This window comes from Rhinolophus sinicus, chromosome 1, assembly GCF_057876585.1.
Source record: "Rhinolophus sinicus isolate RSI-liver-muscle chromosome 1, RSI-T2T, whole genome shotgun sequence".
NCBI classification, from domain to species: Eukaryota; Metazoa; Chordata; class Mammalia; order Chiroptera; family Rhinolophidae; genus Rhinolophus; species Rhinolophus sinicus.
The window spans coordinates 27627260-27728477 of record NC_142501.1 but is presented as its reverse complement, the minus strand read 5'-3'; the positions used below and the strand labels follow the sequence as shown (position 1 = coordinate 27728477).

At 36.5% G+C, this 101218-nt stretch overlaps 4 protein-coding genes, 1 non-coding gene and 1 pseudogene across 8 annotated transcripts; 3 read left to right on the top strand and 3 right to left on the bottom strand.

The window, feature by feature from the left end:
* Window positions 1-484: 484 nt before the first annotated feature.
* On the bottom strand, window positions 485-3365 carry LOC109435532 (elongation factor 1-alpha 1 pseudogene; annotated as a pseudogene).
* An 853-nt stretch (window positions 3366-4218) lies between these two features.
* Window positions 4219-12740, top strand: LOC141570139 (uncharacterized). The gene is made up of 3 exons (XR_016021153.1): window positions 4219-4440; window positions 5263-5766; window positions 10908-12740. It is a non-coding gene; the product is annotated as an uncharacterized LOC141570139 (transcript).
* An 18247-nt stretch (window positions 12741-30987) lies between these two features.
* GABARAPL1 (GABA type A receptor associated protein like 1) lies at window positions 30988-39211 on the bottom strand. Its single transcript, XM_019713515.3, has 4 exons — window positions 38454-39211; window positions 34280-34358; window positions 33027-33145; window positions 30988-32235 (listed from the first exon to the last, which is right to left on the bottom strand). Exons 1-4 carry the CDS (start codon window positions 38541-38543, stop codon window positions 32170-32172), a joined length of 354 nt encoding a protein of 117 aa, XP_019569074.1. The 5' UTR covers window positions 38544-39211; the 3' UTR covers window positions 30988-32169.
* A 6544-nt stretch (window positions 39212-45755) lies between these two features.
* TMEM52B (transmembrane protein 52B) lies at window positions 45756-52861 on the bottom strand. Its single transcript, XM_019713462.3, has 5 exons — window positions 52259-52861; window positions 50496-50539; window positions 48827-48865; window positions 48110-48276; window positions 45756-47150 (listed from the first exon to the last, which is right to left on the bottom strand). The coding sequence occupies exons 1-5, from the start codon at window positions 52511-52513 to the stop codon at window positions 46906-46908; spliced, it is 750 nt and encodes a 249-aa protein (XP_019569021.1). The 5' UTR covers window positions 52514-52861; the 3' UTR covers window positions 45756-46905.
* A 5848-nt stretch (window positions 52862-58709) lies between these two features.
* On the top strand, window positions 58710-68846 carry OLR1 (oxidized low density lipoprotein receptor 1). The gene is made up of 6 exons (XM_088797935.1): window positions 58710-58849; window positions 61381-61482; window positions 62938-63183; window positions 66827-66966; window positions 67259-67374; window positions 67660-68846. The coding sequence occupies exons 1-6, from the start codon at window positions 58768-58770 to the stop codon at window positions 67802-67804; spliced, it is 831 nt and encodes a 276-aa protein (XP_088654061.1). The 5' UTR covers window positions 58710-58767; the 3' UTR covers window positions 67805-68846.
* Window positions 68847-81108: 12262 nt separating this feature from the next.
* On the top strand, window positions 81109-93769 carry CLEC7A (C-type lectin domain containing 7A). 4 transcript variants are annotated; one of them, XM_019713458.3, is made up of 6 exons: window positions 81118-81330; window positions 82921-83016; window positions 84563-84700; window positions 85800-85951; window positions 87403-87521; window positions 92524-93769. In XM_019713458.3, exons 1-6 carry the CDS (start codon window positions 81228-81230, stop codon window positions 92654-92656), a joined length of 741 nt encoding a protein of 246 aa, XP_019569017.2. In that variant the 5' UTR covers window positions 81118-81227; the 3' UTR covers window positions 92657-93769. The 4 variants fall into 4 exon arrangements, with proteins under 4 accessions (XP_019569019.2, XP_019569020.2, XP_019569018.2 ...); XM_019713460.3 differs by lacking the exon at window positions 87403-87521 and having other exon boundaries at window positions 81109-81330; window positions 92524-92735; XM_019713459.3 differs by lacking the exon at window positions 84563-84700 and having other exon boundaries at window positions 81115-81330.
* Window positions 93770-101218: the final 7449 nt, after the last annotated feature.

The window sequence follows — 101218 nt, the reverse complement described above, 5'->3', positions numbered from 1 at the left end:
TTTATTGCATGCTGTCTCTTTATATATGTATATAAATTATATTATAGATAGCTATAGATATATATTATTTGTCCTTACTATATTTCAAAGTTATATTAAAAGTTTATGTTAAAATTGTGATACATTACTGTTGAATTGAAACTTTATTTAAAAACCTACCTTAAATACTACATTTTGAATTAAAGTATATTTTGTTGGATATTAAGAGCTATGATTGCTTTAATTTGATGTGTTTGCATTAATATATATATATAAACATTTGTTTTCCTCATGAATCTTTGTTTTAATGAGTCTCAAAATTCTGTGACAGATTTTTGGTCAAGTTGTTTCCATTGAAAAGTACTGATTTCAGGTGTACAATTCTGTAATACATTTGAAACTTTATTAAAGTTACATCTGTAATTTTGTTAACCATTGTCACCCCAATAAACTAATTTTTTATAAGTACTGATTTTAAAAACTAATAACTTAATAACACACACACATACAGACACCCACACACCAAAAAAAAAAAAAAATGGTCCCCAAAACATTGTCCTTTACTCCTGAAGGTTTTATGATGCATTACAATCATTAATCAGTTTTTTACTATTATACTTAAATGGCCAGTTGAGACAAACAGTTCTGAGACGGTTCTCCCACCACTGATTAAGACTAAGGGGTTGTCACCTCAATAAATTTTCATTAAAAAAGACTGGGGTGGCAGGTATTGGGGATAATATTCATCTAGCCTTCTGAGCTTTCCGGGCAGACTTGGTGACCTTGCCAGCTCCAGCTGCCTTCTTGTCCACTGCTTTGCTGACATCCACAGCAATTGTCTGTCTCATGTCACAGACAGCAGAACAGCCCAGAGAAGGGTAGTCAGAGAAGTTCTCAACACACATGTACTTGCCAGGAACCATATCAATAATGGCAGCAACACCAGATTTCAAAAACTTGGGGCCATCTTCCAGCTTTTTCCCAGAATGATGATCAATGTTCTCCTTGAGCTCAGCAAATTTGCAAGCAATGTGAGATTTGTGACAGGTGCATATCTGGCACTGATTTGGCCTAGATGGTTCAAGATAATCACCTGAATCGTGAAGCCAGTTGCTTCCATTGATGGGTCATTTTTGCTGTCACCAGCCACATTGTCACAACGAACATCTTTGACAGACACATTCTTGACATTGAAGGCAACACTGTCCCCAGGAAAAGCCTCACTCAAAGCTTCATGGTGTATATTCAATAGACTTTACTTCTGTTGTAATGTTGACTGGAGCAAAGGTGACCAGCATGCCAGGTTTGAGAACACCAGTCTCTACTCGGCCCACAGGGACTGTACCAATACCACCAATTTTGTAGACATCCTGGAGGGACAGATACAAAGCCTTGTCAGTTGGATTACTTTTTGACAGGAAGCAATCCAGGGCTTCAGGCAGCATGGTTCCACTGGCACTGCCATCTTTATGGAGACTTACCATCACTTGAACCAAGGCATGTTAGCACTTGGCTCCAGCATGTTTTCACCATTCCAAACAGAAAATTGGCACAGATGATACTGTGTTAAGGTTGTAGCCAATTTTCTTATTGTAGGCACTGACTTTCTTAACAATTTCCTCATATCTCTTCTGGCTGTAAGGTGGCTCAGTGGAATCCATTTTGTTAATACCAATAATTAGTTGTTTCATACCCAGTGTGTCTGCCCATTTTTGGAGACACCTGCTTCAAATTCATCAACATCAGCAGCAACAATCAGGACAGCACAGTCAGCATGAGATATGCCTGGAATCATGTTTTTTATAAAGTCTCTGTGTCCTGGGGCATCAATGATGGTCACATAACACTTGCTGGTCTCGAATTTCCACAGGGAGATATCAATGGTGACACCAAGCTTAGGTTCAGCTTGCAGTTTATCCAAGACCCAGGAATACTTGAAGGAGCGCTTTCCCATCTCCGCAGCCTTCTTCTCAAATTTTTCGATGGTCTTTTTGTCGATCCCACCACATTTGTAGATCAGATGATCAGTAGTGGTAGACTTGCTGGAATCTACGTGTCCAATGACAATGATGTTGATGTGAGTCTTTTCCTTTCCCATTTTGGGTTAGATTTAGCGGTGGTTTTCACTACACTTGTGTTTTGGCAGCAAACTCATTGCAAAGATCTTTTATTTCAACCATTGCACATCCTTATCTATTAGATGTCCCTTTGGCAAATAACACATAATATTTAAATTTTTTCAAAAAACTACGTGATAATGTTTATCTTTCTTTTTAAAGATTTTATTGGGGAAGGGAAACAGGACTTTATTGGGGAACAGTGTGTAATTCCAGAACTTTTTTCCGAGTCAAGTTGTTGTCCTTTCAATCTTAGTTGTGGAGGGTGCCGTTCAACTTTGAGTTGTCCTTTCAGTCTTAGTTGTGGAGGTCGCAGCTCAGCTCCAGGTCCAATTGCCGTTGCTAGTTGCAGGGGGCACAGCCCACCATCCCTTGCAGGAGTCCAACCGGCAACCTTGTGGTTGAGAGGATGCGCTCCAACCAACTGAGCCATCTGGGAGCTCAGTGGCAGCTCAGCTCAAGGTGCCATGTTCAATCTTAGGTGCAGAGGGTGCTGCCCACCATCCCTTGCGGGACTCGAGGAATTGCACTGGCAACCTTGTGGTTGAGAGCCCACTGGACCATGTAGGAATCGAACCGGCAGCCTTCAGAGTTAGGAGCACGGAGCAACAACCGCCTGAGCTGCGGGGCCGGCCCTGTTTATCTTTTTACTGGATCATTTAGAGAGTGAATTTACTATTGACATATTTTATTTTTAATCAATATCACAATTTTGTGCTATTTATCTTATTCTCAGGTTCCCCACCCCCCTTCCTGCTTCTTTTGGATTTATTTATTTTTTCTCAGTCTATATTTTTCTCTACAATTTTTGAAGTTATACTTTCTTGCCATCCTTTCAGCATTTACTCTAGAATTTAATGCATGTGTACTAAAATTATTAATGTCTGAAATTGATTAGTATCTTTTCCATCTTCCTAAACAAGACCCAGGTGACGATTGGCTCAGTTGGTTAGAGCGCAATGCTCATAACACCAAGGTGGCCGATTAGATTCCCACATAGGTCAGTGAGCTGCGCCCTCCACAACTAGATTGAAAACAATGACTTGACTTGAAGCTGATGGGTCCTGGAAAAACACACAGTTCCCCAATACAATTTTAGTAGAAACAACATTTTCCTAATTTGTGTTTGTGCCATCAAGGGAACTCCCCAGCATTATTCTTAAAAAAAAAATAAATAAATAAGACCCAAGTACATTCTATGGTTACCCAGTCAAATTATATACTTTTGCTTTGAAGTATTTATATTGATCAAAGTAAGGGCAGTGCTCCCTGTGGTCACTGTGGTGTGTATATCTCAGCACAGGTTAGACTAAAGATAAAATTTCACATATGCATACATTAATCCTGTTAATGATAAAAATAAATTATGTTCATTAAAAACAGTAATAAAAAATAGAAAACCACATATGTAAAGTAAAAATTTACCAAATTAGTGACTTAAGTATTATTACATTGCAATCTTAAACTAGCAGGTTAGGCACGTTTTACGTTATAAGTACATGTATAACAGCATTTTTTCCTACCAAATATAATATGAAGTGATAATATGCAATAATGTGAATCCTTTTCCCACTTAATATATCATAGAAAATATTTATATCAAAACTTGCAGAACTCTCTCATCTACATTTAATGACAATATGTTTTACTATAAAAATACATTATAGTGTATTTCATCATCTAATTTGTTGATAGTTGAATTGTTCCTTTTACTTTTTTAAAGAAAATATCTGTTAGTCACATGAAAAATTAGGAAAAGTTATGAATAGTTATGTTAACAATGGTTATATTGAGGGGACAGGGTTGTATGTCATTTTCATTTTCTATAGGATATGATCTAATATTGTGTGAATTATTTAAAATAGGCATGGATATTTAAAACCACAAAAGATATCACTAAGAATTAGAAATTACAAAATTATCTGTTACAATCTTATTTAAAAATATCATTTGGTTGGATAAAAATGTTTTAGTCTTCATCGTTTATTCATTGTTTTAGAAAAATAACAAGGCAGAAAAGAAACCATGGTTAATATAATTTTAAAGTTTAACTTTGGAAATAAACAAGTGTTTCATTACACATAGAAGACAGACAAGTTTAATGTATAGGGACTAGGTTACATTGCCTTTTATTTTAGTGTGAAAACTAATTTACATATTAAATTTAAACATCCTGTCTGATGTGGTAATATTGAGATCTGCTTCCTTGATCCTCTCTCATTCTGACCCTCTGCTCATCATCTGATCCATGCAATATAAACTATGGAACCAGAGACACTAACTCTCTCCAGCCCCTGTACTGACCTTCATCCTTTGCCAATGGACTTTGATGAGACAAATACAGGTAAAATGAGATATTGCTGTTATTACTACGTAATTCCTTTATTTGATGAGAAAATAATATTATAAACAGCAAAGTTCATGGACAGATACTTTTAGAGGAGGAGTTGAAAATCTTTTGTCACTATGAACTTAAAATTTTCCAGTTGAAGGGATTTAAATTTCAGGCAATAATTGTTTGATGCATCAATATTTACAGTGGGGTTAGATTTAATATTATTTGGGAAAATGTTATTGACTTGGTGGCTGTGAATTCTGTTTCACTTACACTGAAGGAGTACATGCAATATGTTGCCAAGAGGATTTATCTACATAATGAGAATTAGATTATTTTTTTCATGCTCCCTGCATTAAGATTAAATTCAACTATAGAAAGAAACAAAGATAGGCATTTAAAATAATTTTTCTATTTCTACTCTTGCTTCCACAACTAGTGTTAGTTCTGATGCTATTGGCCATTGTATTTTTCCAATTACTATTCTACACTACTACTATTACTAGTACTACAAAAATAACACTTATTGCATGATTATTGTTTTAAGCATTATGCTATTGACTTATGTATATTAACTTAATCACCACAATACATCTATGAATGAATATGGTTATTATCCCTATTTTATAGATGAAGAAACTAAGAATTAAAAAATAAACTTGCTACGTTTTACAAACCAACTACATGATTGACCTAATGGTAAAACTTTCTTATAAACATAAAATAGGACAACTTCTGTTTATTGCTAACATGATTTTAATTCTATGTTTATGCATCATGTATGTACATTAATTATAGTTGTTGCATGCATTTTTCTTATATATTTTCTAGAGCTTTGTGAGGAAAGTGTAACATACTCAGAGCTCACAGTTCGTTGTTCTTCAAATATTCAGAAGAAAAAAAGAACCAGGATTTTGACGACAAAAGGTTAAAAAAAACATTTAAAACTCTAGATTCCTTTTTTGTTTTTGCTTGAATATTTTAATGAACTAATCGTAACAATAAATATACCTGGATTAATCTCTGAATCAAAATTCATCTTTTATGCCAACACTTTTTAACTGGTCGTGGTGACTTAAACTGCTGTGTAAAGAACAAATAAGAATGAACAGGTATATTTCCTTACAATGTGTTGCTCCCATGGGCTTAGATTTCAGTACAGGTAGGTTGCATATTCTGACTAAAATTCTTTCCAACTCCTGAATCTTGTTTTCGCTGATCATTATAATAGCCCTCTTTTCTCTCGGACAGTGTCTCCGTGGTGCCTTGCTGCAGTTGTATTTGCCTTCCTTTATTTCATTGTTCTGATAATAGCTGCAGTTATGACAGCTAAGGGTAAGTATTTTTTAGAGCTATTTCATTCATTTGTTTTAAATTATTAGACTATAATCTTTAAAAGCTTTTAAAATTGATGCTAAGGATTTCCTCAGGGTATTTTTCTCATTTGCTGTTTTAATTATATGAGTAATTTTATCAATTCAATTTTTGAATTTTCAACAATGGCATAGGCCTAGGTGATCTTGTTGAAGATGTCAGTGGATAGCTGGTGTTTTGATAAAAATGGAAAATGATAGCATCCTATACTTTATCATATTGTTATTGACATTAGATTCACCAACTCTGAGATGTAATAAAACAAAAATATTTATAGAATTTATCGGTGGGACAGTTAAAAATTAACTGTAAGGGCATCAGTCAAAGAATTTGAAAGAGAATTTAATAAAGGGAACAAAAGATGGTGGGCATTATTCATCAAAAAATGAAACAAAATGACTAGGATATTGGACTGAGCCTACACATGGCTTGAATTCAACATGTCTTCATACTATTTAAAAAATAGACAGCTTTTAAAAGAATAAATCTATAAACACTTAATAATAGTAGGAAATCAGAAATGGGAAAAATGTCTTCACATATAGAGAGTAAGATAAATTAGTTTTATAAAGCAAAGAAACAGCTGCTCAAAATTCATAGACTATAAATTTATTCAAAAGGTATAATTAGATCTAAATCAATTATAATCTCAAAATGAATTATTTCAAAATATAGCAGAATATATAATTTTTAATAATAAACATATAAAAACTTGTTTAAATGTAGGATTTCCTGCAAAGACACATATGGTGATAAACTCAAGACAATGTAAAGAAATTGAACAAAATGACTATATTCTATAGGTAAATAAATAAATAAATGAAAGATGTGTACCCAAATGGGTACCTGACTGATCATTTTTAAGGGTGAAATTGAGAATATCAACAAAAACTGACTCCTTGATAAACTGTTTAGTAGCTAGTAAGAAATGAAATATTCCCACCCAAATCAGTAAAATGAGCATAGTAGCATTATTCTAAATTATCTCACACACAGGAGAATATTTTAGGACAGTATCCCTTACAAACATTGGAGCAAAAATCCTTCACTAAAAAAAGCTATCATAATACACTACTGTACTAAGAGATTATTACATGATAACCAAACTGGTTAAAATGAGAGATGGGTTTGTACATCTATCAAGAGATTTGTCAATGCACAGGAGAAAAAGAAATAACTACAAGTAGAAGAAAACATATTTAACTTGATTAAGAGAACTTATAAGAACCTTCAGCAAGTATCATCCTTCAGAGTGAAAAATTAGAATGATTTTCAATAGAATCAGGAAGACAAGGATGACTGATAACTTCTATTATTCATTCAACATTTCTTTGGATGTCCTGGCCAAATAACAGCAATAATGCAAGAAAACCTATTTAGACATAAATATTAAAAATTCAATATTGAAATTATCTGCAGATGGTGTGCTTTCTTACCCAGATATTACAAAAAATATATATCTATATATATAGAGAGAGAGAAAACACCAGGAAAAAAAAAGAACACTTCAATAAGAAAGCTGAATACAAAGTTAACACAGTTCTATTATATACCAGCAAGAGTTATATATTAATACTAACATCACATATCTAGGTCCATATTTTAAGCTTCTTACTTGACATTTCTTCTTAGATATCTTGAAAAATACCTAGCACATAACATTTCCAAACAGACTCTAGCTTCCCAACCCTGATCCTTACCAACATCAATTAAAAATCAGATACTTTAATATTGTTGTCTTTCTTGGCACTTGATGTCTAGTGAAATAAACCCAAGAATCATGTGTATTATCTGTGTTATTTAACTGCCACCGATTATCTCCACTTAGTGAATTACTATATTTCTCTATATTTGCATTACAGCCCATCTAATACAAGACAATAAACTAATATCCTCTCCCTCCCTCCCTCCCTCCCGTTTCCCTCCTTGCTCTCTCTCACACATACACACACTCTCTCCTTGCCTCCAAGTGATCTAACTATATATGCCCCTTGCACCTTTGTCTTCTTCAAATCAATTTCCATAATATTCTCTTCAAAACATAAATTTTATAAACCTACCATACCTTTACTTTTTATTACTCAATACTCTAGATTTAATATATTTAAAAATCTTTAGCATAGTTTATAAGGACGTTCCTTACTTGGTCCATGGCTGTCTACCCCACATAGTTTCTCACTCTCTATGTTCCATCGCAGTTGTCTTTTAGTTCACTGAATGACTCAGGAATATAGTTACCATATAACATCATAAAAACAAGGATAATTTTAAGAATGAGAGTAGATAGTATTATAAATAATTACTTTAGGACAACAAGCATAAATCTTGAATTCTCTGGGCAGATTGGTATGCACTGTAACGGTTTCTGTGATCCCACTCTCTACAGAGCATATGCATAGACTATTTATTTTACCTGAAGTATCCTTAGTTCTACTTTTTCAAGGTAACTAAACCCTAGAGTAATCAATAATCACAGAATAATCAATATTGTCTTATGATTAGGCCAAATTTCTTTGTTATAATATCTTATGTACCACTCATTTGTAGCATCTTTCAGTCTCATCTGTATAATTATTTGTGTGTTTATTTACTCAAAATCTGTCCCACTAAGTTGTTAGCTTCATTAGAACAGAGCCCATGTCTGTATTTGCTCTACATTTTATCCTTTGCTTTTGAATACTATATTGATATTACAAGTACTTAGTGATTATTTTTGATTAGGGAAATTCATCCACTTAATAACGTTTATGGCTTATATAAAAGAGATTTTAATACTTTATTAAAGGCACAAATAAGAGCATTAATGAATTGAATATATATTAAATGTGCCATCGTGGGAAGATAAATATGTGAGGATGGTAATACTACTCTAAATTCAACTAAGATTTACATAATATCAACAAAAGTATATTTTCATAATAAAAAATATATTATAAATTATACACAGAAGTAAAAATTTATGACATTAACAAAAATACATATTTGAGAACAAGAGAAGTATGGAGCTAGCCTTTCCAGGTATAAAAATAGTCTATAAAAGTACAAGTATGTAAGTTCACATTATAATACTGGTATAAAATGAATAAATCAAAAATAAGATTTAAAAACAAGCCTAGTAATAAAATAATACGCATGTGTGTATACCCATAATGTGTGTGTGTGTGTGTGTCCAAAAATTTTAATACTCAATATATACCAAAAACAAAAGATGAATACAAGTCATGTGTATACATTTTTTTGGCACCCCCAGTATATGTAATTATAGTTGACATACAATATTATTCTACTTCAGCTTCAGGTGAACTGTACATACTATTTTGATTAGTACACCTTGGTAAAATCATGAGAATACCAATATAATTTAAGTGTAGAATATTTACTTGATAATGAAATAAAATAAATTGGTAAAATGTCCTAAAAAACAGAAACTTTTTCTTCTGTCTTACTATTAGACTATTACTTCGTCTTAGCAAGAGAGAAAAGAGAAGCAGTTGAACCAACAGAAGTGTATCCCTGTATCAAATAAGCTAATCTTAGCTATAAATTACCAACTAGAGGAGAGATCTTCCTGGATATTATGTATGGCCTTAGCATAAATGAACCAGGGATGAAAAACATATGACAGAGAGGAGGGGAAATTCTGTGAACAAGTGAGAATGTTTGGCAGACATTTTAGTCAAGCATGACTTGCTTATTCAACGATGCCTTCAGATTTGCCTTTATTATTTCACTTCTCATTTTAAGGACAGGACATTGTGGGCATCACTCATTCACAGGGTTGCCAGGAGTTGGAGCCAACTCAACAGCATGTAACACACACATTTCTCATGAGATAGAAAAGTTAAAGGTCCATATTCAATTAATGCCAAATCAGTGACTAGCAGCATCCATTGTAGGAGAATATATTTAAAATATGGAATAATCCAGTTTATGGAACAAATATGGAAAATTGCAAGTTTGAGGGACTGGAAAGTTGGTGACAGTACTTTCTTCTTGTTCCATTGAATTATCATAAGAAAAATACACAATGTTAGTACTCTAAGTGGTCTGGCAAGGGAATGACACAGCAATATTTATTTCATTTATGCCCAGGAGTCCAGCAATGCATTTAGGACTCAGGCTAGGGTAATATGGTCCAGGGAAACTAAAGTCATGGTGATAGATGCCTACACTTGACCAAATTGAAATCCTTTGTCCAAAAACAATTGCATGACTTTATATTATAATTGGACTGGGATCAGATCTTGATAAAGTAGGCATGTAGAGAGAACGATTCTCTCTACAATTTGTGTAAAGTCTCCAAAATCTCTTAGCAGTAACCATACATCATTTAGACTGAAATAAATTCAAACTGAGAACATTCCATTCACTCTATATTTATTTTAAAATTCAAGTTTTGCCATCTGGAATTCCAGATCCTACAAAATAAAACAAAACACATCCATGTGAAATGATGTGGAATAAAGGTTTCATATTTTAAGATAGTTAGAAACAGAGCTGTTAAGAAAAAAACGGTATAATTTTATAATCTTTTTATTTTAGCATATAAGCAATTGATAGTGTCTGAATATTTTTCAAGCTGTGCACTGAAGGTATTAACGCTGGAGGCATTTTGAGGACTATATTGGCAAGTGAGAACTAGAGGCAGAGAGCTTGTAGAATATTATAATAGTTTAATATAAAAATAAAACCTGAATGGGGAAAAGTTATGAAGCATCATAGTGACCAAATAAACAATACTTTGTGATTGAATGGATGTGTCCTATGTCAAAGGTGTTTGCTTCAAAAATAGCTTAAGTCATTATGCCCTGACTTTCCAGGTTTACTAATTACTTAGAATGGCATCAATCAGATGTGGAAACTTGCAATTATTGAAGCATCAGTCATTAACTCATAAATATCTGTCATACGTAAAATTTCCTTCTTTAATATTGATTGGTTACTTGCAAATGAAAAGTTACGATTCATTCCTCATTTAATAAAAAATGGATTAATAAACTCTATTTAATAAATTTTAGATTTCTATTTTATTTGCACTCCCATGTTTGAAAGTGGTAATAGTCTTAAAATATTTTTTCTTTTGCAAATTTTATGAATTTCAGTTCATTGTCTAGAAAAGATTCTGAAGAAAAATGAGACTGGACATTGCAAAATAATATAACAAAAAGAGGTATGTATTGGATTGCAATGAGAATCTTGGACCACATGTAAGCTGTTTAAATCTAGATGCATCCTATGTACAATGAATAAATATAAGATCAAAGTTAGATAATTATGGTGTACTTACTAGAAAAATTCTCATGTATCAGGACTTGTCTTGAAGTTATGGAGGATAATTGAAAACAACAGTGCAAAAATTATAATACACTGAGTAACCATGGGTGATAAGTTATCTTCATGAACGTACTTTTAAAAACTTTTTTATAGTTGACATACAATATTATATGTTTCCAGTGTACAACATAGTGATTCAACATTTATGTAACTATGAAGTGATCAGCATAATGTCTAGTAACTATCTGTTACCATACAAAATTACAATATTGTTGACTACATTCCCTGTGCTGTACATTACATGCCCATCGCTTATTTATTTTATAACTGGAAGTTTGACCTGCTATTCCCCTTCCCCTTTTTCACCCATCCCCTCAACCTCTCCCCTCTGGCAACCATCCGTTTGTTGCCTGTATCTGTGAATCTGTTTCTGTTTTGTTTTATTGTTCATCTGTTTTTTATTTTTTATTTTTTTTAGATTCCACATATAAGTAAAATCATACGGTATTTTTTGTTTGTCAAGGTACGGTTCTTTCTTTAAAGAAAATTGATACATTATTTCTGCTGAAAATAAAATCTTGGCAGCAAGGAAATTCTTCTGAAGCACTGAGCTCCAGTCTTATCAAGAAAAATAGCACGGAAGAATTGCAGTGTAAGGCACAATATTCATTCCTATATTCTCTTATACAGAAGATAATTATAAATACTGTTTATCATCTTGTGTTCATTCAAGCATGCTACACTCAACATTATAATTGGAGATCTCTTAATCAAACTCAAAATATCAAAATATGGACTTAAAATGATTGTGTGATTTTAAAAATTTAGCCATATTTACATATAGAAGTAAATACTAATATGTAAAAATTTCAGACCTTGGTAAATAAATGGGAAAAGAATCATATATGACATACAAACTACAGGGAATCTGGTCACAACTGGCACCAAAAATATAGCTAACACTTATTGATTGCTTCTAATATTCCTAGCTCCAGTACTTCAGTGCTTTCATATATTATGAAGCATGTATGGCCCAGTATCCTATGAGACAGTATTTTCATTATTGCTGCCATAAAACTAAGGCCCAGAGAGGATGAGAAACTTCTCTATGGTTGTATAGTAAGAATTAAAACCAAGATTTAAGCCAAGAGAATCTTACTCTACAGCCCATGAATATAACTACCATGCTATGCTGACCCCAGAGCAATAAATCGTATCAAACCATATTGCTTCTTTGCAACTAGTCGGGGCTGCTTATACAAGCAGATTTACATTTTTCTCCCCTGGATGTATCTTTCAGAGAAGAACAAATGAGAAAAAGAACTTTCAAGAATCAAATATCATAATAACTCCTCATAAGGACTGACTATTTTTATATTAATTATTCTTTGGAATATATAGAAAAGAAATGAATAGAAGTGATGCTTTTTCCCCAATAGACTCTAGCAAGTCTAAAAAATACAAGTCTCCTTTATTGTTTGGTTCTCCACTAAGTGGCTGGCCATTCAAGTTCTGTTATTACCTTTAGTAAAGACTTCAAACTGTAGCAGTGATGGTAAATTTATGGCATACATGAAGACCATTTACATATGGTGCTCTTGGAAGGCACACTTCATAATTACAATATTTTTCCCCACTGAGGTGCACGCCATTTTGAAGAATTTTTAACAAAGCACATCTGAAAGTCTTCCCCAGTTGCATTGCTGTCATCCCATCTACATACTATGCTTCAAACTGAACTGAGCCTGTATATATAGATCATCAGTGAACTCTTTCAGTAAGAGCAAGTAAAAATATAAAATGCATAAAAAATAAAATTAAATATGATATAGTCACATTATTTCTTTAAAGAAATAGAGTTAGAAATGGATGCCAAATACCTGCTATATATACTTTTTAAAATTAAATTTATTGTGGTAATATTAGTTAATAACATTACATAAGTTTCAAGTGTACAATTCTATAATATATCATCTGTATATTGCATTGTGTGCTCTCCACCCAAAGTCTAGTCTACTTTCAACACATATATTTCAATGCCTTTACCCTCCTCACCCCTTCCCCTCTGGTAACCATCATACTGTTGTCTGTGTCTACGAGTTTGTTTGTTCATGTGTTAGTTTCTGTTTTATATCCCACATGAGTGAAATCATATACAGTCTTTATTTGTGGTTGAAAACACACACAGTTTTCATTGTTCAAAAACGAAACGTTTTAAACAAACAACCCAATTAAAAAATGGGCAGAGGACATGAAGAGACATTTTTCTAAAAAGGACATACAGATGGCAAACAGACATATGAAGAAATGTTCAACCTCACTAACCATCAGAGAAATGCAAATAAAAACCACAATGAGATACCACCTCACCCCAGTTAAGATGGCTATCATCAATAAATCAACAAATAACAAGTGCTGGCATGGATGTGGAGAAAGGGGAACGCTGGTGCACTGTTGGTGGGAATGCAGATTGGTGCAGCCACTATGGAAAACAGTTTGGAGGTATCTCAAAAACCTGAAAATGGAACTACCTTATGATCCAGCAATCCCACTCCTAGGCATCTATCCGGAGAAATCCAAAACTCCAATTCAAAAATCTTTATGCACTCCTATGTTTATTGCAGCACTATACACAATAGCCAAGACCTGGAAACAACCGAAATGCCCATCAGTAGATGACTGGATTAAGAAACTGTGGTACATTTATACAATGGAGTATTACGCAGCCATAAAGAAGAAAGAAATCTTACCATTTGCAACAACATGGATGGACCTAGAGAACATTATGTTAAGTGAAATAAGTCAGAAAGAGAAAGACAAATACCATATGATCTCACTTATATGCGGAATCTAAAGAAAAGAATAAGTGAATGAACTAATCAGAGACAGTTTTGGAGACATAGAGGAAAAACTGAGGGTTGCTAGATGGGCAGGGGGGTGGGGATAAGGGGAACGTGAGAGGTTTTGAAAAATAGTCGGTAACCACAAGATGGTCATGGGGGTTTGAAAATTAATTTGGGGAATGTACAGAGGGATAGTGGATAGGGGGAGGGGGGTTCACACAGTGTGAGGGATGTAAATGATAAACGTCTAAGTTTTGCTTTGTCTTGTGTACCTGAAACTAATAATACAAAAAAAAAAAAAAAAACGAAACGTTTTATGCAAAAGAATACATGCTGTATTATTTCAAATTCTCGAAAAAGAATATGTAAAATTAATCTATAGTAGAGAAACATTACAACAGTGGTTGACTCTAGGGAGTAGGTAGAGATCTATAGAAATGCTTGAGGGAACTCCCTGAGATGTAGTGATATTTTTCATCTCTATTAGGGTTTGCCACAGTTGTATGCCAAACTTATTGAATGTTACACTACGTAAGATTTGTGGATTTCACTGCAAGTAATTTTTGCTTCAAAACAAAAAGAATTATAAACAAATGTTGAAATCAAGTTAGTGATATCCATGCTGCAGTGTTCAGGGGAAATTATTTTGAAATGAATAAAAAAATACGATGAATTGATGGATGGATAAAGGGATGAAGAGAGGAAAGATATGTGATAGAAAAGGTATATAAAATGTTAATGGTACAATCTGGGTGGTGGGTATATCTATATTTGCTAGAAAATTCTTTTGCCTTTTCTGCTTTGAAATTTTCACAATATAATGATGAGGAGATTTCAAAGGCAATGCTTAACTTTATTTCTGTGCTCAATCTAGTCTCTTCTTGGCATATACTTTAGGGATATTTGGATGAAATGTATACAAATTATGTGTGATACTTTATTAATACAACTAACTCAGTTATATTATTCACTGACTTCCCATAAGGGTGAGCTGTAACATGACATTTTAGTGCTTCAAATATATCCATTTAAGAATAGGTAACAAAAATATATATATTATAGCACACTTGCTGCATTGTTATAAATAATTATATAACTTTGAAAGAACCAAGTTGAAAAATTACTAATTATATATATATGATGATATGTAATTAATAACACCATATTAAATAAACACAAACTCCTATATATAAAATATCTGTTTTATTTAGTTTTCTTGAAATAAAATTTCTCTTTTTTCTATGTGGTTTACAAGAATTCTTGAATATTCTTTCTCATTTTATTACTGATATCTTTCTGTGTCTAAGTACTTCTCTTGTGTATGGGTTTCTTATTTTTGCAAAGGTTTGGAAGAATTTGTTATTCATATTTTGAGGCAATCATCATATTTTATAATAGTGAGAATTACTAAAACTTTGTGGGGAACTAGCTTACATTTTATTTTTTATTGTTTTAGTGTTGCAACTCTATTTTACAATAATTTACTTCTCTAGTGACCCCATAGTCTATAAAGCACAATTGACCACCCTCCCTTCATGCAGGTTTAGAAAAGACCTTATATGCTAACAGTATATTTCCTGAAATAAGGAAGAATATTGTCATCTCAGGAATAAAACAATTAACTGTCACAAAAATAAAGTATCTATTTCTTTTCAGAGTCTGTTGACAACAGTGCTCCTTAATTTTGCAGCACTTGTGATATTCAAGAGTAACTGTCACTGTAAACACCCTTCACTGATTGACAAATTTGCATGCATATGTTAATATTGTAAGTGACCTCCTTTAAAAACAAACAAACAAACAAACAAAAACCATGAAGCTATATACCAAAGTAAAAAATTAAACTGAGAAGTTGCTACATTTTTGTTTAGAATGACCATCTGGGAAGGAAAGTATTTAGAGAACAATAGTACAATGAGCGAGAAAGAACTGATGTGTGAATCCTTATTTAATCTGCTTAAAAAATATAAAACAGTCAAGGAAATGTGAACACTGATAAAATAGCTGATGATAATAAGAAATTATTGTTGACATAGAGATTATGTGATACAAATGCATTTGCCTTGTAGAGATTTACACTGAAAAATCGCAGATGAAATCATACGATATCTGGAAATTCAAACTCATCTGGATTGGAGAATGGATGTTTGTTAAAGCTGGGTGATGGGCACAGGGCAATTCATCAAACTATTGTCTTCACATTATTTAATGTTTAAAAATTTTTCCATAACAAAAAGTTAAAGAATCTAAAAACCTCTCTCTCTCCATTAGAGATGGATACAGAGAACATGATTGAAGAGCTGTTCAACTGACTTAGTCACAGTAAGAAATAAAATCATAACATGAAGCTAAACAATAAATGTGGAAGAAAAAAAGACACTTAGAAAGTAGAAATGAGCATCCCGGAACACGTCGATGGTCCATTTGTGCTAATCTTTTTCTAAGGCAAATTACTATGGCGAAGCCAAGTAAGGAAATTTAGCATTAGGCAGAACGTTCTAAGAAAAAGAAGAAGTAGCAAACAGCTCCACTTGAAAGAATATACAAAATAAAAAGTAACATTTATTGTATATTTTCCAAGCGCCAAGCACTTTTCATGTGTTAATGTATTCAAGTCCAACAAACACCCTCTGAAGTTATCCCTATTTGTCAGATGGAGCACATATATTTTGCCCAAATTTTTACAGCTGATAAGTGGAGGAGCTGGGATTTGAACATAGGCAGCCTGGCTTCAGAACTCACATTCACAATCTCAACTATGCAGGTCAGCAGCCATCACAGGAGGGGATGGGCCCAGCTGGCAGATCCTTCAATACTTAAAACACTCCTCTCTCACTCTGTGTAACTACTATGTCAGAGCCTGGGATCAGGGTGTCTAATTGCGTGTACACACTCGATGTTAAATCCCAGAACCCTCCATGGTCATTTTATAGGATGGACAGATGATGCATAAGAAACACATACAGTATGATACTTACCTGACTATATGGTTTCATAATTTTAGCAGGAGGAAATTAATTCACTTGAAATTGACAACATTAAAAGTTTTATTGGTCATCTGTATGTCCTTTAGAGAAATGTCCATTGACGCCTTCTGCCCATTTTTTAATTGGATTGTTTGTTTTTGTTGTTGTTGAGTTGTATGAGTTCCTTATATATTTTGGATATTAGCCCCTGATTGGAGGTGTTGTTTACAAAAATCTTCTCCCATTCGGTTGGTTGCCTCTTTATTTTGTCGATGGTTTATTTTGCTGTGCAGAAGCTTTTGAGTTTGACATAGTCCCATTCATTTATTTCAGTTTTCACTTCCCTTGCCTTTGAGGTCAAATTCATAAAATGCTCTTTGAACCCAAGGTCCATAAGTTTAGTACCTATGTTTTCTTCTATGCAGTTTATTGTTTCAGATCTTATATTTAGGTCTTTAATTGCTCAACCTCACTAATCATCAGAGAAATGCAAATGAAAACCACAATGAGATATCACCTCACCCCAGTTAGACTGGCTATCATCAACAAGACAAATAATAAGAAGTGCAGGAGAGGCTGTGGAGAAAAAGGAACCCTCATACACTGTTGGTGGGAATGCAGATTGGTGCAGCCGCAATGGAAGGCAGTGTGGAGGTTCCTCAAAAAATTAAGAATAGAATTATCATATGACCCAGCAATCCCTCTCTTGGGTATATATCCCAAAAATCTGAAAACATTTATCAATAAAGATATATGTGTTCCGATGTTCATTGAAGCTTTATTTATGGTAGCCAAAACATAGAAATAACCAAAGTGTCCTTTGACAGATGATTGGATAAAGAAGATGTGGTATACACAATGGAATACTACTCTTCCATAAGAAAAGATGAAATAGTGCCATTTACGACAACACAGATGGATCTTGAGATTATTATGCTAAGTGAAATAAGTCAGACAGAAAAAGTCAAGAACCATATGACTTCACTGATATGTGGGATATAAAACTGAAAGCAACAAAGGAACAAGACAAACAAATGAACAAACAAAAACTCATAGATACAGACAATAGTTTAGTGGTCACCAGTGGGTAAAGGGGGAGGAAGATGGTAGAAGAGCATAAATGGGGTCAAATATACAGTGATGGAAGGAGAACTGACTCTGGATGGTGAACACACAATGTGATATATAGATGATGTATTACAGAATTCTACACTTGAAACCTATGTAACTTTACTAACCATTGTCACCCCAATAAATTTTAATTAAAAAAAAAGTTTTATTACAGAAACTGTACTACAGTAATTTTAGAAGAGAAGGGAGATGGTAGGTCAAATACCAACATCAGAACCCAAGATCACACTAACAAATAGACAAGAAATGGTGCAGCTGAATTGATACCAGCCTCAGACAGGAGGTCATGTGTGTAGAGCCTATTGCCTGGACATAAAAAGCAATTCTTCTGTCCTCTTCATAGTAGTACCTGGGCTTCTTAGGACTCATACTCCTAGAGATAAGTTATATAGGTGCATGTTTTAGTACCAAACCTGCCTGCTATATAATAGATGTTCTTACTTTCAAAACATTATCTGACTTTTATTCCCTTCCCTATGCTTGTTCATCGGCCCAGTAGAAGCTTACTCTAGTCATGATACTGAATCATTATCTTGGGATCCTTCTTGTTAAATTATGCTAAACGGTTAATTGCCTAGTTGCAGCAAAAATAAGAATAAGATAACTGGAGAAACTTTGGTAATGGCTAATTCCCCTAGTCAGGCCTTCTAGAATTCCTGAACTTCTTAAACAACTTAGTAATAATTACATGAGTGCTCAAGACTCACAAAGTTTTGAAGGCCTAAGTAAGTGGATGAACTGAAAAAAATCTCAGACCGAGACCACAAGTGCAGTCTTCAACCCACTCATTGTTATACCTTGTCAGATCAGATCCACGAAACTAGAATGTTACGGAAAGGTCACCATAATCAGATATTAAAGTTAGAAACTCCCCTAATGTGACCTCAAGTGGGCTGGCTTTGTCTCATCTCACCAAATTTCAACACATCACTTTGTTAAACTAATACTGTGTGCTAGATTATTTTGTTTCTATGCTAGGATGCTTCTGGTTCTGTGATATGTGGTCCGCATATATAAATCATTAGGTCAGTAAATGTTCTTTAACATTATACATATATATATATATATATATATATATATATATATATATATATATATATACATTTACTTAATAGGCTGATGATCAAATTTATTTCTGAAATTCAAATGAAATTATCTACTTAGGATAAATTCAAGAGTATGAACTCTTAACTATTTGCCTCCCGATTTATATGTAGAAAATTTTCAAAGAGAGGGGATTCCTCTAAAGAGATAATTTAACAAATTTAACAAATATTTATTGTGTGCTTAATAGCATAGTACCTGACACATAGCAGGCACAACTTAAATATTCAAGTGACACAATTATTGAATGAATGAAAAATAGACACGGTCTCTGGTTTCATATTTTTCTTAAGAGAAATTACAAAACCTAAAAGGCAAGTAAAAAATACAGGTTCAAATTTGTGTTATAAATGAAACAAAAAACGGTTTGGGATTCAGAGCAATAGTGGAGGGACCCTACAATCTCTAACTGGGTGATCAGAGATTGTAATATTTGAGCTAAGACAAAGTGTAAGAATGAGCTGGACATACAGAGCTAAGGGAGGAGCAATTCAGCAGAACATGCCAGCATATGCATAGCCCCCAAACAGGAAATTGCTTAGTGTAGTTCCAGAAACAGATATAGGACCAGTGTGGTTCAAGATTAGAGAAAGGGCAACCGACTTATGATACATGTAAGCAGAAAACTACCATATACATGTAATCTCTTTAGTAGGTCTGACCATTACAAACAACATTACTTAGGTGTATATTTTATTCTTATTTTGTATTGTTTATTTTTTCTTTTTGAAAGCAATACCAAAATGTAGTTCTAGTTTTTTTATCCTTATTTGAAAACTTAATCTCCTAAACAAACAAGGAGTAGAGCACATTTGAGAAAAGATGCTCAAAAAGTGTTCATGTCCTTTTCTTTTTCCTTGCCTCATCCCCCTCTACCCACCTTCCCAGGAGCAAGTTCTCCATTAATTTGTAACACTATAGATGGAGGCAGTGAGAACAAAGTCAATTCTGAGGACATAAAGGGATTTGTAACTGATACTTACTTTTTGGATTGCAGTGATAATCTATCAACAAAACTTCACTTTTTACAGAGGCAAATGCTGTGTAAAAACTGAGATAAAACAAAAAGCATTTTGTTTTTTCTTTCTTATATATCTTTCTTAGGTCTCCCCCTCCTGTATATACATATGTATGTATTTATTCATTTACCTTTTAGGTAACTCAAACAAAACAAATGAGGAAACATTTATTTATAATATTTTCTTTTAAATATGTTTATTTCCTTTCTTGGATATGCATCACTGTTAATTTTTGAACAGAAGTACTTCCATGTGTGTAGGATATCGTAAGAGTGCTAATATTTTTCGTAGATTCTGAAACAGACATCAAAGGGGGGAAAATTGAAAATGTGTAATTCATCTCCCTCCTTTAGAAGATAAAAATACTTGACAATCAGTGAGTGAATAAGATGATATCTCATATTATGTGGTCTGTGTTTACAAAAGGTAACACACTCTTGGGAAAATGATAGTTGCAACCAAAGATGAACTGTTATTAAACGGATCTGGCCCGCCACCTGGTGGCCATCAGCGAAATGAACATAATTGTTTCAAAAACCTACCTGTGACGGAGTGGGAGGGAAGAGTCGGGATTTGGAGGCTGCCTTGAAAGTTAGTTCATCAAAATAGCATCAAAGTTAGATCCAATTGGCATCAAAGTTATTGTGGGCAGAAGGCAGGCGGCTAATCTTTTTAAAGATGTGCGATAACTTCTACTACCGGTAGCAGAAATCTAATTCACTGACTGGAATCTTCTTAGAGCCGAAGTACCGCAAGAAGTGACGGAGAAAGAATCGTAGATCTGGCAAGAACTATTTTAGGTCTGTTACTTAGTGGGAAAATGAAGCAAATTCAGGGGAGAAGCTCTACATCCAGAACTGCTACCAATGAGTTTGTTAAACCAAAAGTATCCAGTTGAGTTTCATAACTCAACTGTAAGATCATTTGAGGGGTTTGTAAAAAGTAAAGCTAACCCGGACCCGCCCACACCTCCTTTCCAGGAACAATGCTGAAGTGGGGCCATGGAATCTGTGTGTTTTTTTTTTCAAGATTGCCATTGATACTAATGTACACCCAGTATTAGAAACACCACATATCTTAACCCTCTTCAGTAGGATGGATGGTGACTTTAAGTGACGAGTTATAAAGACCCAGGTTATTTTGTTCAAGAATAAACAAAATCCCCTACATTGCAGCAGTCATATGCAGATTATAACACACCAATAACACACAAACTTATCCAAGTTTTTAAAAAATGATTATCAGTTGAAAAACATGATTTCACTCATATGTGGGATATAAAACTGAAAGCAACAAATGAACAAGAAAAACAAACAAAAAATCATAGAAACAGACAACAGTTTAGTGGTTACCAGAGGGTAAGGAGTGGGGATGATAGAAGAGGGTAAAGAGGGTCAAATATATGGTGATGGAAGGAAAACTGACTCTGGTTGATGAACACAATACAATGTATAGATGATGTATTATAGAATTGTACACTTGAAAACTATATAATTTTACTACCAATGTCACCCCAATAAATTTAATTAAAAATGTTAAAATTATCAAATGAAAATAAATCCAAAAGACCATTTTTAAAATTTTCCTTGAATAGGGCACCACAAATGTGCTCCACAAAAAATATCAAAAAAAAAAAAAAAAAAAAAAATCCAAATATCCCAAATTCTCCTCGTCTTCATTCCTTTTTAGGTCTAGATATACTGTATATACTGTATTGCAGACTTATTTTTATAACAATTGTGGATTTCTCTCATTCTTTGCCAAGTTTAACACTTTACCTAGTGGTTCTCAAGATTCATCTGCATAAATAAAACCTTGTTTAAAATGCAGTTTTCTATGTTTATCCCTAGAAATTCACATTAGAAGGTCTGGAGTGGTGAGTAGAAATCTCTCCTGTTTTACAAGCAAGCCAGACAAGTCTGATGCAGTTGGTTTCGTGCATCACAGGGAAACATTGCTTCATCATATTTCAACTTGCTAATTCACTGAGGGTGAGGTGATGTGTTTTAGATAGGGAATGTTCTTACATATTTTTTTATTACAGTGATTTTCAAAGTGTGGTCCTTGGGTCACAAAGTGTGGTCCTACCATCAGCATCACCAGGGAACTTCTTAGAAATGCAAATTCTAGCCACATTCTAGAACTGCGGAATCAGAAAATCTGGGATTGGGGTCCATTAAAGTACTTTAACCATCCACAGATGATTTGACTCTTAAATTTGAGAACCACTGGTCTCCTCAACCCCCTCATTCTCCTTGATGGCCTTTTGATGTAGCTTCTCCTTGTTCTTAAAATTTTTCATCCTCCTAACACACATCTTTAGGAAGGAACCATGCTGTTTCAGTCTTTCGCCTTGAAGGATGGGCTTGACTAACCAACAGTTACAGAGAACAGTCTTTAGTTTTCAGATGAGCCATGCTGAGGAGAATCCTACAACTATCTTAAGGTGGTTTAAAAAAGAAAAGGAAAAAAGCCAGGCCTTCCCTACTGTCCTCTTAGCCCTATGTCGTCGTGCTGCAGCCTATAAGGCACCTGAGCACTAGGCAAGCCAGCACTGCCTGCAGGAACGTGCAACATCTGTGTCCATGAGGACTGCAACTGTGTGGCAGGTCCCTGGGGTAAATGCTTGCAGATGTGTCTCACCAAATAAAGCCAAGTGGTATCTTCTCCAGCGTTCCAGGTGGAACTGCAGATCAACACAAAGCCTGCAGTACTGCAAACGCTACTGCTTTCTTTTTCCTCCTATTGGGTGTCTTTGCAAATAAATCATTGCATTTCTAATGTTTTGTTTCAAGTAGAAAACACGAGTAAAACCTGAAGTTAGAACATGGTTAGTATTTTGACTGTTCATTTTTGTTTGTCTGAGGGACAAGTTATGAAGAAGCAGGATTGGAGTAGGTACTTAAATTGTACAAAAAAATATTTTATACGAGTATATCTCTTTATATAATCTGATTGGTTTTCTTTCTTTAGAGAACCCTGGCTAATACAGAGGGACAAATATTCTAGCTAAATCTTTAGAAAGTCTTGAGTTTATAAAAATCTTGGTGAATTCGAGAAACCAAGAGAACCACAAAGCTACAGCATAGAGAGCAAAGGGCAGTGACATTAGCTGAAGGTGGATAGAGAAGCAAGCAGGAACCAATGAGGGAGCCACTTATCAAGTTACGCTCTGTTCTAGTTGACTTTGAAGGTTTAATTTGGCTTCCAAGGGCACCGCACCTGCTAGCTAGAGAATTTTGAGATTTGTATTTACTATGCAAGATATGAAAAATGCCCAGTCTGCTTTAGTCTTTATTGCTACATCATACTGCACAATTGTTTTAGATTCAACAAAACTGTACTGAGAACTGGGCATTAGGATACAAATATGAATTAAATATAATCCAGGTCTTAAGGAACTCAAGACAATGAAGGAGATACATTTCTAAATGAGAAGTCACAGTACTTTAGGATTAACACACTCTAGGGTGATTATGTACAAAATGATGCAATTCTGAGGCAGCAGGCATTATTATTTCTAACTTACCAATGAGGAAATTGAAATTCATAGAGGTTAAGTAATGGCATATTGATACAGAGTTGCAAGTAGAACAGGAAAATCTAGTGTTTTTTTGGATGGCCAAGTATCGGGGTACAAAATCTATTACTATGGAAAAAGAGGAAAATGGGTTCAGGAAACAAGCCATCTTAGCTGCATCTCTCAAGACTCAACTCTTAAGGTGATGTACACCTTTAAGGTTCTTTCAAACTCTTAAGATTCCATTTACCACCATAGTCTTTAATTATTTGTGCCAGTCCCTGTGGTAGGGTTTTTTTTTAAGTAGAAATATAATTGCATTTTAAAGAAAACTTATACAAATATGTTCACAAAGTATAAATATATCAATCATTAACTTTCCAAAAAAGGTTGAAAATTATTAAAACTGGGAATATTACGCAAATCACTTAACCTCTATCTCAGACTCTTTTAGAAGCAAAAGATTGGATCAAGATAGAGATTCAAACTACTAATTTTACTTTACACCCACCCCTCTTGGGGCCATTGTGACTTTTTTGGCCAAGGTGGAAAAAGAGAGCTGGGCAATCAGCCTTATACTGATTAAAATAACTCAGTCTCTTCTCATTCTAGTAATAAAATTGACGCTGTGGATTTAAGAATGTTAATAGTGTTATATTACTATGTAATTAGTACATTGAACACATTCATTAATTTATAATTGCATCAAAATACCACTATATTTCAGATTCATTTTATAGTATGTCTCCAATACAACTTACTGAGAATTATGTCATTAATAAGATAAAGGTATTCCTAGTTCCTTGGTTAAGCAGTTAATACCAGAAGATTAAGCTAAAGAGCACATTTGGACATACTCTGAGAGTTAATAGGTAAATCTCATTTTTTAGTACAAGCATCCATATGCTTATTTCTTCATTCCTTCATGTAACAGTCATTAGCTCCTAGTCACTGGCTGGCTACCAGGGATACATTAAGACAATTAAGGGGGGTCCAACTCTTGAGGGACCTAATACACAATTTGGGAAGTTAGATGTGTTTAAAACAATATAAACAATACAAAAAAATAACAGTGGCATGTATGGCTTTTATAAGAGAGGTATAGAGAGAGATAGGATACAGTACCTGCACGGAGAATTATGTGCCAAAGTTCCGAGAGTGTTGATGGAGTTATTAGAAGCTGGTTCACAGAAGAGTATCCTTTAATGCTCTTCTTCCACAGTAATCAAGTTTTGAGCTGGTTAGGTGGCCACCTAGAATAAAGACTAAATTCTCCAACTCCATTTGCAACCAGGTTACTAAGTTCTAGCCAGTCAAAATAAATGGAACTGTCTTGAGTGCCTAAGGGAACCTTCCTTAAGAGCGAGCTGGCTCATATGCTGTCCTCTTGTGGATCTCTTCCTCCATCTGATTACAGGGAACAGATGTTGTCTTTGGCTTTAAGGATGAGGATTACCCAGCTGATGTGGGACAGAGGGTAGCAGTAGCGTGGGCCTCAGAAAGCAGAGCCATTACACCAAACCTGAACTTGTTTACATGAGAACGGAATCCATTATCTAGTTGAAGCCAGTTATTTCCGTTTTACAGTTATTTGTCCTTGTACCTAATCCTCACACAGGTGCTACTCCTGGAGAGCAGGCAGGTAGGACAGGGGAGGGCGTTTCAGATAAAGCAATGTTAAGGAGAAGCCCTGAGGTGTAAAGTTACCTGGTGTACTTGTAAATGCAAGCAGAAACAACTCAGGTATAGGACAGGGGAACATCACAAAGAGAAACTGAAATCCTTTACAGTTGTAGTCTTTAATCTGATCAAAACTTCACGTGGAATCCCTGAAGGCCCCAACGGCTATAACCATGCAGTTTGCAATGAGATCTGGGCTTGAATCTAGCTATAGATAGCTCAACATTAGCAATTTCACCTTAGAAAAACTGACCTTTCTTCCTCCTAATTAGAAGTCAATTGAATTAAAATATTCACCCTAGACTTTACTTTCCAAAATTCAGTGAGAGAACGTTAAGTATCAAGAACAGTGATTTATACATAATAATTGGTCAGTAAAGATTTGTTCTTTCCTGCCCTTTTCCCTTTAATTCACCTTCTTGCTTATTTGTGGGTATTTAAGAAGTGTGGGCCCTTGAGGGATCTGCCACTGGGGATAGGAAGTTGAGTAAAAGGAGGCAAAAAAAGAAGATACCTAACTTGCCACCCAGCACTAGTGACTCCCCAGCACTGGGCTGCACTCAGGAAGGGGACAGTGCTTCTGGCTGCAGACACCAGAGCCCAGGGTTTCCTCCTCGGAAAGCAGTTCTACACAGTTCATTCTGCTTTGAGTGATATAAATGGAGGGGAGCTTTATTTGTTAATATGCGTAGAGCATGATTAATAGTTGTCTGGACATTTAACAATTATTTAGCAAAATATATTTTTAAAAATTAATATTGATTCCACCCTGGTAGGGCTGAAAAAAATGTTCTAGCTACTCTGCCCCACGTCTAGGTTTTACCTGCTGGTGTAGTAAAGGAGACCAGCAGTATCATCTTTGAAGATAAATGGCAGCTACCGTCATCAGGAAAATCAATCTTCAAGGAGAGTTTAGCCGAAAGGAAAAGAGCCGTCTCAGCTGTTTTTCCCATCACGTCTGCAAGCTGTCTTTAGAGACATCCAGCTAACATATTCCGCTTCATATTCCCTGACTTGTGCCATATCCTGCATTTGCCATTGAAAAGTACTAGTGTTACCAATGAATGAAAAAATGAAAACCTAGATCATTCCTGTCAACTAGCCTAAATTATTGAATCAAACTTATTCCTAGTAGGCAGTAAGTTAGTGGTTTGCAAAGGATTTATTTAATGTTCCCTTCAATCTATGATGTAATTACACATTACAGGAAGGGAACTCAGAATTTCATTTATACAAAAAATAAATTGGCTCATGTGACAGAGCTACTGAAGTAGCAGAGCTGGGATTCGAACCCTATTTCCTGCCTCCAGATCTTCTCTCTAGTAAGCTTCCCAAAAATTCTTTGAATGGCCCTTTTAAACTTGTGCTTTCATGGAAAATTTAGTTCTTACTTGAACTACCTAGTCCTTGAATGAAATTGTCAACATTATCAGCTACTACTCTTACACTGTTTCTTGAGCATCAACTACTATTTCTCTGAAAATAAGACCTAGCCAGACAATCAGCTCTAATGTGTCTTTTGGAGCAAAAATTAATATAAAACCCGGTCTTATTTTACTATAAGACCGGCTCTTATATAAGACCGGGTATAATACAATAATAGTATATAATATAATAAATATAATAAATATAATAATGTAATGTAATATAATATTGGGTCTTACATTAATTTTTGCTCCAAAAGACACATTAGAGCTGATTGTCTGGCTAGGTCTTATTTTCAGGGAAACACGGTATATGTCAGGCACTGTTCTAACTGGTTTGTATAAATCAGTGACCAAAGTTTCTGCCTTTGTGGAGTTTACAAATCTACTGAGAGAAGACTAAACTTAAAATGTTAGGTGATCAGTGGTAAGCAAAAAGGACAAAAGCAGAGAAAGGTAGGGATGAGTGGGAGAGCGGTGAGCGGGGGAGATGGTCGAAATACTGCAGAAGGTGTTCAGTGTAGGCCTGACATGACAGCTGAGCCAAGACTGAAGGGGGTAGGCAGTTAGCCAATGCTAGCATCGAAAATATGGCTTATTGTTACTTTCAGTCTTTGAATACCCACCAATAAGCAATCATGCTTTTGTTGAACGATGTGAGAACGCTGAGCCAAGTGTAAAAATGTGTTTCAACCCCCTTCCCAAGAGCTCAAGATACTTTATGTAAGTTTAAGTGCTGAACACCTCTCTAATCAGAGATCTTAAATAAATACACTGCCGTGTTAAAAGTAGAACTGTAAAGACAGATGGTCCACAATGTTGAATACACACCAGGAGAACGACCTAAGTCTTTTGTTTTGTTAGTCACTGTTAAATATATGCACACCTGCACAATGGCATGCTGAAATATCATTTGACTACTTCCTGTTATTTCCAACTTTGAAAATAATCTGGTTGTATGGATTTACAAAGTACCAAAGTGCCCATCCATAACTGCAAGAATAAGAGGAAAAAAAACACGTTTTTTTCAAATGGTCCTATGATCCAAAAGGACAATTAGGCTGACATTACCAACCTCTCACAGGTTTTGATACAGAAACTCCAATGCATATTTTTTTTGTTTTTTTGGAAGATGGATCAAAATAGCTGAGAAAAACAAGCTCTGCAGCCCTGAGTCATCCACAGGATAATATGCCACAGGCTGAGATGACCAAATTGCAGACCTAGCACTGTAATAGCTAGGTAAATACAAGAATGGGTGGGGAGTTGGACAGCAGGCAAGAGCCCTCAGGGCTGTATTGAAGTGACAACTGAACTCAGAGCCACTCAAGAACAAAATGGGCCAATTTCTGAAAATAATTGGTGGTTCCATGTAGCAAAAACAAAACAAATGGACAAAAAAAAACTGAAAATGAATGCTTGGAGTATGTTCAAATCTCTCCAATTAAAAATACATATAAAAAAAAAACCTCAGAAATAGCTGATTACAAGTTTCATATAAAAACTGGCTGAAACCAATTTGTCAACTAGTTTGTTTTCCAGAAATGACTGAATTTGATCATTGTGATAGCTGACTTGGTCCTGTATCCATGGGCAATGTACAGGATGCCCCAGCCTACATACAAAACCTCAAAATTATACCAGGCCTATTATATATTTGGGGGTTAATGACACAAACACAATGGGGAATTATGTGCTTACTAAATGTAACATTGCCACAGCAACTGGCAATATTGATCCAAGATGCACTGCAACAGCCAGAGCCCTAGGCACCATACTGCTCTGGGGAGCTGTTCACACTGTGCAATGGCATGGTGCCCCCTAGAGTTGTGCCTGTCTGGAAGTGCACCTGTCTGCCTAGTTACCACTGTTCGTTAGTTAACCCCCAGTTGTTTTGTTCTTTTGCAATCCTAACCACTGATTTCAAATGCAGTCTATAAACTTTTTAAAATACATAATACTTTATAGGAACAAAACAATTCTGCACTGGGGGAAATAAATGGGAAAACACTGCCATTCAACAGTGGCATTCTTTCCTAGCATCTGCCCACACAGGGTAAGAGCCATACTGAGGCACACTGCATCTAGATGGCATGGGCATTGTCTCTCTCTTGATGTTGGGAATAAGCTTCCGTTTTATATTACCGTGTTTCCCCGAAAATAAGACCTAGCCGGACGATCAGCTCTTTTGGAGCAAAAATTAATATAAGACCTGGTCTTATTTTACTGTAAGACCTGGTCTATATAATAAATATAATATATAATACCGGGTCTTACATTACTTTTTGCTCCAAAAGATGCATTAGAGATGATTGTCCGGCTAGGTCTCATTTTCAGGGAAACACGGCAAGTATAAGAGTGACCATGTTTTTGTCCTTGGGGAAACTTGTTACAGTGAAATAAAGAACCATAAATAAAACAATCAGGATAATAGGAATAAATCAAGACCATCTTTGGCAAACCTAGGTGTATACTCACCCTACAGATAGATACAAGCTCTTTCTATCAAAATATATGGTGAAAGCTAAGGACTCAATCATCTCTGATACTGTTGTCACACCAGCTTCCAAGGGAAGAATGGGCTTATTTGACACAACATTCAAACTTGGTTCCCAGAAAGAAGTAACAGGGTGTCAGTCGATCTTAGATGGGACACGCGGCCCAAGTTAGTGAAACGCCATTTCCTAAACCGCTTTTAGTCCTAGATTTGGCTCACAATGGCCTGAGGGTTCCAAGACGTTTTAAAGCTTGGCTAGCAGGAAACATGGGACTCTGAGAAATTCTTATGTTCAGGAAAGCTCATCATGTCCTCCTCATCAGAGCACATTGAAATATCCGGACTGCCTTTGCCTGTGAATTTCTCTAATTTACTTAAACTTCATGGATTTATAAAATCAGAGGGCTGGTCAAACATTGTTTGTAATGTTCCATCCAAGGATAAATTTTGTCCAACAGGAAAATCTAGAGATAGGTCAAACTGAAATAAGCCAACGCCTCCTAGGGAGACACAGGCTCTTAAATGCAAAGTACCTCTCTGGTTTAGCAATGGCCTGAAGTTCCTGGCACTAGCGGGACTGCTCCTCGAGTGTCTGGAGGGCTGGGATCTGCCATGTGCTTCAACATTCATTTCATTGCTAGGTAGTGGGTATGTCTATTAGTTTCAAAATATAGTTCCCCTCTTAATCCAAATATCAGCTTCTATTTGGCTTCCTCAATAACAACAGGCCACTATTTATCCGTCAGTAGTGACAACAGTCCATTTTCAGTGCTTTGACATCAACACCAAAAACTCCTAGTGCATTCCTTAGTTTTCTTCATGGGGTGCTTGCTGGGCTTGGGCTTTTTCCTTCCTTCTCAATCCTGACTTAATTTTCTCAGGTGGTGCACTAGGCATGGTTTCATGGTGGGTGGAATCCTGCCACGGACCTTTTATAACCATCTATTTCTTTTCTGGTAACTGTGATGTAGTCCATAAAACTCTACAAAGGTAGACACCACTTGGGGCTATAGATATAAGAGATGAGTGTTAGAGAGGGGCTTTCAAGTTCCTCAAAGGACTTTCTACTAATCTGTTTTTTATTGTCTCATAGCTTGCTCCCCGACTGCCCACCCATATATTGGTCCCTGACTGACTGAAGGAAAGACTCGTGGTCAGAAGACACCTAGCTTGTCCTGACCCCAGGAGCTTACTTGGGTGCTTTATACTGTTTTAACTTCATACTGACCAAGAAATGATGGAGAAACTAAGGTCTGATTGGGACTTACGGCAAAACCAGGTATACAGCGCAATGCCTCTCCAAACTTCAGTGTGCAAGGGAATGAGGAGAAGGTTAAAAACACAGACAACTACGCTGAGATTCTGAGTGGGCTAAATCCCACTAAGGCCTAGACATCTGCATTGTTAATCAGCACTTCCCCATCCCACCCCCTATATTCTGATGTAGACGGTCTTCCACCTTCAGCTTTGAAGAACACATCAAGCAGTGACAAAGCATTTATCTACAAAGAGAAAATCACACACATACCACCAAAACACCAGACACATCGCCCCACATCGCTATTCACCTTTGGACGGTAAGTCCTGGTCAGTAAACGTGAATACATCTGACCATATGTGAGCAATCATTGCTTACAGCCACACTCAAAATTGTCTGCTCAATGACTCCACATGCCATCTATTCTAACACACACTAAATAAAGGCAACATTTCTGAACTCACAGTGAGATTTAAGGTATGCAATAATTTTATTTCCTTGGCCTGACAGCATAATCTTCATTATACAAGAACCTGCAGCTGACAAAATTGACACACAGATTTCCCCCACAGGAAGGATCCTTTTCATTAGTAGAGATGAATTGAAATGTCATGTCTGAGTGCAATTCCCCACCCCCACCCACATAACCCCTAAAGTGAAAATAATCAGAATCAACAAAATCCCCATGAATTACTAAAAGTCATCCCCTCAAACTTTTCTAACTAGCAGCTGCAGTAAATAAAAACCCAAGAAGGGAAGCAGCTGGCCATCACTTAGCGTTTCTGTGCATGTGAGACTGAAGGGACAGCAGGAAGGGAGGACATCCCTTTAACCTGTCACTGGAAATGGTTGAGGCTCATTCAAGTCCAAGGTAGGTGTGGGAAAAGAGGCACCAGCGAGAGAGAGAGCAGGTTAGACAGAGATGTTCAATACTTCATCAATTCCAGTTACTGCTATCGAAACTACCTTCATAATCACAATGCCCTTCCCACCTGGCCCACTTTCTCACAGTAAAACAGCTCCATCTAAATTTCTGTCTGAAGTCTATTGCCAGCACTGGGCTGGTGCTGTGATGTTTGTGTGTGAGATGACGACTGGGATTGAGGAGGAGGTATGGAGACAGAAGAGAGCAGGGGTACCATGCTTTAATTACAATGTGTCTCTTTTGGTCCCCAGGAATGGTCCACCACCAGTAGTCCTAAAACATTACCATCCCCTTCCCCTACCTGTCTTGTGCAAATGTCAAAAACAGAATCTCTGCCCAAAGGGAAGGGAGAGCAGGAAGTTGTTGCTGGTCCACAATCATCTCTGGCCCCAACTCACCCACCTCCTGACTCTTCAATGAAAAAAATTCACACAAAAATTAATTCACAGCACTGCTATTCAATTGTATCATCTCCATTCCTCTAGCAAAGCTAATCCAACTGCTCTGTCCTGACATGCTTTCTCCCTGGGCCAAGGAAGCAGCAAAAAATAACAATTGAGCAGGTGAAAATATGATGACGGTGTGTGTGGTGTAGTCTTTCCAGATGTCTTCACCTTCTGTGTCCTCCATGGTGGGAGCCCCCCCTCTCTTTCCCCAAGTCCCCCACACACCCCTCCCCCTACCCCCGAGTCCAGGTGCTCCCATCTGCTGGGCTTCCACCACTCACTTCCCATAGACACTCTCATCGCTGTAGGCCACATACAGAAAGTAGTCCTCCTCATGGTTGTCCTAGGGGAAGAGATAAGAGGAGAGTTTAAAAAACCATAATCACGTTCATTATATTATCTCCAGGATGCTGAGCCTCACATAACCTTATAAAGTAGGTACTGAAAGTATCATTAGACCCCATCAAAAAGGAGGAACAAAGAGAAAGCAGAAGTGGTTGGAATTTAACTTTGAGTTCACAAACAGAAAACCTTCATGGAGAACATCATACATGTAGGTATCAGGATAGGAACATGACTACAGCACGCTCATTCTAACCACAGGAACATAGGTAGAGCAAAACATATTTACTGATAGGGAATACATGCTATGGAATAAAAATTAGAAGTATTAGAGAAGCTTATTTGATTCACTGGTGGGGCACAAGAGGAAGGCAGCATTTTGTATGAACTCCTTTAAGGAATAATAGCGACTCTCTTAAGTGACATTGCTTGAGATCACATAAATTCTTCTCTCCAGCTAGGACCAATCAATTTAAAGATTTTTGCCTTACATTTTATTTGGAACTTCGGCAACCAGAAGCCATTTCCTGCTGCTTCAATAAAGACGATCCAATATTAAAACACTAGCAAGGCAAGACTGACAAGAGAATTCAAAGGGACTGAATCTAGTAGCTGCTCCACCTCGAAAGGACAAGTGGTATCTAATCTCCGGGAGCCTCACACTGCCGTGTGTAAGAGGATCCTGACAGACAACACCTCCTGCCCCACTTCCCAGGTGTGTTATCAGAATGCACTGCGACAAAAGCTGGAGAAGAGCAGACTTCACAGTATTGTTGTGACCAGGACCATTACCTCATACAGCTGGCCCATGGTAGCGCTGGTGGGAGGGATGGTGTTGTTGACAAAGAAGAATAAGGCGTCCTCAGGTCTCAGGTGGATCCTCTTCCGAATTAAGAAGTAGAACTGGCCAACTGGATGAAGGAGGAAAGGGTTTAGAACAGGAAGGCAAGAGAGAAGGAAACGAGGGATTAGGAGAAGGGTAAGACCCAGAAAAAAAGTCTGCTGCACCTGTTCCCTTTCAAGTACCACCTTTACGCACCATCTGAACAGAGCCCAATACTGTCCTACAGCTATAGAAACAGAAAGTATTAGGTTGGTGCAAAAGTAACTGTGTTTTTTACAATTATTTTTAACCTTTGAAACCGTAAATACTTTTGCACCAACCTAATAAAACTCAAAGAAGCCTCATAGCCTCTGACGTGCCATTGAGGAGTTTATTTCTTAGAAAATAGGAATTTCCCTGCCTTTACTCCATTTCAGACCCAAAGTTAGCATATCCACTCAACTGAGGACAACTTTGTGGGAACAGCATGTACATCCAGACAGAAACATTCCTATCATTGTCTAAATCTGATCTGAAACACACTTCCATGCCCACTCCCACCCTAAGACAAACCAGTAATGGGAAGAGGTGTTCTGGACTCCAGTATTCTTAGCACCATCACTCATCCCAATGTTGGGGTGATGAGTGGGGTTCAACACTTTCCCTTTTACTGGGCACTCTGAAAAAGTTTTAGAAGGCAGGTATTCAAATGGGGCAAACACCTCTACAAAACGTTTCCGGTGTCTCCCGGATGGGGTGGTTATTCCATTAAGGATCAAGTGAAGTATGACGATATCCTTTGCAATTCCAAACGGTATCTACAAAACGTTAACAAAGAAACGTAGCTTGAGGAGATAAGGTATTTGGCTGAGAATCTCTACAATGTGATTCTTCCAAGAAACTAGTCTGGTTTTCCTTTTGAAATAAATTGGTTTCACAATAACAAAGCTGAATTTTAAGCGGTTTAAATAATGAGTACCTGATCTTCTCTTTCCATGTTTTGCACTTCGTTGTGTCAAAATCAAACAAGGCACTATGATGGGAAATGCATAAGGGAACTGGTGATGGGGAAGAAAGGTTACCATTTTTGAATCACCTAACTCTCTGGAGAATCCCACTCACTTTCTGCAACCCTTCTTCTTCTCAGTCTCACAATCTCACACATGCAGGAAGGACTGGGAATGCTTTGCCATGGAAGGGTCAGGGGAAGAAAGAGCATTACCAGTGAGGTCAGAGGGCACCAGGTACTTCCTCTTGTCCAGGTCAGGCACCCGGGCCTTAGGAGCCTTCTCCACGATCACCTGGGAGAAGAGGCAGAGAGTGGGAATGAAAACTACAGAATCTAGTCTCGTATTTTTTCCTTCCTCATCCTACAGTTGCCCTAGCTGAAGTGAGTTTGTCTAGGCCCTATCTAACTTTTCTATTTCTTACTCTTCTTTACCCCTTACACAATGGGTTTTCTTAATAAGGTTGTAGTTTTAATCATGCAATAGGGCATATGATAAAAGTAAAAAGAGAACCTTGATTTTAAGTAATGGTAAGTTATGTCTAAGGTATACTATAGGATATATGCTTTTTTCTATTTAATTACAGCATTAAGATCATCCACGTTTTCTCAGATGGTCCGGAGTGTCTACCAGTTTTGTTCTTTCTTATAAACAGCACTTATTAATGTTATAGATAACATGGTTTAATTTTATATTTTGTCAAAAATTGCAAGAATGACTGCAAAAAAATATTTTCAAGACAGTATTTTATTAAGCGAAAAAAGGTCAGTAGTAAAACAGTTCTCAGCATGATATTCTGTAATATGATGTCAATACAATAACCATTTATCAATATTAATGATGTTAGGATTTCAAGGGATTTTCAATGTCTACATTAAATATTTCTACAATACTTTTAGTTTTAAAAATATGTATTTCTGTAAAAAAATAAAGCTATGCAAAAATTAAAGACTTTTTATGCATGTAAGTTTATAAAACAAGATTTATAAATATTTTAAATTTTAAATATTAATTTAAATAATATATTTAAATTTAAATTATATTACATTTATTTAGGATTTATGGATTTATATATAATATAAATCATAATATACATCACATAAATGTGATATAAATCACATTTAATTTAAATTATACATTTTCAAAATCTATTGTAAAACCATGCATGAGCTTTAGATTTTTAGTTTAGAAAATATCATCATCCTATATAGAAGATAGGGGAAGTACAGAAAAGTTAAAGAAGCAGAAATAAACAGTGGCCAAGTATCCCTAGTAGCTGTGTCCTCTTCCTTCAAGAGGATATTTGACCTGTCTGAGCTGTAGCATTCCAATGAGTAAAAGGAAGATGATAACTTTCCAACGCGTTTTACAAAGTCATGGTACTGAAACAGTGAGCTTGAGTAATCCATAAAATTGTATGTGAAAATGCTTTGTAAATTATACAGAACAATCTAAATATAAGGATTGGTCTAGAGCGAGGGGGGGTTGAAGCTTTTAAATGAAAGGAGATAGATTAAAGGAGTGAAAAACTTATCTTGTGTTTACAGAGGGGGAAAAAATCCTATTCTAGAACACCAGAGGAACCGTGATCACACTTAAAATTAAAAACTTGAGTAGTGATATGGGAATCAAAAATTCAAAAGAAAAAGTAGAAGAGCTTCAGGAAGAGACAAGTGAAGGCCCGACAATGAGCATGAACAGGAGGTAGCAGGTTATGAAACCAAAGGCAAACAGGACACAGCATTGTGTCTAGCAGGAGCTCTGAGACCTGGCAGCTCCAGCTCCAATCAAGAGATGGAAACCACAAGAAGCAAGCAGAAAGAGAGCAATAAAGCCAGCCAACCGCAAAGAAAATATCAGCAGGGGAGGAGGGACTTGGAGAACAGGAAGAGGAGGAGTAATCATTTAGGCCCTGGTTTACCAGAAAACATTTCGGTTTTCAGGAATCCCAGCTCTACCCCACAGTGGGCCCTGGGCTAGCTGCTTTTCCTGTCTGGTTCTCTGTTTTTCTGTGAAATGAAACGTGGTTAATACTCCTTAGGGCTGTTCATGAATTAAAAATATATATATATACAATCTGTTCCTAACAGTTTCCTGCTATGTTGCAGGTTTTCAATACACTGTAGCTATTAAGATCATTGCAAGAGCCCATGAAACCCTCCTCTCCCAAGGCACATGCACACATAATTAGGTATGGCAGCTCTAGAGATGTTGCTGGGGTTAAGCTTGAGTTATGTGAGCAGTCAGGGTATGTGATTGCTTTATCACCAATGGTCCAGCTGAAAGGGGCTTTGAAAATCATTTACTCTAACACTCATTTTTGTAAACAGGACACTTGAGCACAGCAAGATTAAGGGTTCTGCCGGGAACTGGAATCAAATCTCAGAACTCAGAGCAGAGCTCTTCCTCCTGCGTCACAACTAGAAAGAAGGTCATAGGCTGAGTACCTACGGAGCAGTTGGAAGGCTTATCACTGGTTAAAAGATAACTGGAGGGACCAGGAGAACTGACTGATGGTCCTAATAGCTTACAAATTAAACAGCTTTGTAAAACATTTAACTCCAAACTATGGGCAGGAAAACAATAGTGGGGGTGGGGTGATGAGCCGAAATATTGGGTGAAACCCAATATTGGGTGAAACCATGTAAATGATTGACATGGGAAGGGTTTGGTTTTAAGGAAATCCATGGGAATTTTAACTCAATTTGGGAACTGGTACATTTCAGAGTTTGTAACTTACACGGAGCTACTGGAACAGAGCCTCATACTGCTCTGTGAACTCTTAAGGGAAACAAGAGTTCATTTCTCTATTTCCAATACCTAAGAATGTGAGGTACACAGTGCACACTTAATTCTGTCTAATAGAACTACATTAGAATTCTAATAGAAGTAGCAAACCAGCTGCAATCTGGGGTCTGCCACAGACGAGCCATGTGAACATTTTAGGAAATCCCTTCTCTGTGCTTCAGTCTTCATCTGTAGGATGGGGATTATAATGGTGTGAGGATTGAGTGAATGACTATAGACACAGTACTCAGAATATGCCCAGGTACATGGTAAACTATCAATAAAAGTTACTTGTCAGTTCTAAATGTTATTATAATAGAGTATCACCAGAATTGGGAGAAATTTTTATAGTTGTCATTCAAGGTCCAGGGACCAGGAAAGTAATTAGGGAAGGATCTCTTCTGTGTGCAACTCCCAAGGAATGAATGGAACCAGCCCTCAACTCTCCTCTTCCTTATAGGAAAAGGACAGCAAGGGGTTTATACCGCTGGCCTAAAGCCCAGGCTGCTTCTGGTAGCTGAGACTCTGACAGATTAAGGATTGGAGAGGAGGCCCAAAGAGTACCTGCGGGTCAAAAAAGCAAATCAGATCATCGCAATTCCTTCACCTGTAAATTATTTGTAACATTTATCTTAATGATCCTGTCTGAAGATAAAGAGCACAATCTTAAAAGTCTCTGCTCCTCCATTTCCAAAATTCAACGGTTGTTCCCTCTACCACACTTTAAAGTCTTCTGCCTTCCAATCCGGCTGCGCAGCCCACAGGAGAGAGAAACCAGGCAAGTGGCGGGGGAGGGGTGATGGGGAAAACGCCCGGATGCAGAAAGATACCTTAACATTTCTTCTCTGTTCCTCCTCACTGCCTACACGAGATTTAATTACATAAACCAGGGTTCAAAACGGAGAGAAAAAGGCCTCAGTCCTTCTTGATTGTGCCCAGCTACAATCTAATAAGACAGGTACTGGAGGAAGGCTGGCTGCCCCCGTACATGTCGCCGGAGCCAAGAATGATGAGGCAAGCCGGCTGTTGCGCAGAGAACGTGACCTTGTTTTCTGGGCCAGTCCTGTCTTGTGGCAACCCCCTACCCCCCAACTCCCAATCCTCACCATATAAAAGGATTCACTGGCTTCCTAGCCTTTCCCTCCCAAAACCAATGCCACGAGGACCAAAGTCAACTTGATTAAGGGAGAACCAGAAATCTATGGGAGTAAACCCCACGGCATCAGTTATTCCCAAAAAAACTTCCCTGCGATCCCAAAGGCAGCAAATGTGTGGTCCTGACCTAACCATTCTCGCACAGAAGGGCCACATTTTGAGCACATCACAACCTAAATAGCCTCTGAATACTGCTGAGTCATTCAAACGTAGGCTCCGCTCTAAGGAAGCGGTCGGCTCTAAAGATGGGTATGGGCCCTGGGGATACAGGTTTTAAAAGGTCCGCAGTCAGAACGTCCATTCCATTGGCTCTCCTCGCAGTGAAGGCCATTCAGGGTTAAGTAATTTTAGGGACCAGCGTTCTCCAGTGCCTTGGGGCAGCCATCACGACTCTCCCGCCCCCCGATATTCCCTTCTCCTCCCCCTTCCCGCTCCCCTTGCACTCACAGGGACCCTATCGGGATATTTCTTCCGGATCTTTTCTCCTTCCTTTTTCCGATACTCAAATGGATGGTCCTCCTTATACTGGAACTTCATGATGAACCGCAGGGTTTCTAAGATCCCCGGACGGGGCCTGCCTCCCTCGCTGATGATTGCGTCTCTTGGGTCTTACTCCCACCGCCAAATTTCAATGTGTCGGAATCGCTTCAGAAACGGCAGCTCCCGTCGCAGCGCAGCTTGGTAGAGCTTCTGAAGGGATCCTGGGTGACCTGGTCTGCAAGCAGGAGATGGCCAGGTAAAGAATTCCAGGCGGCTTTTCCCGAGAACTGGCAACACAATAACAACACGGCGGCGCGTTGGTATTGTGACGTCACGACGCCCCGCCCTGCATCCCGCCCCCAGCGTTCTGGACCGCGCGGGTTGGGGGTGGACAGACACTGTCGGTTTCAGTGTATTCTCCTTCTAGCTAAACTTCACCTGAACAGTGTTCATTGCAAATGAGAACAGTTTTTACTTCTTATTTTATTGATAATGTGGCATTAAAGGTGGTTTTAAAACAAAACATTTCCTAAAGATGTCTTTTTCCCTCTCCCTCGCTATTTCTTGGTTGGGTCCAAAAATAAACAACACACTGGAAGAAAATCCAGCTTTTTCCAGCTTGTTGGGATCTGAAGTCTGGGGGAAGGAGGCATCAGGGTCCTGGAGTTTATTTGGCAAGTGCGGACGTGCCAGGCGCTTGCATTTTGCCCTTTGCTCCTTCAATTGCAACCTCCAGGAACCTCGGGAGCTATGCTGGCTTCCTCTGACCGTGACCCTTCCTTCACCACGTTCGCGTCATTTTGTTTGGGTCCATGCCGCAGTTGCAATTTGTTCCTGGAGCAGGAACGTAAACAAAACGTGACTCAGGAATTTGAAAAGACACATTAGGTAAAGGACATCAGATGTAATCAAGGTCCAGAGAAGTGGTGTCAGTCTTAACTAAGGGCTTCACGCCTGTTCAAATATAGAAATGATTCATTTTCTCCTATTAACGCAGAAGTTGGGCCTGTCTAATGGAAAAGAAAATATCAAGTGATCTAAGTGATTAACTCAGTAGTTCTCAAACATTCTTTTTTCTTATGCAAAAATTCACCTGAAGGTTAGTACTGGTTAAGTATCCTTAATGTGAATAGAAAGTGCCACCTGAAAAAGGGGAGTGGAGGACTCTGGGTGGTGGGCCAGGTGCCAGTGTCACCTCCCTCTGGCCCTCCCCTTTCTCCACCGAGAATCAAAAGGACTAAGGCCTTTCCAACCACTGCTCCTGGCAGTGATTCCAGGAACCTATGGTAGGGAACAGAGGAAATAGTGAAAGATAAGGGTGAGGACAGGCTGGTTTGCCCAAAACAAGGGAGTTCTGCAAACTATTAGTATATTAGAAAATGGCAGCCCCTATCTATCTTCTTTTGTCAAGATCTCAGTGTCTCTGATTTAAAAAATAAATCCACAAAAGAAACTGAGTTTCATTCTTGAAACGAGAATGAATTACATAGCCCTACTTATTGATGTGTTGTTTTTCTTCTCCATGGTATCTTTCAATCCTTTTTATGTGTGAAAATCCAGGAATTATTTTATCACATTATATGTTTATAATTTTTATTCCTTATTTTCAAATTGAAATTTTCAGCTCATTTTAGCTTCGATCCAAATAGAGCTAAATGTCTCAAAGGAGAACATTACAACCAGTTGAAAAAAGTAATTACGATGAAGATTAATATTTTAAGACTATTGTTCTATGATCATATCTACTGGAAATAATCGTAGCTAGTTAAAAATACTGATTTTAACTTTTAAAAACACCTAAGCACAGTGGCAATTTATATATGAAAAATAATTTGGAGATGGAATTTCGATTACTCTTTCTGCCTCAAGTCTTTTCTAAACGCTAATGGTTTATTGTAGAATACACAATCTGTGAACTTCCAAAGTTTGCTCTCTACCTGTATTCTCAGCGTAACATTTAATATATTACACAAAATGTAATATTCTCTTAGTTCATATGTGAGAAATTCTAAGGAAAGAGTCTGATTAGTCTTTTATGAGTCACCTGGCCTTCTTAATGGTCAAGGCAGTGAGAATCTATGATTGGTGGGTCCCACTAGAAGAACTACACAGTGGTTAGTGTGGAAGGAGTAGCTTCCTACAAAGCAATGTATACCTCCGCCGCCAAAAAAAAATGAGAAGGAAGGGACATGGTATTATCTAATGAACAATACATCATTTATGTGTCCTGTGACAAAAATATGCACACAATGCTTTCAGAGCACATTGTAAAGACACAGAAGGACCCAGGCAAATGGGGTAGAAAAAAAGGATTCCTGGAGAAGGCGATGCCTGAACTAAGCTCCAAATGATTTACAGGAATTAGGCAAAAAAAAAGAAAAAAAAAGGAGAAAATGTTTTTGCAGGAAGATCCTTTGACGATATCCAATGACCATAAATAAGGGCAATATAGGCAAAGCAGTGATTTAAGTAATTTAGTATGCCTGGAACATAGACTACAAAATATGAAATGGCTATATATGAGGCTAGAGAAATAAGCCCCTTTTTTAATGATGACGTTTTGATGATATACGATCAGAGGCTTACAGTAGCCACTGTATTAATTTCATAAAGTCCAAATTTGCAGTCTAAATGCACCAGTCCAAGATAAGAAAGATAAAGAAGATGTCAGTCAGAAACTCATGATATATAGCTAGGGATAGAGATAAATCTAAAGACAGAGTTGGAGGGAGTACTAATGGCATTTAAGTCCCTAGTTTCAGGTAGTCCCTGTGCTATTTGGTAACATATTACTTGTATTTATATCCTCAATGCTTTGGATACAAAGTGAAGACTCAAAAAGTGCATAGTATGTCTGTGGGGACAGAGCCAGGAGTGCAGTTTCCAGGCTCTCACCCTCATGTGGAAAGGTGCTCACTCGGGTAGTAAATGGCCATCAACTGTGATTGGATGGCCATCAGCTGTAACCAGTAAGCCATTGGCCACTAATATAACTGCTGTGGCTAGGCTAACAGAAAATGGGGGCTAGCAAGAAGATTGTGACTGAACTAGCAAGAGCAGATTGCAGTTAGCACAGCAGAGTGTGGATTACGGATTGCAGAGAGGTGGATTGCAGTTAGCAAGTGAGGTTGGCTGGCAGAAACAAGTGGACGGCGGGTTGCGGATCATGTGGCTCCTGCTTCCTGTGTCTCCAACCCAGCCACCAGTGGGACTATAGCGGTATGACTCTCCTATCTATGGCTCCGTGGGTGTTCCTTTTTGGCCTCACCATATCCTACGTTCTTATTTGGGGAGCGGGAGCCTAGACCCCGCATGACACCGTGCATGACAATGTCATAGTCAAGAAAGTAAAGGGTAGACTACTGATTTAAGATGGTGGATTGAAAAAGATATATTTTTCTTTGTTGTCTCCTGAAAATCCACTAAATCAACTGTGTCATAGGTTCAATTATGTCCCCTGAAGAAATGTTTAAGTCACAACTCCCAGTATCTATAAATGTGACTTTACAAATAGGGTCTTTGCAGATAATCAAAAGATGAGGTCATTAGGGTAGGCCTTAATCCAGTATAATTGGTGGCCTTCTAAAAAGGAGAGCATTTCGACAAAGAGAAAGACATGCAAAAAGGAAAGAGGATATAATATGCATGCTTTATGTATAGTATGTGTATATGCATTAACCCCCGTGATCTGCACATAATAATATAATGTACATGTACTCAATTTATCATTTTACAACTTAAGAATTTGAAGCATAGAATGATTAAGTGACTATACCATGACTGGACAAGGAGTAAGGAAAAAGCCCAAAAGCCTGGTTTCAGCCTCTTATTCAATAATAGTCTTTTTGCCACGACCCATTATACTCATCTAATTAAAATTATGATATAACTATGTTTAGAAGATGGGAGGCACAAGATATGTTCAGATGTGTCATGGTAGCAAAGGTAGGGATCGTGGTAACGAAAAGGGGTAAATTTTGTTTCTTCTATAATGGCAAGTTGATAGATGATGCATCAAACTGAACATAAAAATCAAGAGTAGCAATATATGCAGAGTATTTGTTGAAATGTAGATTTTACAAAGTCAGCTGAAAAAGTAGGGAGTATGCGTACATGTACGTGTGTAGTGGGAAGGTGCTATTTTTCTTCACAATCCTTATAGAGCTCTTTGACTTTTTAATCTTCATAAATGCATACCTTTAACTCAAATAATAAAATTAAATTTAAAAATAAGAGCAAAAGGTTTTTCCATTTGGTGGTTCAAGCTTGAGGAAGTTGAGTGTAAAACCACCTCAGACATTCAGATCCCTGCAAGTTATATCACTTCCTGCAATTCAGCCTCCAAAGCTGACAAAAGGGAACACATAGTTTGGAGAATTAAATGGTGCTCTGTAGGGATTCAAATGGCTATGTTTACTTGCTATTTATTTGGCTTTTGATGAACTTTTGTCCCCTTTGAATTGACTGTGTATTCATCCGCTTTGGTATTTACTGAGTGTGGATTTACAACCCTTTTTGAGAAAGGGAGCGAGTAGTACTCAACTTTCCCACCTATAGTAATTAGTATTAACATCATATGGGACAGCAGGTTCTATCTAGTGCAAGAGGGGCGTATAAGAGAGAGCCTGTGTAGGCAAGTTTGATATACAAACTGGTATTCAAGAAACATCTAGAGACTTGGAACACTGATATCATTTGTCAAACAAGGATAGTAATAGCCAAAGAGCAATTTAAACAGTTAAAGAATGACTATCATGAAGCTGAAATAAAGAGGTGTAAATTGAGCCTGCCTTATTTCATAGCTTTGCCTATAACTAAGCATTTATGAAAGAAATTGAAAAAGTACATGTGTTCTCTGTGGAATAGTTCAGTAGCCACAATGGTCTCACTCTTCTACATTTCACTTCTCGTTTTCATCCTCTAGAGACAGCCAAAGCATCATACAAGTTACATGATCTCTTTCCCTTTTCAAAAACTTATGATGGCTTTCATAGAATGTAGGATTAAAGATCAAACTGCTTAAGCTCCCATGTAATACCTTCCATAAAAAGATGCCAACCTATCTTTCCAGATTCATTCTTTTTATATCACTCTTGAAATTTTTTAACATTCTCCATGACTCACATTCTCATTATTTCTATCTTTGTGCATAGACAGAAAATGCTCTTATACTGTGTATTTGATGTTTACAATTCTATCATAAATCAGGGTTCAACTGAAACACTACCACTTCCATGACACCTTTTCCAAACTCAAAGTTAGAAGGAATTCTGAAGTGGGAAACAGTGTAAATCTGGCTTAACCAAGGTGAAGGTGCCAGCAGGAGAACACTGACCAACATCACAACATGTAAAATATTTTCCACAGTTTAACTCTCAGTGTATCTTAGACAATCCATAAATCACTGAAATTGTTTTCTCAGTCAGTCTGCTCAAGGGCAGACTTCCCATCATGGCCTCTTTATTGCTTTCCAGCCAATCTGCTTACCCAAGGAAAAGAAAACACAATTCACTATTCCCAGACTTTGCAATTTTTCTCTTTTGTCTCTTAAATTGGTTACATAAATCTCATTTTTGCTTTATTTCCATATACCCATGTACAAGTAAACTCTTAATGTGTTAATCAGACCCTCTAATAAAGGTCTTCTAGGCCACATCTATAAGGCCAACGCAAGTGTCCAAACCACAGACAAAACCAGTCATCACAGCCCAATTTTCTTTCAGACCCATCTTCCCTCAGGAAGGAAAGCCTGTATTGTCCTGTGTAAACTAATATATACTGGTCTTTCAGGTCTCTCAGAGATTAGGAGCTTTGTGTTGTCAGAGTTATTTCCTGCTATGTTGATATGGACACTTCCTTTCAGATATCGTTATCAGACTAGACACAGCCCAAATTGTTTGCAGGAGTTTCGGTTTTGGCAAGTAAAAAGTGATGTAAAAGGTGGCTTTTTGCCCAGTGTAATCACCCGCAGGCTACCCAAAGAAAGCTGTCCAGGATGGGTCGGGCAGCTTCGTGGCCAAGTTGCAGGTCTATACACAAGGTGTCATTTGGGCTAAGAAAGAGGTGGCAGAGAATCACTACTGCTTAAAATTAGAGAAAAGACCTAGAGAACAATGGGGTAGACATCCCATTTCCCAACCATTTTGTCATTTATTTTTCAATTTGAGCACAGCTGAGAGTTCTGCTGAAAAAAAGAAGTAATTATCATCCATTTCATCACTACCCCCCATGTTTATTTTCAGGCTCGCATCACTTTTAACTAGGATTTTTACAGTGTGCTCCTAGGTAGAATAAAGACCTGCCTTCTTCATGCTTCAGCTAAGACTTCCGATTTACATCAGAGTATCTTTCTAAAATGTTGATCACATTATGGCACTGTCCTACTAAAAACACATTAAGTAGCTCCAGATTGTCTTCAAGTTCAGTGTCTGAATTATTACAAGGCTGAAGAATGTGACAGTTATTTTTTTTTCTTTAGCTCTCCCATTTTACTATACCCTTTTTCCATTTTACAATATATAATTCAGATTGCATATAGAAGGAAGTGACGCCAAATGGATGCTAATAGCTTGTGACAAAATGGGAGGGCAACAAGAGTAAAGTCTTCCCGGGGCTGAGGTGAGGGGCAAAAGGACAGGGAGAGGTGGGGCAGAGAGATCTCTTTAGAATAAAACAGGATTTCTTCTAAGATCTTTTTATACCTTTCGACATTTTAACTTAAGACCCTGGTATCTTGAAGGAGTAATGAGCCAAGAATATTTTATGGAATGTGTGATAATGAAGTGATTCATTTGGCAGTGGCAAAACAAGGCCACCTCAGGTGCTATTAACAATCCATGCATTTCAACAATTTCCAGAGGCCATTTGATAAATGACTCAGAACAGATGCAGATCACCCGCAGGTTATATTCAGAACATTTTCCCTGTGGCTGGGCTGAGTGAGAATGCCTCAAAGAATGGATTTAACAAGGTGCTGCACTACTCAGCCATTCCTGGCCTCTGTCATGTCTCCCTGAGTACGGGAGCTAATTCCCTAATAAGTGAGTTTTCTCAAATGTTCCTTACCTCTACACAGAAAATATTAGGAGGAATCACATATCTTTAGTTGTTTACATCAATTAACAAATATTATTGATGAAGTAAAGCTATCTACTTCGAGTGTGACTTAGCAGTAATGTGGCAAAAGGACAAATCAGAACAATAGCAGGCAGGTGAAAATTAGATGTCCATACCAAGAATAACAAATACATGTGCATAATACTATACAAATCTTGTCATATATACTTAGTTTATTTTAGCTTCACAACAATCTTGTGAGGTGTTATTATCGCCTATCTTACAGATGAGAAAACTGTGCTTGGAAGATTTCAGTGACTTATCTAAGGACACTACTGAGTCGTCTTTCCCCAAATATTCTTTACTGCCTCAATTTTCCAATAGCAGTACATTTTGGAGGTAGTGTGTTAGGTGGACAGTTTAGCGTCACACAGCTGGATGGTGCCTTGGGAAAGGGTTTCATTGCAGGCTTAGTTCACTTAATGCGGCAGGAACTGGAGAGATGTGAGGATAGGCTCAAACAGGAGAATGCATTTTCCATCGTGAGTCCACTAGGTGGCAGTAAAGCCCACCACTAGAGACTAGTGTTTGTCACTGCAGACAGTTGATTTTAAGGGGTCAAAGCAGGAAGGAGGAAAAAAGCAAAGCAACGCTCTTCTTTCAGTCACAAAAGTGTGTGTGTGTGTGTGTGTGTGTGTGTGTGTGTGTGTGTGTGTGTTCATAGGGCAGAGGAACTGAAAAACGAATAGAACTCTATGCAGTTTCTCACACGACTGGTGGATAGAACGGGAGTGAAAGAAAGCCCTTGATATTTTGTGCTTCAATACTGTACTGTGTACTCTCCTAGCCCACACCTGCAATCCCACCCCTGGATGCTGGATGTCCAGTTAGGTATTATATGATATCCAAGATTATCATTGTCATTCAGTATAAAAGTGGGTGTTCTCTCAAGAGGAAGCGTGAATTTGGTGAATTATATTTATGGCTGTCTTTCTCCTCAAGTGTATTATTATCTATTAGCTGGCAGAGAAGAGCAACTTGTAGTATCATATGCGTAAAGGAACTCAAGAGCTGAAGGAATTGGAAGAGACCTTTGATGTTTTCCTGGTTCAGTAGTAATCAGCATTGCTAGAAGTTAGTTGCAAATTTTGGCTATTGGATAAAGATGAGAGTTCTCAATTAGAGCATTCCATATCAGAAAATACATGAGGCTGGAAATAAAGAGTTGGAACCTATCTTTTCCACCAAATTATGTTTAGATGTCATCCTAAATCTTCTGAAAGTTAAAAAAAAATTGCTCCATTTGTCTATCTTTACCAATTCTGGGGACACCCTCACCCCACTTATAAAACTAGAGTTCCCATCAATTTGAAGAGTGTTCTACTTGAGGAACCTCTTTCTCCATTGGAGGCAGCTGCTTTTCTTCTGGCACCGGGGGCAGATCAGGTGCTTTCTGCCCACATCTTGCAACCGTGAAGCGACTCATGTGAAGAGCTTCCTCATACCCGGGGAGGGTGTCCAAAGACGAGGGCAGCTGGCCCAGGGAACTGTGAGAGTGAGCCACCGCCAGGATTCTCCGAGCCGCAGGGCCAAATACTGACTGCAGGGCTGGTGAGGGAAAAAGGAACTGAGCTAAAGTAAATGTGACATCCTCAGAAATCAGACTTACAACACACTTAATTTCCTTTTACTTTTAACAAGTGTCCAAACACATTGTCAACTCTCTGCCACAAATGTTATGAAAATCCTGTGAAGCTTGTTTAGAAACCAACTTCACTTTCTGCCAGAATATTCTGTCTTCTCTGGTATCTTAAAATAATCTAAATTGTGTTCCCATCTTATAACCCTCTTTCCCCCTTTATAGATTTAGAACCCTTTACACTAACCCACTGACAACTTAGAAATATTTATTTCTGCCTTATTCATCTTTTCTCAAAAATGATAGTGAGAACAGGGAGGCAGGAAAGATGAAAAACAACACACTATATTGTTCTCTTCGCAAAATAAATACCACAGTGTTTTACCACCTGCTGTTCTGCCTGGTATTTACTCTCCGATTTTAGGAAAGAATATAAAGAAAACAGAAAAAAATAAAGTGTCTTATGACTGACGATGAAGGATATGTTGGGGTTAATATTTAGTGTATCAAGACTTGGAGATTAAAGAACTGAAAGTACCCAAGACAAATTTCTCTAAAGATATAAAAGAGTATAGATAGAAAATGGCAATTTTTACAAAACGCAAAACATTTTTGAAAAAGGGATTTGCTCAGAGTTTAAAATAATTTTATCAAAATAACTATTTGTGAACTGGATAATTCTCCCTACAAATCATTTCCAGTATTGTCTCGAACATTTCATTTCTTTCTTCACTCTTCAATTTCTTCAAAAATGTTACCAATATTTGAAAATACAGCATTTGCGAAAGCCCTCTCAGGCTTCTGGAAATTAAAACTACCCTGAGTTCCAGAATCTTTAATATTATTCAATCAATGTTTTTATACCATTGTACCATCCTGTTTGTTTAAACCTTGGTTCACCTCCCATGTATAATGTCAGTGTACTCACAAGTGATTGTGCTTTGGAGAGTGCTGTCATGATCAAAAGCTATGACTGTCACTTCATATGGTGGCCGGTCCTCGTCTTCCCCATTTTGCTGGCGACTCAGACAGCAGCGGAAACACACAGAAGTCAAGCCACATAGTAGAAGCAAAGCGCCAATCACCACCAGCAACCTGCAAGGAGCCCCAGGGGCAGTGAGAGCTCTGTGATCTACTTTGTTTCCCAACTTTGGCATAATCAGTCTTCAATGTCTGCATTTTGATTCTTATGTGAATATTTTATAGAATAATTATAAGACTTTAATTTCAAGGCTTTCACTTCACATATATACTTCCTTATTTTGTCAGCAAGACTAGTCTGTTTATTAGAACAATTGGTAAGAGATTTAATGTGGTTTGGAGAGGCTGCTTTTAACTTTACTGAAGTAATCTCCTCTATGTGGATATTTCTATAACTGATCCTGAGAAAGTACATAATAACCTGTTCATGTTGGTCGAGGAGATGGTATTGAAATAGGAAATCCTGGCATATTGTCACAGAGAGTAGTGATGAAGTAAATAAACTTTACTCCATGAGATACTAGGTAAGTAGGTTTGCTGTTTCATACATTTTTTCCCCTGCCGACAAATATTTAAAAACTAAAATTACTAAAAAAATAAATAAGACCTGAGAAAAATGAAGTCCCTATTAAATATCTTTCTGGGTTTTAAAGCTGAAACTTACCATATATACCAGAGATGTACCCAATCTGTGGTCAGGCAACTATGAAGAAAGAATAAAAAATTTTGCAATAAAAATATAGTCAATACTTCTTATGATTCCAGAATCAGAATGAGTTACAATAATATGATACATTGTTATAATAAAAGCATCACAGTTTATAACTTCAATATTACCAACTGAATCTATTGTGAAAAGGGATGCCTTAATTAGTGTTTTATACTATAGATGGCATTACGTAAATCATTTTGTAAATTATAAGACAGACTAAGGTAATGATCATGAAATAGTGTTAATAGAAAATATAACCATGACCATTATAAACAGTTATGATGAAAATTACCAACAAAGACCTTCTAATGCAAATTTACAGAGTGAGTTTGAAAATGGGTGTGAAAGTTAAGGTTTGTATGTATTTGAGGTTGATAAAATTTAAACATAAAGAAAATTTTAGTTATAAGCATGAAAGCAATACAATGAAGTTTGTAATTTCTGTTTTGCAAGTTGTTGCAAAAAGGGCCACCATGAAATCATAAAAACTCTCACCATAAAAAGGGCCCTAAATTTTCACATCCAGAATTAAAACTGATATACGTATCTGCTGAGGCCAAACAAAAAGGAGGAAAAAATGTAAAAACCAACTTTATCATAATGAAAGCTAACTACGTATTCTGAATTAACTAGGGCAATTTTCTTCTTAGGGATAAAAAAATACGGATTACATGGAAGAAGGAGTATGGGATAAGCTCAGGAGTGGAAAGGAGAGGGAAAGGAGAATATTTGTTTATCTTTGAAGATCAGTAAACTTAATAATACTTTCTGATCTGTTGATATATTCAAATTCACTTCTATATCCTTTCTTTGTTTGAACAGTTGTAGAATATACAGTTTGCTTCTAGTTCTACCACATTATGATCCTGTTTCTATTAAAAATGACTCTTCCTATGGAGGTAGGTGTCTAAAACCTGAGAGTGTGTAACAAGTAACCAAGGCCATCACCATTTCTCCTGGGTGTAACATATTCGGCTTTTGGGAAACCCTTCTCATGGCTAAATATGTGTTTTCCTTCAGCCTGAGCAAGTCTTTTTATTCACACTGTCCCTGCTTTTTTTTTTTTTTTTTTTTTTACTAGTTTACCTCCAAGTGGAATGAAACATAAGACCTAATTGTGACAGGTTTAGGTTAAGAGATAATTACCTCAAAGTGATAGCTAAATGATGTCTGCAATATATATCATCATGTCCTAAAAAATAGAAAATGCTTTTCAGATTTGAAGTAGTGATGCACTTTGGAAATCACCCAAATATATCTGCTTATGACTAAGATATTTACTGAATTCAGTCTGTCTTGATGAGTCACTGAGAAGCACGGATAAGAAAGTCTACTGCAAATCTCTATGATTGCATAAATTGAGATTCAGTCAGCTCTTTTGTTAGGAAGATTGGCTTTGGAAAAAATGCTGTCAGTGGTGTTATTTTGAGTGCTTAGGATGACACAAATGCTTGTCTTTGTTTCTGGATAATCCATCTGTGAGATAAGTGGGTTGAGTTGATGCCCATTTAAGTAGAAATAAAGGAAGTCACAGATATCTGATGACCTCTTGACCCTGTTTTGTGTATTGTTGTTTTTGTCTGTCTCTCCTTCCTCCCCATTTGTAGTCTCAGATACTTACTGCGCAGGACTGACACAGTTCTCCTCACATCTTGCCCAAGGAAGCTGTAGGAAGGGAAAGAGTCTCAGACAGGGAAATTGTCTCATCTGCTGCGCTCAGCAGCCTATCTGTTATCCCTCATGACTGTGCTCAGATCAATTAGTAAGAGCAGGGTAGATGTAAGGACAAGGTCATAAGGTTAGCCATGTTTAGGGCTGTGTTTTCATTTCTCCCATGCTTATTTATTACTACATTTGAAGTGGGGGAACTTGGCACAACAACTATCTAATCTGGTCTCTCTCTCTCTCTCTCTCTCTCTCTCTCCCCCCCTACCTTCTTTCCTTCCTTTTTTTTTTTTTTTTTTTTTTTTTGTGATGAGTGGGCATCACTGTTTTGTGAATGAGAAGTAACATTTGTATCATTTTCTTTGTCCTTGAAATTACCTGATCTGTCCCTCAGGATATTGTTATTGTCTTCCTAATTCTTTCCCGGTGCAAGCTGAATTCTACCCCACTGTTCTTTTTCATTCCCTCAGCACATCAATAACTCACCAAACAAGAAGAGCAGTGAGCGGACTTATTTATCAAACAGCTACTATATGCCAGTCACACTGTTAAGAACTTTGAATATTTCATAACATTTTATCAAAATAATGATATAGGTGGGTATATTTAACTTTATTTTGAATGGTTAAGGAACTGGGGGTTAAGGTGTAGGGTTTTAAGGAGCATGACCAACTGCACACATTTATGGATTTGGCCATAATTCAAAGCAAACTCAGTTATAGATGTGTGTTGACTGAGTTAATACAACCAGGGACAAATCTGCTCTAACAACCCTTTGACATTCCTGTCAAGTCTCTTCAAATAAACCTTCTAGTAAATAAACCTTCCACTCCTTCTACCTTGCATTATAGTTGACTTTCTCCTTCAAAAACCTCTCTAGGTTAACTAAAAGCTAGAAACACTTAAAGTACTTAGTAGATAAAATGCCTCTTTCAGGACTGTTGCAAAAAGAGAAGAAAAGAGAAAAGAAGGGACAGGAAGGTCACGGAAAAGAAGAGGAAATAAGAAGAGAATACAAGAAATGCATTTTTCAGACATTAATTTAACTGTACATAAGAAGTGAAACAGACAGCCCACACCCTGCTAGGAGCTGAGCAGGAACCTGATACTAGCCAGTTTCTTCATTTGCTCTCCTTCTTAGTAGATTTCATAGCTGTGTAAACTTCCCCTTGACAGTTGGCCAGAATCCCTCAGTCCAGTGACCCCTTTCCCAGCTAATGAGTTACGCAGGGCTTCTGATTTTTAATGGGGAGAAAGAAAAGATCCAAAGTATTTTTAAAGAATTTTCCCTCTTTTGACTTACTTCTGATCTGGAGGTACCTATAAACTTCAAGAATAGTATTAAAGCTGATACGGGAAACTCTCTTTAGGGGAATTACATAGCTAGTTTTGATCATTTACTTGGGAATTTGAAGGATGGGTGATAAGCCGCTAAAAGATAGAAATACACATAAGTGGCTCTTCTAAATTGCCATAGCCACTCTACTTGTATCTATGAATGCCCTAATTTCTGTCCCTCTTTTCACTGAAGTTGTCATTCATCAGTCCTGCACTATGTAACCACATAATACTAAGGAAACATTCTAGTTATTCATTTCCCACTACCCTCTTGGTTCTGTAGAAATCTTTCCCCCCGATTCATTTCTGTCCAGATTCTTCTAAGAGTTGATTTATTTGAGAAACAAACAAAAGCTTTATTCTTGTGTTTTTGCAACTCACCTGCATGAAACACACCAGGGCAGAAGCCATCACTGCAGGGGCTCGTATTCCCATTGGATTGAACTCCTGCTTCTCCAGGACCACACACTGGGGTCTGTTACCTCCTTTCCATGCTCTGTGCCATGTCTGATTTCTTGACCTAGAGGACTGAAGGAGAGAAACTTTTCTGAGCAATAAATTCATTTTCCTTTTCTCTCTTTCTCTCTTCTTATTCCCCTGGGCTTTATTTTCTGTGGTCTTTCCCTTCCCTTTCATCCTGGCTTCTTTCTCTCTATTCCTATTTCTGGTTTTAGGGTCTCCACATTTGCTTCCCTTTGTCTTCTTTTCTTCCCTTCTACTGTTAATCTTTTTTATATGTCTTTAACTTTCTCCCACTGCCCCCAAAAGGAAGACATTCAAGGAGGACACATCAGTCCTCTGAATTAGATTATTTTTCTAGGCAGTGGTGAGAAACTTGACTTTGAAGAGGATCAAAGGCAGATTGCTGGTGACCAAATAAGTTCTCTTCTCCATCAGAAATATTCTTGGTCCTTCACCGCAGCACTCCAGGGTGACTGTTGAAGGTTGAAAGTCACCCTGCCAATTTCCATTCACTCCCCCTCCATGTGATTAGCCCTCCTTGCTCTTTGAAACCCTCCCCTTCACTATGTTGATAATCAACTCTCCTGGTTCTGGGTCATTAATTTCTAACCATTGCAGTGGGAATGAGAAGTTGCCAAATGAACTGGAAAGCCATCCCATCTTTGGAGAAAGCATATATGAAAAATGAGAATTTCTGGGTCCTGTCCATGAAATTCTCCTTCACCCTGACTTAAATTCCCATTGAAACAGATAAGTCAGACAGATATATGTTTTTTAAACTGGGTTCCCAGACCTCTCTCTCTCTCTCTCTTTCTCTCTCTCTCTCATTCTCTCTCTCAAATAAAATCTAAGGTAAGAGTGAAAATAAGCGCAAATGGAAAGAATGTAGGATATTTATAAAGAAACATATCCACAGGAATGAATGCTCTATAAATGATTTATACTTAAGTTAGTAATCTTTTACTTACTAGAAAGTATTTAAAAATTTACTAAATATTTTATAAGAAAATTAGGCATTAGTTTATAGAGATATATCTATCTCATAAGAATCTAATAAAACTACTTTTCAAATCCTTTCTAACTCTAAAAATCTAATTTTACTGAGTGATTATTGAGGGGGAACTGTTGGGTGAGATTGATTCTAAGAGTGCTCACACAGCATGACAGTATTACATGAGAATGGAGAATAAAAACTTATTTTTTTTCCATAGCTAAAAAAGTCAAATAGTGAGAGAAAAGCCTAGCATGACACAGATGATTTAAAACCAGTCAGTTCCAAAACTAAATGAGCATTGCTTTATTTTTTTAAATGTAAGGAAGATGGAGTTAGGATGAACAGTATTTTCCAAATTTCAGCAGAAAGCGTGGTGAGGAGTTAGGTATTTTGTAGGACAAGGAGAGCAGAACTCTAATCCGGGCCCTCTATTGAGTTGTTATGTAGTCTCTTCAGTTCTTAATTTTCCCATTCATAAAATAGGAGTGCAATGTCCATTTGACCTGCCCTAGATGGTGTTTCACAGAGAAAATACAATCAGAGACACAAAGGCATTTGATTCGAATATTTCTGTTTAGAGTGCCATGTATCTGAAAAGCATCATCAAACTTTCACTTCTCTTTCTCTTGTCAGAGAGATAGAAGATTATGACTAAGAAACCGGCTAGGTTTCTCTGAGATTAAATACTTGCTTTGTGACTTACTAGCTGTTTTATATTGGGCAAGTTATTACATCTCTCTCGGTTCGGTTTCGTTCTATATAAAATGGTGTCGTGCGGGGTGTCATGCAGGAGACCCTGCTCGCTGCGCCATTTGTCGAGCGGGGCAGCCTGCGGGGTCTCTGGTCCCGCTCCCCACATAAGAACGCAGGATGTGGCTAGGCCAAAAAGGAACACCCACGGAGCCATAGGTAGGGGAGTCTGTGGAGACAGAGCCCCAGAAAGCAGTTTCCAGGCTCTCGGCCTCACATAGAAAGGTGCTGGCTCAGGTAGTAAATGGCCATCAACTGTGATTACATGGCAATCAGCTGTAACCAGTGAGCCATTGGCCACTAATATAACTGCTGTGGCTACGCTAGCAGAAAATGGAGGCTAGCAAGAAGATGGTGGATGGGCCTGCAAGTGGCAGCGCAGTGAGGGTTGCGAACAGTGTGGCTCCTGCTTCCTCTGTCTCCAACCCAGCCGCCAGCAAGAATATAATAGTACGACTCCCCTACCTATGGCTCTGTGGGTGTTCCTTTTTGGCCTCACCATGTCCTGCGTTCTTATGTGGGGAGCAGGAGCAGAGATCCCGCATGACACCCCGCAGGCCGCCCTGCATGACAAATGGCGCAGCGAGCAGGGTGCCCCACATAACAGAGTCATACCACTATACTCTCGCTGGCGGCTGGGTTGGAGAAACAGGAAACAGGAGCCACACAATTCTCAACCTTCACTGTGCCGCTTGCAGGCTCAGCCACCATCTTTTTGTTAGCCCCCATTTTTCTGCTAGCATAGCCACAGTAGTTATATTACTGGCCAACGGCTCAATGGTTACAGCTGACAGCCAACTAGCCACAGTTGACGGGTATCTACTACCTGAGCCAACACCTTTCCACGTGAGGCCGAGAGCCTGGAAACTGCTCTCTGGGGCTCTGTCTCCACAAATGGGTAATAATATAATAATTTTTCTTCATATACTTATAGAGACTAAATAAGTTAATGTGTGTGAAATGCATATAATTGTCTTGATACAACAAGCATTTTATAAGTGTTAACTAAGATGATCTTGATTTCCACTCAATTTTACCAATGACCTTCACCTTCATGGGTAACTAGTATCCTCCATGCTTCTCATATGTATTATTACCACGACCATGATTTACCTTTCCTGGAATTCCAGATCTTAAATAGTTCCCCTTGCTATCCTGGCCCCATCTCTTCTCCCAGTGGTGCCAGACTTCACCTGCATGAACAGGTTTGCCAATTAACGTGACTATTTATTCCACCCAGTGCCCTTTCCTGCCATGTGATTGCCATCAACTTTTTGCCCTCCAGCTTCCTAATTGGTTTGAACAAAATAGGATTCTGTTAATGACCTCCTTGTTGCTTTTCTTTCTCAGAATTACCACTGCCATTTTTTTTCTCTCTCTCAATGGGTTATTCCCTGGAGAAATAGAACTTTTTGTTTATCTCAATGAAAGTGATCATGCCCTGTGGCAAGTTTAACTCTGAGCTCAGTCTCATAGGAGAGGAAAAAGGATTCAGGTGGGAAGACTAGAGAAGGCCCACAGCAGAAGGGCAGGTAGCTGAGGTAGAGAGAAATGATCTCATTACTATCCTACACAATCATGTAGTTCCATTAAGCTTGTGAATCATTAGCTTATACACAAGTTGTTAAGGACTTGGAGTGGAACCAATGAGGGTACATGTACACAGGCCTTTTCACCTATGCTTCAGGGAATTGTTATACAATCGCTGCAACAAGTGGGACTAAAGAACTACTTATTTATGGTTTCTTTGATTATTCTCCTTTTAACCTTGCCTAAATCATGTGACCCACCATAGATTCCCTTCCTCGCTGTGCCTCAGTGAAATAGGGGCCAGGACTATTATTACTCTGAGGCATCAAGTATGGGTTAGAAAGAGCTGAGCAGTGAGTTGAGCTATAGCCATGGCTTCAAAAATAGATAATGTGGCAGAAGAAACCAGTTCCATCTTGCAACCACTCCACTAGGAAGTGTCTCTATTGTATGAAGCAAGATTGCAGCCTGAGTTTGAGTGGCAACCTCAGAAACATTGAAAGTCAGTGGTAGGATTAGATTTACGGAAGTTTAACAAAAGAGGAGGATGAAGTTTATCACAGGATTATTAGTTTTATGTGCCACGTAACACATTACCACAAATCATATGAGCAGCAATGTAAAGTGGCATTTATTACCTCACAGTGTCTGTGGGTCAGAAGTGTCGGAAGAGCATAGCTGTGTCCACTGCTTAGGGTATCACAAGGCTGCCATCAAGGTGTCCACTAGGTTGTGTTCTCATATGAAGGCTCAACTGGGGAAGAATACACTTCCAAGCTTCCTCAGGCAGAATACATTTCTATGTGACTGTGGGATTCATGTAAGCTTTCTCCTTTAAGTCCAGTCAGAGAGAAAGAAGAGGGAGGGAAATTTTAGCAAGTTTGGCAATATATCTCATGTAATCACGTATACATGATCACATATATTTCATCATCTTTGCCACACTCCAAGCCACAAATCCTACCCACATGCAAAAGTATGTGGTAACACAAGGGCATAAACACCAGGAAGCAGGGATAATGAAGACTACTTATGGTCTGACAAGTCTGTCCAGCTATTTGCCATGTAAGGTTAGAGAAACTATCCCCCCGGATCTTTAAATACAGGGAAACCCAAATGTCTATCAATGGATAAATGGATAAACCCAATGTGGTTTATACATACAATAGAATATTTTTTAGCTTCAAAACGGAAGGAAATTCTGGTACATGGTACAACTTAGATGAACCTTGAAAATATTATGCTAAGTGAAATAAGTCAGATACAACAGGACAAATATTGTATGCTTTTACTTATATGAAGCACCTAGAGTAGCAAATTCAAAAAGACAGAGTATAAAAAGGTGGTTTCCAGGGGCTGAGAAGAGGAAGGAATGGGGAGTATTATTAGTCAGTGTCCTCCAGAGAAACAGAACCAATAGGATGTATATATACATGGAGAGAGAGATTGATTATAAGAAATTGGCTCATGCAGTTATTGAGGCTGGCAAGTCCAAATGTGCAGTGTGGGCCGGCACGCTGGAGACCCAGGAAAGCCAGTGATGTATTTATATGTCTTATCTTAACCTACTAGTGTATTGATATGAAATAACTGAGTCACTGTGGGGAATAAGGTGTCCTTTTCATTGTGATATAATTTCAGTATTTATTAAATCATTGTTAAAAACTTTCCTGAGATTTTATTTATGTGAAAGTCACCATGTTGAATTAAGAAATGGATCCAATCTTGTTTCCTGGCACAGTCAATGGAAGTGGGATGGAGCTTGAAGGATAAAGGTAAGCTTAGTTACAAGCTGATCCGACTAAGATATATTTGCTACATGCTAAGCTTTTATTGTGTATGAAGTGTGTCGTAGAATAAAACTTTAAATGATAGTAAACTATTTTCAACTTGGTCTCAGATACTCTACGCAGAAAAAAAGAATACAAAAACAAACCCAGGGAGGAGGAAGGAAATAAAGGTGTCAATATTGGTGATTTTTCTTTCCTATCCTAGGTATTTTATTTATTTCTATATTTTCTCCAATGTTATTTTATGTGTCTCCTTACTTTTATTTTTCCTGGTTTAGGTTAAAGTTAATCCCAGATATCCTATCATTTTTCCCACAAATATTTCAGAACAAATCTCTAATAGATAAGGGCTTTTCAAAAAAGGCATATATAACTATAAAGAGATATTTATTTTATGGTTAAGAAGTTGTGAAGGGAAAATAGGTATGAATTCTATCAATGAATACATATAGTCCACTGAAGAATCTTTGTGACTCAAGTCAATCATACATAGAATGAAATTCTTTGACAGGCAATTCAACTGTACTGGTTAGTACTATGAATATTAAGAACTGTCATTTATTTCGTTCTTATTATGTTTGAAGTACAAAGCTAAGCAGTTTTACTCAATATCTCATTTGAGTCCCATAACAACAATATTAACATTATGAATTGGACAGTATAATGTCTCAGTTTACAGACAAAGACGTAGGTTCAGAGTGTTAAGTAATTCCCCAAGATTACAGATCAAGGGAATAGCAAAGGAAAGATTTGAAACTAGCTCCATCTGGATCCAAAGTTTTCTGTGCTGCTATGCTATACGGCCCCTATATGATTACAACCCGGAATTAAGTTGTAAAATTACCTAGGTCACCATGGCTAGAGATTAAACCCTAAAATTCCTAAGTCAATTGCTAATTAAAACAGTCAAAATTAAAAAGGGAAATGTGCAACTTATGAAAGATGCAGTATGGAGATAGTCTTTTACAGTGAAATAAACAATACGGGCATTGGAATCAATCTGGTCTAAATGCATATATTCCCTCAAATTTAGTGTGACTTACCCTTTTGAGTTTCACTTCCTTATCTGAAAATTGTGTACAAATTCCTCTCTTCAAACTCTCATGGAAAGTACAGTTTTCCCTTTCATAAATTATTTAGTGAAATATCCTGAAATACTGTCAGAATCATCCCCACCTGCAATAGACATAACCGAAGAATTTGCGTCAGTAAATATGAAGCAAAGCCTCTCCTTCCTCCTACCAATGACTGAGTCATTCTATTAGATATAGCAGTAGCTATTTAAACACTCCAGCAAGAGCTCACACATTTTTACTTTGTAGAAGTCCTTGACTGCTACACTTTCTCATTCATGGAATGAGACCATGGAAGTGACTTTTGATGATCTCAAGAGCAAGACTATGAAGGATCAACCTGATCATAAGCCAAATGGAGAGACAGCCAAAGGTACTAGGAATGGGTGAATGTGTACATGGCCAGATTCCCTAGATTAGTTTCAAAATGTAAATTAACTGAACATAGGATTAGACAGTCAAAACACATGAGTATGGGAAAATATTATAGAATTAATAACCTTTATTTAAAAGAAAATCATGTTGGATATAACGGTAATGATGATGAAGCAGAAGAATGAAATAACTTGGTATGAATGATGACATAGTAGATGATAATAACTTTTATTGAACATTTACTATAGGCTATGTTCTGTGCTATTCACTTTACATTCATTATTTCTCTGACTCTTCACACCTTGTGATTAGGACTGCTTCTCTCTCTTTTGTAGAAAACTAGCTGGAAGCAGGTAGTTTAACTGAATTATCCATTTTTATGTAGCCTATAAGTAGTAGAGCTAGGATTGTATCACAACCTCCCATTTATCCAGAATCCAATCCATCAGAAGGTTCAGAAAATATTGAATTCACCCAATGTATACAATGATAACTTTTATAGTAGTGTCCAAGATATTGCAAAAACTAGATAATATTTTATGAATTATTCTAAGCAGATTAAATAATATTCAGTATGGTTTAGCATAAATTATGTTTTATTGTATACCACTGCTTTGAAAAATTCTAATTTGTTTGATATGCACAGTAAGTTAAATTGCTTAAGTATAAATTAATTCATAATCCCAATTTGACAATCTGGATAAATTGCCTTTCATATTACATTCATTCTGAGAGAAATAAACAAAATATAAAGAGGGGAAGTCATACGAATGTTGTTAAGAATTTGGGTAAAGAAATTCCAAGTCATGTTTCCACAAACAAACTAGAAATTTCTGTCAGTAGCAAAAGTAAGTGTGAACATGGAATGATTTAACATTTGAGCTGATGACCTTAACTTGGTATGAAAATAATACTGGCATTTATGGGTAGACCTACATGTTAACCATAGTCATTTGCTTATTCATTCATTTATTATTCATGTAGTGACTTTTACTACAATTATGAACTTAATTCTCTTAGAATCTGATTAGAATAGTCACGTGCTGCATAAAATCCAATTACTTTTTAATTTGAAAACTACTAGCAGGAGTAGGGGTTGGATGAATGATCTCTCCTACTAAGAAGACAGAACAAAATGTGGCCTCTAGAAAGTGTGAGTGTGTGCCTTCCCTGCACAGGTGTGGATCCTGTGACTTTCTTTTAAAAATTCAGGAGTTTCATCCCTCATGTGGTGAACATACTTGTTCGCCTATAGTATCTACTTCTATGGAATATAGATACTGACCAAGGGAAATGTTGGTTGAAAGATTTACACAGATATTTGTCCCTGAGGATAGGATTAGGCAATTCTTGGCACAAGACACAGATATCTCCACTTCTCTGCCAACCTGCCACACACATCGAAAAGCTTAATAACTTTGAATCAGTGAATGAACCATATTCCTTCCTGTCAAAATTTCTATTTTGTTTGAATCATTTGCCTAATAGAAGTGCTTTTGACACATAAGAATTCTGTGAATATATTTGACCATTGATTGATTTAGATCATTATACATTCACACTGGATATTGAGTGATATAATGTTCCAAGTCATGCAGCTACTAACAATTGGATTAAAGACCTATGTTGGGATTTTAACATCTGTGTGAATTTAGCAAGTCACTGAACTTTTCAGTTTCCTTGTTTGCATATACAGGATAACATTATCAGTGCCTTATTTGTTTTTCTTACAAGATGAGGAGTCCAGATACATTATATGAGATGCTTTCCGGCTGAACCAAAGTATCTGTGTTTTTTAAGTGGTGGAACACATAATTAGACATACATACACCTGAGAGCTACGTAATTATTTGCTTCTATATTAACGGTGACTTTTTTTCTGTAACAACAGGGCCAGAAACGGTGTAAGTATAGAACATGACATTAATATGAGTCAAGTGAATGTTGAGGTCTCATTTTTAATTTTCTTTGGTCAATAACCCCAGTTCCAAGATACAATTTTAGTGGAATAAAAATTGAATAGCACACAACTATATTGTAATTTTTGGAGACGATCTCAGTTTATTAACTGACTAAAGTGTTTTTGCTTGACATCTGACATTCATTTATGGTATGTTACTTATAAAACACCGTGTGTGTGTGTGTGTGTGTGTGTGTGTACACTATATTAAAAACATCAGGCTCTCTGCCCTGTGGATGAAGTTGAACCAACCTAGTTGGACTGGGAATTTCTTAAAGAGTCGTTGTGGTGAGGAGTAGACAAAGTATAAACTTTGGAAGCAGATACTTAGAATCAAGTATCTGGCATTGAATCCTGGCCTTATATTATGTCAATTGTGTAAATTACTTAAATTATTTAATTGTCCATATTTTTCATCTGTAAATATGGATAATGCATTACTTGCATAGTCCTTGGGAGGACTAGAAGTAAGTAATGCAACATACCAGGTACAGACAAGATCCAAAGAATTGTTTGATTACTTGCCTCCACCTTATCTGTCTTTCTAATTCTGTCCTCTGGTACTCTAGGTCTTCATTTTCTTTTTTCTCGGTGCTGGTGCCCTGTGGCTGTGACTCTGGGCATCCTTTGCCTGGGTTTACTGGTGACCATCATAATTCTGGTAATGCAATGTAAGTGCTGACACAGGGAAATGATGGAGGGGGGGAAATGAGCATCATTTGTGAATTGGTTTCAGAACACCTATAAACAACCTTGATTTAGACACATTTTAAGCAAACTCTTTTTAGAATGAGTGGGAATCTGACTGGGTATATTTCACTTGTCTCTCGATTGACTGTGGCATAGAATGAAGATGATGAATGGTAGATTTTTGTTTTGATTTGTTTTCATAACTTCGTGGGTAGAGCCTATGTAATCCCTAAAATAACGAGGAAGAAAATAATTTGAAGTTGCTTATCTACAAAATCACCCGAGAGACCCAAAAGTAAAGGAAATATTGTTTAGTTGAGTTGAGTTAATAGAGATGATTAAATACCAATTTAAAGCTAAGAACCAGAAATACAGTCTTAATAAATAAAATATTTAAAACAAAATATACTTCAAATTTATAGGATGGCCATTTAGGAAAGAGAGGATGCTGAGAGTAAAAGAAATGAAAAGAAGGATGAGAGTGGCCAAGGAGAAGAGATGGTGTTGATTGTCCATTTAAACAGCCTGTGTATTTAGGTTGTAGATCTACGTTATTTCTGCTATTTAGAATTCAGGTTAAGGCCTTTAAAGTGTTATTTGTTTTTCAATTGTTTAAGGTCGCAAACCATTTACTTATTCAATTGGTAAACACTAAGCTCTTTCCTAATGATTGGAAGAAGTGATTAGTGACTATTGGAGAGTCTTTCTCTGAGGCTTTGATCACTTTATAACAAGGTTAAATCTGGCCTTCAAGGCAAGGTGTTTGCTACGTATTTGAACCATCAAGCTTCTAGAACTGAGACATTTGAGCATTAACATTTGTTGCCTGCTTGATTTCACAACATTCATTGCATCTTCATCCTTCTTAAAACGTGCTGTGGCAAAAAAAAAAAAAAAAAAAAAAAAAAGTTTTGAGACTCTTATGACTTGTGACAGAGTAACTTAAAATAATTCTGTGGGAGGGTGTCTCAAAAAAGTGGTGAGTATCACAGTTCTTAAAGAAAATTAGGAAGTCTGAAAGGGTATGAGACACAGAGACACAGATGAATGAAAACACAAATAGAGAAAATCATTAATGATATTCTTACTAATAGTCACTGAGTCTGCTTGGTGACTATTTTAGTTTGTCTATATTTTATTTATGCTACTGATAGTTACCTTGGGATTACTTTTAACTTGTGTGTGACTCTCAGTAACAAGTAAAATCTTGATAACGTTAATCACAAGTGTCTGTGACAGTTCCTAATATTAAAAAAAAATTATTGCAGGAACACCAAAACACTTTCAAGTCCATAATTTCTGAGTAAACATGGGTCATTTTCTAGCAGTTTATCTGTTGTCAGATTATCTGATTCAGTTCTTTGATTTCTTCAAAATCCATTAGAGGGATTTTTATTGGGGATTGGAAATGAAGTCTTAATTCAACTATGATTTAGTATCCCAGGTGTCTGATCTTCTAAAGCAACAGCAAGCAAACCTGACTCACCAGGAAAATATACAGGAGGGACAGATTTCACCCCAGAAGCAGGAGGAAAGAACTTCCCAGGAGTTACAAAATGAACTCAAGGAAAGGATAGAAACCCTTGCCCAGAAGCTGGACGAGAAATCCAAAGAACTAATGGAACTTCACTACCAGAACCTGAATCTTCAAGAAGCTCTGAAGAAAGCAGCAAATTTTTCAGGTATGGGGGAGGGAGGAGTGAAGAGAGGTAGAGGAAACTTCCCTGTTTAATCTTAACTCTTTCTTAGAAACATCTCTAGATACAAAAATTGGCATACTAATATGGGTATCATTATTTACATAATGTTATAACATCATTTTGTAATGTTCTACACCAGAAGTTCTCTATTTCTGTCATTCCAACTCTATCCTCTGCCAAATTCTTGAGACGTCTGATTTAGTTAAGCCCACTTTTGGTGGATTTAAGTTTTCCTTCCTTCCTTATAAGCACCTTCTTTTTAAAAAAAAAAATTCTAGTTTTGAGATCTTTTTTCTGGAATAACTGTCCCATTCTTACCCCTTGCCATACATGTTCTTATCTCTTTCCATTCCAATGTATCTTAATCATTAATTTCTTTTCCTAAGGGGTCTCCTTTGTCCCTGGAACATCTACCTCTACGTTAGCTTTATTCTATAGCACTATTTCTATACGTATACTACATCAATTTAAATTGAATCAATGAAGGTAGACTGGCTTGGAAGTGTTAGGTAAATACTTCTGATTAGACAAAAATATGGGGGGCCCAGGAAGTCAGTTTATTGTGAGAAGAATTAAGTTGACCTCAGCTATCTAATGCACTCATGCTCTAAGAGGCAGGTAGAAATAGTAGCATCTATAAGAGGAGAGGATAATGTGAAGTCTGATGTTATTACAGATGTTGTCTGTATTATTTAGTCTTCCTACAGTGTGTAATTAAATCAGGCATATGCTTTTAGTCATAAGGAGAGTTAGAGGGTGTGAAATGGAGTACATTGCTTCCTTGGAGGTATATGCATGACTCCTGTTCTAAGCATTAATAGCTAACTATCACTGATAAGCAGAAATTTCTCCAGTTTTTTGTATAGCTCACTTAATCTCAACCATATAATTTCTTTGAATAAATATTATACACTAACAGTTCACAGATAACCACAAATCCCTTTATTTTATAGATGAAAAAATTGAAACTCAGATAAGTTAAATGATGATAATAATGATAAGCAATTTTGTATAAAGTTTTACAGTTTATAAATCCTTTTAATATTTACAAGTTTTTTTAAAATTGCTAATATAAGCGGAATAGTATATCCAGGATAAGAATGTTTATATAAGTAGACATAGCTACATACCAGCCAATGGTTTATTTCACAGGTGGGGCCATAAAACAGTTTTGTTTTTATCAGTTGTATGGAATTAAATGTATATCAGGACCATTCAGAACCATCTCCCAGAAATGCCAGGCATGGATAGCTAATTAAAAGTAGTAAGTGATATGTTTTTCACTGGCAGATATACTATGTAACATGTTCCATTCCTTGACAATGTCAGATAAAGGCCAATTAGTATTGATAGGAAATAAAGTACTGCTTTTCATTAAGCAGGTTTGAGAAGATTCTCAAAAAACATTAAAAATAAAACACCATATGGAAAAAAGTGCCAGTTTTCTCAAGTTTGAGACAAGTTTTATCTTTCTTACTAACAAATCTGTAGTCCTTGGTGTATATATGAAGAGGGAGAGACTCTGAGAAGTTACCATATGTGGTTTGCTTGAGGTCATCCAGCTAGAAAGACTCAAGACTCAGGGTCTTCACAATAACATACTTTACCTTTAGCCTCAGAATTGGTGGTGGTTCTCAACCTTTAGTGTACAAAATTATCACCCAAGTAACTTGTTTAAAATGGTAGATTTCAGCTTCATCCCAAGATTCTGTATCAAAATGTCTTGATGGTCACCAAGAAATATTTCCTCAATCAACTAGAACTCAGAGTTTTAGAGATAGTGTGATGCAGGGATTAAACACAGAGATACTAAAGTTAGACTGCCTAGGTTCCAATTCACATTTTCTATACCTGTGAAACAAAGAAAATGAATGCAACTTATCTTACAGTGTTGTTATGAGGATTAAATGAGTTAATATATGTAAAGTATTGTCAACAGTTTTGGCACATAGCAATATTTGTGTTTGTTAAGTAAAAATAATAATTAAAATAAATAGAGGTGGTTTGAATATCGCATTTTGAGATTTGTTTTTCTCGCTTTGTCATAGCTTGGAAAACCTGCCTAGACTGTCCTTTAGTCCACGAAAACCAATACATTCTTTTCTTTTACATAAAATTATGGGACTAGGAAAATTAAGAAGTAAATACTTGCTTTCATTGCTTTCAGCCTGGCTTTTTGTATGCCCTTTCTCATTCACTTTCTTCTTCCACAGTTCAGCACCCTTCTACTTTCTCCTCTCTGATAAGTCCTAGTCTTATAAAATTATCTAATGGTTTTATGCCACAATAAAAATTCAAATTAAAATGTTATCTTTCTCAAGGATTTTATTTTAATTTTTGGTCATACCATGTTTCCCCGAAAATAAGACCTAGCTAGACAATCAGCTTTAATGCGTTTTGGAGCAAAGATTAATACAAGATCCAGTATTATATTAGAATATATTATATTATATTATATTGTTATGTTATACTATACTATACTATACTATACTATACTATACTATACTATACTATATTATATTATATTAAAGACCTGATATTATGTTATAGTAAAATAAGACAGAATCTTATATTAATTTTTGCTCCAAAAGACACATTAGAGCTGATTTTCGGGAAAACATGGTAACATAGACCGAAAGGCTCTGTTTCTTATGAAAGAAATTCCAAGTGTTACTAACATATGGAAGAGGTAATGATGATGAAGATGATGATGCTGAGCAGGAGGATTTGGAGGTTCTTTAAAATATCCATAAATATATAGACATTGGCATATTTTGCCTATTGCTTAAGCCCTCAGTTTGGTTTTTTGAACTCCCTAGAAATTTTGCTACTGAAAACTCCCTATTTTCTGAAATCTTATTGAAATTGAGATGCTCACTTTGGATCAATATGCTGTTCTACCTAGAACATCTCTGTCCAAAAGAAATATAGTTGCCGCATATGCAGCATTAAAAATGAAAAAGAAGCATGAAGTTAATTTTAATAACATTTTATTTAACCCAATATATTTGAAATATTTTTTCAACACTAATCAACATGAAAATTATTAATGGGATATTTTACTTTCTTCTTTTCATACTAAGTTTTCAAACAGATGTGTGTTTTACACTTACAGCACATCTTAATGCAGACTTGACACAATTCAAGTACTCATGACCCACATGTGGCTACTACACATACAACATGTGTCTAAAATCAGGAGGCATGCTAGTGAAGTCTAAATCCATTATTTAAAGATCTGACGTTCTAAAACACATAAACATATCTTTTTAATAGCCAAATGGCTATTAAGTAAACATTCCCCCAACTCTCACTTCCATTATTTCAAACTTCACTTTAAAAAATAGATCAGATTCTAAAATTACATACCAGCTCAAGCCATGCTTTTTAACTGCTTTACTTTTAAATTTAGTTTACTAAAATCAGAATGCTTTTTCTTTTTCTCCAAAAAAACTGGAGAAATAAATGCTCAGAGGCTGTGGCGGTATTTGCAGAGTCTGGGTTTCATTCTGATTAAGAAGAGGTGGTATACATGTGGGAGTCCTGAGGGAAGAATTGATCTAAGAATTCTAGAAATAGTCTTACTCAGGCATAATTCACTCATTAGATACACTACACTTCCTAGGTCCTTGTCCGCAAGACTGGCTCTGGCATGAAGAACACTGTTACCGATTTTCCTCCAGCTCATTTAATTGGGAAAGAAGTCAAGAGAACTGCTTGTCTTTGGATGCCCAGATGCTGAAAATTAATAGTACAGATGACCTGGTGAGTTTTTATGGCTGTGTATTGGGCTGGAATAGTGGCTTAGAGGAAAATAAATCAGGTTTAGGTTGTCTGTGGAGGAACTCTTGAGAGTCAGAATACCTGTTTTGTAGCTTAGCTTAGCCACTAATTATATGCATGACCTTTGATGGCCAAGTTATGGAGGCTTCAGTAAACATTTCTGCGAAACGATTGAGGGGAGTAAAAGATCTCTTTGGGTTCTTTTGGTTTTGAGAATCTAATCTAAAATGACTACATTGATGCCACCGCAATTCAGAAATGTTACTCCCCACAGGAATTCATCAAGCAAGCCAGCGCCCATTCCAATTTCCCGTTCTGGACAGGGTTGTCTCAGAGGAAACCCAGCTACGCTTGGCTCTGGGAGGACGGTTCTCCTTTGATGTCCCATGTGTAAGATTCCTATTCTTTTTGATGTCCCACTTGTGAGTGTCCTATACTTTGCTGAATCTGCTAGTGAAATTATTGCAGCATTTCACACAATGTCCTCTTCTTGCCAGAGAGAAACTTGGGGGAATTCCTGAGAGTCTCTTTCTCAAACATCTGACACAGGGGTTTGCCCTTCTCTTGGATTTTCTTTCCCACAGTCATCACTGATTTGAAATTTTAAGACAAAGCTAAAATCCTTACGCAAGGCAGGTGGCAATAAATCTATTATTTTTTTCTCCCCACATGCAGGTTTAGACTCCAGGGAGCTGTTTTCCAGAAGTATCCCTCAGGCACCTGTGCGTATATACAAAGGGGAGCTGTTTTTGCCGACAACTGCATTTTGAATGCATTCAGTATATGTCAGAAGAAGGCGACTCTACTGAGAGCACAGTGAATTTGATTGCTCTGGGAAAAATGGAGGAGCTGATCTTTGAATTCTCTTCTGGAATTTAAGCTATTCTTCCTCACTTAGGTGTAAATTGTGAGAGCCCTGAGAACTGATATTACCTGACAGAACTCCTTAGCAGAAACTGGGGCTCCAGCTGCCTGACACCTTTATGTCAAAAGTTTTGATTCTGTCTGTTTACATTTTTTCACCTAGCTTGTCCCAAGCCTCCCAGCCAGCCTTTGATCCGTCTTCCTTTTTAAATTATAACATTTTGCTCCTCTCCAAGCCTTGGGAACCCTCTCTACCTCAGTCCCCTCACTCTCTTAAAACTGCATAGAAGATAGAACCTGGAGAACTTGCCCAACTGCAGGCAGAGGGCAAAAAAGGGGAAACATGCATGGGAAACAGAGCACATGAAGAAATGAAAAAGGGAAAGTTCATACCAGAATCAAGAAAATTGCATTCTCAACGTTAAAAGCTACCAATTGTTAATCTTTGAAATTGTCTCTCTCCAGACTCCATCCTTTACACGTGTAACACACACACACACACACACACACACACACACACACACACACACCACATCCTCACATTTTGGGGCAATTGAGATGTCTCAAGAAGTGAACTAGTCTATAATTATCAGTTCCTGAATGAGTTATTCATCTTTTCTCTAACAAAGGACAGCTTAATACCTTTAATTCTTCCAAACAGTGTTAGATTCATGGGGTGAATGGCTCAGAGGGAAAAATAGTGGATTTTTCCCCCTAAAGTACATACCTTTTATAGGTGACCTCTTCTAAATTTTGTTATGTTATGCTATAATGCAAAAGCATACAGGACCAAAAAAATAATGACACTCAATTCTAGAACAAACTGAGCCAGGTATGGAAATATTGCTAGATAGAAACAGATGGAATTAGGAATATTCCTTCTATTTTCAGTGCTTCTACCCCTTTTCTACCTTCCTTCAAAGGAAGCTTTTCCATTTTGTTTCACATAATCTAGCACCAATCTTATTTTTTTTTTAAATAAAACTGTTTCATCCGTAGGAAGACAAGAGATATTTTCTTTTATTAATAGCTGTATTAAAGTATAATTAACATAATAAACTGAACATATTTAAAGTGTACAATCAATAAGATTTCACATATGTAAATATGTTCTCTTCAAATTTTCACCACAATCAGGATAGCGAACATATCCATCATCTTTAAGTTTCATCATGTGTCTCCCCAGTACCTTCTCCCTAGACAACCACCGATCTGCTTTCAGTTTGCATTTTGTAGCATTTTATATGAATGGAATCACACAGTGTGCCTTTTTTCTTTTCTTTTCATCTAGCTTCTTTCACTTAACATAATTATTTTGAGATTCATCCATCTTGTTATTTGTATCAATTCCTCATTCTTTTTAAATGTTGAGTATTGTTATGTATATACCACACTTTTTTTTAATCCATTTACCTGTTGATACGATTTGGGTTCTTGAAAAGAGCTATTATAAATAAAGCTGCTACGAACATTCATGTACAACTCTGTGTATCAGCATTAGGATTTTTCTTCTCTTGGGTAAATATTTAAGAGTGTAATGTCTAGATCATTCTGTAGGTGTACATTTAGCTACTTAAGAAAAATGCCAAACTGTTTTCCAAAGTTTGAATGCTGGTACATTCCTACCAGCAGTGCATAAATATTCCAATTCTACCTCATCTTTGTCTACACTTGATATGGTCAGTTTTGTAATTTTAACCATTCTGATAGGCATGTAGTGGTGTACTATTGTCACTTTAATTTGCATGAATTATTGTCTTTTGTTGTTTTATATCTAGTGGTTTTTTTTTAATTCTTGCTTTATATATTTTGTTTGATTTTGTTTCTGTCCAATTGGAAGGTAAATCCAGTCCTTGTTACTCCATCTTAGCTTTAAGCAACAGTCCAAGACAAGGTTTCGTAATCAGTTACCTAAGTTTCTCTTTCTGTTGGAGCTACTGAGAACTCTGAACAAAGACATGCTGAGGTGAAAAAATCCCTGGAAAAAATTCTAGTCCAAGGGTGGAAGATTAATTTCTTGCCTCTGTGTCTGGTATAGTTTCTATTTCAGACTTGATGACAGAACTATCTTCTTTAGCCAACCTGACAGGACCTATGAGTCATTGTCCAGTAACCCTTCCTATTTCTGTCTCCCATTCTTACAGATATTGGTGACTTATCTTCCTAAACCTTAGGCTCAGAGACAGATGCCCTAATCTGATCTATCTTGGGGATCTCTCTCTCTCTCTCTCTCTCTCTCTCTCTCTCTCTCTCTCTCTCTCTCCCCCCCCCCCCCCCCAGCTTATATGCTGCTTGTTGATCTTAACCACATAAATGTTCTTATTCTTGTTATTGTTTAAATCAAGGCTACAACCACAACCTTTGGCCTGAAGCCTATTTATGTATGTCCTGAAAGCTAAGACTTTTTTTTTACCTTTTTAAAGTCCTGTTGAAAAGAAAATGTGCAGCAGAGATTATAAGTGATCCATAAAGTCTGAATTATTTACTACCTCATCCTTTGCAGAGAAAGTTTGCTGATCCCTGATGTAAATAACTTATTGTTTATGCCATGTTCATTTTTCATTAAAGAAATGCACAAGGACTCTGAATTTGGACTACCTGAGTTCAAATCTCAGTCTATTACTGTCTCTGTTATCTGAGGCAAGTTACTTAACACCTTATTACCTTGATTTTCTTAATTGAAAAATAAGAATGACACTAGTAACTCATAGATCCTCATATCATATCTAGTAGTTCATAGATATTTGAGGATTTACTGGGATAATGTTTATAGACTACTTCACATAGTGCCTAGCTTTTGATAAGAGTTCAAAAAATGTTAGCTATTTATGCTATTAATTCATTTTTTCCCTGTCTTATAAGGTCCCACAAGTGTTTCTGTTTTTGACAATAGGTTCTTAACCTTTTACAGAAAATTGACTAAATAACTCAGTGATCTTCTTAAGTTTAATTGTATTTGTAAACATTGCTTGGAATTCTTTTGTTGTTGTTGAAATAGTGTGCTGTGGAAGGCACCCTGACTTGGCGCTTCTTTCCTTAACATAGAAAGTATCATTCAATATTTTTTCAGTTCCTTAGATAGAGGTTTTCTGAGTTTATTAGGGCTCTGCAAGGTATTTGGTTCAGTATTGGATTAGACAGTACATAAGTGAATATTACTTCAAATATTGGATTACCTTAGAGTATTTCACAGACTTAGGCTGTTCTGATTTGGAAACCTGAACAGGGCATGTATGTTTTCCTGACTTTATTGTTCAAATTTTTAAATCTGAGCAAGCAAAATGAGCAAATTAAAAATATCTGATCTTTATATCTTAGTATCTCCAAATGTTTAAAATGAGAGAGGATTAAGTGGTTATAAGCATTTGCACATTGGGAAACTCTGAATTCTAACGAGGAGTTTTAGCCATTTGATTTGTATCTGGGCCATAAGAAAATCTAAGTGGATTTGAAAATTATTCAATTGGTCCTTGGTTAGAACACATTCAAGCTAAATGGTCCATGTTATACTCCAGTAAATGGTCGTGTACTTCAGCTCTTCCCCAGTTCTTTTGCTCTGTTAGGAGCACAGCTGACAGATAATTCTATTCTTAGAGAATAATAAATCCAATATTAACATAAATAATTTAAGTTCAATAAAGCATCCTATAAGACTGACAGCAGGAATCTACCTCAATATATTCATAAACATCAAATAATCTACCTTTGCTAAGCTCTTTTCTGAGCCATGCTTATATAACACCAAATCTTTTATTTATTTACAACAAACCGCAAACATTTTTTAAAAATTAAATAAGCAACTTTTTCTAAATATTGTTCCCATCTCATTAAGCATGTGTGTTATATTTTAGAAATGATGTAGGATGCCTAATATATAATTTTAAAATACCTGATTATAGTCATGAGTGGCATAACAATGTTTCAGTCAACCACGAACCACGTATACCATGGTGATCCCATAAGATTATAATGAGCTGAAAACTCCTATCGTCTAGTGACATCATAGCCATTGTAAAGTTGTAGCACAAGGCATTACTCACATGTTTGTGGTGGTGCTGGTGTAAATAAACCTACTGTGCTGCCAGTTGTATAAAAGTTTGGCACATACAGTTATGTACAGTACATAATACTTGATAATGATAATAAATGACTGTTACTGATTAATGCATTTACTATACTGTATTTTTTTAATTAAATTTATTGGGGTGACAATTGTTAGTAAAATTACATAGATTTCAGGTGTACAATTCTGTATTACATCATCTATAAATCCCATTGTATGTTCATCATCCAGAGTCAGTTCTCCTTCCATCACCATATATTTGATCCCCCTTACCTTCATCTCCCACCCGCCACCCCCCACCCCGCTACTATACTGTATTTTTATCATTATTTTAGAGTGAACGCTGTCTACTTATAAAAAAAAAGTTTGCTGTAAAACTGTGGGCCACGTTACACTGGCAGCAGGCTCGTATATCTTGTGTTTACCTTGTCTTTTGATTGCATCATTTTCACTTGCGCTTGATTTAATCTCATGTTGTTTTGTTCGTCATGGCCCCTAAACATACAAAATCCACTGTTGATGTTGCCAGTAAGAGGTCACATCAAGCAATTGACCTGGAAACAAAATTAAAAGTGATTAAGAACTATGAAGATAAAAAATCAGTGATGGTTATTGTTGACCAGTCAGGCATGCCCCATCCCACTGTAGCTAGAGTCTTGAAGAATAAGAACAAAATGACAGAAGTTGCCAAAGGATCAGCTTCTTTGGAAGCAACAAAACAAAAAAAAAAACAACAACAACAACAAAAAGAGAATGGCTACTATCAGATCCTCATCAGATCCTCATTAGAAACTTCTAATGACCTGGATTGCAGAACAGACACAGAAGTGTATCCCTCTCAGCACCATGACGATGACTGCCAAAGAAAAAAGTTGTTTGTGACATTGAAAGGGAAGTCTTGATCCAACTACAATGTTGAATTTCCTGCTAGCTCTGGGTGATTTAAATGATTCAAAAATTATTATTTATTACATAATGTGAAAGTGAGTGGTGAGTCTCTAGTTATGATGTGAAGGCAGCTGAAAATTTTTTAGAAACTCTAGACACACTGATTGTGGAAGAAAAGTACTTGCCAAATCAAATATTCAATATGGATGAAACTTCCCTATCCTTGAACAGATGTCTGAAAGGACTTTCATCCATAAGAAGGCCAACTAAACGCCAGGTTTCAAGGTTTATAAGGACAGGATAACAGTCTTGCTTGGGGGCAATGTTGCAGGCTACAAATTGAAACCTTGTGATCTAGCAAAGTGAGAACCCTAGGGTCTTCAAGCCTATTAATAAGCACACACTGCCAGTGTACTCCAGGAGCGATAAGAAGCTGTGGATGGCCCAGCTCTTCTTCCAAGATGCCCTCTTGAATTGCTATGCCAGCAAAATGAAGTGGTTTGTAGAATAACATGCTTATTATTGATAATGCTCCTGGAATCTTCCTTTTATTGGTGATTTTTTTCACAATATCAATGTAGCATTTCTCCCTCCAAACACCACCTCTTTGATCCAACCAATGTATCAAGGAATTTTGGCAACTTTTAAGGCCTACTACCTGAGGAAGAGCTTTGCCCAGTCTATTGCTGCAACTGAGGAAGATACTGATGCAATTCTGGAAGGATCATATCTATGACTGTATCAAAAACCTTGCGTGGGCTTGAGGTGATGTCACCATGGACTGTATAAATGGCATCTGGAAAAAGATACTCAAGCGATTCCTCCATGACTTCAAAGAATTTGTCAAAGATGAGGAAGCTACAAAGATCAACAAGGCTGCAATTGATTGAAATGGTAAATGATTTTAACCTGGATGTGGATGAGAATGACACTGAGGAGCTGGAGATGGTTCCTGAGACGTTGTCTAATAAGGAGTTGTTAGAACTGGAACAGGAATGCATGGCTGAAAAGAAAAGAGAAAAGGAAACCACAGGAGAAAAATCCTCCAAAAAATTCAGAGTGAAGTGTTTAGCAGAAGCTTAACCACAGGAGAAAAATACTCCAAAAAATTCAGAGTGAAGTGTTTAGCAGAAGCTTTTGCAGACTCCAACAAACTCCTTAAAAAGTCTGAAAACATAGACCCTAACTCCAAAAGGTTTTCATTACTAGAGAGCATTGTTCATGGTGTATTATCTGTTACAAGCAAACCTATGGTGGAAAAAAAAAAAAGAAGCAAACCACTGGAATATTTCTGAAAAGAGTGACACCTCTTCAGAAGAGCCTCAGGCAGGTCCTTCAAGATGTATTTCAGAAGAAGGTATTGTTATAAGAGATGACAGCTCCATGTGTGTTATTGCCCCTGAAGACCTACTGGGACAAGATGTGGAGATGGAAGACAGTGATAGTGATGATCCTGAACTTGTGTAGGCCGAGGTTAATGTGTGTGTTTGTGTCTTCGTTTTTAACAAAAAAGTTTAAAAGGTAAAAAATTTTTTAAAATTAAAAATAGAAAAATGTTCATATAATAAGGATATAAAGAGAGAAAATATTTGTATATAGTGCACAATGTGTTTGTTTTAAGCTAAGTGTCATCATCACAAAAGTTAAAAAGTTAAAACAATTAAAAACTTTCTAAAGTAACATTTTATAGTAAGTAAAGTTAATTTATTATTGAAGAAAGAAAAATATTTTTAATAAATGTAGTGTAGCCTCAGTGTACAGTGTTTATATAAAGTAGTGTACAGTAATGTCCTTGGTCTTCACATTCACTCACCACTCACTCACTAACCCACCCAGAGCAACCTCCAATCCTGCAACCTCCGTTAAGGGCAAGTACCATCTACATACAGATATACCATTTCTTTAAAATCTTTTATACCATATTTCTACTGTACCTTTTCTATATTCAGATATATTCAGATACACAAAGCCTAATCATTGTGTTACACTTGCCTACAGTATTCAGTACAGTAACAAGCTGTACAGGCTTGTAGCCCAGGAGCAACAGGTTGTACCATATAGTCTAGGTGTGTAGTAGGCTGTACCAGCTAGGGTTGTGTCAGCGCACTTTATAATGTTCACATAATGATGAAATTGCCTAATGAAGCATTTCTGTTGTTAAGTGATGCATTATTGTATATGTATTAGTAATTTAAATACCAAAATAATAGTATCAGGATATTTTGATATCTCCAAATTATTCTAATTTACTTTGACGAAGAGACGTGCATTAGAAATTTTTTTCGCCTTTTTTTGTTGTTGTTGTTCATTCATTCATTTAACAACTCTCTCGGATGGCTTTTCTTTAGTGCTAACAGGATGGACAATAATGAATATACATAAGACCTATTCTCGTGGTTCTTATAAATACTCTAGTGTGGAGAAAGAAAATAAACAAATTAAAAACAGCTACATATATGCTATTTTATTCATTCATTTAAAATGTGCAAGCACTACTCTTGATGCTGGGAATTAGTAGTGAACAAAACAAAGTTCCCCGCCCTCTGGAATTTATGCTAAGGTGGCAGAAATTGAATATTAAATAAACATATGTGCTAATTATTGAAGGAATCCAATGGCTGCTCATAATAGAAAGCAACTCCTACCAACCACAATTCCTTAGGAATGAAGAAATAGAGATGCCTTAATTAGAACAAAAGTCACATTGTTATTGTAATTCAGGTCCAGGCTGCAGAAACTCTTTAATTTTACTCTCTTGTGAGTAAAATAGATTAACTTCCTGTAACTTGCCTTGAAATTTCTAATACAAAGCAGCAGATGGCACTATCACCTCATTCACTCTCACCTGATTTTTCTAAATCTTTGTTCCTTTCTTTTGTTTTTAATTAATTAATTATTATTATTTTGTTTAAAGTATAGTTGATATACAATCTTATATTGGTTATGTTAACTTCAGGTGTACAATATAGGGATTTGACACTTTTATACCTTACAGCATGATCACCCCACTAATTCTCATAACCATGCGTTACTGTGTGAGACTTATCCCAATATTATTGACTATATTCCCCTTCCCCTTTACACCCGTCCTCCTACTTTCTCCCTTCTGGTCTCTGTTTCTATGAGTTCTGTTTTTGTTTTGTTTGTTTCTTTAGATTTGTTTTTATATTCCACATACAAATTCCACATTTAGTATTTGTCTTTTTCTGCCTGACTTATTTCACTCAGCATAATACCCTCTAAATACATACATGTTGCTGCAAATGGCAAGATTTCCTTCTTTTTTATTGATGTGTAATATTCTCTTGTGTATATATACCACGTCTCCTTTATCCATTCATCTATCCATGGACACCTAGGTTGCTTCCATATCTTGGCTATTGTAAATAATGCTGCAATGAATATAGGTGTGTATATACCTTTGCAAATTAGTGTTTTTGTTTTCTTTGGATAAATACCCAGAAGTGGAACTGCTGGGTCAGATAGTATAACTATTTTTAGTTTTTTTGAGGAACCTCCATACTGTTTTTCATAGAGGCTGTACCAGTTTGCAGGCCCACCAACAGTGCACGAGGGTTCCCTTTTCTCCACAGCCTTGCCAACACGTTTGCTTTTTGACTTTTTGATAGTAGCCATTCTGACTGGTGTGAGGTGGTATCTTACTGTGGTTTTCATTTGCATTTTTCTGATGATTAGTGATGTTGAGCACCTTTTCATGTCTGTTGGCCATGTGTATGTCTTCTTTGGAGGAGGTAGCATGGTCCCTGATCTCAGACGATACTACAACACTACAATAATAAAAACAGTATTGGACTGGCACAAAAACGGATACATAAATCAATGGAACAGAAAGAGAGCCCAGAAATAAACCCTTGCTTATATGGTCACTAATCTATGACAGAAGAGGTAAAAATATACACTGGAATAACAACAATCTCTTCAACAAGTGGTGTTGGGAAACTGGATAGATACAAGAACATGCAAAAAAATGAAAGTGGACCACTGTCTTATACCATATACAAAAATAAACTCAAAATGGGTCTAAAGACTTAAATGTAAGGCCTGAAGCCATAAAACTCCTAGAAAAAACACACACACAGGAAGAAAGCATCATTCTGAGTAATACTTTTAGGGATATGTCCCTTTGAGCAAGGTAAACAAATACAAAAGCAAACAAATGAGACCAAGTCAAATTAAAAAGCTTCTGTGCAGTGAAAGACACCTCAACAAAACCAAAAGGCAGCCCATTGGATGTGGGACTATATTCACAAATGATATATCCAATAAGGGGATGATATCCAAAATATATAAGAAACATATACAACTCAATAACAAAAAAAATAAACAAGCCAATCAAAAAATGGGCAGAGGACATAAATCTTTTTGATTAATCCATACTGACTTAGTTCAGATCACACACCACCAGGAATCTAATATTTACATTTCCTGTACCCCTCTTATTCACCATCCAAGGATCCCTACAGAGATTTAAGACCAATCATCATTTCACTGGTGAGGAAACAAGAAGAGAAAAATTAAACAACACAGCTAAAGTCACTCAGTCAATCAGTGACAGAACAAGGAGCAACAGGACAACATGATACATTTATTAGATATAACATGGACTTTGAATTTAGAAGTTCTGACAATAGCTTGAAGATATTTCCCCTTATGCAATTCAATTTCCTTATCTTGGGTTGTTTCCCATCTTAAAAAAAAAAAAAAAAAGGAAAAATGAATGAATGAATGAATGAATGAAATATACCAGGTGAATATCTTCCAAATATTTTGCGGGTTCAATTGTTTTTTGTTTTTTTTCTAAATGAAATTCCCACATATAAAACAAGCAAAATCAGAGATTCTCTAGTTGTATCAATACTGGGGCAATCTAAAGACTTTCTTGTTTGGTCTGTTGTGCTTCACACTTGGCTATATTTTTTCTTCCTATTAGAGAAGATGCTAAGTTTAAGGGCACAAAAAAATAAATAAATAAAACATAGTCAACAAATTCAACCAAAATATGGATGGCCCATACAGTAAAAAGCAAATGCAAAAGAAAAAGAAGAGTCACTGTGGTGGAAGAAAGAGAGACAATGGCACATGTAACTTAAAACAAATATACAAACACAAAAAACAGCTCCCACTTAAAAATAACAACCACCATTTTTTATTTTCCCCTGTTCTTTTAAGGCAATTTAAGATAAGTTGGTTGTGATTTGGGACTAGAACTTGGAATTACCTATAGTTTATTTCTTAGTTCACAAGGAACATAATTGTTCATTTTCTTGTCTATTTCCCCCATTAGATAGGACTATTGAGACATTGCACAACATATTGGATATAGAATACCAATAGAAATAGAATGTTTGTCCTTTTGGAGTTCAAAAACCGAATCCGACAACAGAACTGGGTAATTTTATGTTATAATATACGAAGGTAGTTATACATGTATTGTACATATGTTATTACTTTTAAAGTACTTTCATTTATTTTTATACATTCATTTATATATCAACCCAATGTATATTTATTGATAACCTACAATGAATCAGAAGCTAGTTTAGGTACATGGGATATATCAGTGACCAAGACAAGCAATACAATATTCTTAACTCAAGAGTTTACAAACATGTGGATGGGAGACTAATCATAAACAGTTGAGATATACAAGGTCTGACAATTATGTTCACAACCTTTCACCCTATAAAAAGTTCTACATAACTCATTGCTGAATATCACTATGGTCACCTGCAAAATACTCCCCTTGGGAAGCTATGCACCAACACCAGCGCCTAATCCACTGTTCAAAGAAATTTTGGAACTCTTTATCTGGAATGGCCATCAGAGCTGTCATCATATTATCCTTGATGTCCTGAATGTCATCAAAATGTCTTCCTTTCAATATTTATTTTACCTTCAGGTAAAGAAAGAAGTCACTGGGGGCCAGATCAGGTGAGTAGGGAGGGTGCTCCAATACAGTTATTTGTTTACTGGCTAAAAACTCCCTCACAGTGCCGTGTAAGCTGGTGGATAGCTGTGATGCAAGAGCCATTAATTGTTGTCATTTTCATCTTTTCATGCAGCCTTGTCAGCACTTCCAAATAGTAAACTTGGTTAACTGCTTGTCCACTTGGTACAAATTCATAATGAATAATCCTTCTGATATCAAAAGGGTTAGCAACATCGTTTGACTCTTGATTTGGACTGACAGAACTTTTTTGGTTGTGGAGAATTGGCTGCCTTCCATTGTGCATTTTGACACTTTGCTTCAGGGTCATATTGATACACTCATATTTCATCACCAGTGATAACACAGCCTAACACATTGTCTTGCCTTTCCAAAAGGTCTTCACAAACTTCGACTCTCCTTTGTTTTTGTTCATTAGTGAGCATCCTTTACGATCATTTTGCACACACGTATCTCATGCCAAGATTTTCAGTTAAGATTTTTCTAGTTGTTTCTCTATCAATGTTTACTTGGTCTGCTATGCTTCTCACAGTCTGCTGATGATTTTGATGCACAATTCAATGAATATTTGCAATGTTTTCATCAGTTCTGCTCATTACTGGCCACCCTAGCCTCTCTTCATCAGTGACGCGTTCTCTCCCCTCAGAAAAACATTTAATCCATTTGTACACTGCTTTTCTTCATGGCATCATCCCCACAAACTTAGACTAACATGCTCCTGATTTCACTTCCTGTTTTGCCAAGTTTAACAAGAAATTTAATGTTTGTTCGTTGCTCTAATTCACGTGCAGATATTCTCGTGATGGCACACAAAAACACGCAACACTAATGAAGGCCACTCAGCAAGACACAGCCACATGTTGGCACAAACACAGCTGTGAGACACTGATATAAGAAGGTTATGAAAATTTCTTCAAGGGCCTGAGAGCCATCTCTTTGAATGCAAACAATCAGGGAGTTAGGGACATACCTCTTGCTCTCCCAATTCCTGTGGGAGGTTAAGAGGGTGTAACTTCAGTGGGAGCACCACCCAGTTTCAACAAACACCACTACCTCCTGTCATAAAGATAGTTTTTTTCTCTTCTGGATAAGCATCAGTTAACAAATCCAGATGGCGTTGTCACATGAGTTAATTCTCACCACCCCCCTTAAGGAGATTCAGTGCCTTTTCCTGAGCACACCCAAGCCTTTAAAAAGTCTTCAGTCTTTTGTTTTGGAGAAGTTGAGGTCAGTTTACGCTTGGTCCTCTTCTCTGTTGTAATAGTACTACTGAGGGACATCTGTCCTCATTGCTTCAATGTCAGATATCTCCTTCATTCTGTTCACTTTAGTCTTGTAAATGGGTTGGATACATCACTAGTTTCCAGCAAGGATAACTGTTTTCCATATCTCCTTAATTTGGGCATTACAATAGCAATTGGAAGAGAGAGAGAGAGAGAGAAAAATCAAACATTTAGCATAATATTTCAGTCCTAGAATTCTTCATAAGCAGTTACTAGCAATATAGGTGGACAGAATGGTGAAAGAGGCAGTTTCTGAAAAAAAAGATCATGAATTGTGCAGAAATAGTAGATTTTGGTTTGATTCCTTTGCTTCATTTGCTTCAATGTTTTTATTAGCTTCTTAAAAGTGAGCAAGGGACTAAAATTTCTGTGTCTTATCTTCATCATTTAAAAGTAGGAAAAATAATACCTACCACAGGGACTTGTTGGAAAATTAAGATTGAATGAATAAAACATGTGCACAGGGTAGTACCTGGCTCATGGTAATTGTTTAATAAATAATTACTACTTTTTATTATTAATCCCTAACAAATCCCAGAAAAGATTTGTTTCCTCTCTGTGTTGTTACAGCAATGTATCTCTTTAAGGCATCCTTCATATACCCATCTGTAGCTTTACTCTATGAAACAATGAGCTCCTTCACAGGTATAATTTATTCTTGTATCCCCAGCTCCTGCCAATTGAAAAGACGGACATTTGACAAATGTTTAGTGAATGACTGAATACATGAATAAATGAAGGAATGTGTACTTATAGTGAAGTAATGGTAAACTTAAGGTACCAAATTTTTTTTACATTTGTGTAGGCCAAGTCAATTAATGATGTCAAATTCAGTTGTAAAAATAATGAAAGCAGCATAAGATGTTAATCTTTTCATATTTCTTTTATTTGGTCTGAAACAAAACCCAACCTGTTGTGAGACCTTATAATTTTCTTAAAGAGTCATCAGTCTCAGAAAACAGGATCTAAAGGTACAAATGGGAACTTAACACAGCATCGTTTCCATTTCCTGCTTTTGGATAACTGGTTGAACTACTTAAGCTCAACTTGTTAAAGCTCAGTATAGGCCTATCCCACGTGATTTGAGTCATAGATCCTCTTTTGTAAACAAGGAGTTGTCTTGGAAGAGAGGAAAGAGCTCTCAAATGCTCTGTCAATTCAGGAACGCAATAGAACAATGGAGTATCACCCTGATTTAGAAAATTTGGATGAAGATGGATATACTCAATTAGACTTCAGCTCTCGAAGAGTCCCCAGGAGACCTGTGTTCTCAGAGAAAGGTATTTTTTCTTTATGCCTTCAACATTTTCATTCTCATAAATTAAAAACTTAAGTGGAGAAAACTTGAGAGGCCTGTGATTTGTAGGGATTTTATTACTACATTTTAAAAGTTTTTCAGAAGTCACTGAAGATAATTTGAATGTGTACTAAGACATTTTTCATGGCAACCATTCAGTGGCTAATTAATAGTGTTTACATTAAATTATGATGATGACAGAAAATACAATGTCTCTGTTCTATAGAAATAGAAACTTCTGTAGTGAGGAGTTGGTAATAAGTATGATGAATTGCAAAGATGAAAGAATTTCAATAGGAGTGGCTTATTGCTTGTTTGATAGAAAGGTCTAAATTGTAGAATGGAAGTCCAGGAAACTTAAAGAAGTATGTTAACAATATCAGGATACTGGAGATGAGAAAGAGAAGAATGAAAAGAAGAAAGATAGGTGAGGGAAAAAAACAAACTTGTAATTTTGTGGTAAAGGCCAAAGGGAAGTCAGATGTCACAGGATTTATAATCCCAAATTTGATATGTATAGTGTGGTAAGAGCTTGATTTGGATTTTTTTTTTTTTTTAAAACAAAAGGCAATTCTTCATATACCAGTGAAGAAAAATATATGTTATAGATGAAAAGAATTTATTAGCAGGACATGAGTCTTAAACAAAACGTAAAAGTGATATATGGAGAATGGTGTTAAAAGATTTCTCTCTTCATAAAATGAGCCATTTAGTTTCCTTTATGATTCTCCTATTTGACAACTCTGAAATGTTCTGACTGCTTATTCTCAGTCAAAGGCAAAACTATGTTCTTGGTGGTGATGTTAACATAACATGAGTCCCCTGTTATCAAGAGAGAGACTATTCATAGGTTTTGACATCAGAGTTTGCTCTCTTCTGCTTTCTGGTAGTTCACATTGCACAATTATTTTTCTCTCACCACGTATGCAATACTTTTCTTGGGTAACCTTTTGGGGGAGAGTGGAAAAATTGGATAACGCAACAGGTAGGGAGGCGTGCATGTGTTTATGCATAGGTGTAGACAAACCTGTAATGTGCTAGTCATCTCAAAACTGGGTGCTTTTACATGTGTTATCTTACTTAATTCCCACAATAATCCTTTGAAGTATTATTACCCCAATATTATACAAAGAGAAATGGAAAAACAGAAGAAATAATTTGCCCAAGATCATGCAACAAATAAGTAAAAAGGGAAGATTACTCTTAGTCATCAGTGTTATTTCCCCTGTATTTCTGCTGTATCTTCCAAGAATGAGTGGGATTTCAGGAATCCTGGTGGTGTGAGGCGTATAGCCATCAATGTGGAACTGAAATCAGGAGTGCATAGTTTTCAAGTCACTGAAATCAGGAGTGCATAGTTATCAAGTCACTCAAATTACATTTCCAGAACCTGAAGACGAATGCTAAAGTTGGGGGGAAATTCAGACTAATCCTAGATAACTGGATTATCTGGTTATCAGTGATTAATGGTTCACTTCAGAATTTACCAGATTTTAATGAATTATAGAACTTAAGTACTCCACAATTCATTGTCTTATTTCTTCATTCAATTTCTGCTCTGTCTGGTCTTCAGGATATTGTGGGAAATCTCATTGGCGTTCCATTGCTGTGACTTTGGGAATCCTATGCTTGATAATACTGGTGATAGCTGTGGTCCTGGGTGCCACAGGTGAGTATTGCTGGGGAAGATTAACAAGAAACATTTAATAAGCATTTATAATATAGTAGACACTCTTTTAAAAGCTTGGCATGCATAATCTAATTTAATCTGTATATTAACCCTATTGAATTGGTGTTATTAATTTCCAGTTTATTTATAAGGGAAGTGAGAGACTGGGAGTTTATTTTACTTTTCCAGCATCATAAATTAGTTAGTGGTAAGACCACAATTAGAAATTTAGGACATCTGTCTGAAAAATTCATACTCTTAAGTACATTGCTCTATTATCGTCCTTGAATGGCTGATTTCAAAGCTGTAGAATTCCCAGGATAAATCAATGGAAGAAAACTAGTAAAGGTTAAGATGGAAGTATATTTTGGTGCTACCTTCCTAATAAAACAAATGCCCTAAAGAGACTATAAGCTATTTTTATGAATCTCATGATTTAAGGAAACTATTTTATACCTCATCTTTAATCTAAACTCCTTTGGATTATACCAGGTATTACCTGAGGTACTTACTAAATACTAAGTACATATTTTGTGATTGATGAATGACTTTCCTTAGATTTTATATCTCAAGCATTCTATTGTCAATAAAGTATTATTGTGCTTTCAGGGAGTCTTTATTAGATTCCTTAATTATTCAAAAGTTTATTGGGTACAGTCTATGTTATAAGTACTGGACAGGTTTTCAAGCAGCTCTCATTTTTAAAATACAGAAGAAAGGTAGAAAATTTACTATTATTTCAAATCTATCATGGCTCCAATTAACTCTATTCCATTTGTCACTTGCTTTCTCCTTAATACTTATTCTCCTTCTCTACCTGCTCCATTTTTCTCTTTTTTACTATACCTTCTATGTGGAAGTTATTTTTTCTATCTATCTATCTATCTATCTATCTATCTATCTATCTATCTATCTATCTATCTATCTACCATCTATCTATATCTATCTGTCATGCGGGGTATCACGCGGGGTCTCTAGTCCAGCTCCCCACACAAGAACGCAGGACATGGTGAGGCCAAAAAGGAACACCCACAGAGACATAGATAGGGGAGTCATACTACCATATTCTCACTGGCAGCTGGGTTGGAGACACAGGAAGCATGAGCCACACTATTCGCAACCCTCACTGCGCCACTTGCAGGCTCAGCCACCATCTTCTTGCTAGCCCCCATTTTGCTGCTAGCGTAACCACAGCAATTATATTAGTGGCCAATGGCTCACTGGTTACAACTAACGGCCAACTAGCCACAGCTGATGGTCATCCAATCACAGTTGATGGCCATTTACTACCTGAGCCAGCACCTTTCCACGTGAGGCCAAGAGCCTGGAAACTGCACGCCTGGCTCTGTCCCCACACTATCCATCTATCTATCATCTCTCTGTCTTTACCCCTCCATCAGCAGTGTATTACCCATTAATCATTAATCAAGAATGCATCTCTTTATATTACAACAAAAATATGGATTTTGGGATTTTAATTTTCAAACATGGTAAAATGATTTTTTTTTTTTTTTTTTGTCATTATTGTTGGTGGTGGTATGTGAAGGTATGTGGAGATCCAATTCAGGAAGCAACTCATTGAAGAATGACAATTTTCCATCAAGGAATAAAGAGAACCACAGTCAATCCACACAATCATCTTTAGAACAGAGTGTGGCTCCTACCAAGGCTCTCAAAACCACAGGCAAGGGCAGAGTTAAATGATTAATGGAATTCTGGATTCAGGAGGGTTAATTATTGGTGTTCCAGCCTAGAGCGGGGTGGGGGGTGGGTGAAGAGAGGACTTTTACATGATTGTGCATTCAACGAAAGCACACATCAGTATTATCTCACTCTAATATGCCCCTGTCATATATACAATAAAGTGATATCATAGATACCCTCATGTACTTGGCTGGACAGTTCTAAGTTGTACTTATTTTTTCAAATCAATAACTATTCTTGGCTGTGTGTTTAGGCATACAGGAGATTGTATAACTTAAATGTATTCTCTGCCCTTAAGTTACTAATATTTTAAGGTGATACAGTAAGAATAAGAAATAACATATCAGAAAGGAAGAGAGGGAGAGAAAAAGGAAAGGACAAATGTTGATAAGCATTAAGAGGCTAAATTAAACACATGCAAAATAAATAGACCTACTAGATGTCTTCCTGAAAACTCTGGTTAAATTTGTTTTCTTTAATCATATAATTTTATTTATTTCATTACAATTTTACATACACTTACCTTTATTTCTAATGGCATCATGATTGACTATGATGATATTTTGACTTCAGTTTTCCATCTCTGGACCCATACCTCTTCATTATATGTATCAAATAATTAATACAATCAGAGATACTCTGTAATGTAAATAATTACTCATACTTTTCTCATTTGGAAAAATGCATTCTGAAATGGATCTTACACCTGTAAAATAAATTAACATGAAATTACTGTATACCTTAATGATTGATTTTGAGTTGATTTATTTTAAGACTTATCAAGAAAGGGAGTTCTGGGCTGAATTCAAGGGAGTGGAAGACAAGTCAAGAAAGAAAGGAAGGTTGACTGTCTATAACACTTTTATAGTTACTCAATTCATTTTTGTAATTTTAAATGAATGGGGATATTTTAATGTGGTTTCTTTTGTAAAATCATATCTCTATAGTTTGAATTGAAAATGAAATATGTTAATGGCAATTTGTTGATTATTTATTGTATCCTAAGGATGAATGGTGCTTGCACTGACAGAGTAAAGTGGTATAATATGAATCTCATCATATTTATCTTTTATTTCCAGGAGTTCTTTCCAGCTCTTGTCCCCCTAATTGGGTTATACATGAGAACAGCTGTTACCTATTTAGCACACCGCTGGATACCTGGGAGGGAAGTAAAACACAATGCTCTCAACAAGGCGCTAGTCTCCTGAAGATAGATAGCTCAAATGAATTGGTGAGTGTAGATTTCAGTTATGATTATCTGTGGTCTATATTGAGCAGAAAAACAGAGTTAGATTCCAGGTAATGATAATTTTCCCCAAGAGAAAGTCATTTTTAATATCTCCTTAATTATATTATAATAATAGCATGCATTAAGCAGGCTAAAGTACATTTTATATGCTTTTCTTTTTAATTAATTAATTAAAAAATAAACACATTTCATTTTAAAACAAACCCTTTCAAACACACTGCAAATCTGCATGACTAATAATAATCAGACCACTACTCATTTTTGTGGGTTTGGATTTCAATTTTTAAATTTGGTGGAGTAAAATAGAAAATTCTCCTACTTGTCATCATAATTATTAAGAAAAATAACAGCAATGCTAATATACATTTATAAATCATTTGCTCCTTGCAGGATACTCAGAATGGTAAACAGGTTTAAAAAGTAAACTTATTATTGCATTGCATATATAATTTGTAAGAAAAAATTAACACCTCAACAGCTGTTAAAAGTTAAATATTTGGTATTGCCAATAAATATGATAGGAATTTAGAGAGAGAGAGAGAGAGAGAGAGAGAGAGAGAGAGATTGGTCTGTGGACATAAAGTTTTACAGAAAAAGTGGGACTTTCAATGCATTATGAATGGAGTATAGAACTCAGATGGGCTATGAGAAGAGGGTAATAATCAGGAAATAACAACACTGTAAATCTAAACAATCTGTAACTTCTACATTTACTTTCACTACTCTTAATTTTTTTGTTTCTGTCCTGTCTTACCCAACAGTTGTAGTTCACATGAAAATTAATGGAAATAGATGTATGGCAAAGAAAAAGAAAAGGACCCAAAGTCTATCTGGCTCTTAGACCTTCCTGTAATTGCCTCTATATGGTGCTATATTTGTCAACAATTCAAATGTCATCATTACACCCCAGATTAGTTATTCATAAAACATGCAGCCAGACAAATTTATTTTTAAGTTGTCATCTAACTCTGAGAAGCATTTCTTCATAATGATCATATAAATTTATATTTTCAATTTGAGCAAAAGATAGTGACCAATCATCTTTGAAAATTGCCTAAGGAACCTGTTGTCCTTGGATTTTTGTCAGGGAGGTTAAATGGAGTACAATTTTGACATTATGAATCTATTCTTTGTGGAAAATTAAACAAATTACTCTGATGAAATGAAATATGCCTTTTGAGACAGTGGCATTCAAGAATTGGCACTTCTCTCTAGGCTGATGCCAGTGTGTATGCATGTATCCTTCACCAAGGTGATTCAATCTGTTGTCCCTTTCTCAATGTAAGTTTCTCTTTGTCATTGTCTTTCTATCTCTATTATGTCTGTGTATCTCTATCTCTATCTCTATCTCTATCTCTATCTCTATCTCTATCTCTATCTCTATCTCTATCTCTGTCTCTCCTTGACATGTATTTGTGTTTGTTTCCCTACAGACATTTATAAAAAAGCAAAGCTCTTTCAAAAGTGCTGATTCATTTTGGATAGGGCTCTCTCGCCAGCTGACTAAAGGACCATGGCTCTGGGAGGACGGCTCAATGTTCTCTTCTAACTTGTAAGTATCTCAGAAAGGTGAGAGCACGTCAAGCAGTTAAGAATTCGATTTGTTCACCATATATAAGAAAGACAGAGAGAATGATGAATAGTGTTGGGGAGAAAGAAAAAGTGAGCCAGGAGAAAAAGAGGGTAGTGGAGGACTTCACAGTAAAAAAGAACTGAGTGTCCATCTAGCTCTATCAACACAAGTGTTCCCTCAGCTTTCTCACCAGGAGGGCATCTAGCACCTGTTTGAAGTTGTCCAGTACAGGGCAGTCACAGTTGGTCAGTGTAAAACTGTGATTAAGATCATGGGCTTTGGAGTCAGGTCTCAGCTTGAGTCCATGATTGGCTCACTCACGTGTGAAATTGGATAAGTTGCTTAACCTGCCCGAGCCTCTTTCCTCATCTAAAAATAAAACTAAAAATAGTATCTACCTCTCAGGATTTTGAGATGAAGGCAATAAAAGCAAAACCACTTAGCATAGTGTCTTGCACATAGTAAATGTGTAATACAAGCTATTATTATTCATTTTAAAAGCAACTACATTTCACATTTTATAAAGTTCCTTTAAACATATTTCATGTTTGCATGATTACAAATTCTTCCTCATTGTGTATGTACTAGTCAAAGTTCTCCAGAGAAGGAGATCTATGTAGATCGCCTATTGGTTCTGTTTTTCTGAAGAACCCTAAAAATACACACACAATGAGGAAGAATTTTTGTATCGATATTTATTATGAGGAATTGGCTCTCAGGATTATGGAGACTGAGAAGTCCCACAATCTGCTCTCTGTAAACTGGAGACCCAGGAAAGCCTGTCCTGTAATTCAGGCTAAGTATGAAGGAACGAGAACCAGGGGAGCAGATGGTGTAAAACCCAGTAACAGGGCAAGGAAAGATGACATGAACTGAGATATCTCAGCTCACAAAGTGAAACAGGAAAAATGGAATGGATTCTTCCTTCCTCCGCCTTTTTGTTCTATTTTGGCACTCAACAGATTAGATGATGCCCACTCACATTAGAGAGGGCAATCTGCTCTACTGAGTTTATTGATTCAAATACTAATTTCATCCAGAAACACCCTCACAGACACTCAGAAATAATGTTTAATGTGGGTATGACCAGTCAAGTTGACAGATAAAATTAACCATCACAAAGTGACGAATCGAAATCTTCCTCACTGCAATTGTCATTCATTTTTCTTCTCATACCTGCAGAATATGAAATTATATTCCCCTTTTAAGTTTCTATTATTGGTGTGTGTGTTTGTGTGTGCGTGTGTGTATGTGTGTGTGTGTGCCTGTTTCTTTTTTCTTTTTCCCCATCAATTTCAGTGGGTGTGTTTTCTAATTTAATTAATCTTTTCAAAGAAAGAAGTTTTGGGTTTGTTAATTCTCTTTCCTTTTATCTGTGTTTTTAAAATTTTTTAAATTAATTTCAGTTCTCATCTTTATTACTTCTTTTCAACCAATTTCTTTGTGTTAAATTTGCTGTTCTTTCTCCAACATTATTTTATGCTTGACTCCCGTAATTCACCCTTTCTTTGTCTCAAATATGTACATTTAAGGCTATAATTTTAATGTATTTTCATTGTTATTCAGTTCAAAATACTTTCTATTTTTGCATCAAAAGTTGTTCTTTGACCTATAAGTTACTTCAAAACATATTTCTAAATTTATAAATATCTATATTTATAGTTATCCTTTGGTTTTAAGTTTCAGCTTAATTTCATTGTGGTCAGAGAACATACTTAGTGTGATTGAAGTTTCTTATTTTCACCTTCTTCTTCTTCCTATATGGAGAGAATTATATTAAAATCTTCCACTGTGGCTCTACTTACAATTCTGCAAATATTTTAATGGATGTGTTAAAGCCACATTATTAGGTGCATATAGACTTAGAATTATTATATCTTACAGGTATGTGGTCTACTCAGGGTACTTTTTCTTTCTTCTTTTTGAACTGATTTAATACTTTTTATTATTCCACCTTTTCTTATATTAATGTAGATTTACTCTTTTACTAATATTTTACTAGATTCTCTAGAGATTACAACAACTATTCTTCACTCATCCATGTCTAATATTAATTGGCCTTTTTATGTTCTTCCTGGGCAATATAAAAATATTAGAATATTCCTTTACTCTGTGTATTCCGTCCTCAATTTACATGCCATTATTTGTGCATAACTTAATGTTGACACATATTTTTTCCACATTTAATATCTCTAAAATTGGCAAACTGCTGGCCTTTTATAATCACTGTAGGCCTGAACTGAAGTTGAGCATTGTCAAGGAGGATTAGCAATTGTTCTGCCAAAGAGAGACACCACAAACCTGAGACTTCTTTTTTTTTTTTTTTTTTTGAGACTTCTTAAATTAAACATTCCACTTGAATGTTTGTTTCATGTTATTTCCCCCCAATACACTGGTATTATGGATTCAGACGGATAGAAGAATTGTATGAGTACAAGTTTGTGGTTCAACTTTTCAGGGGACATAATTTTTGCCTCCTATCTTCCACCTGGTGGCAAGATTGAGACATGCACTTTTCATTGTTATTCTTTTCTATTCAGTAGTTTAATTTTTCATTTATTCCATCCCCAAAATAGTCCTTTGTTTTCTAACTTCCGTCAGGTTTTCATTTACATTTCTATCTTTGATAAATTTATTTCACTGTATTAGATTAAATAACTAGTACATCAACAATTGATGGCATCTTGGATTCAATAAAAATATAACCCTAGAAAACAGTAGACATATAGATTTATGCAGTCAGTTCGTCTAGATTTTCTCAAGTTTCTATAATTTTCTTTGTGTCTTATTCCTTTCTGTCTCTCCTACCTTCCACTTTGAGTTGTTTTCCTTAAACTTGGAGAATACTCTTTAGTATTTCTTTTAGAGTTGAAATTTTAGAGTTGAATTCTGGTTGTCTAAAGTTGTTTTATTCCAACTTTTCTAAAAAATATTTTCTTTGAGTATAAATTAAATATTTTTAATTTTTCCTCTCAGCCATTCAAAGATATTATTCTAATGTGTTCTATTCTTTTACTGCTGTTTTTGAAAAGTAAGCTGTTTGAAGGTAATAAATTTTTTAATCTGATGTTTCTTTTCAGCTTTGGAAAAATCTCAGCCATTCTCACTTAAAATGTTGCTTTTTTCCTGTCTTCCCTTCTTCTGGGATCCCAGTTATGTGTATTATAAACCCATTCACAATATTTTATATGACGTGTTTCTTTTTCATATATTTTTATCCTTTTATCCTTCACAATTAATCCATTTATTTACTTCTCATATATCTTCCAGTTCACTATTTTTTTCTCATCTCCTGCTATTCTGTTGTTAAAAGTATTCATTAAAGCTTTAAATGTTGTTCAATGAATTTTTCAGTTCTTAATTTCAACTTAGTTCTTTCTAAATTTACCCTGTCACTGTTTATAATTCCTAGTAGCTTACTTCCAACATTCTCAGTATTGTCTTTTAACTCCTAGAATACACTGAGTATAGTTGTTTTAACATTTGTCTTTGATAATTCCAATGTCTTATACTCATGTGTCTGTTTCTACTACATTTTTCTCCTATTTTTCATTCATGTTGATTTTTTATATGCCTTACTATTTGTGATGTGTGCTTAACATTATATCTTAAATGTTTGTAGAATTAATTTGAAGCTTACAGAGTAGCTTTTCATTTGCTTCTGGCAGGCACCATTTGGTGTGACTAAGACAAATTGCTGAATATGATGACATTTTTACTTTTACACCACTTAATATATGACTGCCAATAACACAAGCACAGTAAATTCATTAACAATCTTGACAAAATATACATCCACTTTTCCATAGCACTTGTCTTGAGCTTTCTTTTGCTATTTTAAACATATGATTAATGGGTTCTTTCTAAAATCACAAGAGTGGGCCCAAATTAACATTTTGATATGTTACTATGCCTTGGTTTCCTGGGTGGCAGTAACTTAATCTAGCTCTGTTCATATCCAAAAAAACTATTGTATGTGAAGGCAAATTTTTAGAGAACACTCGTCAGAATTCTCCCTGAGGCCTGGATCAAAGTTGTTTCATGTCCTTAGCCTAGTGGTTTCTACAAAAGAATGCTTTCAATCCTCCAAGCCCAGAGCCAAGAAGAGATAGATACACAAGATGCAGAATATCAGACTATAGCTTTTACACTGAGGCTTGGTGATGTCCTGTGAGCTTGAGTAATTAACACTGCTGCTTCAAGGAGACTGACGAGCAAATAGAACAGAGCTGTGCTTCCACTTACCCATGGTAATTGTTATAACTGTCTGTCATTTTATTCTATAATAATATAATTCTGCCTTAAGGATGCGTTAAAATATATAGGGTTATCTGCCTTGCATTTAAAATATATATCTATATATATGCATATGGGCATATATATCACTTGCATTTAAAATATATATATATACATATATGCCTTGCATTTAAAATATATATGTATATATATATGCATATATATCACTTGATATATATATATCGTGAAGGATTGTGAAGGATAAAAGGATAAAAACGATATATATATGTTGTTCCTCATTTAGTTCTAGATTCCTGTCAGCAATAAATCTTGCTCTACTCACTAAATACACCCAATAATAATTTTACTAAACTGTTGTTTTATTTCATAAATATACTTCTAGGTAAGAGGTTGAGCGATAAGAAGAGAACTGTCTATAGAATATTAATTGTTTTTTTTTTTTGTAAGAAGTTTATTTAATTTTATGCAACTAGCAGTATTTCTTTAAAAAAAATTTATACCTTAAATTTCTTTTGAAAAGTTTTATGCCTTAACATTGTGAAGGCTATTCTGTTACCATTTGAGAACTAATACAATCTAAATTCAAGTTTCCTTTTCCAATAATATACACACTTTAGAAACTCTTTTCACTAATATCATCATCAGTTTATTTTAGCACTGTGTAGACATTGGACACTATTCATAATGTTTGTTCTAATTACCTCACTATATTTTATTTTAACAGATTTCAAATCAGAAGCACAGCTACCCAGGAAACCTCACCTCACAATTGTGTATGGATTCACGATTCAATAATTTATGACCAACCATGTAGTGTGTACTCATTCAGTATTTGTGAGAAGAAGCTGTTGAAATAACAATGGTGGTATTGGTGTGGAGGAGCAGAGAGAAGTATATGAGATGGCAGAAATATGAGAGGGCAGAAATATGAGAGGGCAGAAAACAAAACAGAAAAGAGAAATATCTGAGGTCAAAATAAATGCTGAAAATATCAAGAAAACTTAGCCAATTTTAATCTTTGCTGAGAAACAAGATGGAAACATTGATTTCTGTATATAATGCTAATGGTAGGACAGTATCATGTTCTAATTAACAGCCCAGAAATGGAGCCAGGGCAGCTGAACTTGAATTTTTATTCTACCATTGACTTGGTATTTATCTAGGATTAGCCACAACTCCTTGGTATTTCAAGGAGATTTTAATTTCTTGTTCTACCAGAGTTGCTTTTTGTCCTTAAAAATTGCCACTGGAGTACACGTGGTATGTTTCCATGACTTTTTCTTCTACATCTAGGAATGCATCAGACACAGGTGGAAGGCACAATATAATTCTAAATAGCTAAAGAAATTTTTAAAAAATCTTCGTTACAATCAGAGCTATTTTATTATTTTGTTCATCAATATTGTCATGATTGTGATCAAAAGCATCATGAAACAACAGCAAACCCATCTTTTTTTTAACAATGAAATAGCCCAGAGAACATGTCTGCTACATCTCTGAGTAAAAGGATCTTGTATAAGGTGAAATTGTAGGGAAACTGCTATTATAAGAAAGTTTTCTCCTTTTTAAATACCATCAATCAAAAAAAGATCTGGTAATGAATATTTAAAAAGTAACAAATTCTATTGACAGAACTATTAATGTTTTAGAATGCAAAGTGTGTTTAAAACTGAATAATGTTTTGCAGTTTTCAGCAATTCCTCAGTAATTGATGTTAAAAAAACGGTATTGGAACATAACTATGTTTCCTCATATGATGATTTGTCTCTTTTTGTTTTCTTTAAACTTTCCCACCAGTGCTATTTTTATTTCCAGGGGGGATTTCCATATTATTGGAGAGGCATTTACTGATTTCCTATGTTTATTAATATGTGAACAGAAATTGTGTCAAGTTCACTGGATTTTTTTCTCTAAAATGGTTAATTTTGTATAATGCAAATTTCACTTTAATAAAAAAAAATGTTAAACAATCTTTGGCCTCCAAGTGATATGCTTTGTGTAATAAACACTATCACAATTTGCCCTCTCTACAAAAATGATGATGAATTTGGCACTGGAGAAAAGCTAGTGTAGTAGATAGTTTAGTGTTGAAGAATAAATTTGCGGTCTTAAATATTTAAAAATCTAAGAGGAGAGGACAGATTTTTGGTGAATTTACTGTTGACTTTTAATATACAAACTTGTCACTATCTGATAAGAAATGAGGAAAGGGGAAAGATAATTCAGGTTGAGAGTTAAATTAAGATACAAGGTGGAATTTTGAAGAGATGTCATGTACTTTAATTTGAGTTTGAATTTAAATTTAGCTTTTTAATTAATTTAATTTTAATTTTTGGCTTGATTGTTTCCTTCTGGGTCCCCAGGATAGATTGGATGAGTTGAAGGAATCATGATAATAAAGGAAAATAATTCTGGATGCTGAATGTCCAGCTGTACCTAGCTATTAGGCTGGTGCAAAAGTTATTGCGATTTTGCAATTATTTTTAACTTTTTAAACTGCAATTACTTTTGCACCAACCTAATAGAACATATAGGCTAAGTGACAATAACCTAAGCTTTAAAAATAAAAGCATGAATACAACAAAAGTGATGGTGTGAAGGAAGATTGTTTTAGGTTGTTTAAGACATACTATATCTGACTAGTTAATACATTTTATACCATAGCTTACTTGGAAATGTACATGGCAATGAATAGAAAACACCCACACTTTTCTAAGAGATATATAAGGGGAAATAGTTGCTAGCTGAACTTATGTCTAAGGGTTAAATTCAAGATGAGTAACGAGGAAACACTTTCTTATTGAAGGGCCACCATCCTCTTTTGCCTGAGCTATTGCAGTGATTTTCAAAGTAGTCTCCCAGTATCCACCCTTGTCCTTCTAGTGTCCATTTTCAAACATAGCAGAGTGATTCCATTAAATTCAAAACCAATCATGTTAGCCCTCTACTAAAACTCTCCTCAACTTCCCATATATCTCAGAGTATAAAAAAAAAAAAAAAAGATGTCAAAACAAAAAGCAGAAGACATTTACAATTGTCTTATAAGACAATTACTGTGGTCCACTTTACTCCTTTGAGCTAATCTACTTTTTCCTCTTCACTCATTCCATTTAGGACACTGGTTTCTATATTGTCTCCCAACTTCAGAGCCTTTCAGCTTCCTGCTCTTTCTACCTGAATGATTCTTACCCCAGAAATCTGCAGAAACTACTCTTTTACCTCTTTCAAGCCTTTACAAAAATATCACTTTCTTAAAGAAGCTCACTCTACCTTATTTAAAATTAGCAACCCTCCTTCCTGTACATACTTTTTTTAAAATAATTTTTTATTTTACAATTACAGTTGACATTCAATATTATATTAGTTTCAGGTGTATAACATTGTGATTAGCCATTTATATAACTTACAAAGTGATCACCTAGATAAATCTAGTACCAATCTGACACCATACAAAATCATTACAATATTATTGACTATATTCCTTATGCTATACTTTACATCCCCATGACTATATTGTAACAACCAATTTGTGCGCTTCTTAATTCCTTCCACTTTTTAATCCATCCCTCTAACCTATCTGCCCTCTGGCAACCATCAAAATGTTCTCTGTATCTATGAGTCTGTTTCTATGTGTGTCTGCTCATTTGTTTTGTTCTTTAGATTCCACATATAAGTGAAATTGCATGGCGTTTGCTTTCTCTGTCTAACTTAACTCTACTCAGCATGATACCCTCTAGTATCATTCATGTTGTTGCAGATTCATTTTTTTATGGCTTATTAGGACTCCATTGTTTGTATGTACCACTTCTTCTTTATCCATTCATCCATTGGTGGACACCCAGGTTGCCTCCTTATCTTGGCTATTATAAATAATGCAGTAATGAATGTATGGATGTACTTGTCCCTTCAAAGTAGCATTTTGGGTTTCTTTGGGTAAATACTCAAAGTGGGATTACTGGGTCCTTTTTTGTTTCTTGTTATAACCTTTGTTTTAAAGTCTGTATTTCTATCCCAATTTTGTTTGTTTTTTTGTTTGTTTCTGTTTTCATGAAGTATCTTTTTCCATACCTTTATTTTCATTGTGTGTGTGTGTGTGTGTGTGTGTGTTTTAAATCTGAAGTGAGTTTCTTGTACGCAAGGTCTTGTTTGCAAGGCTTTTATTTTCTTATTCTTTCAGCCACACTATGTCTTTTGATTGGAGTACGTAATCCATTTACATTTAAAGTCATTGTTGATAGATATATGTAGTTATTGTTATTTTATCATTCATCTTTTTTATCTTTTTTTTTTTTCTTCTTTTTCTTCTTAAAGAAGTCCCTTTATCATTTATTGCAATACTGGTTTGGTGGTAATGAACTCCTTTAGCTTTTGCTTGTCTGGGAAGCTCGTTATCTCTCCTTTAATTCTAAATGATAGCTTTGCTGTGTAGAGTAATCTTGGTTGTAGGCCCTTGCTTTTCATTATTTTGAATCTTTTGTGCCAACCCCTTCTGGCCTGCAAAGTTTGTGTTGAGAGATAAGCTGACAGTCTTGTTGGAGCTTCCTTGTAGGTAAATAACTGCTTTCTCATGCTGCTTTTAAGATTATTTCTTTGTCTTTAACCGTTGGCATTTATTATGATGTGTCTTGGTGTGGGCTTCTTTGGATTCATCTTGTTTGGGACTTTCTGTGCTGCTTGGGCTTGTATGTCTATTTCTTTCACTGGGTTAGGAAGTTTTTTACTATTATTTCTATAAATGGGCTTTCAATTCCTTGCTCCCTCTCTTGTCTTTCGGGTACCCCTATGATGTGAGTGTTGGTATGCTTAATATTGCCCCAATTGCCCCTTAAACTATCCTCATTTTTTTTTTTTTTTTTGGATGCTTTTTTGCTTTTTGGTGTTCTGATTAGGTGTTTTCTGCTACCTTATCTTCCAAATTGCTGATTCGATCTTCTGCTTTATCCAATCCACTGTTGATTCCCTTTCATGTGTTCTTCATTTCAATTGTTGTATTCTTCATTCCTGTCTGGTTCTCGTTCTTGTTTTCTATCTCCATTTTTATGTTTCCTATCTCTTTGTTGAAGTTATCACTGAGCATCCTTACAACCACTGTTTTGAACTCTGAATCTGGTAGCTTGCTTATCTACATTTTGTTTAGGTTTTATCTTTTTCTTCTTCTTCTTTTTTTTTTTTCCCCTGCAGCTTTGTTCTGTTCTTTTATTTGGGATATGTTTGTCTGCCCATTTTGGCTGTCTCCCTGTGTTTATTTCTATGTATTAGGTAGAACTTCTATGTCTCCTGGTCTTAGTAAAGTGGCTTTATGTAGTAGGTGTCAGGAGGGGCCATTGGCAGTCTCCTTGGTAATCTGAGCCAGGTACTTCAGATGTTTCCCTTGTATGGGTTGTATTTGTCTTCCTGTTGTATTTGAGCCTTGGTTGCCATTGGCACATCAATGAGAGGATTGACCCTCAGGCTGATTGGTTGTGAGGACTGGCTGTGAGTACAGTGGAGGAGCTGTTGTGCAGTGGCTGACCCTACAGAGCGGGATTCACTTTAGCAGGGCTCTGGTGCTTGCTCAGTCTTCCCTTTTGGTGTATTGTTTATGGACGTGGATGGATGGTGCTCTGGTGTGGTCCAAAGCTGGCCACCGGGTGTGTTGGTTCATGGGATCTCTTGGGAGAGGCTCTGTTGCAGGCCAATTCAGCCACTACCTGGGGCCACTTGGTATGAGCTACAAAGTGATCTATAGATGGTTGCCATTTGTGCTGGGTTTGGAGTTGCCTGGGATGGGCTAAACCATGAACAGAGGCCAGCTGCTTCTAATGCTGGACTTGGGGCTGCTTAGCAAGAGATATAAGGCATTCTGAGGCCAGATGCTGCTTTTGGGGGGTTTGTGAACCTATGAGAGAATTTTTGGAGAGTCTGAAGCATGAACCAAGACAAGCCATTTGTTCATAAAAGCCACTGGAAGTGGCTTGGATGGGACTGCAAGTTGGATGGGGCAAAGTCTCAGGGAATAACCAGAGTGGGGCAAATGGTATTAGCTTGGTTGATGGAGACACAGATATGGCTCGTGCCTGCGTCTGCACACTGGGATGGGGGAGGATTCAATAAAGGAACACTGGCTTCTGCCAGCACTTTTGTCTGGGAGGAAGCTTCTCCTCCAGCCCTTGCCAGGAAACCAGGCAGTTCAGTTCCTCCTCGTATGTCCCTGGCACCTTTTGAGGGGCTGCTCCAGCACTGGAGCTCAGAGCAAGTGAGTCTGTCAGCCAGCAAGTCTGTGCCTGGGCCCTTTAAGAGGAGAAACTGGGAGTGCAGCTGCCCTCCATCTCACTTAGCCACAATCTCTGCTGGTTTTCACAGCTAGAAGTTGTAGGGACTTCTCTTCCTGGCACTGCTACTTTGATCTGGGGAGCCTAATGTGGGGCTGTTTCATCTAACCTGCCGGTAATTCCTTTAAGTGTGTTCTTTATTTCAGTTATTGTATTCTTTAGTTCTAACTGGTAGTTCATTATGATTTCTCTATCCTTCTTTATGTCATCACTAAGCTCCTTAAACATTCTTATCATCAGTGTTCTGAACTCTGTCTCTGATAGGTTGGTTACCTCTATTCCATTTGGTTCCAGTTCTGGAGGTTTCTTCTGTTCTTTTATTTGGGACATGTTTCTTTGTTGCCCCATTCTGGCTGACTTTCTGCGTTTGCTTTGATGTATTAGGTAGATCTCCTAGGTTTCTTGGTTTTTGCTGTAGTATGTGTCCTTTATATTTGACTTGCACCACTTCCTTATTCTTCTGTGCATGTGCTCCAAAGGTGACTCTTGTGTTGTGTATATTGTCCTGTTAAAGTTGATCTTTAATTGCTTTTGGCATGTCAGCAGGTGGGATTGACTCCTAGGCTAACTAGTTGTGAGACTTGGCTCTGCCCAGAGTGGATGTTCTGCTGCATGAGGGTTGACCGCTCAAATGAGGCTTGGCCCCTATGGGCTCTTATGCCTGTAGAGAATTCCCTCTGGGTGTGTCACGTGTAGGTCAAACCCAGTAATACTCTCGTTTGGTCTGGAGCTGGCCTCTGGTTGTGTTGAATCTTGTGCCTTTTGGGCTGGGCCCTGGTGTAGGGCAATTTCAGAACAAAGCAAATCACCAAGCACAACAACAAAGAAAAAACCAATAACACTCACACGTAAAAATAACCAATAACCCACACTCAACACAGGCAAAAATACCAAAAATACAAAAACAAAACAAAACAAAAAAAGCAGCACAAGTCTTGGCTTAAGTCCACCAAGTATTCTCCATGTTGTCCTGTGCTATTCAAAGAGTCCTCTGAGTTTTGCGCAGGCAAAGCTGGTCACCTGGTAACCAGAGTGACTCTAGGACTGCAGTTCTAGATAAGTAGGGCTATCAGGTCTGAATGGTAGTTTTTACAAAGTCAGTGCAGTTTCTGCTCTTGCCTGCATGTATGCGCTCTGCGAGTAACACAACCAGCCCTGTGCCCAGGTCTCCTGAGTCTTAGGGCACTTCTTCCGTGTGTGTGTGTGTGTGTGTGTGTGTGTGTGTGTGTGTGTGTGTGTGTGGAGGGCGGGAGATTTCTGAGCTGCTGAAAGCCCAGAGCTGCATCTGTCGCCTACCGCTGACCCCTGGGTGTGTCTCCGCAGTTGTAATTGCCCTGTCCTAGGCAGGCCAGAAAAGGTGGGGGCTGGGGATGGAGGAGTCTTCTCTCTTCTAGCCCAGCAGTATACCACACTCTTCCCAGCCTCTTCCCTGGGTCAGAGCTGCAAACCGCGTCTTCCCAGATCCTGAGCACTACGGCTTCTCTGTAATCTGACACTACTCTTCAGTTCTGGGGCCAGCTTGAGTCTCTGGAAGGGCGGGTGTCAGATTGGGAGAGTCGGCGGAGGGGCCCAGGTATGGTGTTTATGTCCTTTGTCCAACCCTAGAGCCCAGCTGGAGGTCTCAGCTGAGGTTACTGCCTCAAAAGCTGAATATGCTGCTCTCTCGGCAGGAGAGATCAGCTGTGGGACGCAGGGAAAGAGCCCACCTCCTGGCTCTTGTGGTCTCCGTTCTATCCTGTGACCCCCTGAGTCTCTGCAGCCTCGTATGCGGGCTGTGTCTCCACTCCGCTCCCTTTCCTCTTCCCCTGCTCGCCCAATTTGCTCACCTTCAAGTAATCCTCGTAGTACGAGTCTCTTAGCTGTTCTGTGTGATGAGCAGGGAGTCCTTTGATGGGTTATAGATGTTCAATTTGTTTTAAATTTCGGAGGAGAACTCAAGAAGACCACTTCGCTGCCACCATTCCTATGACGTCACCAAACACAGCATTTATGTACTCCACCATCTTGACAGCAAATTCCTGCACATTCTTAATCTCCCTTACCCTCCATATGTTTTCATAACTGTTATCATCGTCTAATAAACTCTACTGTTTACTTATTATCTTCCTTGTATATCACCTGCTTTCTTCCTTTGAAAGTAGACTCTAAAGTAGAGAGTTTTGTTTTATACTAATGTATCCTTGAATAGTGCCTGCAATAAAGTAGGTGTTCAGAAAATACTTTTGTCATTGTTGAAAAAAGTGACAGTAGTAAAGGACTAGTAGTAAAATGTTAGTGTAAGTTCTTTGGTAAAAATTATCAAGGATCTACATGAATCACTGAAGTTTAGAAAATAGTTCTAATTGTTATTTCATTAGAATCATACTTATCAGCACTTCCTAGATGTATTTTTTCAAGCCCTAGCTATTGTGATTTCTTATATTCCATCTTCTTGTTTCATTCTCATATGTGTTTCACTTATCTTTTTCTTCAAATATTTTATTGTCTTCTCTTTTATAACAATTTCTAATACATTAATCCAATGCAAATTACCAAATAATTTTTGAGTATGTCCTTTTTACAAGGTATTATGTAAGAAAAAAGTCTCTTCAGGTTTGTTTCATTTAGAATAACTGATGAACAATACACAGCTTAAGACACATAATGAATCCACAACGTATACTTGTTAATCCATCCCTCATAGGACCTCGCTGTCCTAACCCAAGCATCTTCCACATTCCTTATATTTCATATGCTTGATTTAGCCAAGTTATTATCCTTAATATAGAAAAGTATTGGTAGGATAATATAATTCTACTGTACTGATTTGGAAGAATTTTTGGACATTATTTAAAATAATCTTCTCATTTCCTTCTCAATTTAGAAATTTTAGGCACAAATTGTTACCTGGCTTCCTCAAGTCACAGGTAGTTAGTAATAATTCTAAAAGTGTTTACTTCCAGTAAAATATGTAATTGTTCATGATAATGATGTACCAAACGTGCTATAAAATGTTAAATTGAGTCCACATACTGCAAAAAGAAAGATCATTGAATTGACAACCAGAGAGCATTTTTGTAGCTAATTCTGTCACTAACCACCTATGTAACTTTAGAGCAATCTCTTCAT

Coding starts and splice junctions, on each gene's coding strand:
- GABARAPL1 (XM_019713515.3), bottom strand. CDS start 38,543: ATGAAGTTCCAGTATAAGGAGGACCATCCATTTGAGTATCGGAAAAAG. Junction 34,359..38,453: donor AATATCCCGATAGGGTCCCT/GTGAGTGCAAGG, acceptor CTCTTCTCCCAG/GTGATCGTGGAGAAGGCTCC. Junction 33,146..34,279: donor GGTGCCCTCTGACCTCACTG/GTAATGCTCTTT, acceptor TCCTTCATCCAG/TTGGCCAGTTCTACTTCTTA.
- TMEM52B (XM_019713462.3), bottom strand. CDS start 52,513: ATGAAAGGGAAGGGAAAGACCACAGAAAATAAAGCCCAGGGGAATAAG. Junction 48,277..48,826: donor GTACATCTCTGGTATATATG/GTAAGTTTCAGC, acceptor GGCTCCTTGCAG/GTTGCTGGTGGTGATTGGCG. Junction 47,151..48,109: donor TCTCCAAAGCACAATCACTT/GTGAGTACACTG, acceptor TTCCCTCACCAG/CCCTGCAGTCAGTATTTGGC.
- OLR1 (XM_088797935.1), top strand. CDS start 58,768: ATGGAAGTGACTTTTGATGATCTCAAGAGCAAGACTATGAAGGATCAA. Junction 61,483..62,937: donor CATAATTCTGGTAATGCAAT/GTAAGTGCTGAC, acceptor ACTATGATTTAG/TATCCCAGGTGTCTGATCTT. Junction 66,967..67,258: donor TTAATAGTACAGATGACCTG/GTGAGTTTTTAT, acceptor TACTCCCCACAG/GAATTCATCAAGCAAGCCAG.
- CLEC7A (XM_019713458.3), top strand. CDS start 81,228: ATGGAGTATCACCCTGATTTAGAAAATTTGGATGAAGATGGATATACT. Junction 84,701..85,799: donor CAAGGCTCTCAAAACCACAG/GCAAGGGCAGAG, acceptor TTTTATTTCCAG/GAGTTCTTTCCAGCTCTTGT. Junction 85,952..87,402: donor TAGATAGCTCAAATGAATTG/GTGAGTGTAGAT, acceptor GTTTCCCTACAG/ACATTTATAAAAAAGCAAAG.